The sequence below is a fragment of the Lithobates pipiens genome, unplaced genomic scaffold (genome assembly GCF_037356315.1).
Source record: "Lithobates pipiens isolate NorthernLeopardFrog02 unplaced genomic scaffold, aLitPip1_a1.2 Scaffold_23, whole genome shotgun sequence".
Taxonomy (NCBI): domain Eukaryota; kingdom Metazoa; phylum Chordata; class Amphibia; order Anura; family Ranidae; genus Lithobates; species Lithobates pipiens.
In genome coordinates this window covers 281,947,848-282,092,026 of record NW_027507785.1, presented here as the reverse complement: position 1 = coordinate 282,092,026, position 144,179 = coordinate 281,947,848, and the positions used below count along the sequence as shown (strand labels likewise).

Below are 144,179 nucleotides of genomic sequence, written 5' to 3'. Positions count from 1 at the left end.
AATACATATCCCAGGGATCTTTGCTGTCATCTGAGGAATGCTGGGACTAGCTATAAAAGCAGCAGACGCCCGCATGGAAGCTTTCTTCCTCCTGGGTCTGAAGTAAGACTGTCCTCTATGTGCAACAGGGAGAGAGAGGTCATGGCCTACCACGTGGAGTCTTACTTCCAACTCGTGGACTGAGGGGCCTCACTCTGTTATTCGCTGTCGGACAACCTTCTCGGTAGCACGCCAGTCGCCTGCCTGATGGTGTGTGTGTGTGGCAAGCTTCATGTCGGTAGATCAGGAGAGCGGATCTGCTGCACGAGTGTCCACTTGGAAGTGGAGTCACTGTAGATCTGAGGGGAAGCTCTGCTGATTTCTATCATCCAATCATGTGCAAGCAAAAATTCTGTTTTTTATTTTACTTGCATGTCCCCCTCAGATCTACAGCGACTGCACTTCCAAGTGCACTTGTAGTACAAAGTGGATTTGCCTTTTAGTAAATAACCCCCCCCCCCCATGTCTCATTGTAGCTTTTTGTATTGGTGGCTGAGCAATGTTGTTGATAACACGTTGCCAGACTGCTATTTTTTCACCTTCTCTGTGTACTCAGCAATGCAGCTGTGATTAATCAGAGCTGAATTGCCGTGCACTGGGACAGCAGGGCAGAAGGACTGGACTTACTATACGGCTAGGTTCACACCATAGCGATGCGGGAACGCCGCGAATCCGCGGCGTTTTCCCGCATCGCATGCCTCCCGCCGGCAGTTCACACTGCCCTATGCGGACTGCTGGGAGTGTCAATGAAATCTTAATGACACCCCCAGACCAGTCCGCACATCGCAGTGCGATCTGCAAACTCGGACAGGAATGGGATTGCATGGTGTGAACACCCATGCGATCCGATTCTGCTGCGGACCAAAAAAAGGGTCCTGTGCGAGTTTGCGGCGGGTGCGATGCGAATTCAGCCATACTATCTGTATGGCTGAACTCGCATCGCACAGACAGATCGGATGTGATTTGCACTGCAGTGCGGTGCGAATCACATCCGGGTCTCCCACCCGCAGCGGTGTGAACCCAGCCTACAACTGGTTAAAGTGGAACTAAACCCTCCTATTCCTTACAGCCAAGGAAGCTGCAATCTTACCCTTTGTTTGATCTGTAGTTGCCATGGTGATCAGTTATGACCTCAGCCATTTGACAACTAATTCAAGAGCATAAGCAACTGTGACAGTTATCATTTCCCAGCATACCTTGAATGTAACTGTTTTGGGAAACAATTAGTGGAAATTTAGTCAGAAAATTAAGTCATGCTTGATCACTTTATGCTGGCCCCTTTGGCAGTTGTAAAACATTACAACTATACTGTTTAAAATCCAGTAATACACAGTTTTACCCTGCTTTGCACATGCTCAGTTGCTCGCTATTTGTAGGCACTGTGACAAATTTGTAGAGGCTGATCTGCTAACATCCTAAAGATTTACTGCTGTTCAGGGGCTTTGGGATTCAGCAAAATGGCCGTTTCCAGTAAGCAGATACAGTAGCAATGCTGGAGGCAATTTACAGCACACACTTATTTTGTAGCATAATTATTAATGTGGAATGTATGTTCCTTGCTAAAGAACATTATTTATCTTTATCAAGTTGTTATGGGTAAAGTTACACTTTAAATCGGTGGGTTTAGTTCTGCTTTGATCCTGGGCACACTTCCATTCATTTATTCTCCTATAGAAATTTGCAGTTTATCTGGCTGAATACAGGTCCTCAGTTTCCTCCTGTTCTCTCTGCTTCTTGAAGCAGTAAGCCATTTTTTTTTCAGTATTTTAATGTTTCTCTCTGTACACCGTACATCGCATTGCCAAGTACGTTTCATTCTTTTCTGTAGTGACCTTCTCACATTCCAAATCAACCAGGACATTTTTTTGAGCAGACTGCTTCCTAAACACTTCTTCTGGTTTGCTACTACCTGATCCTGGAGTGCAGCAAGACAGTATTTTTCCACCTATTATCTTTGCAAGATTGGAGATACGGTCCTGATGCCGCGTACACATGACGGGTTTTTCCATCAGAGTAAACTCTTGCGGTTTTTCCGACGGGGTTCAGACGAAACGGACTTGCCTACACATGATCACACCAAAGTCCGATTGTTTAGAACTCGGTGACATGCAACACGTACGACGGGACTAGAAAAAGGAAGTTTAATAGCCAGTAGCCAAAAGCTGCCCTTGTGTCGTTTTTGGTCCGGCGGAGCAGCATACAACGAATGGTGCTCCCGATAGGAATTGATTCCGTCGGAAAGATTTAAAACATGTTCTATTTCTAGGTCCATCAGAATTTTCAAAAAAAAAAAAAGTCCGCTGAAGCCCACACACGAATATCCGAAGAAATTATTCCGTCTGACTTTTTCTGCCGGAAAGTCCGACCGTGTGCACACGGCATTAGTCTTCTGGCTATCACAAAGTAATATTCAGAGTCTACATTAGCTCCCCTTTACAGTTCAAGAGAGGTCTCTGGAGACAATTAGGACATGGTCATTCTGTTTTTTTTAAAACTATAGTTACATAGTTAGTAAAGTTGAATAAAGACACCAGTCCATCCAGTTCAACCTGAGTGTCTACAATTGTCCCCATCACTGTACATTGCACACTCACATTGGTCCCTACCCCCAAGGAACCCACAATCCAAGGTGCCCATTTATATAATAGGGACAATTTTGGACTGAAGCCAATTAGCCTACCTGCATGTCTTTGGGGGGTGGGAGGAAACCGGAGTACCGGAGGAAACCCATGCAGGTACAAGGAGAACATGCAAACTGCAGGCAGGTAGTGTCGTGGTTGGGATTTGAACCAGTGACCCTTCTTACTGCTAGGTGAGAGTGCTAACCACTATACCACTGTACCGCCCACTTCTTAAAGAAAATATGTTGTTCATAGTATACACTTTAATTTTATAATCAGCATTGTAATAAAAATACAAAGCATAGTTATATTTGACAATCCAATATAAGCTTACTTGAAAAATCTCCTTTGATGTTGTGAGGTCTTCCTCTCTGCTGGCCATCTCTTTCCTATTCCCTACATGCTTTGCAGCTTCTAGGATTGTAGTCAGAACTCATTAACCCTAATAAATAATCACTCTTGATTCAAACCTGTAGATTGAATAGGCAGTGGCCCTTTATTATAGGTATAAATAAATAATTTATTATATCAACAACAAACAAGATGTATATAATTAATTCATTCAATAATCAATTAAGCAACACTCATAACAAAAGTATTAACAGTTTTACATAATCATGACAGGGTCGCTCTTGGGGTATGTGATGATCGCGGCGCGCTGTGTCCCTTGGACACAGCACATCCCCAATCTCGGTAAAGAGCTAATGATGCAGCTCTTTACCCATGCGATCAGCTGTGTCCAATCACAGCTGATCACATGTAAACTAGGAAATGTCACCACAACTAAAGCTGAAACTAAAGCTGAAGCTACCAGGATGTGATACACATTCAAAAGATCAATAGGCATAAAAATATATGTGGCTGCGCTACCTAAACACTCCCACCCCACTCAGTATGACCAACAGATGTTGTCATCACCTACAGACCATCTCGTTGTTATGTAAATTAAATGAAAAATAACTGAATACTTTCCCAATTAATTAACATAAATGAAGCTTAGTAAATAAATAAGTAAGTATTAGACAAATTCATAAAGCTTAATAAATAAATATTAAACATATTCATAAGCAATCGTTAATCGATGACTGAATAAATAAATAATTATTACACCAAAAATATATAATGAATAAATAAAGTGAATAAATAAGGTAAATATTGATAAATATTATACAAATTGAGTGCCAGTGAAAGATGTAATAAATAAATAATCTAAAAATTAAATAAAGTAAATAAAAAACAACTATACATAAAAGATGTGTGGAGCAATAACCCACAGCCCAAAGTGAAACAGTCCAAACAGAGTCCTTGCAGTGAGAGGAATATCCCTTTAAAATGATATTAGTCAAACGTGCAGTCCTCCTTCACCAAAACCAAAGGTGCCGATCACCGGTAAAAATGCACGCTTACCAAAAGGAAGCGTATAAACGCTCACTAAGTATATAGATGGATCATACGAACTCCACAGATTCTGACCGGAACTTATCACGGAACTTATCGTAGGAAAATCGTAGGAAATTCTCATGTAGGCAGGTAGCAATTCAGATGGTAACTCATAAAACATAAATAGAGAGGCCTCCCATAGCGTAAAACAGGCGGACAACTTTATTGAAATAAAAAACAGATTATACTCACAAACAGAGATCAAAATACAGCATGTATGCCGGCCGGCAAGCGAGCGCCCGTTTGCTCAGAGGTCACGTGACTGCGTCAGCACGTCTAAGCCAGCCGACGCGCGTTTCGTCATAAGGTAAAGTCGTCTGGGGTGTGGGCGACACGCTGACGCATCACATTTAAGTACACAACAAATAAAACCAAGCCTCATTCTGAGCTGAGGGGAAAACAGCAAGTAACCATGGCAGACGCGACTGATCGCAAATGCCATGTTATAAAAGGGCACAACTGATGACAAATATCTGAATTACACAATGGCAGTCAAAATAATCTAGCCAAAGTGGAAAACAAATTGTAATACAATTGTATTAATTAAAGGCAATAGGAATGAGTATCAAACATTATGCTTAGGGTAAATCTCAACTCTTTCTGGCTGGAACAAATCATAAAACAAACATATGTGTCATCATAAAAGGAGACACAAATATTGGCATACTTTGTCAGAGTTTGTCAAAAATTCCTTGATTCACAACAATAAATAAAAACAGGAAATAAAAACAGGAAAAATTTAAATAAAGTGATATATCTATATGTGAAAATAAATAAAAATAATAAAAAATATAAATAAATAAAAATAATAAAAATAAAAATAATACAAATAAAATAAAGTACGAAAAAGAAAAAAGAGAGAAAAGAGGAAAAAAAATTAAGAAAAAGGGAAAAATAAAGAAAAATATATGAATAAAAATAATGAAATGAAAATAAATAATTTGAAAAAAATAATAAATAAAATGTAAATAATTAAAAAAAGTGGGTAAATTTACTAATCAAAAATTATCAAAATAATTTTACAAAAACAGGGAAGACACCCGACAAGTTCACAACGAGTTCACAACCTTATTCCATCTAAATAAATACATAACTTAAACCTTCCCACAAATCATTGTCTTTTAAGTGGTTAAGTCATAAATATACACAAAAACACCACAAGGTATCCATAAGCCATAAGATGGGGCAACCATAGAAATCCAAAATCTTTAAGAGTTGTCAATAAATGCATTGACATCCACATCTACATTAAGTCCAAAGGGGGCATAACACTTTAATCGATGGATCCAGGACATTTCCAATCTCGATATGCCCCTAACAAGGGAGCCACTCCTCCAAGGTAAGCTAAATTTGTCTATGCCCAAAAAAATTGTTTTAGAGGGGTTTTTATTATGATGTTCAAGGTAGTGCCTTGATACAGAGTGTTTTGGGAAACCACTTTTAATATTAGTAATGTGTGCGTTTAACCAAACATAAAGAGGTCGCTTAGTTCTCCCCACGTATTGTAGCCCACACGGACATTGGAGTAAATAAACGACTCCTTCAGTTGTACATGTAATAAAGGGTTTGATTGTATATACACGCAATGTGCTGGAAGAAGCAAATGTATGAGTCTGTCTTTGAGGGCAACCACTAAGAAAGCAGACTCGGCCTCTGCGACACTGATAGTAACCGGTCAAGTTTTCAAAAAAAATACTTTTTCAAAACAGGGGGATTTAATACATTAGGTGCCAATCTGTCTCTAAGTGAAGGGGCGCCCTTATACACTACCCGAGCCCTGGCTGGTAGAATAGTATTTAACACAGGGTCATTATTCAAAATAAGCCAGTGCTTATTAATCAACTTCTTAATGCTATCATGTTGAATAGGTCGTAATAACGGGCGCTCGCTTGCTGGCCGGCATACATGCTGTATTTTGATCTCTGTTTGTGAGTATAATCAGTTTTTTATTTAAATAAAGTTGTCCGCCTGTTTTACGATATGGGAGGCCTCTCTATTTATGTTTTATGAGTTACCATCTGAATTGCTACCTGCCTACATGAGAATTTCCTGCGATTTTCCTACGATAAGTTCTGGTCAGAATCGGTGGGGTTCGTGTGATCCATCTATATACTTAGTGAGCGTTTATATGTTTCCTTTTGGTAAGCGTGCATTTTTACCGATGATCAGCACTTTTGTTTTTGGTGAAGGATGACTGCACGTTTGACTAATATCATTTTAAAGGGATATTCCTCTCACTGCAAGGACTCTGTTTGGACTGTTTCACTTTGGGCTGTAGGTTATTGCTCCACACATCTTTTATGTATAGTTGTTTTTTATTTACTTTATTTAATTTTTAGATTATTTATTTATGTAATTTTTCACTGGCACTCAATAATTTGTATAATATTTATCAATATGTACCTTATTTATTCACTTTATTTATTCATTATATATTTTTTGTGTAATAACTATTTATTTATTCACAGTCATTGATTAATGATTGCTTATGAATTTGTTTAATATTTATTTATTTCTTAAGCTTTATGAATTTGTCTAATACTTACTTATTTATTTATTAAGCTTAATTTATCTTAATTAAGTGGGAAAGTATTCAGTTATTTTTCATTCAATTTCCAGGCCTCTTTGCATTTTGATTTTTCTTACTTTAATCAAATCTAGGTCACATAAAACAACATCTCTGAAAACCCTAATGTTGGGTGCCAGAGAGCCATCATAGGTGTAAAAACTGCCAGGTATGCACCTTGAATAGGTGTAAGGAGAGGAAGATATGCAGATTTGTGTCCACTAGCACCTCACGGTCATATGAAGTTAAACCTTTCATCACTTGTTCATCAGAGGGAGTAGTCTACCTTATATAGTACCTGTGTGGCTTACAGTAGTAGTAGTAGTAACATTAGAAAAGGCATCCAGTATTGAGACACTATGACCAAGTACATAAGACTAGACATGTGCGATTCGTTTCGTACGAATCTCAAATTCGTACGAATTTCCACAAATTCGTACGTTCGGGAGGATCCGAAATACGAATTGCCGTGCGTCCGAATTCTGTACGGAATACAAACTTTTGTTTACGAATTCCGGATTTCGGATGACAACTCAGTGCCCGTTCACACTGCCGCGACGTGTCAGGCAACTTAGTCACCTGACAAGTCGCGCTCCGTTCTGTACTATGGAACCGTTCTAATAGGAGCGACTCAAGTCGCTCCGACTGTCAGGCGACTTAGTCACCTGACAAGTCGCGCTCCGTTCTGTACTATGGAACCGTTCTAATAGGAGCGACTCAAGTCTGATAGAGAGCACTGACACCAGCACCGAGATAGAGAGCACTGACACCACACCAGCACCGAGATAGAGAGCACTGACACCAGCACCGAGATAGAGAGCACTGACACCACACCAGCACCGAGATAGAGAGCACTGACACCAGCGCTGAGATAGAGAGCACTGACACCAGCGCTGAGATAGAGAGCACTGACACCAGCGCTGAGATAGAGAGCACTGACACCAGCACTGTGATAGAGAGCACTGACACCAGCACCGAGATAGAGAGCACTGACACAAGCACCGTGATAGAGAGCACTGACGCCAGCACTGATACCAGCAACTCGCCACGGGACCCAGCGCTGTGATAGAAAACAATGACACCAGCGCTGTGATAGAGAGCACTGGCACCAGCGCTGTGATAGGGAGCACTGACACCACACCAGCACCGAGATAGAGAGCACTGACACCACACCAGCACCGAGATAGAGAGCACTGACACCACACCAGCACCGAGATAGAGAGCACTGACACCACACCAGCACCGAGATAGAGAGCACTGACACCACACCAGCACCGAGATAGAGAGCACTGACACCAGCACTGAGATAGAGAGCACTGACACCAGCGCTGTGATAGAGAGCACTGACACCAGCGCTGTGATAGAGAGCACTGACACCAGCACCGAGATAGAGAGCACTGACACAAGCACCGTGATAGAGAGCACTGACACCAGCACTGATACCAGCAACTCGCCGCGGGACCCAAAAATATGACAAAGCTCAACCTCTTCAAACAGGAGGGTATGGGCATATAGTACGGTATGGTATGGTACTCTATATACTGTACACCTATACCAGTCCTAAGTAGTGATGGACAAACGTCCGACGGGACGTTTCGCGAACACGATCCGCTAACGTGCCCAAATGTTCACGAACCGCAAGGTTCGCGGCGGACCCCATTCACTTTAATGGCAGGTGAACCTTAAAAACCTCCAGGTCATATTTTCAGCCACAAAATACTTACTAGCTGTGCACACATAGTCCCACAACATGGACACTGACATACCAGAAGTATTAAGTGAATCTGGGATCGACAATGACAAGCATTCTTTTTTTATCTGTGAAATTTTGTCAATTCAGGAGCGCATGAAGGCCACGGAGGAGAGGCAAGGTCAGGCCAGGCTATTAAGGGGGGTGCAGGAGATGATCAGTGCCACAGTCAGGGCAGTGCAGTCCTGTGCCAGTGTCCCAGTGTGCCAACCTGTGTTGGAGCCCCTGACCCATCCCTCTGCCCGGCGCTTACCCCCACCTATGCAGGGCTCCACTGTGGTGGTCTCAGTTCTGATCCTCAGCCATGGTGCTGGCACTGCCTGCTGATTGGCTTCTCTGCTGCTATCTCCCTCACTGACACCAGCACTGAGATAGAACACTGACACCAGCACCGCGATAAAGACTGAGCACTGACGCCAGCACCGAGATAGAGAGCACAGACACCAGCACAGTGATAGACAGCACAGACACCAGCACCATGATAGGGAGCACTGACACCACACCAGCATCGAGATAGAGAGCACTGACACCACACCAGCACCGAGATAGAGAGCACTGACACCACACCAGCACCGAGATAGAGAGCACTGACACCAGCGCTGTGATAGAGAGCACTGACACCAGCGCTGTGATAGAGAGTACTGACACCAGCACCGAGATAGAGAGCACTGACACCACACCATCACCGAGATAGAGAGCACTGACACCACACCAGCACCGAGATAGAGAGCACTGACACCACACCAGCACCGAGATAGAGAGCACTGACACCAGCGCTGAGATAGAGAGCACTGACACCAGCGCTGTGATAGAGAGCACTGACGCCAGCACTGTGATAGAGAGCACTGGCACCAGCGCTGTGATAGGGAGCACTAACACCACACCAGCACCGAGATAGAGAGCACTGACACCACACCAGCACCGAGATAGAGAGCACTGACACCACACCAGCACCGAGATAGAGAGCACTGACACCAGCACTGAGATAGAGAGCACTGACACCAGCGCTGTGATAGAGAGCACTGACACCAGCGCTGTGATAGAGAGCACTGACACAAGCACCGTGATAGAGAGCACCAGCACTGATACCAGCAACTCGCCGCGGGACCCAAAAATATGACACCGCTCAACCTCTTCAAACAGGAGGGTATGGGCATATAGTACGGTATGGTATGGTACTCTATATACTGTACACCTATACCAGTCCTTAAAAGGACGTTTGTGAACCTAATAGTAGCTATCTAGTAGCTAGTGAATTGCAAACTGTCCCTGCTCCAAACACCAAACTGTCCCTACACTGAGAAACGACAGCTGCAGAATCGGTCAGCAGCACTGCAGTGCACTATAATATGCTTTCTATATTTAAAGGAAAGTATATTATAAGTGTATTACAACCCTATATACTGTACACCTATACCAGTCCTTAAAAGGACCTTTGTGGACTTAATAGTAGCTAGCTAGTAGCTAGTGAATTGCAAACTGTCCCTGCTCCAAACACCAAACTGTCCCTACACTGAGAAAAGACAGCTGCAGAATCGGTCAGCACTGCAGTGCACTATAATATGCTTTCTATATTTGAAAGAAAGTATATTATAAGTGTATTACAACCCTATATACTGTACACCTATACCAGTCCTTAAAAGGACCTTTGTGGACTTAATAGTAGCTAGCTAGTAGCTAGTGAATTGCAAACTGTCCCTGCTCCAAACACCAAACTGTCCCTACACTGAGAAAAGACAGCTGCAGAATCGGTCAGCACTGCAGTGCACTATAATATGCTTTCTATATTTGAAAGAAAGTATATTATAAGTGTATTACAACCCTATATACTATACACCTATCCCAGTCCTTAAAAGGACTTTTGTGGACCTAATAGTAGCTAGTTAGTAGCTAGTGAATTGCAGACTGTCCCTGCTCCAAACACCAAACTGTCCCTACACTGAGAAATGACAGCTGCAGAATCAGTCAGCAGCACTGCAGTGCACTATAATATGCTTTCTATATTTGAAAGAAAGTATATTATAAGTGTATTACAACCCTATATACTGTACACCTATACCAGTCATTAAAAGGACCTTTGTGGACTTAATAGTAGCTAGCTAGTAGCTAGTGAATTGCAAACTGTCCCTGCTCCAAACACCAAACTGTCCCTACACTGAGAAAAGACAGCTGCAGAATCGGTCAGCACTGCAGTGCACTATAATATGCTTTCTATATTTGAAAGAAAGTATATTATAAGTGTATTACAACCCTATATACTGTACACCTATACCAGTCCTTAAAAGGACCTTTGTGGACTTAATAGTAGCTAGCTAGTAGCTAGTGAATTGCAAACTGTCCCTGCTCCAAACACCAAACTGTCCCTACACTGAGAAAAGACAGCTGCAGAATCGGTCAGCACTGCAGTGCACTATAATATGCTTTCTATATTTGAAAGAAAGTATATTATAAGTGTATTACAACCCTATATACTATACACCTATCCCAGTCCTTAAAAGGACTTTTGTGGACCTAATAGTAGCTAGTTAGTAGCTAGTGAATTGCAGACTGTCCCTGCTCCAAACACCAAACTGTCCCTACACTGAGAAATGACAGCTGCAGAATCAGTCAGCAGCACTGCAGTGCACTATAATATGCTTTCTATATTTGAAAGAAAGTATATTATAAGTGTATTACAACCCTATATACTGTACACCTATACCAGTCCTTAAAAGGACTTTTGTGGACCTAACAGTAATAGACTGACTGCCCCTGCTCCACACAGCGTCCTTTCCCTACACTGACAAAAGACAGAATGTAAAACGGCCGCCAGATCAGGTCTATTTAAAGGGTAGGGGGTATGTCCATGTGCTGAAATGTCTCAATTGGCTATCCTGTACCTCATGATGGATGTGTCATGGGTCAAAGTTCTTCACAATGTAAATTAATTTGTCCATCATGAACAGTGCTAGAAGTCTGCCGGTTTGGCGAATCGCGAACGAGCAAAGTTCGCCGCGAACCGACCGCCGGGTGAACCGCAAGGCCATCTCTAATCACAAGTATCCGCGCTTATGGGTGGGGAACTGCAGCCTCCCTGATCAGGTACTCCACCTAGGTAGGGTCAAGTAGATAGATAACTATGGCGCTGTTCAAATGTATTGAGTGCAAATGTAAACGCACCGGGGTAAACTTATAAATATATGATCTCAATACCACTAAAAATTCCTGTGTAATATAACACTACCTATCAAATACAAAATAAAGTGCAATGTGCATATAAAGTGAATAAATAAGGCAAAAGTGCAAATCCAAAGTGATCAATGTGCATAAAATCAGAAAAGTGTCCAAAAATTGCACAAAAATTCATACACAAATAAAAATGAAAATAAAAATGGTTCTTTAAAAAATTTTTAATAAAGTGATAAGTGCGTGATCCTGTGGTAATATGTTAATGACAGGTTGCGAGGCAACAAAACACGAAAAATGGCAAGAGGGTGAATACTTTTGCAAGGTACTGTATATTATTAACCACTTGCCGCCTGCCCACCGTCAAATGACAGTGGGGTGCTGCGGCTCTCATTCTGGGATGACGTCATATCTCGCGCGCCCGTGGGGGCTGATCATTGGTACCCATGTTTTCGACAGTATGTTTTGCTGTAAGTTATAATTGAGGATGTGGTACAGTGACCATCAATCTGTCTGATTATATTATTTACCTGGCCATTACAAGTGGAGCATCCAACTTATAACTTCCCAGAATTCAGCTTTCAATTAAAGGTAAACCGTACCTTCTGTTGTAACAACTCGAAGACCCCCATTAGCGGGCACACAATGGAGTCCAGCCCATATGGTAAAACAAAATGTTTTAGCAAGCAGTGAGAGCAGTGAGTGTGATTGGGCCCTTAATTATACATAACAAGCCCAGGGCTTTGGGCTTCTTAAAGCATTCAGCTTAATGACTCCTGTACCATGTACCTTGCCTCTTGATTATTCCCATCTGCTCTGACCCATGTCTTGTCTCTGATTATTCTGATATCCCCTGACTTGTGTCTTAACTATGATTGATCAAATCTGCCCTTACCCGTGTCTTATCAATGATTGCTCCTACCTGTGCTGACCCATGTCTTGTCTCTGATTATTTTGATATCACCTGACCCGTGTCTTGTCTCTGTTCCAATCTGCTCTGACCCGTGCCTTATCTATGATTGCTCCTACCTGCCCTGACCCATTGTCTTGTCTCTGATTGCCCAATCTGCACTAATCCACGTCTTGTCTCTGATTATTCCTATCTGCCCTGACCCGTGTCTTGTCTGATTGTTCCAATCTGCCTTGTCCCATGTCTTATCAATGATTGCTCTTACCTGCCCTGACCCATATCTTTTCTCTGATTGTTCCTATCTGCTCTGATCTGTGCTATGCTTCTGATTCTTCCTGTTTTCCCTGACCTTTACCTGGTTAATGGCTACACTACTGATTGCTGCCTGTCCTGACTTTTGCTTGGATATCAGAAAGGTTACTGATTGCTAGCTGCCCTGATCTTTGTTTAGATACCAGTTGCACAACTGATGGCCACCTCCCCTGACTCTCACTTGCTAGCAAAGACCACTGCAAGCTTGGCATTCAGCCAATCACTAGTTCTGGTCCACATCCTGAATTCATCTGACAAGGTACATAAACTTTCCCTCTCTGGGTTGCTTGGAAGCATCCCAGTTCTGTAAACATAGCACCTAGCCTTAAAGAGATTGTAAATCTCAGATGTGAAATACGAGCAAACCATATCCCTCTATAGTGTGTACTTGTCTCAATTAAGAGCACTAAGTGTAATTTCTGTCTGCTGCTTTGTTCATCTGCTATAAGCATGAGTCACTTCTGACAAGTTTTCCTGACACCAAGAGAAAAAAGGGACAAGGGAGGGACCTCCGGCTGATTGACAGTCTCAGGTCTGTTCCTGTGTGCTGTGTGAAGGGGGGCGAGTCTCTTTCCCCCAACCAGTTCTCAGAACTCTACTCACTGAGATCTGCAGTGTAATTTCAGATCTCCGCCCCGCTTTTTCTGACAGCTTAGACAAGTTTTAGAAGATTTGGACTTTGAACAGATGTAGATGAAGATAAGACTGTAGAAAAACAGATACAACTTATGTAGAATAATTTGTTTCATCTTTGGGTTTCCCCTGAAGCCAGTCACTTCACTGGGTACTAGGTATACTACGCTTAAGAGAAAGGCCACTTCTATAAGTGAAACAGTGTGAAAGCCTTATTATTTTCACAGAGCAGAATGTGAAACTGTAAAACTTACCATTTCACATGGATCTATAATCTCAATCCTCACCATGTCGTGCTATGAGACATGTGTGTTTAGTTCTGAGCCCAGATGTTCCCACTGGTTTGGATACCATGTTTGGCTACTCCATAATTGCTGCAATGTGGTGGGCATTATTCCACAGTGCCACAGGCCATATCCACTACCGTACTTCTGCCTACTATTATACTGAACTGAGCACCCCAGTAAGAGCTGGTGCTGAAATTATAAACATTCAGCATGACAAAAATGGGATATGGACTAGGCCTGGCACTTTTTACATGACTTTTCCAAGCTGCGGCCTGTGACTGGACAGGGAAGAAGCAGTAACAGATTTGTGAGGTCCTCTCTCTGCTTCTTGCCAGCATATATAAATACAAAACACCTGATTGACTACATGTACTGCCCCTCTTTCCATCAGTCTCAAAACTGCTGTACAGGGGGTTACAAAAGGTATGAACGGCACATATGCCAAAAAAAGGAATAGCTCTAACATACACAGCCTCAGTATGGATATGTTGCCATTGCCAATACAACATGCACTGTGTATGTGCGCTTGTTGGGGGTGCTTGCCATAATTCTGGACATCAGACTGAGGACATCTAGTGGTAAGAAAAGAAGTACTGCAGGGGCAGCTCTGGATTGAAGGCAAGCATTGCATCAAAAGCTGCTTTTTTAAACCTTTTAATGGGCTATTACTTTTATTTATTTATTTTAGTTATGCTTTAATAATTTATATAATGTATAGAATACTTCTTAGCACAAACCATGCTGCTGCAAAGTCCATGTGTGTATACTCTTAGCCCCTGTACACACGGTCGGAGATTTCGTCAACCAAATCCGTCGGATCCTGTCCGTCGGATTTTGCCCGTCGGATCTGGTCCGAAACTGTTGCATACACACGGTCGGACTAAGTTGTCGAAAAATCCGATCATTCAGAACGTGATGACGTAATTTCATTACGATGGGACTACGTTCAGGCTAGTAGCCCAATAGCTTTGATGTAGGAATTTGATCTGAGCATGCGTGGCACTTGGTCCGATCAAAATTCTCTACACTTGATCGGAGTATGTCCGATCGAACCAGTTGGTCGGAAAATATTTCCAACAAGTTGGATATTCCGACGGAATCAGTCCGATGCATACCACACACAGTCAGATTATCCGACAACACGGTCCGATAGGACACATTCCGACGGATTCTCCGACCGTGTGTACAAGGGCTTAGAAATAGTCATGCATGCTGTGTAAATTATGAGAGAGACACACTGCAAGCAGTCAGAGTGTTATATAACACTACTAGATCAGGAAGGTAAAGCTTCATCTTCACACGACCTTGGAGCAAATCAGTTATGTGAGATATGCCTTAACTGCCAAATAAAATCGGTGCCACATCCCTTAACAAAACTAGAAGAACAGTACTATGGAGAGGATTTTTTATACACCAATGAAAACCAATATTATAATAAAATACAAAAAGTTTATTGTATAGTTACTAAAAGCGGGAGTCCGCCGGGAGTTCCGCCGTTTTTTTTTTTTTTAAAGCCAGCAGCTACAAATACTGCAGCTGCTGACTTTTAAAATAAGGACACTTACCCGCCCAGCGCGCACCGCGATGTCGGCACCCGAAGCCGATCTCTCGATCGTCTCTCGGGTGCTGCCGCCGCCATCTTGGGTATGGGAATCAGGAAGTGAAGCCTTTCGGCTTAATTTCCCGGTTCCCTACTGCGCATGCGCGAGTCGCGCTGCGCAATAAGGATGGTCCCGCTGCCTCTGGGATCCGTGGGTTTCCCAGCAGGCAGCGGGGGACTTTCGGAAAGGGGCGTAATCTACGCCCCTTTCCGCAGATAGCTATGCCAGAAGTGGGTGCAGATACCTGTACTGTACAGGTACCTGTACCCCCTCCCCCCTGAAAGGTGCCAATTGTGGCGCCGGAGGGGGGGAGGATTCCAATGAGCGGAAGGTCCACTTTAGGGTGGACCTCCGCTTTAAAATCCATACAATTCACAGCATTTTCAGCACCCTGGGATCCCTCAGTATATCCAGCACACCGGCCGTGGTGTTTCCTAATTGGAGCAGTAGATTAGCTTTTATCTTGTGGATTTATCAGATAGTTGGATATAGTGGATCTTGTGGATAATTTCCTGTGACACCTTTATAAAAATGTCAGTTCTCTCTACTTATCTGCATATTTTTAAAATACTTTTTGTCATTTATTTCCCTTTGATGGATGGAGACTTTCTTCTTTGTATATGTTATGCATATGTAAATTGTATGGATTTTAACCAACACACTGTTTTTTAAGCAACTATACAATAAACTTTTTGTATTCTATTATAGAAAAAAGAGATAGATGGGAGGAGGGGTCACTATAAGGAACCCTTTAAATGTGCACAATTGTTGTCCAGTACCACATCTTCTAATAGAAATTGCCCCCCCCCCCCAAAAAAAAACAGAAACTAAAGTAAGGAATTTAAAGGTGCCACTTGTATAACATGTCAAAAGTTTATTATACACAAGTTTAAAACCATGTACACAGAACATAAAGATATATAGTTTAGACGTAACATAGAAGTAAATGTGTGTAATAATACTCTATATATTTCCCTCAATATCACTAGAACCAGGTGATGAGTAGCTCGCTGCGACTTCACGATGCGTTTCACGGGTCGCTGCACACTTCTTCAGGAAGAGAACTGCAGCCAAGCTTTACAATTAGAAATGTGCAACTATCGATTTCCATATTGTGACTATATTAAAAAGTATATATCACATCAATTAAGTGTTACTACAAAGCTCATATATAGACAAAAACATACATAAAATCAGAATAAAACAAGAGAGTCATCGCACGACCAGTTGTTGCCAGTTTTCTTGATGGATGGGATTATCCATATGTGCTTCATTCATAGAACATCAGAGACCCAATTGTATCAAGTCAGTGCTTAATTAAGCGAATATCTAGAAACAAATGAGTTATATAAAGGAAGTTGTTTAGAAATGTGCGAGGAAGGTTGGTCCAGGAGCAAGGGGCAATAAAGTGTGCCATATGTGGGCAGAGGTTCCCAATACTGGTGTGGGGCCCTTTAAATTCCAAACTACTGCCCTACTCCCTCCTTGTGTATAATAAACTGTTGACATTTTATACAAATAGTACCCTTAAAGTCCTTACTTTAGTTTCTAGTATATATTTTTTTAAATCAGAAAGGTTTTTATTGAACTCATAGGTATACAGCAATTTCCAGTGCACAATTACAACTATACAGTTTTTACTTGCTAATGTACATACAGGTGTTACATCATCACACTTTTCCCCTCTGAGGTCCTCCACCCCCCCATCCGCCCGTATATCTCTTAAGGATACCACAGTCATCTTGTCAGTCCTGACACAAGCAATCTTTTTTATAGACATTGTAGAAGTCTGGACATCACAAGCTCATTTGGGCTCATCCCAGGTGAGTCCAGCCATCTAGACCACATGCGCTCAAACCTGCCCGGGCATCCCCTGTGCTGGTAGATATATTTTTCCATTATAAGGGTGTTACCCATATGTGTTATCCAGGCCGCTGTAGTAGGAGGCACTGCGGATTTCCAGCCGATTAATAAGAGTTTCCTTGCCTGGAATAGTGCCCTGGAGACTGCGACTCTGACCGGCTCCTCAGGAATCACATCCTCCAGGACCCCTAGAATACAGCATATGGGGTCCGTGGGTATCTGCGTTTGAAACACCAAGTTGAGTGTGTCAATTACCTCTTTCCAGTACCGGTGGAGCTTCGGGCAGCGCCACAGGAGGTGGACAAGGTCCCCCCCATGTTGCCTGCACCTACCACACAAGGTGTCAGCTAGCCTGCTCATCTTGTAAAGTTTGACCGGTGTGTAATGTGCTCTCAGTATTATATAGAGTTGGGAGACTTTCTGCGTCACATTTAAGGAACACAAGGTTATAGCTTGCAGGGCTTCTTCCCACGGTTCTTGCGTGAGTTGACCTACGTCTCTTTTCCACATTGGCATTGCTTTACAGGGATGATCACGCAAGTGCCTTGCTAGCAGCATCTGGTAGCATTGTGATATCATTCCCTTTGTGATGTCCGAGGAATGCAGCGCATGGTACACCGGGGTGGGCGACAGTACCCATTCCCCTGCGTCCCCCTGAGCGGCCACCGCCTGTTTCTAGTATATTTCAATATAATATTGGTTTTCATTGGTGCCTAAAAAAATCCTCTCCATGTTACTTTTTCCTGACCTTGGAACGAACACAGACACACAGCTCATCCAGTATGCCCCTCTGTACCCCTAGGTTCCATGCTCTGCCCATTTACACAGTACACTAGACACCGGCATGTCCATTTTAACGAAAGCTTTGTTTTTAAAGCAAAGCTCTCACCCTAACTCAATGTCTTGGCTTGCTAAAAAAAAAAAAATGTCCTTTCTTTAGCTGGGGCAATGAAGATAACCTGGCTTTCAAAAAGGTTTTCAGAACAAGCTGAATTAAGATCCTCACCCACAAAGTTGATAGAGCTCTCTTCTTTCCATCAATAACTTTAGCTCAGAGCCTCTTTATGTCAAATGTCTTCCAACTGTGCCTGCCAAGCTGTCTCACCCCCAGAGCAATTCCAAAGCCAAAGTGATAACACACAATAACATTGTGTCAGCTTGGCTGTATCAGACACATTGCTTCTTAGTATTACCTAGACTTTACCGAGACTTTACACAAAGGATCCTCTGCCCTCTCCGGCACAGAGGCGCTTTCCTCTAATCCAGCCTGATTTTTCCATGATCCAGGCACAGTCAGGAGGGGCAGCGAGCATTTGGTTGGCTTCCAAAAGATGCTTTGTCAGGTATCCAATAAAGAATTCTACAAGCTCACCAAGTCACTGGATGCATGGCTGCAGGCGGCATGGTGCCACACTGTCTGTCTAACTGGCTGGTCTAAGATTGTAATGAAAAGTCAAGGCATGGTCAGGAGGAGATGTGCACACGACATGAATTGTCCACCTTGTTTTGCCTGACTGAAGGAAAATCACTGAATAATACAAATATCCCACAAAAAATAACACTTTGTTAGAATTGGCAGCATGAGTTAAAGTAGCCCTAACATCAGAAATATATGTTTTATTACTTTAAAGCCCAATTGAGCTTTCAGTTTAAAGCCATTAAAAAATACGTTTTTTTTTTTTAAATCATACTTACTTAGATGGATGCAGGATTGGTCCAATTCTGTAGCTGTCCCCCCGCCAGCCCTAGGACTGAGAACTGAGTGATCAAACACTGCTTCTCTGCCCCTTCTATGCCCACTGGAGCGCTGGGCTGTGGAGGGGGCAGGAGCGTATGGCCCAGGCTCTTAGCAGCTCCCTGAGAGGCTGAGCCGGGTGGCGGTCCAGGCTCCTGGGTGGATCTGGACCTTATGGTGTTCCTGGGTGGATCCCGGGCAGCTCTGTGACATCAGCCGCAGCGGGTTTCAGCCTGTTGTCTGCTGAAAATGGGTCACAGGGGTGCAGAACCAACTGCACCCCTATGATCCACGGGAGAAGTACAGCCAAAAACAAGCTTTGGCTGTACTTCGCCTTTAAATACATTCTAGATGGATCAAAAGAAAGGTGTACAGAGTCTATAGAGTTCTTTTTTTTTTTTACAAAGCAGTCACAGCACAGAGTAGAAGGGCCAGGGTCATCTTTAAGGCAGGGCAAAAGGGGCGGCTGCCCTGGGCCCTGTCATTGTTGTGGGGCCCAAAGCAGCTGCCTCATAGTTGCCAACTATCCCTGTTTAAATTCCCTTGTCCCTTGAAGTTTTTGTCCCGATATCTCAGTGTGATGTGCTGGTACTAATGCTGCCCTGCTCTGCCCTGTTGTTGTGTACAGATGACTCACCTGCAGACCTTGTGTTTACATGTAAATAACTGGCATTCATATGTAAATAGCAGTGGCATTTATAAGTAAAAAGCTGCGGTCAATGGTATTGATATGTAAATAAAGGCAGCATTCATATGTAGATCATGCCCCCTGCAGTGAGGAGAAGATGTGCTATAACCGCTAGCAACCAATCAGTGAACAGTATTACTGTACAGTAATCTCTATCAACCAATTAACAAGCAGAAATCATTTGCTGTAACCTCTAGCAACTAATTAGTGAGCCGTAATGTGTGCTGTAACCTCTAGCAACCAGTCAGTAAGCAGTAATGATATGCTGTTACAGCTGGCAACCAATCTCAATTGCTACCTGATCTGATACAGTAAACAGATTTTAAGTCTAGCTGCTATTTATTGTATGTCTCAGAGCAGTCGGAGGGTGGAATTACATGGGGGGGCCCAAGAAATTTTTTGCTCAGGGTCCAATCAATATTAAAGATCACCCTGAGAAGGGCCTGTCCACTGCAAGCCCATTGCAAAGAAGGACCTATAGCTCAGCAATCAATAAAGCTCATCTTTGCTGTTGCCTGAAGAGAATTAGCTTTGACTCCACAAGGAGGGTGTTCAAGGATAAGTTATAAATGCACATCCTTTTGCAGGTAAAAAAATGTTCATTTCTTTTTCTTTTTTTCTTTTTTTTTTTTTACTTGGAGCCTGGAAAGCATTGCACCCACAATCATGCACGTGCCATATGCAGTACTACTGCATACTTGTTAATGTATGTGTCAGCCCGTACCTCATATCGTGCACAGGCAGATACACGCTGACAGGAAGAGACAACGGACTACCAGTGTGCTCAACAGCATCATGATAGTAAATTGAAACCACAAGCTGACAGCCGCAAATTGTGTAAGTGTTTACAGAGAACTGTGAATTAATGATGATTAATAACGATTTCCATTCAATTTGAACAGTAATCGTATGGAATTAATCAAATAGAAAATACTGCACATGGTCAGAAGAAGGGTTTACCCGGAAGACGCTAGTATATAGTTAGTTATGTTTAGCTACTTTTTCCTTTGGCATTTGAGAATTTTCATACAAGTTAAAGAGGGATTTCACTGTGAAAAAAAATATTAAAAGCCAGCAGCTACAAATACTGCAGCTGCTGACTTTTAATAAATGGACACTCACCTGTCCCGGGGTCCAGCGATGCCGGCAGCCAAGGCCGATCGATCGCTCGGCTCTCGGCTGCTGCTGCCACCATTCTAGGTGAGGGAATCAGGAAGTGAAGCGTTGCGGCTTCACTTCCCAGTTCCCTACTGCGCATGTGCGAGTCGCACAGCGCAATAGGAATTGTCCGCGCTGTCTCTGGGACCCTTGTGTCCCAGCAGACAGCGCGCAGTAACAGGAAGAGGCATAGACTCCTGTGGGAGTCTATGCCTGGAAGTGGGTGTAAATACCTGTCTTTGACAGGTATCTGCACCCCCCTCCCCCCTGAAAGGTGCCAATTGTGACACCGGAGGGGGGGAGGGGGGGGAACCCCGCTTTAATATTTTCTTTTACGTCATGATACACACCTTTGTGGAAATTTTGATGATCATTCGTTTCTATTTCCTCATAGTGTGTACTAGGCTTTAGACTCCTGCAGACAGACCACTGCTTCCATGCAGAGAGTAAAGCTGGCCATGAATAGAGTAGATTTCAAGCTGTGGGTGGCCATGTTGGCACACTGCTGCACAACATCCTTTAATCTGAAAACTGAAGAAGCCAGTTGAAAATTTGTAGGTCGATTATCAGTTATATGCAATCAGATAAAGCTACTGTTCGGGTATTCTGACAGCCAAACCAGTGAAATCCCTTCTTTCTGAGATTGTTAGTAGCAACCAAGGGAGTCATCTTCCTCCAGATGGTGGGCGGGGCTAGCAGGACTATGATTGGCTTTAGCAGTGGTCAATGATAGTTCTCCTCCTCCTGGAAACAGGGACCGGCCTCCCCTAGCGGAACTGAACCCAATGTCTTCCCCATCACGAAAGCAGACCATCACAGCTACAGCAAAGTTAGAGAACCAAACATCTTTTATAATGTGTGGGGGCACAGTACCTTCCCCTCAATGCAGGGGCAGCATGGGGAATTCTTAAATTGGAATGCATTAGTGTCTCACTGACACTTCCCTGCGCTGCTCTGCTGATGGGGAGGGAGTCGAGTGCTGGCAAAATAAACTTAGATTTCCGGGGGCTGCCTACCCCTGTTCTAGATCTTTCTTCAGGTATAATCCAGTGATTGCATCTACTTCCTGGACATCTTGGCTGTGTTAACAAATGTCAAACACAGATAAGCCCCGCTGCAGTTTCACCTTATTATCAGTGGTTGCCCACCCATAGGGGACGCAGGGGCACTGCCCCCAAAGCTATTCATCATAAAGGGAAAAAAAATACTGATCCTTTAAGTGTGTGCAGGATACCGGACACACAAGTGTATTGGAAGCAGGACGTGCTGGAATCACTGAAAAAAAGAAAAAAAAATGAAACGAATAATGGCCCTTTAAGTGTGTGCAGGGCTCCAGACACACAGCTGCTATGGGAAGCATGACATGTTTGCAATCACGTGATTGCAAACAAGAAGCTCTATTGGCTTCTTTTAGAAAGTCTTCGGGTGCTGAGCTCTGTGCCCTAAACATTCTCTCTATAGAATTGTTCCCTGCTGTGGTGTGTGATTGGGGAGTCCTGTGCCTTTACTTACAGTTTCTCTGACTCATCCCAAAGGTCCGAAGGTGTAAGACGGATGACTTACTGTGAATGAGAGCTGGGGGGGGGGAGGGGGGACATATGTTGTAAAGGCGGGCCCTGATGCTATCTAATGTAAAGGGGGGCTCTGATGGTGACATCTATTGTAATAGGGGGCTCTGATGGGGGACATCTCTTGTAAAGTGAGGCTCTGATGGTGATGTGTTGTAAAGGGGGGCTCTGATGGTGACATCTGCTGTAAAGGAGGGCTCTGATGGTGACATCTGCTGTAAAGGAGGGCTCTGATGGTGACCTGTGATGTAAAGGAGTACTCTGATGATGACATCTAATCTAAAGGGGGACTCTGAAGGGGACATCTGCTTTAAAGGGGGACGCTGATGGGGACATCTAATGTAAAGGGGGACTCTGATGGGGACATCTGCTGTAAAGGGGGGCCCTGATTTACAGCGGCCCTGGTTTTTACATGTGATGTAAAGGAGGACTCTGATGATGACATCTAATGTAAAGGGGGTCTTTAATAGGGACATCTAATGTAAAGGGGGACTCTGATGGAAACATCTGAAGTAAAGGGGGACTCTGATGGAAACATCTGATGTAAAGGAAGACTCTAATAGGGACAACTGATCTAAAGAGGGACACTTGTAAGGACACCTGATTTATAGGGGGATGCTGATGGGGACACCTGTTGTAAAGGGGGACTCTGATTGGAACACCTGATGTATAGGGGGACTCTAATGACACCTGATGTATAGCGAGATGCTGATGGGGACACCTGTTGTAAAGGGGGACTCTGATTGGGACACCTTATGTTAAGTGGTTTTATTTTAGTTTACTTGAAATGTGGATGTGATTGGCCTATTGTGAAGGGCACAGTGAGGCTGAAATTGATTCGCACAGTGAGGCTTCAATTGATGGGAATAGTGAAGCTGCATATGATGGGCACAGTGAGGCTGAAATTGATCGGCATAGTGAGGCTGAAATTGATGGGCACAGTTTTTCAGTGTGTTTGCACACCCCAAAAATGTTAAGCACCAGTCGCCACTGATTATTATTATTATACAGGATTTATGTAGCGCCAACAGTTTGCACAGTGTTTAACAAAATGAAGGCAGACATTACAGTTAAGCCGCGTACACACGGGCGGACTGTCTGGCCAACTTAGTCCGTCAGACAATCCGACGGACAGTCCGTCATACTTTCGAATGAACGGACTTGACCACACACGGATAGCCAAACAGTCCGCCGAAAGCTTGCGCTATGACGTACAGCACGTACGACGGGACTACAAATAGGAAGTCCAAGACACAGCAAAGCACCCTTTGGGCTCCTTCTGCTGACTTTGCGTTAGTAGAAGTTTGGTTAGAGACGATTCGCGCTTTTCAGACTTCACGGATTTGTCCGTTTACTGTGGCGCAGTTTACCTGTGAGGTTTGTATCTGTCTTTCGGTACGCGTGGATCAGTTGGTACCTGTTGTTAGGCGCTTCTGGTCCGCTCGTTTCTGGGTTTCAGGTCGTTCTTCATAGGTCTGGCTGTTCTTCAGTGCGTTCAGTTGAGCTTGTTTGTCCAGCCGACCGTTTCAAAGCCATGGAGAGTGGACGTACTCGGGAACGAGTTCGTGCTATATTGGGGCTTGGTGTTGGGGTTAATACTTTCACCCGAGCCCAGTCTGTGAACAGGGTGAGGAGGAGTTCATGGACAAAGAATTGGTTGCGCCAGCGTGACCAATTCTCGCATATGCCTTTACCCCGTGAGACCTGTGAGAATAATCCTGATGATTTCAGGAATTATCTCAGGATGACGGACCCCGTTTTTCACCGTCTGCTGGCTTTGCTGACCCCTTATATCAGCAGGCAGGATACCTGCATGCGGCAAGCCATCACTCCGGAGCAGAGGCTCGTCGCCACGTTGCGCTACTTGGCGACAGGGAGAAGCCTTCAGGACCTCAAGTTCTCGACAGGCATCTCCCCCCAGGCTCTGGGGATCATTATTCCAGAGACCTGTTCTGCCATTATTCGGGTCCTGCAGAAGGAATATATAAAGGTAAGTTTGTTCTTTTAATATTGCATTATATGCATTGTATGTTTGTATTAATTTCATCATGACTTTTAATATCCATGACAGGAATATGATGTGAATGTCCCCTTTATATGAATGCATGCATTTTTTTTTTTTGATGTATTTTTTTTGTGTCATTTTTTTTGAGCTTTTTACCTTTTTGTGTCCCACGTGCATATTTGCTTTCACTAAAATCCCCAGCATGCAATCCTGGGCCCCTATACACCCACAGCCGAGACTGTTTTTCTCTATAATTCATATTGTCAGCTCCATTGTACTATTTTACTGCCCCCCCACCCTTTGTATACTCTTTGTATACACCCTTTGTGTGTATGTGTGTGTGTGTGTGTGTGTGTATATATATATATATATATATATATATATATATATATATATGTATATATATATATATGTATATATATATATGTATATATGTATATATATATATATATATATATATATATATATATATATATATATATATGTATATATGTATATGTGTATATATATATATATATATATATATATATATATATATATATATATATATATATATATATGTGTGTATGTATATATATATATATATATATATATATATATATATATATACATATATATAGGGATTGTATACTCATTAATTAGTCCCCCACCCCACTCAAATTGGTTGCAGGGATTGTATACTCATTAATTAGGACCCCACCCCACTCAAATTGGTTGCAGGTATTGTATACTCATTAATTAGTCCCCCACCCCACTCAAATTGGTTGCAGGGATTGTCTACTCATTAATTAGGCCCCCACCCCACTCAAATTGGTTGCAGGTATTGTATACTCATTAATTAGTCCCCCACCCCACTCAAATTGGTTGCAGGGATTGTCTACTCATTAATTAGGCCCCCACCCCACTCAAATTGGTTGCAGGTATTGTATACTCATTAATTAGTCCCCCACCCCACTCAAATTGGTTGCAGGGATTGTCTACTCATTAATTAGGCCCCCACCCCACTCAAATTGGTTGCAGGTATTGTATACTCATTAATTAGTCCCCCACCCCACTCAAATTGGTTGCAGGGATTGTCTACTCATTAATTAGGCCCCCACCCCACTCAAATTGGTTGCAGGTATTGTATACTCATTAATTAGTCCCCCACCCCACTCAAATTGGTTGCAGGGATTGTCTACTCATTGTTTTGGCCCCCACCCCACTCAAATTGGTTGCAGGTATTGTATACTCATTAATTAGGCCCCCACCCCACTCAAATTGGTTGCAGGTATTGTATACTCATTAATTAGGCCCCCACCCCACTCAAATTGGTTGCAGGTATTGTATACTCATTAATTAGTCCCCCACCCCACTCAAATTGGTTGCAGGTATTGTATACTCATTAATTAGGCCCCCACCCCACTCAAATTGGTTGCAGGGATTGTATACTCATTAATTAGGCCCCCACCCCACTCACACACCTAACTTATGTCCCCTGGTCCATCAGAGGGCTGAGTAATCTGTGAATTGGGCCGTCTTTTTTTTTTGTTTGATGAAAAACTTTTTCAATATTTCTGTTGTTCCAAAATGTTTTTGAGTTTTATTTGTTATGAATTGTTTGGATTTAATGACTAATTATTTTTTTTCCCTGTGTTTGACTCCCCAGTTTCCTTCCACGCCACAGGAATGGCAGACTGTGGCTTCCCAATTCGCTGTCCGTTGGGACTTTCCCAACTGTGGAGGGGCGATCGACGGGAAACATGTGCGGATTGTGCCCCCACCCCATTCGGGGTCCTACTATTGGAATTATAAGGGGTTCCATAGTGTGGTGTTAATGGCGGTGGTGTCAGCACAATGTGACTTTCTGTATGTGGATGTGGGGAAGAACGGCCGGATGTCTGACGGAGGAGTCTTTAGGCAGACCGAGTTCTGCCACCGTCTCATCACTGGTGGCCTGGACTTGCCACCAGATGCCGAGAATGTGGAGGGTCTACCGTTTGTGTTTATTGCTGATGAAGCGTTCGGTCTGAGTGACCATCTGATGAAACCCTTCCACCAAAGGACCCTCACCCCGGAGAGGAGTGTTTTTAATTACCGGCTGGCCAGAGCAAGAAGGGTTGTGGAGAATGCCTTTGGTATTATGGCCAGCCGGTTCCGTCTGTTTATGACAGCAATCAACTTAGCAGAGTATAAACTGAACTATGTAATTCTTTGCTGCTGCATTTTGCACAATTTTCTACGCAAACTTTCAGGAAACCAGTACCTGCAACCAACTGGGCCTGAGGCCGGACTAATATTACCTGAACTCACAGGGCTGGATCATGCCCATCCTGGCTTAGCCCCCCAAACAGCACGTGAGGTGCGTGACCGGTATGTCAGCTATTTTAATGGTAGGGGGGCTATTCCAATGCCAGCTGACCAATAAAAATTTATTTTTCTTGAAATATGTATTGTCTGTTCAAATTTTTAAGTTTGGTTCTTGTTTGCTTTTCACTGTGCTTGTCTCCTACATTCTCCTAATTCAGGGATATGCAATTGGCCAACCTCCAGCTGGTGCAAAACTACAAGTCAATCATGCCTCTGGGTCTCGTGCTTGTGGCTGTCAGTCTTGCTATGCTTTATGGGACTTGTAGTTCTGCAACAGCTGGATTTCCACTAATTGCATATTCCTGTCCTAGTGCATTTGTATTGCAAAGTGGTTTTTGCCAATAGTAAATAAGGCCCTTTGTGACAGAAAACACAAAATGACTTCCCAAACTGGTATTGAGTATTGAAAGAAGTAGACACACACACACACACACATCTTTTTTTTTTTTTTTTTTTTTTAATAGTGCACATTCCAACCAGTGCCTCTTTTTTAGATATTTTTCTTTTTGTTTTGTTTTTTTTTGTAATTTTTTTTTTTTGGAAACATATAAATATATAGATATATCTATATATATATATATATATATAAAATAAAATTATAAAAAAAATACATAAAATCACATTTTTAACTATTTACAGAAAACAAGGGGTAAAGCCAAATTTTGAAGATGCACACCAAAAATTGGTAATGTCAACATGTGCTATGTACCATCATGAGTGATCAATGGACGTGTTTGGTGGGTGCAATCCCTTCCTCTCACATACTAGAATGAGGAAGGGTTTGCAAACACCAAATGCGTCCATTGCGATCCTCTGATGGCACATAGCACATGTTGACACACCGTGTGCATCTTCAAAATTTGGCCTCTAAAAACAATGTTCTAAAAACATTAAAAACTTTTTGACAAGGAAATGAAGAACATGATCTTTCGTTTTAGGGAAAAGGGGCTTAGATTCTCCCTAAAACATCGATCATGTTCTTCATTTCCTGCCTCATAGTGTCCAGTTCTCGTTGCATGGTATGGATGTTGTTCTGCATCAAATCGATCTTGCCATTCCAGGCCATGATCTGACCAATGAGTCTCTGGGCACTATCAGTGGTAAATGGCTCCGCGGCTTGTCCTTCCACAACCAGATCATCACCTAAAAACATGTGTAGATAAAAAATTGGTTAAAATATACAGCCATTAATTGTTTACCTTAAGCTGGGTTGTCAGACACTCACTTTGTGGGGTGCGTATCTCCACCACCTCTTCCTCCCCCACATCTAGCCCTGGGCTGGGCTGATCCAGCTCGGACAATGGGCTGGTCTGCTCCCTCACGGACACTGGGCTGGGCAGCTCCATCACGGACACTGGGCTTGGGCTAACTGCCCAATCAGGCTGTTGAGGTCGGGGGGTCCTGGGCTGCTCCGCCTCTTGTCTGAGTCTTTGTTCCCCTATGAGAATAAAAAAAAAACAAAAAAAAAAGGTATACTTTTAAGCATAGTGATATTTGATTTCAGAAATTGGAATCTGAAACATTGGTTTGAAGTGGTGTACAATTATTAGCTGGTTATTACAAGATCCTAGTTTAATACATCATTAAAATGACATTTTTTTAGTTAGGCTGTGTTCAGACTGCTGCGATGTGCGAACGCTGCAAATCTACTGTGGTTTCACGCATCGCATGCCTCCCGGAGGCAGTTCACACTGCCCTATGTGACCTGCTGGGAGTATCAGTGTAAAGTTTTATTGACACCTCCAAATTATTTCTCATATCACAGTGCAATCTTTAAACTCGGACAGGAATTGGACCACATGGTGTGAACACCCATGTGACCGATTTGGCTGTGGACTAAAAAAAGGGCCATGTACAAGTTTGGGCCGGATGCGATGCGAATTCAGCCATACTATATGTATGGCTGAAATCTCATCACACAGAGATCACATGTGATTTGCACTCCAGTGCGGTGCAAATCACATTCGATCTCGTACATTGCAGCAATGTGAACCTAGCCTTTAACCAAACTGTGATACTTTATATCTTTTGTCCAAGTTTCACAGACGGACACACTCCAATCATCCCCTGGAGTACCTGTGTGTGATTATGTCAAAAAATGTTCTATGATGTCCCAAACTACACTAAGGCTGCTTTCACACTGGGGTGGTATTCAGGCGTTACAGCGCTAAAAATAGCGCCTGTGTAACGCCTGTAAAAAACCGGCCCCTTTAACTCCAGTGTGAAAGCCGGAGGGCTTTCACACTGGAGCGATGCGCTGGCAGGACGGTGAAAAAAGTCCTGCTAGCCGCATCTTTGCAGCGGTGAAGGAGCGGTGTATTCACTGCCCCTTTACCGCTCCTACCCATTGAAATCAATGGGACACCGCGGTTTAACCCCTTTTCGGCCGCTAGCGGGGGTTAAAACCACCCCGCTAGCGCCCGCACACCGCCGCTAAAACGACGGTAAAGCGCCGCTAAAAATAGCGGCGCTTTACCGCCGATGCTGCTCCCGCCCCAGTGTGAAAGCAGCCTTAATGATTCCCAGTCCAGATGTTGAACCAGCATTTTATCTATCTATCTAACTATCTATCTATCTATCTATCTATCTATCTATCTATCTATCTATCTATCTATCTCATTTTTTTATTGAGACTACATTACACTGAATAAATTTATGAAACTTTATTAAAAATTTATATCCTAAACTGAGTGTGACAATTCAGTTTATCATGAACAATACAAAAAAAATTAATAACTAATTAAAATCTAATCCAACACCAGATAAATTTACACCATATATAAATTCATGCTATTTACGTCCACATATACGAACAAGCATATTCGCTCATTACATGAACTATTAACCACACGAACGATCAAATTCGCCAAATTTACAAATATATCGTATACCTATACGAACGATTATGTCCGACAGTCACGATAAACGCGGAGTTTACTCACTTTTTTTCAGGGCCTTTTTGATTCGATGGTATTGGTCCGGCTCCCTGGATTTGATGTCGGACCATCGTTTCCGGAGCTGATCCTTGCCTCTTCGGACCCCAAATTTGCTTTGCAAAGTTTCGACAACTAGATTCATGATGCCGTTTTTGCGGATATTGGGTTTGGGATACTGCCATTTTCCCCATCGTAATCCTCCCTTCTCAGTATATCCACCATCTCCACCATCTCTTCAAAGGCCATGTTTGTGGCCTTATAGCTCTTCCTTGCTCCGGAAGCATGGGGTTGAGGGCTTTCCTCCGCGCTGCTCGTTGAAATTCCGTCCGCCATTTTCATCTATCAATCTCCCACAGCGGAACGAGGGTAAAAGGGGCGGGGAAATACGATCACACGGAACGTCAGAGGCGGGCAACGTGGGCGACGCAGGCGGAGCTTGAACGCATGCGCTGTATATAAAGCGTTACCGCGAGGCCGTACGTTTGTCCGAACGGAAGCAGCGAGTGCTACACACGACGGTAAGATGGTTATCTTTTTAGTTTATTTTAATTTTAAGCCTGCGTTAGGAATGTATATAGTGAGATTTCACCTTGTTGATGGTTAATTGATTTTTATGTGGGTTGGTGGTTGAGTGGGGTTGGTGTTTTGTGTGGTAGTGTGGGGGTGGGGGGGGTAGTGTGCGTGTGTGGGGGGGTAGTGTGCGTGTGTGGGGGGGTAGTGTGTGTGTGTGTGTGTGGGGGGGTAGTGTGTGGGGGTAGTGTGTGTGTGTGTGTGGGGGGGGGTAGTGTGTGTGTGTGTGTGTGTGGGGGGGGGTAGTGTGTGGGGGTAGTGTGTGTGTGGGGGGGGTAGTGTGTGTGTGGGGGGGTAGTGTGTGGGGGTAGTGTGTGTGTGGGGGGGTAGTGTGTGTGTGGGGGGGTAGTGTGTGTGGGGGGGTAGTGTGTGTGTGGGGGGGTAGCGTGTGTGGTAGTGTGTGTGTGGGTGTAGTGTGGGTCTCGCCTACATTGTCACAATATAAATAGTGTGCATTTGGTCTGACATTAGTATTTATGTTTTTATTTTTTTTCAGAAATCAAAATGCAAAAGTATACTCCAGACCCCTTTAAGGAGGAGGCCTTCCTCTCCACATTTATCGATATGTTGGAGTCGCACAGGAGCCTGTGGGATTCCAAGCACCCACAATATTCCAGCCGTCCTGGCCGGAGGAAGACACTGGGGACAATTTTGACGTTTGTGAAAACCCGACTCCCCCAGGCAGACATTAATTTTGTGAGCTCCAAAATTCAGAACCTGCGTAGCGTGTATAGGCGGGAGCGCAAAAAGGTCCTAGACTCCCAAACATCAGGAGCAGCAGCAGGTCAGATCTTTGTACCTAGGCTGTGGTATTACGACAGGCTGCGTTTTCTGGATGACACGTCAGAAGCCAGGCCGTCACTTTCCACTCTTCCGTCTACCCTTCCCTCCACCCTTCCCTCTACCTCAGGTGAGCCATCCCTGGAAGATCCAGACCCTTCCTTGCTGGACGAAGTTGATGCGCCCAGCTGGAGCCAGGTATATTTTAGTTTCTAAAGTTAGGATTGCTCAAATATTAATGATGTAAAGTTCAATGTTTGAATTGCTTCCAAATCTAGGATTTCATCACAAATTAAATAGTAGTAGTTTCCACAAATGTGGCTCAAATCTTGGTGAACTGATGGAAAAATGATGGTGTCAAAATGATAGCCTTTTGTATTTCAAGACAAATGTATTTGCAAGTGAGAACTGTAAAATTGTTAGTGATTGATGATTTCAAAATATAGACATATTTTATTTATTGATTTGTTTGTTTTTTACACAGGATGAGCTCACCCAGGAGGAGGCCGGGACCAGTGGTATAGAGGAGGAGGCCGGGACCAGTGGTATGGAGGAGGAGGCCGGGACCAGTGGTATGGAGGAGGAGGCCGGGACCAGCCACACACAGGAGCTAGCTGGGCCCAGCAGGAGTCGGACCGAAAGTCAGGTCCCTCCCCTCCGCCTAGCCAGCAAAAGGCCCAGGAGGATGACGTGGACAGAGGAGGAGTCATTGGCACTTATACGCCAAGCCACCCAAGTGCTGAGCAAACCCCCCAATCCTGAGGAGGCCTACGGTACATATTTGGCAAGCAAGTTGCTAGAAATGGAGAAGGCACAGCGCAACTTGTGCGAAGCCATTTTTTTTTATGCGATTCAACGGGGTCTGAAGGGTGAGCTAACACCGACCACCAGACTGTACAACACAGACCCTACTGCTCCTCCTCCTCCTCCTCCTCCTCTTCCTACCACAAGTCCACCACCAGAGGCACAGCCTCCAGCGACGCGTGGAGGGAAGGCTAGACGGAAGAGTCGGAAGTGACTGCCTGGCTTCAGTCTGCTCTGAAAGAAGACGCAGGCTGTTGTAGTACCACAGTCTGGGGACATAGATCTCATCTGCTGCTGTTCCTGGTCTGTGGGATTCTAGGACCATGTTGTGCTCCCTATTTACATGTTACACAGGTTCTGAATTTTGGTGGCCACTCACTTGATGTGTGCCTGGGGGATAAAAGGCTTCACAAACTTCAAAATTGTCTCCAGTGTTGCCTCCCTCTTGATTTTGTTTTGTTCTGACGAAAAATAAATATTTATTATTTCCAAAAATATTGTATGTTTTTTTTTTTGTTATTTTGGATTAAAAAAACTGAGTTTATTTGTGAGTAGGCAGGTACATGTCAAAAGACTCTGGGGGTTATTTACAAAACACACGTTCATGTTAATATAAATATGCTAACTTCAAGTGCAATTTTTAAAGCACTGCAAGTGCACTTGGAAGTGCAGTCGCTGTAAATTTGAGGCTTAACATTTGAAATGAGGGGAAGCTCTGCTGATTTTGAACATTCAATCATGTGTAAGCTAAAATGCTGGTTTGGGTATCTATCTATCTATCTATCTATCTATCTATCTATCTATCTATCTATCTATCTATCTATCTATCTATCTATCTATCTATCTATCTATCTATCTCTACTTACATAGTCCTGCTTGGCCAAAAAAAACGCAAGTCCATCTTGTTTCAACCCCCCCCCCCCCCCCCCACAAAAAAAATTAAAAAAAATAAATAAATAATTTTAAACTGACAATAGTAGTTCCAAAAATATATAGTAATAGATAAATTCTATAAATTTTTTAATAAATATATATATATATATATATATATATATATATATATATATATTTTACATATTTTTCTAAAATTGGAATATTAATCATAGGATGAGGATGAATAAAAACATTTGGGATAACTCTGTGTGAATATAAGCAGCAAAGCTACTTCACTTTTCTTGCATTATGAAGAAGAAAAGAATGGGCTATATTAAAGAAACACAAAATTAGCAGCATGACGAATATGCTAGCTTCAATACGAACACTAGTTTTACAAGACCGAGCGCTTCCGCCCTGTAAATCCTTTCTGGGCATGCGTCATACTTAGTCCGTCCGACTAGCCTACTCACGAGCGGACTGTCCGCTGAAACCAAAGTTGGACGGACAATATTTTACGGAAATTCCGAAATACTTAGTCCGCCAGACTGCACGCTGAAATAGTCAGCTGAAGCCCACACACGAGCGGACTGTCCGCTGAAATGTGTTTCGACGGACTAAGTTGGACAGACAGTCCGCCCGTGTGTACGCGGCTTTACATTACAATTTGGTACAAGAGGAATCAGAGGGTCCTGCTCTTAGAGCTTACAATCTAAAAGGAAGGGTCAATTGATGCAATAGGTAATAGCTGTGGAGGATGAGTTGATGGAAAAAGTAAAACAGTGTATTAATAAGAAGCAGGATATTCTTCTTTTAACCACTTCAGCCCTGGAAGGATTTGCCCCCTTAATGACCAGGCCATTTGCAATAAGGCACTGCGTTACTTTAGCTGACAATTGTGCGGTTGTGAAATGCTGTACCTAAATAAAATTAATGTCCTTTTTTCCCACAAATAGAGCTTTCTTTTGGTGGTATTTAAACACCTTTGTGGTTTTTATATTTTGCGCTATAAACAATATTTTGTGCTTTTTGCTATAATAAATATCCCCAATTTTTGTTTTAAAAGCTATTTTTTTCCTCAGTTTAGGCCAAATTGTAACCTGATACATATTTTTAGTAAAAAATAAAATCCCAAAAAGCATTTGATTGGTTTTTGCTAAAGTTCTAGTGTCTACAAAATAGGGGACATATTTATAGCATTTTTATTTTTTACTAGTAATGGCAGTGATCAGCGATTTTTAGCAGGACTGCGACATTGCGGCAGACAGATTGGACACCTAACTGACATTTTTGACACTTTTTTGGGAACCAATGACATTATTACAGTGATCAGTGCTAAAAATATGCACTGAAATTGTACTAATGACACTGGCATGGAAGGGGTTAACATCAGGGGCGCTCAAGGCGTAAACTGCCTTCCCTCACTGTGTTTCTAACTATGTGGGGGGATGGGCTGCGTGGGACAACACAGATCCATCTTCCTGCATAGCAGAAAGACCGGATCTCTGTGTGATCCCCTGTCAGAAAGGAGATCTGCCTTGTTTACTATGGCAGATCCCCGTTTTGTCACTGCAGGGAACGATCGGGGGCAGCCGACGGACCCGCTGATTGGCTCCCCCACTGGCCAATCAGCTCGTGCCCACAGATGGGACGACGTACAGCTATGGCGATCGCCGCAACCGAGCCATCCTGCCGCAAGAGAACTTTGGCAGCTGGTCGGTAAGCGGTTAAGAGAAGGCTTTCAGGGATCGTCTAAAGATGGATAGATTAGGGGACAGTCGGACAGATTGGGGTAGGAAGTTTCAAAGGATGGAAGAAGCTCTGGAGAAATCCTGGAGCTGAGCATGGGAGGAGGTGACAAGGGAGCTAGAGAACAGGGGGTTTTGGGAGGACCTTATGACTTGTTACAATGTTGCAAGGCTGCAGTCTGGTCACTGGATAAGACTCTTCCCCAGGGACACTTCCAGGGACAAAGACTCATTATAAAAGAGCAGCAAAATACAACATCGGGGTTTGCCATGATCTGATGTCAGCAGCCAGCTAAAATGAGTGTGGGCAGCAAGTTTCTGTTGCGTTCATGAATATAAATGGCACTCGACTGAAACAATTCTCTCATTGTGCAAACAGTGAATAAGCAGTCGTATTACGTCGCTGCTGTTTGCCTAAAACACAATTACTCTGGGACAGTTGGTCATTTTCACACAGTCATAACAGAAACTTACCAATATACAAATAGACGTTGAGCAGCGTAGATTTGCAATTGTGCATGATTGCAGATGCTGTTTTAAAACTTGTAATTTTAGAGTGTTTGCATTAAAGAAAAAAAACCTTAGTTCTGGCTTAACTAAAAATATTGTACTTCTTTTTGTTGCTGCATATTATTATAACTATATTTTGTGTATAGATGTGTTTGTTCTTGCACTGCAGTCTACATGTACAATTCTGTGCAAAGGTTTTAGGCAGGTTTAAAAAAAAATGCTTTCTGAAATAATTTTTTTTTTTTAAATACACGTTTACCCTTCCTGCCAATACACAGTGGCGTCACTAGGGTTGGTGTCACCTGGTGCGGTAATACATGGTGTCACCCCCCTCCCCCACCCCCGGCACTAAGCAGGCTAACTGAATCGGGTGGTGGATAGAGCTGGAATAGGATCGCCGGAATGGATGGAGCCGGGATGGGATCAGGGGATGAGGATGGATGGAGCTGGGATCAGAGGCAATGGATGGAGCGGGGATAGGATCAGGTGGATAAATGGAGCGGAGATGGGATCCGGGGGATAAATGGAGCGGAGATGGGATCAGGGGGGTGGACGGGGATAGGATCAGGGGGATGGATGGAATCGGGGGGCATGGATGGAGCCAGGATGGGAACAGGATTAGGGGGGGCGGCGGGGTATGGGATCGAGGGGTATGGGATCGGGGGCTGGGTGGAGCTGGGATGGGATTGGGGAACGGATGAAGCTGGGATGGGATCAGGGGGAATGAATGGAGCCAGGATGGGATCAGGGGGAATTGATGGAGCCAGGATGGGATCGGGGGGAATGGATGGAGCTGGGATGAGATCAGGGGGAATTTTTGGAGCCAAGATGGGATCAGGGGGGTGGATGGAGCAGGGATAGGATCAGGGGGGATGGATGGAGCAAGGATGGGATCAGTGGGGATTGATGGAGCTGTAACGGGATCGAGGGGATGAATGGAGCCGGGATGGGATCAGGAGAGATGGCTAGAGCAGGTAAGGGATCAGGGGGGTGGATGGAGCGGGATGGGAATGGGGATGGATGGAGCTGGGATGGTATTAGGATCGGGGGATGGATGAGCGGGTATGGGATCGGGGGTGGGTGGAGATGGGATCTTTGATTTGGGGGGTTAAAGGATATGTGCTAGGGGGTGCATTGGGACAGGAAAGATATATTACGCTGGGGAGAGGGGGTCAAACTTCAAATCTGCCCCCTCCTACTTCTAGTACAAGTCCTCTCTAAACCAAAATAAAGAGCACCCCCTAACACCTATCCTCTAACTCCTCTAAAATCACTCCTGGTAGCATAATGGTTACCTGCCAATGCTCCCCCCAACCCCTCCTCTGTAACACTCCTTTGCCATACCTTAGGGCAGGTGCTGTTGCATGGATGGTGTCCCTCCTCATCCTCGGCTCTTTCTTCCGGCCTGAGCCAAGGAGGAAGCAGCAGTGATTGCAGCTGGTGGGGTCAGAGATCTGATTGCGGCCGCGCCGTGTGGAGGTGTGTGTGGGGAAGGTCGGACCCCAGGCACCCATTCTGTCTCTGCCTCCTCTCCCAGTCTCCCCGCACATCACATGGAGCAGAGGAGATCCCGGAAAGGGAAGGAGGGAGCCGCGGCGCCCCTCTCAATGTGGCATCGTTGCCAGTCTGAGCCAGGTGCCACCCTCTGGTGGGTGTCACCTGGGTGCGGGCCGCACCCCCCGCACCCCCATAGCAACGCCGCTGCCCATACATGGATGGAAATTGGACCGGCTCCTACTGAACCAGACAGATTTTGATCCATGTATGGCCAGCTTAGACCCCTTTCACAATGAGTAGCCCCTGGCATCAGCGGTAAAGCAGCTCTTTTTTTAGCGCCGATTTACCGTACTTTTAGCAGCACTATTTGGACGCTAGAGGGATGGGTTTAACCCCCAGCTAGCGGCCGAAAAGGGGTTAAATCCGCCTGCAAAATGCAGCCGGAGTGGCGTTTTGCCGGCGGTATCACAGCGCTGCCTCATTGATTTCAATGGGGAGCAGCGGTGGAGGATTGGTGAGTTCACCGCTCCAAAGAAGCTGCTGCCAGGACTTTTTCTGATGCCCTGCCAGTGCACCGCTCCAGTGTGAAAGCCCTCGGGCTTTCACACTGGAGTGAATGGAGCCGTTTTTTTTCAGGCACTCTGCAGGTGCTATTTTTAGCGCTGTAGCGCCTGAAAAACACTCCAGTGTGAAAGGGGTCTTAAGAAGAATGATTCTTTAGCTGCTACAAAATTGTGACATGACCTCTACAACTAGGTCCTTTTCACACTGGGGTGGGAGGTGTGTCAGTGGTAAAGCAGCGCTATTTTTAGCGGTGCATTACCGTCGGATTTGCAGTGCTATTCGGCCGATAACGGGGCGGTTTTACCCCCCACTAGTGGCAGAGAAAGGGTTAAAAACCACCGCAAAACGCTTTGCCGACGGTATAGCCACACTGCCCCTTTGATTTCAATGGGCAGGAGCGGTGGAGGAGCAGTATACACACCGATCCTTCACCGCTCTAAAGATGCTGCTAGCAGGATTTTTTTTACCGTCCTGCTTGTGCACCGCTTCAGTGTGAAAGCCCTCAGGGCTTTCACATTGGAGACAAAGCAGTGGCTGTTTCAGGGTGCTTTGCAGCCACTATTTTTAGCGCTGTAGCATCTGCAAAGCGGCCCAGTGTGGAAGGGGTCTAACAGACAACCTAATATGACTCACATTTACAGCTATACAGTATATGTGACTGATTTAATTACTTCAGTGTTAAGCTCCGTTTTAATGTGGTATTCTAAAAGCTTTGCTTATTATATTTAGGAAAATAGTATTCGAAGAACTATTGTTCAAGCAAGGCTTTGAACTTATCAGCCCTTAGTCCAAGCAATACGGATGAATCACAGTGGATTTCCCCACTAGGTACACAATAAGATCAGCCCATGTGGTCACAAAGGGCATCTTGTGTAGCAGTGCTGAAAACAAGCTGTATTAAATGCAAACCATCTCCACTGTGCAAACATTATGACCATAAGGAAAACTAGTGATGTTTGCCACTAAAAGCTTTGATCATTTGAACTTTTGTCTCAGTCACAGAGAGAATAGAAACATAAGAATGTTTGTTGTTTTTGACAATAAATTGACAGGGAAACTTGGTTGGAGAGTTGACAGGGGAATCTACTTTGAAAAAGACTTATATACTGCGCCACCGTATGAGTTGGGACTTTTGGGTGCTACCCTTAGGGGGCACAAAGGGCTACTCCCTTGTGCAGATGGGGTGATGAACAAATGGACTCCACTTTGGTTGACAGGAAAGAATTTTGAGGATCAGAAAGGTGTTGGTACAGAGGCTCTTCCAAATGAGTTGGGCATGGGTGCTATGCATAATCTTTATTTCACCAAGTAGTAAATAACAACTTGTCAGTCATGACCCACTGGTTTGGACATTACATTTCTTTGTGAAATGCTCCTGATGAAAAATCCTGCAAAAAGGAGAAATGTTGTTAGCACCTATGTGGTATTGGACTCTGTCGGCGGGGGGGGGGGGGGGGGGGGGGGCGGTAGTTTAGTCTGCCAGATTGGAGACTGCCTATTGTTACCAAGGGTTTGAGGGTATGGATGATGATCTTCATGCCCACTGGAACTGCCCCAGATAAGTTGGGATTTTTGGTCTTAGTCTCAAGAACATGGGGAGTTCCAGCAAGAGTAATTGAAAGCCACTGAATTGTCCTGGGGTTTGAGCTCCCCTCTGCGTCCAGAAGGAGAGTTGCGTTCAAGATTAGGGATGAGCCAAACATCCCTCGGTTTAGTTCACCAGAACCTTCGAAGAGACCGAAAGTTCGTACAAACTTTAGAACCCCATTAAAGTCTATGGGACTCGAACATTCTAAATCAAAAGTGCTCATTTTAAAGACTAATATGCAAGTTATTGTCCTAAAAAGGGTTTGGGGACCCGGCTCCTGCCCCAGGGGACATGTATCAATGCAAAAAATACTTTTAAAAAAGGGCATTTTTTCGGGAGCACTGATTTTAATGATGCTTAAAGGGGTTGTAAAGGTAATTTTTTTTTTCACCTTAATACATTCTATGCATTAAGGTGAAAAAACATCTCACAGTGCCGCCCCCCCCCCCCCCCGTTTTTACTTACCTCACCCCTTGAAAGTCCCGCGCTCGCCCCCGCCGCGCTCTACACCGCTCAGCCTGGCCGCTGATTGGCTGGAGTGGATGGATTGAAGGCAGGGCAGCCATTGGCTCGTGCTGCTGTCAATCACATCCAATGACGCTGCGTGCCGGGGGCGGGGCCGTGTGATACAGCGAGCGGCTATAGCCGCCGGCTGTATCACGGGAGCATGCCCGCAAGTGCTTCTCACCATGCGAGGATGAGAAAAAATTGGTGTAGCGCTGGTGAATCAAATGGTGTAAAACTAAAGCTATATTTGAAGGGTTGGTAATAAAACCAATACTATAAAACACACATGTGAAATAATGTGCAAAGGTAAGTGAAAAATATTATAGAACGAAAATAGGTGAAATTAATAATTCATTAAGTATATGGATGCAATATATAAATGCACACAAATCTTAATGGGTATCAGCAACTGAAATATAAATCCCAGCAAACAGTCCACATATGTTAGGTGGTAAAAAATATTAATGTTGGTCTTCCCAGCAATGGAATCAAACGACCACACAGTTCAATTCAACCTGGAACAGAGGCTTGTCTGGAGTAAATTAACCACCTCCCGCCCGCCCTATAGCCGAATGACAGCCGTAGAGCAGGCGGGTTCCTTCGCCTGGCCGTCCCTGGACGGCCTTGTGTTTACTTCCGCAATGCGTGCCGCCGGGGGCACGCATCGCGGAAGTTTTGTATTCGCCGTGTCTCCCGGAGACAGGCAAATACAGATCGCCGTGAACGGCCAATCAAAGCGGCCGTTCACAGCGCGATCGCAGCTGCCAATGGGAGATGATCTCATATGTAAACATATGAGATCATCTCCCATTGCCATGTCTCTCCCTCCTCACACAGAGACAGTGTGTGAGGAGGGAGAGCGATCTGTAAGTCAGCCCCAGTGCCATCTGTCAGCCCCAGTGCCATGTGTCAGCCCCAGTGCCAGTGCCATCTGTCAGCCCAGTGCCATCTGCCAGTAGTACCAGTGCCGCCAGTGCCACCTGCCAGCGCCAGTGCCGCCAGTGCCACCTGCCAGCGCCAGCGCCAGTGCCACCTGCCAGCGCCAGTGCCTGCCGTCAGCCCCAGTGCCGTCAGCCCCAGTGCCGCCAGCGCCAGTGCCACCTGCCAGCGCCAGTGCCACCTGCCAGCGCCAGTGCCACCTGCCAGCACCAGTGCCACCTGCCAGCTCCAGTGCCATCCGTCAGCCCCAGTGCCGTCAGCTCCAGTGCCACCAGTGCCGTCAGCCCCAGTGCCGCCAGTGCCAGTGCCGCCAGTGCCACCTGCCAATGCCAGTGCCACCTGCCAGCACCAGTGCCACCTGCCAGCGCCAGTGCCATCCGTCAGCCCCAGTGCCGTCAGCCCCAGTGCCGTCAGTGCCGCCAGTGCCAGTGCCACCTGCCAGCGCCAGTGCCACCTGCCAGCGCCATCCGTCAGCCCCAATGCCGTCAGCCCCAGTGCCGCCAGTGCCGCCAGTGCCAGTGCCGCCAGGGCCACCTGCCAGTGCCACCTGCCAGCACCAGTGCCACCAGTGCCGCCAGTGCCAATGCCGCCAGTGCCAATGCCGCCAGTGCCACCTGCCAGTGCCACCTGCCAGTGCCACCTACCAGCACCAGTGCCACCTGCCAGCGCCAGTGCCACCTGCCAGCGCCAGTGCCATCCGTCAGCCCCAGTGCCGCCAGCCCCAGTGCCGCCAGTGCCACATGCCAGTGCCACCTGCCAGTGCCAGTGCCACCTGCCAGTGCCACCTGCCAGCGCCAGTGCCACCTGCCATCCGTCAGCCCCAGTGCCGTCAGCCCCAGTGCCGTCAGCACCAGTGCCGCCAGTGCCAGTGCCACCTGCCAGCGCTAGTGCCACCTGCCAGCGCCAGTGCCACCTGCCAGCGCCAGTGCCATCTGCCAGCCCCATTTGCCAGAGCAATTAGCCAGAGCAAATAGCCAGCACCATCTGCCAGTGCCATCTGCCAGTGCCAGCCCCAGTGCCATCTGTCAGCGACATCTGCCAGCAACATCTGTCAGCCCCATCTATCAGCCCCATCTGTCAGCCCCATCTGTCAGCCCCATCTGTCAGCCCCATCTGTCAGCCCCATCTGCCTCCAGTGCCATCTGCATCCAGTGCCATCTGTCAGTGCCACGTGTCGTCAGTGCCACGTGTTGTCACTTTGTGGGCATTTCCATTGTCCTGGTGCTCCAGGGCCTTCAAAACTGTAATAGGTGGTTGAGAAATAAGATGTGTAATTTATGCTCCTAGAACGCCTGATGGTGCTATTTCAATATTGGGCCTCTGTATGTGGCCAGGCTGTGTAAAAGTCTCACACATTTGGTATCGTTATACTCAGGAGGAGTAGTAGAACGTATTTTGGGGTGTCATTTTTGCTATGTACATGCTATGTGTTGGAAATATCTTATAAATGGACAACTTTGCGTAAAAAAAATGCGTTTTCATTTTTTTTCCACATTTTCCCAAAACTTCTGGAAAAAAAAATGAACCATTCAAACGACTCATTATGCCTCATAGATTATACATTGGGGTGTTAGCTTTCCAAAATGGGGTCACTTTGTGGGCATTTCCATTGTTCTGGTGCTCCAGGGCCTTCAAAAATGTAATAGGTGGTTGAGAAATGAAATGTGTAATTTATGCTCCTAGAACGCCTGATGGTGCTATTTCAATATTGGGCCTCTGTATGTGGCCAGGCTGTGTAAAAGTCTCACACATTTGGTATCGTAATACTCAGAAGGAGTAGCAGAATGTATTTTGGGGTGTCATTTGTGGTATACACATGCCATGTGAGAGAAATAACCTATTACATTGAAAATTTGGTGAGAAAGAAAAAAATAAAAATCTTCATTTTGCAAAAAATTGTGGAAAAAAGATGACAACATCAAAAACCTCACCATGCATCTTAGTAAATACATTGGTCATTTGGGGGGTATTTGTACTTTCCTGACTTGTTCGGGTCGCAAGAAATGAGATAGGCCACCAGTACATCAGATGTGATCAATTTTGTGCGATTCGCATCACAGCTTGTAGACTCTATAACTTTCACAAAGACCAAATAATATCCACTAATTTGGGTTATTTTTACCAAAGATATGTAGCAGTATAAATTGTGGCCAAAATTTATGAAAAAAAAATTATAATTTGCAAAATTTTATCACAGAAACAAAGAAATATGCGTTTTTTTTCAAAATTTTCGGTCTTTTTTAATTTATAGCGCAAAAAATAAAAACCCCAGAGGTGATCAAATACCACCAAAAGAAAGCTCTATTTGTGGGAAAAAAAGGACACAAAATTCATTTGGGCACAGTGTTGCATGACTGAGTAATTGTCATTCAAAGTGTGAGAGCACCGAAAGCTGAAAATTGGTCTGGTCAGGAAGGGTGTTTAAGTGCCCAGTAAGCAAGTGGTTAAAGAGAATCGAATACTCTTACCGGAAGAATTGGACACATCTGTCATATGACAGTGGGTCAGAAGCGCTTGAAATCCTAGATGGTATCAATCAGGTATTATGCTTTGTTGGCAGGTCCTGGTTAGTCACCATATTGTCTCCGGATTTCACGATTCACTGGGACTCCTGATATGAATGGCTGGATCGTACGTCTCCAGGCTCCACAAGGTCCAAACATTCACATTGGAATGCCATCCAAAGTATGGTAGATCATATAAAAAGGGGTTCAAAAAGAAAAAAGGCTCCAAATAGTGCAGGTCAGACGGTAACCAATGGGTTTATTGAAAAAATCATAAAAACCTTTGCATAAAAGGCAATGAGTGATCACAAATTAAAATCGAACATGAGAAAAGATATAAAAGCAATGTGGGGTACAAAATGCAAGCCTGACGCGTTTCGACAGCAAAAGGTCTTCAACAGGGGCATATGAGGGAGCTCGCATGAACGTGAGAAGTACCTGCGGTAAGAAGCAGAGACAGCCGCCGAGGGACCCTAGAAGAGCAGGTTCGGGGCCACTCTGTGCAAAACGAGCTGCACAGTGGAGGTAAGTATAACATGTTTGTTATTTAAAAAAAAAAATTTGTGCAAAATGAGCTGCACAGTGGAGGTAAGTATAACATGTTTGTTATTTTAAAAAAAAATTATTTACTTTACAATCCCTTTAAAATTAAAAAGAAAAGGTGAAATATTCCTTTAAATATCATGCCTGGGGGTGTCTATAGTATGCCTGTGAAGTGGCACGTGTTTCCCGTGTTTAGAACAGTCCCTACATAAAATGACATTTAACGTAAAAAAAGTCATTTAAAACTGCTTGCGGTTTTAATGTAATGTCTGGTTCCGGCAATATGGATGAAAATCATTGAGAAAAATGTCATGGGTAGCCCCCCCCTGCCCATTACCAGCCCCTTTGGGTCTTGTACAGATATTAAGGGGAACCGCTTAATTAAAAAAAGGAAAGGTGTGGGGTCTCCAGGCCCTATATACTCAGAACAGCAGTATACAGGCGGTGAAAACAAGACAGGGATTGTGTAGGTTTGTGTTAAGTAGAATCTGTTTGTAATTTTGAACTGGTACATTTTTAAAGTGTAGCTCCAGTCAAAAAATCGATTTTTAAGCTTTTTGGAAAACATAGGGAAGGGTTATCACCCCTGTATAATTTTTTTTGCCATCCGTCTGTTTTCATCTCCCTTCCTGTTGTCTCCTTCCCTTTGCAAGTCAGAGACGTTTGTAAGTTGGATGTTTGAAAGTAGAAGCCTGCCCTATATGCTCTGCATAAATTTCGGCCTAAGGAGTTGGTGTTGCCACAACACTGTAAGCCCTCAAAGTGACTCTTGATGGGCGCTGGAATGCCCTGCTGTGAACTATTATATCAATAATTTTAATTACATGCCATTGTTGAACAGTGGTAGAAAAATTGGGCCTTTGGTGGTTGTGGTGGTGGTGGTGCTGGTGCCACAACACTGTAAGTCCTCACAGTTACTCTTGGTGGGCGCTGGAATAGGTCCTGCTGTGAAATATTATATCAAGAATTACACCTGTTAAACAGGGGCTGAAAAATTAGGCCGTTAGGCACTGGTGCCACAACACTGCAACACCTCACAGAAACTCTAGTTGGAGAGCAGGAATGAGCCCTGCTGCAAAGTATTGCATCAAAAATTGTAATTACACGCCCCTGTTAAACAGGGGCTGAAAAATTGGGCCGTAAGGCACTGGTGCTGGTGCCACGACACTGCAACCACTCACAAATATTGTAGTTGTGCGCAGCAATGAACCCTCCTGCAAAATATTGCATCAAAAATTGTAATAAAACGCCCCTGTTAAACAGGGGCTGAAAAATTGGGCCTTAAACACTGGTGATGGTGCCACGACACTGCACCCTCTCACAGATACTCTAGTTTGAGTGCAGGAATGAGCCCTGCTGCAAAGTATTGCATCAAAAACTGTAATTACACGCCCCTGTTAAACAGGGGCTGAAAAATTGGGCCGTAAGGCACTGGTGCTGGTGCCACAACACTGCAACCACTCACAAAAATTGTAGTTGAGTGCAGCAATGAACTCCCCTGCAAAATATTGCATCAAAAATTGTAATTACACGCCCCTGTTAAATAGGGCCCGAAAAATTGGGCCTTATACACTGGTGCTGGTGCCACGGCACTGCATCCTCGCCCAGATACTTTAGTTGGAGTGCAGGAATGAGCCCTGCTGTAAAGTATTGCATCAAAAATTGTAATTACATGCCCTGTTATACAGGGGCTGAAAAATTGGGCCCCAGCCACTGGCACCCAGAACCAAAAATGTTTTTCCAAGCTATCAGCAGGATCATTGAGGAGGAAGAGGATAGTCAGTCAACATAACAGGACAGTCACTCAGCAACAGCATAGGCAGTCTTGAACGGATGTGACATTTCAAAAAAGATTATTCGGTTACATCAGCTTCAGGTGCTTGGTAGCTGGTGGTGATCCAAGACTGATTCATCTTTATGAAGGTCAACCGATCAACCGAGTCAGTGGACAGGCGCACTCTGTGATCGGTTACAAAGCCTCCAGCAGCACTGAATGTGAGTTCTGGAAGAACGCTGGATGCAGGACAGGCCAGTAGCTCAATTGCATACTGTGCAAGCTCTGGACAGTGATCCAACCTCAAGACCCAGTAACCCAGAGGATTTTCAGTGGGAAAAGTGTCCAAGTCTGACCTTGCCCCTAGGTATTCCTGCACCATGTAAATCAGACGCTGGCGATGGTTGCTGGAACCGATCATACCTTGGGGCTGCAGACTAAATAATTGTCTGAACGCAACGGTCAGACGGCCACCTTCTCCACCGCTCCTTCTGTGACTGACCGAAGCCTCAGCAACACGTTGTCCAGGACCAGGAGTTTGTAACCTCCCAGTCTCTGGGAACACGTTGCACAGACCTTTCTGCAAGGCCTCCCGGAGATGTCTCATCCTCTGCGATGGCAAGATAAGGTCCACAACCTTACCCTTGTGCCGTGGATCAAGGAGAGTTGCCAGCCAGTAATGATCCCTCTCCTTGATCCGAAGAATAAGAGTATCCTTCCGCAGGCTTTGCAGGATCAGGGAGGCCATGCAGCGTAGGTTAGCTGAGGCATTCGGTCCGCAGTCCTCTGGGTCACTAAGGACAACATGATCCGCAGCCACCTCCTCCCAGCCACGTACAAGTCCACGGGTTTCTTGGGACTGTAAATCATCCCTAAAAGACTGCTGCTGCTGATGATGAGTGCCAGGCTCCAACTCCATGCTGACACAATCCTCCTCCTCCTCTTCCTGTGTGATCGGCGGGACAGCAGGAACACTGTCTGGATAAAGGGGGCCTTGAGAGGCAAGGAAGTCCTCCTCTTCCTGCCTCTGTTCTGCCCTGTCCATTATTCCATGCAGCGTGTGCTCCAACAGGTAGACAAAAGGTACACAGATGCATGCACTGTCACAATCCTCGTGGCCTCCTCAAATGGTGACAGGACAGTGCATGCATCCCTGATCATGGCCTACTGGCGTGGGGAAAAAAACGAGCTCCCCTGACCCTGTCCTGGTGCCGTAGTCGCACAGGTACTTATTGATGGTCCTCTGCTGCATGTGCAGCCACTGCAGCATGGCCAACGTTGAGTTCCACCTGGTGGGCATGTCACATATAAGGCGGTTCTTGGGCAGGTTCAACTCCTTTTGGAGCTCAGCCAGCCGAGCACTGGCATTATATGACCGGCGGAAATAGACACAGACTTTCCTGGCCTGCCTCAGGACATCCTGTAAGCCCAGGTACCTGCAGAGATGACAGAATATCTGCCCCAGTGTGGCTCCTGTCCCCCAAGCACACCAGCGCAAGCACGGCATGGCATCTTTTTGCCTACATACTTGCGTAGCCACATGAACGCCTACGGAGCACCACTGATTCCAAGCACAAAGCACGGGAAGAGGCCATGGAGAAAGAAGAATAGGAGGGGGTGGGGGAGAGAGGTTTATCACAACCACTAGTAGCATTTTGGAGGCATGGTGGCGAAACAACCTCCAACACTACTGCACCTTGTCCTGCATCCTTCCCAGCTGCCAGTGCGCCGTGAAAGATAGGTAACGTCCCAGTCCATGCCTGCTGGACCATGAGTCAGCAGTAATATGCACCTTACCTCTGACCGCCCTGTCCAGTGAGGCATGGACATTGCCTTCCACATGCCGGTAGAGAGCCAGAATCGCCTTCCATGAGAAAAAGTGGCGTTTGGGAACCTGCCACTGAGGAACCGCACATTGCACAAACTCACGGAAGGGGCCAAGTCTTCAAACTGAAAAGGCAGCAGTTGAAGTGCTAGCAATTTAGCAAAGCTAGCATTCAACCGCTGGGCATGTGGATGGCTGGGAGTGAACTTCTTTCGATGGTCCAGCAGCTGGAGCAGGGAAATTTGCCTTGTAAAATCGGACATCGGTGTACTGCTAGCAGAGTGCCTGCAAGTACTTGGCTGTGGCACACCTAATTCTACACCTTCATTCCTCTCAGTGCAGGTTTCAAAGAGGACTGAAGGTATAGTGGGGTTGGAGATCCCAGCTGATGAGGCGCAAGGAGAGGTCCGCTTTGTTCTTTGGTGTGGATCTTTAAGGTATGCTTGCCAACAAGCTGCATGGTAGGTCAACATATGTCCGGTCAAGCATGTGGTACCCAAGCGGCTGATGTTTTGGCCACCTAAGATACACTTGAGACATATGTTGCAAATAGCAGCGGTGCGATCTGATGCACTCGTCTGAAAGGCCCACACCAAAGAACTTTTGGAATAACGAGCAGAGGCAGCGCCCTGCACAGGCGGGGCTCTGTGGTGTGATTCAGTCGGTGTCTGCTGCCCTTAAGCTGGCCCCTGGAGGGCATCCTGCCTCGTTGGAGATGTGCGTCCCCCTCTTCTCTCCTATCAGGCACCCACATGGAGTCGGTGACCTCATCATCCCCTCCCTCTTCATCACTGGAGCAAACATGGCAGTATACTCCAGCTGGTGGAACATGACTGCTAGATTGCTGTCCTTGAGCATCCCCTCTCTCTGGCCTACTGCCTTCCTCTAGCTGGGTATCATCATCAGAGCCTTCAAAACGCTGGGCATCCTCCTGGAGCATGTACCCAACACTGTGCTCAAACAGTTCAGGGGACTCCTCAGGAGGACATGGTGGGTCTAGGGAAGGAGTGACTGATGCCATTGAGACGAGGGAAGAGGACGCGTTGGCAGCTGCTTTACCAGTACCCTGAGCATGGGTGAGAGAGGATGAGGAGGGCTTGGTCATCCACTCTATCAAGTCTTTGGCATGTTGCGGCTCAACATGTCCAGCTGCTGAAAATAAGGACAAGTGTGTCCCATGGCCACGTGCTGATGACAATGCACCGTGTCCACGACCGGCACTGTTGCCTCTAGACACAGAGCCTGCTTGCCCTCTTTTATTGGCTCGTGACTGTCTGCCTCTCCTTGTTGGCCTTCCAGACATACTAATGGCCTGCAGGGAGATGAGAACATGAGAAATTGGGGTAGCTTTAGGTGCACACTGAGCAGATGACACAGTACACTGACTGTAATTACTGCAGCTGCTTGCCTGTGGTATAGGAACAGAACAACACCAGCAATTGGGGGTAGCTCCAGGTGTATACTGTGTAGGTGGCACAATACACCCACTGTAACTGGTGCAGATGCCTGTGGTATAGGAACAGAACAACACCAGCAATTAGGGGTAGCTTCAGGTGTATACTGTGCAGGTGGCACAATACACCGACTGTAACTGCTGCAGATGCCTGTGGTATAGGAACAGAACAACACCAGCAATTGGGGGTAGCTTCAGGTGTATACTGTGCAGGGGGAACAATACACTGACTGTAACTACTGCAGCTGCCTGTGGTATAGGAACAGAACAACACCAGCAATTGGGGGTAGTTTCAGGTGTATACTGTGCAGGGGGCACAATGCACCCACTGTAACTGAGCTAGGTTCAATCACAAGAAATCTAGACACTGTCCCTGCCTATCCTTCTCTCTATGAATGCCACAACACACTACACAAGGCCGCCACGCAGGCGGCCTTATATAGTGTGGGTCGTGTACTAAACCCCCTGAGCTATAATTGGCCACAGGCATCTTGCGAATGCATGGCGTAGTGCATTGTGGGGCGTGAGCGGCACATGAAGTTCTGGCTTCGCCGAACGGGCAAACACCGCTATTCGATTCGAACATGCATTTCCACTCGAACACCTAGCTCATCCCTATTCAGGATGAAAGTTTCTGGGGACTCTGAACTATAGAGCACAGGGGTGCAGTATGTAAAAAGGTTAACTTTTCTGCAGAAAGCAACATCTATGTTAGATATGGCCAAAGTTCCTACCTGGCAAGCTCTCTTGTAAAATGAGAAGCAAGCCCATGTCACTTTGGTCTTTCCCCCATTCACAGCCATCAACTGACCCTCTCTTTCTCTTGGTCCAGGACAATCCATTGATGATTGTGTGACATGGTGTTTAATTACTTCAGTGTTAAGCTCCTTTTTAATGTGGTGTTATGTTTTTTAGTCCCCTGTCCTTTGAAAGCTTAATTTATTCTATGTAGAAAAATAGTATAATGAACTATTGTTCAAGCCAGGCTTTGAACTCATGGCACCTTATAGACCCTTAGCCCAAGCAATATGGATGAAACACGGTGGATTTCCCCACTTGATTCATAAAAAGATCATGCCATGCCGTCACTAAAGGAATCTTGTATAGCAACACCGAAAACAAGCTGTAAGAAATCCAAACCATCTCTACTGTGCAAACATTATGACCATAAGGAAATACTTAAGGAACTTGCCACTAAATGCTATGTTCATATGAACCTTTGAGAAAGTCACAGAGAAAATAGAAACAGAGGAACATAGGATTTTTTTGCTTTTGACAAAAAAATTGACAAGGAAACTTGGTTGGAGAGTTGATGAGGCAATCTACTTTGAGAGAAAATAAAATACTGCTCCACCACATTAGTTGGGACTTTTGGGTGCTGCCTTTAGGTGGTGCAAATGGCTACTCCCTTGTGGAGATGGGGTTATGGACACATGGGCTCCAATTATTTAGTTGAGAGAAAAGTAGTTTGAAGGTACTGGTACAGCGGCTCTTCCAAATGAGTTGGGCATTAGCCCTGACCCACTGGTTTGAACGTTACATTTCTTTGTGAAATGCTCCTGATGAAAGATCCCACCAAAAGGAGAAGTGGTGTTGGTATTGGACTCTGTCGGGGTGTATATTAGTCTGGCTCTGCCAGATTGGTGCCTTTTTATTGTTACTAAGGGTCTGAGGGTGTGGGTGATGATCTTAATGCCCACTGGTACTGCCCCAGATAATTTGGGATTCTAGGTCCCAGCCTTGAGAACATGGGGAATTCCAGCAAGAGTAATTGAGAAGCCACTGGATTGTCCTGGCGTTTGAGCTTCCCTCTGTGCCCAGATTAAGAAGGAGAGAGTTCTGTGTTTAGGATGAAAGCCTCTGGTAGGGATGAGCCAAACACCCCCCCCCCCCCCCGGTTCAGTTTGCACCAGAACCTTCGAACGGACCTTAAATTCGTACGAACTTTAGAACCCTATTAAAGTCTATGAGACTCGAACATTCAAAATCAAAAGTGCTAATTTTAACGGCTAATATGCAACAGACAACACCAGCGATAAGGGGCATCTTCAGGTGTATACTGTGCTGCAGGCACACAACACCCAGTTTAACTCCTGCAGATTCCTGTATTAGAGAACACCAGCAATAAAGGGTAGATACAGGTGTATACCGTGCTGTGCTGGAGGCACACAACACCCACTAACTCCTGCAGATGCCTGTATTAGAGAACACCAGCAATAAAGGGTAGATACAGGTGTATACTGTGCTGTAGGCACACAACACCCACGAACTCTTGCAGATACCTTAATTAGAGAAAAACAGCAATAAAGGGTAGATACAGGGGTATACTGTGCTGGAGGCACACAACACCACTTTAACTTTAAGTTGCCTGAGAAAAGAACACACTGTCCCTGCCTATCTAGCTCTTTCCCTGCACACCGGAACACACTACACAAGGCTGCCATGCTAGCAGCCTTATATAGTGTGGGGCATATACTAAACCCCCTGAGCTATAATTGGCCACAGGCATCCTGCCTGTGGTCAATTATGGCTCTCCTTGCTGCCGGCGCTGTGATTGGCCAAGCATGCAGGTTCACAGTGCATGCTTGGCAAATCATGAGCCAGCAATGCACTGCGATGGTGTAGTGCATTGTGGGCCGTTCGTGCCACACAAATTTGGTGCGAACAGTCCACAAAGTTCTGAATTCGCCGAACAGACGAATGGCCAATTTCAACTTGAACATGCATTCGAGACGAACACCGAGCTCATCCCTAGCCTCTGGGTACCCTGAAATTTAGAGCACAGCCCTATGCAAAATGGTTAACTTTTCTGCAGAAAAAAACCCCTACATTAAATATGGCCAAGGTTCTGACCTGGCAGGCTAGTCTATAAAATGAGACGTAAACCCATGTCATTTTGGTTTATACCCCCATTCCCCATCATCTATTGACCCTCACTATTTTGGTCCAGAACAATCCAATGGTCATTGTGTGACATGGCGTTTAATTACTTCAGTGTTAAGCTTCTTTTTAATGTGGTGGTGGATTTTTTTTAACCCCCTGCCATTTGAAAGCTTAATTTATTCTATTTAGGAAAATAGTATTTGAAGAACTATTGTTCAAGCCAGGCTTTGAACTCATGTCGCCCTATCGGCCCTTAGTCCAAGCAATACGGATGAATCACAGTGGATTTCCCCACTTGATACACAATAAGATCAGGCCATGCGGTCACAAAAGGAATCTTGTGTAGCAGTGTTGAAAACAAGCTGTATGAAATCCAAATCATCTCTACTGTGCAAACATTATAACTATGAAGAAATACTAGTGACATTTATCATTAAAAGCCTTGATCATATGAACTTTTGGCTCAATCACTGAGAGAACGGAAACATAGGAATGTTTGTTGCCTTTCTCAAAAAATTTACAGGAAATCATGACAGTTCAGTTCATCATTTAGGGACTGCTCAACGGAATGGCAAAGCTGCTCTGGGTCTGGGCCCTGATGCTAAATGTGAACCAGTGTCCCATTTAATTTTTCTTATTACCAGGGCTGGGTGGCCTGGGTTAGTGGCAGAGTGTTCTATGCCCACTGGGCTGGCACCCCTGCAATAAACAGGATTGCCTATGTATAACAGGGTGTAGGTCCCTTTAATAGTCATAGGTTCCTTTAATGAAAGGGGGGGGGGGGGGTGGGTTGCCAGACAGCACTCACTCTCACCATAGTTGTTTATTTCTGGGTATTTAAGGTCCCAAGATAAGAGTCTTGGATCAGTTGTTACAGTTGGGTAAAGCATTGAGGAGGTACTTCACTTTGAAAGCCTGACATACTGTGCCACCACATAAATTGTGACTTTTGGGCACTGCCGTTACCGGGGTCCCAAGCAAGGGGCTACTGCCTTTTTTTATATGTATGTGAAGGACAAATCGGGCACAAGATAGTAAAAAAAAATAGTTTGAAACTGCCAGAAAGATGTGGGTATGGGGGCTCCCTCCAACAAGGTTGGGCACCTATAAAAGAACAGACCCTACTGGCATGGAAACCATGTATAATCTTTTTATTTCACAGAATTAAGAACAATTTTTCTAAGTCATGACCCATTGGTTTGAACATTTCATTTCATTGTTAAATGTTCCTCATAAAAGATCCCGTGAAAGGGGTGGGGCTGGCACCTATGTGGTATTGGATTTTGTAGGGGGTGTAGATTAGTCTGGCTCTGCCAGGCTTGTGACTGACTAATGTTACCGGTGGGCAAGAGTATGGGTGACAATCTTTGTGTCCACTGATACTGCCCTGGGTGAGTTGGGACTTTGGTGACCTGTCTTGAGAACATGGGAAGCTCCAGCAAATGTTGTTGAGGAGCCACTGGATGGTCCTGGGGTTTAAGCTTCCCCTTCAGACCAGAAGAAGGAGAGTTCTGTGTTCAGGATGAAAGTCTTGGGCAATCCTGGACTGAAGATTACAGGGGTGCAGTATCCAAAAGATTTACTGTTCTGCACAAAGCAATGACCACCTTTCTCAAAGTGACATACTTTTACTTTGAACACAGTTCTAGCTGATGGAAACCAGGGAAGGCTCGGCTTCATTTTTCTATTACTGAGTCCTTAAAGAAGTTTAGGGTATATAATAAAATAACAAACATACATACTCATCCCTATACTGCAGCAATGGTGTGAGGCTGCAACTGTCCCACGTCTTCTCTAAAGTCCCATACACACAATACAAAAATCGGAAGTAAAATTTTGTCTGATGAACGTTCTGCTGATTTTCGGATAGTTAGCATGGTGCTTTCGACAGCCGATTACGATTTTTCGTCCGACAAAAGCTGGATGTGCAAACTATAAAATTTTTGTCGTACGTGAACTCAACGTCTGATTTTTGTTGGAGAGGGGGCAGGTGCAGCACACAGCAGGAGCCAGCAGTCAGGCAGGTGGGTGAATCCTGACAATATGGTCTGGATCCTTTCAGAGCCTTAAGCGGCTCTGCAATGTCAGCTAACAGTAGGCAACAGCCCACTATCAAATAACTTTGGGTCACGTGAGAAAAAAAGTAAGTGCTTTTCTGTGACCCACAAGGGAAATATGACCAAAAAAAAAGAAGAGTTTTTCCCTCACTTTTTGCCCTTGTGACGCATATTCAGAATGACATGAATTGATGGGAATTCTCTGCCATAAGCACTTCCATCAATAAAACACTTTCATTGAGCAGTGCCGAAGGGTTAGAACCTCTGAGTTTTTTTTTAATAAGAGTAAAGTTGTGGAGAAGTTTAAAGCAGGGTTAGGTTATAAAAAAAATATCCCAAGCTTTGAACATATTAAGGAGAACTGTTAAATCCAATGAAAATGGGAAGAGTATGGCACAACTGCAACCCTACCAAGACATGGCTGTCCACCTGAACTGACAGACCGGGCAAAGGGAGCAGTAACCAGGGAAGCAGCAAAGAGGCCCATGATAACTCTGGAGGATCTTCAGAAATCCAAAACCCAGGTGGGAGAATATGTCCACAGGACAACTATTAGTCATGCACTCCACAAATCTGGCCATTATGGAAGAGTGGCAAGAAGAAAGCCATTGTTGAAAGAAAAACATAATAAGCCCTGTTTGTAGTTTGCTAGAAGCCATGTGGGGGACACAGCAAACATGTGGAAGAAGGTGCTCTGGCCAGATGAGACTAAAATTGACCTTTTTGGCCTAAAAGCAAAATGCTATGTGTGGCGGCAAAAACTAACACTGCACATCACCCTAAATACACCATCCCCACCCTGAAACATGGTGGTGGCAGCATCAATTTGTGGGGATGCTTATCTTCAGCAGGGACAGGGAAGATGGTCAGAGTCGAAGGGAAGATGGATGGAGCCATATACAGGACAATTTTAGAAGAAAAGCTGTTAGAGTCTACAAAAGACTTGAGACTGGGGTGGAGGTTCACCTTCCAGTAGGACAACAATCCTAAAAATACAGCCAGAGCTACAATGCAATGATCAGTGGCAAGACTTGAAAATTGCTGTTCAGACACTCTTCATCATGAATGGGCAAAAATGTCACTCCCTAGATGTGCAATGCTGGTAGAGACTTCCCCAAAAAAGATTTGTTGCTGTAATTGCAGCTTTGGATGGTTCTACAAAATATAGACAAAATATAGACAAATTTTTGAAAACCATTTATCATTTTCCTTCCACTTCACAATTATGTGCCGCTTTGTGTTGGTTGATCACATAAAATCCAAATATAATACATTCAAATTTTTGGTTGCAACATGACAAAATGTGGAAAATTTCAAAGGGTATGTATACCTTTTCAAGGCATTGTATACCAGGCTAGACCCTTCAGCAGATCATGAGCTCAGATGAGCTTGCTCTTCCTAATGTCGTAACTCCAGGAAACTCATTAGCCAGTGCGAGTGCCGCTCCTTTGAATCACTGCCTGTATTTCCTTTGCAACGTATTGTCTTTGTTATCCCCTGGCAAGTATTCAAAATGGCATTGGTAATTTCTACCGAGCGATGAGTGTGTTTACTCACCTGTTCCGCTAACAATATACTTCATTCATTGAAATGCCCTGATACTGCTGAATACTGTCTTTATGTGGTCTTTAAATTACTTTTTTATGTTGATTTACTTAAAGTTTAACTAAAGGCAAAACTTTTTTTTGTTGTTTTGGATAGAGTGCAGAGTCCATTGTACTTCTTCCCCCCTCCGGTGCCACCTTTTTGGGGGGAGGGGGGTCAGGATGCTGATCTTTCACAGGTATCCTGTTCCCACTTCCGTGAGCCTCAGCCATGGGTATTGATGTCACCGCCCGGGCTCCCTCCTCCTCCCTCCTCCTTCCCTGGCTACAGAGCCTTGCGCATGTGCAGTAGGGTTCCCGGAGTGAAGCCGTAAGGCTTCACTGCCGGGTTCCCTTACACGCAATGAAGGGTTATGTGCCTGACAGCTGATGGAAACATCAGCTGCTGTGCTGACATCGCTGGACTCCAGGACAGGTAAGTGTCCGATTACTAAAAGTCAGCAGCTGCAGTACAGTATGTGCAGCTGCTGGCTTTTAATGTTTGCAGAGGTGGGCGGATCTCCGCTTTAAAATACCTGTTTTTAATGCTGTCTGTGACCCCGTTCGGGAGATTCCTCCTCTCTATTTGTCCTGTTTACCATTATCATTAAGGGCCAGTTCACGCTACTGCAATACGAGAACCCATGCAAATCTAGTATGGGTTCCCGCATCGCATGTCATCCTCCGGCGGTTCACACTGCCTTATGCGAACCGTTGCGGGTGTCAATATAAAGTTAATGACACCCCCAAATCGCTTCGCATATCGCAGTGCGAATGGTCAATTCAGACGGGAATCGGATCACATGAGTGTGAACACCCATGCGATCCAATTCTGGTGTGGACCAAAAAAAGGGTCCTGCACGATTTTGGTCTGAATGCGATGCGAATTCTGGCTGAATTTGCATTGCACAGACATCGCATGTGATTTGCACAGCAGTGCGGTGCGAATCACATGCAATCTCTAACAATGCAGCAGTGTGAACTGGCCTTGAAAGTGAAAGTAAAAGAGAGTCCTAAATTTTGGGTTGTCCCCAGAAAAGTAATAGAGGAGAAATCTTCCAATGGGGACACTAGTTCTGGTGACCTGGGGGTCCCCAAGGAATTCCCTTAATTTGCAGGGATTTCCTCTCACTTCCTGTTTGGCTATGGAACAAGAAGTGAAGAGAAATCTCTACAAAAGGACACAGATGGCAAAAACAAAATCTGACAGGGGTTATAACCCTACCTTACTCTATCCAAAATGAAATAAAAAAATTTTTTTTTCCTATAGTTCTACTTTAAAGTGGAGGTCTGCCCTAAAATAAAAAATGGCATTAATATTCTTAAAAATATATATATTTTATTTTAACTTACCTGAAACCGCTGTTGCTAGGCAGTCTTCCTAATCTGCCTCTTCCTATTCTGCAGCGCTTCCTCCTCTTCGGCTAGCAGCCCCGTTGCCTTCTGGGACATGTGTGTGTCCCAGAAAACAATGGGGCTATTCACAAAGCGCAGTAGGTAAAGGGCAGTGAAGCTGCAAGGCTCCACTGTCTGTTTCCCTTTGTTAAGATGGAGGTGCCGGCAGCCGATCCGATGGACGAATCGGCCTTGGGTGCCCGACATCGCGGGATCGCTGGACAGGTAAGTGACCTTATTAAAAGTCAGCAGCTACAATGTTTTTTTAAATCGCTGCCAGAACGCCCCTTTAAGGCCTCATGTACACTGCTGCTAATAAAGGGATATTTAGGAGCAGATGGGCATTTTTTCAGCAGCCTCTGAACTCTCCTCTATGTTATCTTATCTGTACATTTCAATTATAGTAAGTTAGAGGCAGTTGAGTTTAGTGGCATTTTTTTTAAAGCAAAAATTTGCGTTCACGATGGAAGTTCATTGGCATTACAAATGTCAAATGCTTGTAACAGTGCGCAAATGTTTCTAAATGTGGTAAATCGTGTTTATAAGCGTTTTCGAGAGAGAGAGATTTTCCCTGCATTCTAGGCATTTGGCAGAGTATACTGATCAGTACAATCTGTTAGCTGGAAAAAAAAGCTTCTAAACTAATGAGCGCTGCTGCTAAATACGGCATGTATGTGGCTAAAGTGGCTAAAATGACGTTTGTAAATGTCAGTTATTAGTTCAAGTTCCAGCCTTCAGAAGAGTTTTTCAAATGTCCTGTGTACATGAAGCCTAAATGTGGATATAATCAAGGGAAGATCTAAAAAAAAAACAAAAAATAACAATGGAATACTTTTTGTGCTTTTGATATGTAGCAATTAGTAACCATACATTTTCAGAAGATTTTCAGTGTGTTTCTTATAGTACAGGTTTCACTTTCCTTTCAGAGATATCAGTAGGTATAATTAAGAAAGCAGATGTAAACCCTATTGCCCCGTACACATGAGCAGAATTTCCGTCCCAAAAATCTTGGATGGTTTTTCTGACGGAATTCCGTTCAAGCTTGGCTTGCATACACACGGTCACACAAAAGTTCTCAGAACTTTCGACCATCAAGAACGCGGTGACGTATAACACCACGGTGAGCCGAGAAAATGAAGTTCAATGCTTCCGAGCGTTTGTCGAATTGTTTCCAAGCATGCGTAGGAATTTTGCTCGTCGGAATTGCTGCAGGCGATCGGAATTTCTGAAAAATAGAGAACCTGCTCTCAATCTTTTGCTGGCGGGAATTCCGCATCTAGAGGTGAGATGCGGGGTCTTATTGACACCATATCTCACTGCAAAGAGGACCTGTCATGCCATATTCCTATTACAAGGGATGTTTACATTCCTTGTAATAGGAATACAAGTTTTTTGGGGAAAAAAAGTCAAACTAAAATAAATAAAGTAAAATGAACAATAAAAATATATGTTTTTTTTAAAGCGCCCCTGTCCCCATGTGCTCACATGCAGAAGCAAACGCATCCGTAAGTCCTACCCACATATGAAAACGGTGTTCAAACCATACATGTGAGGTATCGCAGCGAACATTAGAGTGAGAGCAATAATTCTAGCCCTAGACCTCCTCTAACTCAAAACATGTAACCAGTAAATAAAATTTAACCACCTTCAGACCGGACCATTTTGCTGGTAAATGACCAGAGGTCTTTTTACAATTTGACACTGCGCTGCTTTAACTGGTAATTGCGCGGTCATGCAATGTTGTACCCAAACAAAATTTGCGTCCTTTTCTTCCCACAAATAGAGCTTTCTTTTGATGGTATTTGATTGCCTCTGCGATTTTTATTTTTTGCGATATAAATGTAAAAAGACCGCAAATTTTGAAAAAAAATGATATTTTCTACTTTTTGTTATTAGAAAAATCCAATAAACTCAATTTTAGTCATACATTTAGGCCAAAATGTATTCAGCCACATGTCTTTGGTAAAAAAAAAAGTCAATAATTGTATATTTATTGGTTTGCGCAAAAGTTGTCACATCTACAAACTAAGGTACGTTTTCTGGAATTTACGCAGCTTTTAGTTTACGACTGCCTATCTCATTTCTTGAGGTGCTAAAATGGCAGGGCAGTACAAAACCCCCCCCAAATGACCCCATTTTGGAAAGTAGACACCCTAAGGAAATTGATAAGTGGCATGTTGAGCCCATTGAATATTTTATTTTTTTGCCTCAAGCGATTGAATAATGACAAAAAAAAATTTTTTTTTTTTTTTTTACACAAAGTTGTCACTAAATGATATATTGCTCACACATGCTATGGGCATATGTGAAATGACACCCCAAAATAAATTCTGCTGCTTCTCCTGAGTACGGGGATACCACATATGTGGGACTTTTTGGGAGCCTAGCCGCGTACGGGGCCCCGAAAACCAAGCACCGCCTTCAGGCTTTCTAAGGGCGTAAATTTTTGATTTCACTTCTCACTACCTATTACAGTTTTGAAGGCCATAAAATGCCAAGATGGCACAAAACCCCCACAAATGACCCCATTTTAGAAAGTAGACACCCCAAGCTATTTGCTGAGAGGCATTTTGAGTCCATGGAATATTTTATATTTTGCCACAAGTTGCGGGAAAATTACAAACTTTAATTTTTTTTTATTTTTTTTTCACAAAGTTGTCACTAAATGATATATTGCTCACACATGCTATGGGCATATGTGAAATGACACCCCAAAATAAATTCTGCTGCTTCTCCTGAGTACGGGGATACCACATATGTGGGACTTTTTGGGAGCCTAGCCGCGTACGGGGCCCCGAAAACCAAGAACCGCCTTCAGGTTTTCTAAGGGCGTAAATATTTGACTTCACTCCTCACTACCTATTACAGTTTTGAAGGCCATAAAATGCCAAGATGGCACAAAACCCCACAAATGACCCCATTTTAGAAAGTAGACACCCCAAGCTATTTGCTGAGAGGCATGTTGAGTCCATGGAATATTTTATATTTTGCCACAAGTTGCGGGAAAATTACAAACTTTTTTTTTTTCACAAAGTTGTCACTAAATGATATATTGCTCACGCATGCCATGGGCATATGTGAAATGACACCCCAAAATAAATTCTGCTGCTTCTCCTGAGTACGGGAATACCACATATGTGGGACTTTTTGGGAGCCTAGCCGCGTACGGGGCCCCGAAAACCAAGCACCGCCTTCAGGCTTTCTAAGGGCGTTACAGTTTTGAAGGCCATAAAATGCCAAGATGGCACAAACCCCCCCCCAAATGACCCCATTTTGGAAAATAGACACCCCTAAATTTAGGGGTACACTAGTGAGACTAGGTAATAAATGGCGGGTGCCCTGAAACTATAAAAAAAATAACTAACCAACCAGCGTCACCTGTAACAGTTATATGGTGATCACTGGTGAAAGGGTTAACTAGGGGGCAATCAGGGGGCTTTATGCGGTAGTATATGGGGGTCCCTGGCGCTATAAAAAGCTGCGGCGAACCTAAATACCTACCTGCCTAACTAGCGTCACCTGTGACACTAATACAGTGATCAGAAAAACGATCGCTTATTAGGCTGGGTTCACACTGGAGCGATGCGGGAACGCCACGAATCCGCGGCGGGTTCCCGCATCACATGCCTCCCGGCGGCAGTTCACACTGCCCTATGCGAACTGCTGGGAGTGTCAGTGAAATGTTAATGACACCCCCAGATCAGTTCGCATATCGCAGTGCGATCTGCAAACTCGGATCGCATGGTGTGAACACCCATGCGATCCGATTCTGCTGCGGACCAAAAAAAGGGTCCCGTGCGAGTTTGCGGCGGGTGCGACACGAATTCAGCCATACTATCTGTATGGCTGAACTCGAATCGCACAGAGATCGGATGTGATTTGCACTGCAGTGCGGTGCGAATCACATCCGTTCTCATAAACCGCTGCAATGTGAACCCAGCCTTAGTGACACTGGCGACGGGGGGTGATCACGGGGTTAAACCTTTATTGGGGGGGTTAGGGGGGTACCTTAGAACTAAAGGGGGCTAACCCTAACTGCCCTAACAGTTATTACAGTCACAAATGACACCCGCCGGGTGATCAGGGGGTTAAACCTTTATTAGGTAATAAATGGCGGGTGCCCTGAAACTATAAAAAAATAACTAACCAACCAGCGTCACCTGTAACAGTTATATGGTGATCACTGGTGAAAGGGTTAACTAGGGGGCAATCAGGGGGCTTTATGCGGTAGTATATGGGGGTCCCTGGCGCTATAAAAAGCTGCGGCGAACCTAAATACCTACCTGCCTAACTAGCGTCACCTGTGACACTAATACAGCGATCAGAAAAACTATCGCTTATTAGGCTGGGTTCACACTGGAGCGATGCGGGAACGCCATGAATCCGCGGCGGGTTCCCGCATCGCATGCCTCCCGGCGGCAGTTCACACTGCCCTATGCGAACTGCTGGGAGTGTCAGTGAAATGTTAATGACACCCCCAGATCAGTTCGCATATCGCAGTGCGATCTGCAAACTCGGATCGCATGGTGTGAACACCCATGCGATCCGATTCTGCTGCAGGCCAAAAAAAGGGTCCCGTGCGAATTTGCGGCAGGTGCGGCGGGTGCGGCGGGTGCGACACGAATTCAGCCATACTATCTGTATGGCTGAACTCGAATCGCAGAGATCGGATGTGATTTGCACTGCAGTGCGGTGCGAATCACATTCGTTCTCATAAACCGCTGCAATGTGAACCCAGCCTTAGTGACACTGGCGACGGAGGGTGATCACGGGGTTAAACCTTTATTGGGGGGGTTAGGGGGGCACATTAGAACTAAAGGGGGCTAACCCTAACTGCCCTAACAGTTATTACAGTCACAAATGACACCAATGCAAAAAAAAAAAAAAAGCAATTGGTGTCACTGTGACTGGGGGGGGCAGGGGTAATTGGGGGGTGGTCGGGGGGTAAAGGGGGGATGTGAGTGTGCCTGGCATGTTCTACTGTATGTGTGGTGTGTTGGTGCAACTCACCGAACCTCTCTCCTCGGTGCCGGAACGAAAAATACAGAGGAGAGAATACATCACTTCCTCTCCTGTGTTTACATTACAGGAGAGGAAATGATGTCACGGGACATTTTCATTCGTCGGGAGCGATCACGAGGGGGTGGCCATGAATGAATGGCCGTCCCCTCGTCCGGGATCGCTCCCGAACGAATACCGATGGGGCCCCCGACCGGCCGGCAGGCAAGGACGTACATGTAAGCCCTTATGCCTGCCCGTGCCATTCTGTCGACGTACATCGTCGTGCGGCGGTCGGCAAGTGGTTAAAGCGTCGCTTATGGGGATTTTTAAGTAGCGACGTTTGGCGCCATTCCACGAGTGTGTGCAATTTTGAAGAATGACATTTAGGTATCTATTTACTCGGCGTAACTTCATCTTTCACATTATGCAAAAATTGGGCTAACTTTACTGTGTTTTTTTTTTTTAAGCACAAAACTGTTTTTTTTCCAAAAAAAGCATTCGAAAAATTGCTGCGCAAATACCGTGCGAGATAAAAAGTTGCAACAACCACCATTGTATTCTCCAGGGTGTTTGCTAAAAAAAAATATATAATGTTTTGGGGTTCTATGTAATTTTATAGCAAATAAATGATGATTTTTACATGTAGGAGAGAAATGTCAGAATTGTCCTGGGTGCTCCAAAACGCCTCATGGTGCTCCCTGCATGTTGGGCCTCTGTATGTGGCCACACTGTGTAAAAGTCTCACACATGTGGTATCGCCGTACTCAGGAGTAATAGCAGAATGTGTTTTGGGGTGTAATTTGTGGTATGCATATGCTGTGTGTGAGAAATAAACTGATAATATGAAAATTTTGTGAAAAAAAAAAAAGTAAAAAAAATCTTGATTTTGCAAAGAATTGTGGGAAAAAATGACAACTTCAAAAAACTCATCATGCCTCTTACTAAATACCTTGGAATGTCTTCTTTCCAAAAAGGGGTCATTTGGGGAGTATTTGTACTTTTCTGGCATGTTAGGGTCTCAAGAATTGAAATAGGCCGTCAGTACTTCAGGTGTGATCAATTTTCAGATATTGGCACCATAGCTTGTGGACTCTATAACTTTCACAAAGACCAAATAATATCCACTAATTTGTACTTATTTTTACCAAAGATATGTAGTAGTATAAATTTTGGCCAAAATTTAGGAAGAAAAATGACTAATCTGCTAAATTTTATAACAGAAACGAAGAAAATTCATTTTTTTACAGAATTTTTTTGCCTTTTTTCTTTTATAGCACAAAAAATAAAAAACCCAGCGGTGATTAAATACCACCAAAAGAAAGCTCTATTTGTGTGAAAAAAAGGTTGGCTTAGGCTGGGTACACACAGGCAAAAAATTGTCCGAAAATGGTTGGTTCGGCAGTAACCAGCCGACATTTTGGCCCATGTGTACAGCACCTCGCCTGACAGAAGCCGGTCTCACAACCGGCTTCTTTCGAACGAGCATGTTGGAAAGCCAGCACCCACCGTCAGAACACAATGAGGAGATGGCTGCACTAACATTGGATGTATTAGCCCACCCTATTAGATTGTAAGCTCTTATGAGCAGAGCCCTCCTTACCCTCTTGTATTGAATTGTAACTGTTTTGTCTCTCTTTATAATGTGAAGCCCTGTGCAAACTGTTGCCAATATATATATATATATATATATATATATATCGGTGTAGTTGCCACTAGTAACAAACATCCAATCAGCAACCAAATCTCCCCGGAGGCCTACTAGTTTAAAAGCATATTCTTGACAGTGGACTACTGTTCCCAGCTAGCCCAACTTTCAAATCCTGTGCCCTCAGGCCACACCGATTTGAAACAAATCCCCACAGTCTCTCCTCTGATCCAGGACTCCATATCAATGACTGTGTAATGATAAGGACTTCGCCAATGACTGTGTAAAGGCGGAGTTCCCTCACAAACTCCCTGGCATGTCTCCACATCTAGCCCTCCACTGTGGTACACTCACTGACCTTTCTCTGGCCTGAGTCCATGATGGAGAACTTAACCAGACTACGTTCCGACAGCTTCACCTGCCCCTCTGCTCCAGGAGTTCCACATTAATGACCGCGTAAAGATGCAGACTTCACCAATGTCCGTGTAAAGATGAATTTCCCTCACAGGTCTCCCCAGGCCTCCTCCTGTAATTGGCGCACCCCCCCCCCCCAGTTGGGAGTGCCCTTCTGCTGCTGTCTAGTACTCCATTCTCCACTTCTCTCAGCCGTCAACTCGTCCCCAGTGGCATGTTACCTCAGCTTATACAGGAGACCCGCCTCCTGCCAACAGGGCCGCTGATAGGGGGGGACCACCAGCCCTCCTGTACTGGGCCCTGCCCTGTAGGGGGGCCCAGAGGCAGAGGGGGGACTCCCACATTATAGGGACTATACTAATCCTGAGCTAGGGTCCCATGTAGTGTGCGTGGGAGGAAGCAGAAAGCAAATTATTTAAACACTTTTGGGAGTAATCTGCAGCCGTATGTCCAGACTATTACATACAGTACATTACACAAGTCCCAGTCTCTTCTATATCAATACGCAGGCCGGGACTTGTGTAATGTAATTGTCTGGACACACGGCTGCAGATTACTCCCGAAAGTGTTTAAATACTTTGCTTTCTGCTTCCGGCTGTCCAACTTCGTGCCCATGTGGAAGGAGCAGAGGTTTTAGAGGAGCTCAGCTTCTGGCTGGTCCCCACGCTCCCAGATCCAGAGGATCCAAGCCCCCCACCCCAGGAGAAGCAATGCATGAGGACCCCAGATAAAAAAAGCCAGCAGGACCAGATACTTGTGAAGTCGGGGGATGTTAGGTGGAGGTAAAGACTGGGCCCGGGCTCTGAGCATACAGTTGGACATACTGCATACTGCTCTCCCACATATCTAAAATATTGTGGGTATTCACCGTGCCCAGAGTGAAAGTCTTTTCCCTGCTGTACTTTCTATTGCGTTAATATACATGTATATGTATATTAAACCCTGCATTTCTCCATTGTACACAGTCCACGGGTTAGAGGGAGGGGTGCTCAGGTTCAGGCTTATGTGGGGGGGCCCGCCAGGTAGACTGTACGGGGCCCCATGATTTTTAACAGCGGCCCTGGTATTCACCGTGCCCAGAGTGAAAGTCTTTTCCCTGCTGTACTTTCTATTGCGTTAATATACATGTATATGTATATTAAACCCTGCATTTCTCCATTGTACACAGTCCACGGGTTAGAGGGAGGGGTGCTCAGGTTCAGGCTTATGTGGGGGGGCCCGCCAGGTAGACTGTACGGGGCCCCATGATTTTTAACAGCGGCCCTGCCTGCCAATACCAGTTGGGGATTGGTCAGGGCTCCCACATGAGCTGCCTACCACCCCAGTTCTAGGCCCATTCTCCCTTGAAGCAGGGGAGGTGCCACAGAACTAGAGCACAGTTGATTACACCCACTGCTACTCTAACCACTCCCTGCCCCCAGATCAAAACAAACAGGCCTAGCTCAAAGCGTAGGCCTGTCTAAATTTACCTGTGCTCACAGTTTCCCTAGAAAAAATCCTATGCTAGCACCTACCTATTGGTAGAGGATGCTACATATATATATATATATATATATATATATATATATATATATATATATATATATATATATATATCCTGTATAATAATTATAATAATAATTTAGTTATGAAAGGTTTTCTTTATGGAGACATAATTCATAGACTACTCTCCACTGTTCCAGTCGGTCAAACAAAGGCTGTGCTTTCTCTGCTATGAACCCGGCTTTCTAATTGGTATTCTGACAGCTGTGAAACCAGAAACATTCAGAGCTGAGCACTTCTGGGTTCACACTGCCCAAAGGAAATTTTGTAAAGGATGTTTCTTGAGCTCCTCTTACTCACCATCCTTGCAATGTTAGCTGTGGTCCAGGTTTAGGTTTTATGTCCGACAAGTCCAGAATAATAATAAAATACACAACTGTTGGTAACATACATGATGGCGATGGTATTCAATGTACTGTATATCACTGCAGCGGCGGGACACGATTCGAATGACCGTGCACACCAAACAGATTATATAAGAGCAGGTAAGTACAGCTGACTCGAATTGCTAATAAGCAATCAGAGTCAGCTGGGGCTGGATAACACTCATGGCATGCCATGTAGTGGGCGCGGCTGTGTGTTAGGGTGCTCCTAGATTAGGCAACTCCAGCCCGCCCATAGGTGCCGTCACCGGTGCTTATATATCCCCAACTTTCGCACCCCAGGCTGAGACGCAAACAGGAAGGGAATCGGCCATAACTCAAAAGAGTGATGGCTAGAGGTACCACGGGCATGGCCGACCTAGCAGAACACACCCAGGGGCCTCCCACGCGCCAGGGCAGTGGATCAGCCCCCCACAATCCAACGCCGCCCAACAGGGGACATGAATGGAAGGTGTCCCTCCTGTGGAAGTGGGCAAAAAAGGACACGCGGAGACCCGGAAGCAACAGCAACACCATGTGGCCAGCAGTGGAAGAACTGCGAATGCATACAAAAACCAAGTCCTGTAATAAAACCTATCATTTAGATTTGTTTAAACAGATAAGGAAGTGATAATCAAAACATAATAAATACAGACATCGAAATAATAATAAATATTAACAATAATGTGGATAATATCTCAGAAAAATTATCACTAACTGAGATATGATTAACAGCATTAAATACAGATATATTAGGTTTATATGCCGAAAGGTATTCTCCATGTGTACAGGAACAAAAGACTATGATAGAATAAAATAGAAGAAACATGAGGCAGATGAGAACAAATGGCTCCTCTACAAATCAAGTTCACATTTACCTGATCGGAAGCCCTCTAGGTATGGTTTAAAGCTAAAAATGTAATTAAGGCCTGGAGACACAGTTACGTCAAGGCGAAATATCCACTTTAGTTTGCTCTGTAACAATTGCTTGTTTAGATCACCCCCCCCCCCCCCTTGGATTACTTGGAATATGGTCAAGGGCCAAGAATAACACTATAGGAATGATGTCAGGATGTACTGTGTGGCAATGTTTGACTAGAGGGAGGTTGGGATAACTGCATAAGTTAGAGGATGGAGAGCCAACATAGAGAAAGTCGTCCAGGTGATGAATGACGGAATTGATATCCGCTACGTCCCACACCACCCACTCCAGAAAGGAACTAAAGGTCTCGAATAAGGCTCACAAGATGGAACAGCCCATAGGCCGGAATCGATCCACGTAAAAAGCCCGTAACCATTTGCAGCCCAAGAGATGAAAACTGCACGGGTGAACCAGAAGTAACCGAAAAGCCACCTCTATGTCTGTTTTGGCCATAAGAGCCCGCTTGCCGTATCGTTGAACCCAGAACATGGCATCTTCGAACGAGGTATAAGACACCTCACATGCCTCGGGGTCGATGGCATCTTTGACAGAGCTGCCCTTTGGAAACCAAAGATGGTGTATCAGCTGGAACTTATTGGGCTTCTTCTTCGGAACAACGCCCAACGGTGACACCACCGAATCCTCCCATGGGGGAGATGGAAAGGGGCTGCATATGCGGCCCAACAACACTTCCTTAGTAAGCTTCTCAGAAACCACTTCAGAGTGTAACTTGGCAGACCTAAGATTGTCCACCACAGGGGGAATTTGAGTAAGGGAGCAAGGAATCAAAAAAGGTGACATCCTGTGCACCCTCACCGGCGTCCAGCCTTTATCCTGCAGTATCGCCAGGGCACGGGATTTGCCGGCCTTGAAACAGTGGGACAGGGGGTAAACCCCTCCGCAGTGCGAGCATTCGTGTTTGCATCAGCAGCTGGAGCCAAATCTACAAGAACCCTTGTTGTATTGCCAACACTGCCCTCCGCCTTTTTGCGGCTGGTTGTCCAGGAGAGTTTGGACTCCCAACCTCCGCTGAAAAAAACATTATAAAGGCTCGTGGAGAGGACGTATGTTTCATCCACAAACTGATGTCCTTGTGATCCCAGCACAGCGATGGGCGTATCACTTTGCGTTGACGGAATTGTTCGTCATACTTCAGCCACGCCACTGTAAACTCTCTGGGCCTCGCCAATGGAGTCCAAATAGCGAAACAGTGGGGAATAATTCACCTGGGCTTTTTCACAGATGATGCTCGCCAAAATGGCGAATGCCTGTAACCAATTGCTAAACGTGCGTGGAATCAACCGATACCAACGGTTCTCCTCATCTTCCTTCTTATGCCACGTACACACGACCAGACTTTTCAACAGCAAAGGTCCGAGAGAGCAAATCCGTCTGACAATTCGATCGTGTGTGGGCTCCATCGGACCTTTGCTGTCCAAAAATCTGATGGACTTTAGAAACAGAACATGTTTCAAATTTTTTCGCCGGAACTCCGGCGGACCCAGTTCCTATCGAGAAATCTGCTCGTGTGTATGCTAATCCGACAGATGAAAACTGGCGCTAGGGCAGCTATTGGCTACTGGCTATGGACTTATTCTAGTCCGGTCGTACGTCATCACATTCAAATCCATCGGACTTTGGTGTGATTGTGTGTGGCCAAGTCTGTTCATTCGGAAAGTCCGTTGGAACTCCGCCAAAAGATCGTCGGACCTAGTCCGTCGAAAAGTCCACTCGTGTGTACGCGAGATTATATTAGATTCCTCTGGCTTTACCCTATCCAAGTTGAATTTTTCTACAGGGAGTAACGTAAAAATATCCACATACTCACCCTTCCAAATCTTTTCCCGCACTTCTGCTTTGAGATGAGCGCCCAGGGGACCCTCAAAGCAGACGTACACTTCGCACTTGGCCGAATTGGCCAGGCAAACTAACTCTGTATTCTTACTAACCTCCTTCGCAGAAACCGCCGGGGAAGGGGCGCTTGATTCCTGAACCACCATATCCCCCAGAAACACTCCAGCTTCCGACCCCTGCACTGTTCCTTGCACCGGACTCGCCGCTAAACGAGCCCCTGCCTGAACCGCATCTGAAATCCAGGCCCACCGGTGTGCCCACATCAAAACGCTGTACCAAAGCCCTACCAATAGGTCTTGCACGCCCGTGGCATCACCTGTTGTGGCTGGCCCCACACCTGGTGACCGAGGGGGGGAAAGAGGCCGCACCACCTGAAGGGACAATAATCCCAAGAACCGAACACAGGGACAGGAGTAAGCTGAAAGGAAGGAATAACAGTAGACACGGACTTACCGGGCTGACCAGGATGTGATCCCACAGCCGTCAATCCGGAATCCCCCCATAGCTGACCTCTGCGGGGCAAACTTCTCCTATTCACTGGACAGTACCCCTTCCGAGCAGGACAAATCATGAAGACCGACTGGAGACTGTACTAGCGAGGATGCGCCGACTGCAGAAGGCCCCGGAAGCTTGTCGTTCGTTCTGCTCCTCTGGCCCATGGGACTTATGAGCCAGGTCACGACAGTGTGGGACCTCTTCACCCCCCAAAAGGTGGGAGGGGCCTTGCTTCTCCCCCCAGAAGCTGGGGCCCTTGGATCCCGGCTGGATCCAGGTGTAATGTGGTCACTGACCACACTGGTGGGTTGGCCCAGACCTGTGTAACTCCTCCCCCACTGAGCCGACATGCCCGGAAGAACACCTGCCCGGGATAGGGTCGCACTCACCCCCGTCTTCCTGCATTCTGGGACTGTGTCCCTCCAAGCCCTGCCCCCGACAGGGAGTCCTCCCGGCACTTCCGGCTCCTGCCGTGGGCATCGGAGCCAGCTGAGTCTACTTGGGTAATCTTCTCGTGTAGCCCTGCGCTTATTTTTTTTGTCCTTATTTTCTAAAAATTATTATGCACATCCAGTACCTAGTGGCGCTGTAATCTATTATTTATTAAATAGTTTTTACTGTGTTTATCTGCTCCCTTGTAAAATCCTCCACATGCTTGCTAACCTCTTCTTTTCCCCCTCACTTACATTTGTTTGGAATGAGCAGTGTATGTTAGTTGCGGTCATGTGCAAACAACACATACCATAGTCCACAGTGAGCAAGAGAGGATGGTTACGTTCCTACATATAGTGAGATATTATTTCACTCTCTCCATCCCACAGACTAACACAGCTTTTTATTTTGCAAAGAACATATTGTACACAGTGGCAGCTGCTCCATTAGGGGTGCAGGGGTGCCGCTCCCACTTAATCCATGCGCTTGGCCCCTTATCTACATGTAGGGTGCCGGACGCATGGATTTCTATGTTTTTTGGGGGGTTTTTTTGAAGCACGTCATTAGAGTCTGAGGCTTTTATTGGCTTAAAAAAAGGGTGGGCTCAGAGACCCACCCAGTTGTGTGACAATAGCAAATTAATATTTGCTAATGTCTTCCTGCTTCTCCCCCCCAGGCAAATCACAAAGCGGGTCTTAAGACCCGATTGGCCGAGAGGAGAAGTGGCCGCATTGGCTGGGAGCATCGGGGTAGGCGCCGAGGAGGGAATGCAAGGGGAAGCCGCCAAAGCTTTCCATGGCCTGGATGAGGTAAGTGCGGGGCTGATGGACAGACGGACAATTGACCGAGCGATGGGGTGTGTTTGCCCGACCTACCAACTGACCAACTGACCGACGGGTGTGGGGGTTTGACCAACCAACCGAACGAATGGGAGGGTGGGGGGTATGGTGTTTTGTTTTGTATAAGACCATCCATATGGTAAGCTTATACACTTATTGTGGAGATGCCCAAAGCTTAGGCATTACTGGCAGGGGTTATTTCAACTTTAAATGATTTATATGGCATATCCCTATCTCTTTATGTATCCTAGGATATGTTGATTTCAATACATAGCTAACTGTTGCAGTTTTAGGGTCTCTTTTTATTACACATTGCTTCAAGGTGGGTATTATCTACTTCATCAGTAGATGAGTGAAAATCCAAAGTGAATAAATATATTCTGTTTGAGAAACAGATGTACATTTTTCAGAATGTTTTACTTATTGTTACCCGTGGGATATCTATTATGCCGTATCATACACACGATCGCACATTCCGACAACAAAATCAATGTTTTTTTTCCGACAGATCTTGGCTCAAACTTGTCTTGCATATAAACGGTCACACAAAGTTGGTCGGAAATTCCAAACATCAAGAACGCGGTGACATACAACACAGCTGAGAAAAATTAAGTTCAATAGCCAGTGCTGCTCTTCTGCTTGATTCTGAGCATGCGTGGTACTTTGTGCATCAGAATTGTATACACACATGATCGGAATTTGCTGTCGGAAAATTTGAGAACCAGATCTCAAACTTTGTGCGACGGAAATTCCGATGGAAAATGTCCGATGGAGCCTACACACGGTCAGAATTTCTGACAAAAGGCTCCCATTGAACATTTTCCGTCGGAAAATCCGACTGTGTGTATGGGACATTAGTTTGCCAAGTATGATAGAGGTGTACAGGCGATATATCTATTTAATAACACCTTGTGGGTTTAGTACTGTATTCTGGTTGTTACTTATTTCTTTTTTTTCTCTTTTTAGTTCTGTTGATCTGTGTGACAGTTTGTCTCTATGTCATTTTGTACTTGGAAAAAAAAACCTTTAAATAAAATTTGATTTTAAAAAAAACAAAAAGGGAATTTGGAGTTTTGGAGGAGGCTGAGCACAAAAGAAGGGACTTTTTAAGTTAAAGTGGTTCTAAAGTCAGAAGTTTTTTTTTATCTTAATGCATTCTATGCATTAAGATAAAAAAAAAAAACCTTCAGTGTACAGCAACCCCCCTCAGCCCCCCTAATACATACCAGAGCTCATCTTAATCCAGTGATGTTGCACAAAAGTTTCGACTGCCCAGGACTCTCTTTCCTCATTGGTTGAGAAAGCAGCAGGCGCCATTGGCTCCCACTGCTGTCAATCAAAGTCAGTGAGCCAATGAGTGGCAGGGCTGAACTACAGCTCCATCTGTGAATGGACATGCTGAGCAGAAGCTCGGCTTAGGTGCCCCCATAGGAAGCTGCTTGTTGTGGAGGCACTCGGCAGAAAAGAAGGGCCAGGAACACCTGTGCAGGACCCGAGAAGAGGAGGATCTGGGCTTCTCTGTGGAAAACCACTGCATAGAGCAGGTAAGTATTACATGTTTGTTATTTTGAAATGTAAAAAAAAATTACTTTAGTATCACTTTAAGGATAAATACAAACCTAAATAGAATTTTCTTTTTCAAACCAGAGTTTTTTATACGTAACTATAATATTCAGCATATGAAAAAATTTTTAGTTCTCACACCTTAATTTATATTTGTCTCCAATTTAACTGCAGACTGTAGCTGTACACCATAAGTGAGAGTGATGCCGCATACACATGATCGGACTATCCGGCGGACTTAGTCCGGTGGACAAACCGCCGGACTTTGCAGTGGAGGACCCGAGAAGAGGAGGATCTGGGCTTCTCTGTGCAAAACCACTGCATAGAGCAGGTAAGTATTACATGTTTGTTATTTTGAAATTTAAAAAAAAATTACTTTAGTATCACTTTAAGGCCCCTTTCACACGGGACGGATCAGTAATGATCCGCCGGTGATGATCCGCTGGCTCAGCAGGGATCGCTCCGTTGTCCCCGCTGAGCCGGCTGCGGACAGGGCGGTCTCCGCACACTGTGCAGGGACCGCCCTGTCAGCTCTCCGCTCTCCTCTATGGGTCTGTCCGTGCTCATCCAATCCGCTCTGCAGACGGATAGAAAATAGGATTTTCCTCCGTCTGCAGAATCGGACTGTTGCGGAGGCTTACAATAGCGGGTGTCTGCAGATGTTCATCCGCAGACACCCGCTGTCCCATAGGGATGCATGTATGTCCGTATTTTATCCGCAAACGGATGGATGAAATACGGACATACTGTCCGCATGTGTGAAAGGGGCCTAAGGATAAATACAAACCTAAATAGAATTTTCTTTTTCAAACCAGAGTTTATTATCCGTAACTATAATATTCAGCATATGAATTCCATTTTTAGTTCTCACACCTTAATTTATATTTGTCTCCAATTTAACTGCAGACTGTAGCTGTACACCATAAGTGAGAGTGATGCCGCGTACACATGATCGAACTATCCGGCGGACTTAGTCCGGCGGACAAACCGCTGGACTTTGCAGTGGAGGTCCGTCGGACTTTCCGAACGAGCGGACCTGCCCACACATGACCAGACTTTTCCGGCAATGTACCCCTACCCATTCACCTGGGGAAAAAAAGTGTAAATAAAAAAACACAACACAAGTTTTTAAATTAATTTATTGGACAGCTCCGGTGGTCTTTTCTTCTACTGTCTTGGGGGGCCTCCTCGCCGGACTCGTCCGCTATCTTCTGCTAGATCTTTTACTAGCGGAGGAGCCTGGCTTTCTTCTTCTTCGTTGTCGCGCGCGGTCCGGGGGTCTTTTTCCGACTTCGGGGTCTTGTCCCGCTCTTTGGGGGTCTTGTCCCCCTCTTCGGTTCTTCTTGCCGGGCCTCCGCTTTCTTCTTCCAGCTCTTTTACTAGCGTTGGCCCGGTCTTCTCTCGCTGTTGCCGCCACCGCCTTCTCGCCTTGTTGCCTTCTTCTCTTCTTCTCCTTCTTTTCTTCTTCCTTGCGATGTTGATACAACGCTGTCTCTGGCTGCAATGGCAGGGACGCGTTGTGTGGTGACTTATATAGGGACAAGGGGCGGGGTGATGTCCCCGCCCCTTATGATGTCACAGTCCTGGAGGATGCTGGGACTGTGACATCATAAGGGGGCCGGTCACCATGTGACATCACCCGGTGACCCTGCCCCTTGTCCCTATATAAGTCACCACACAACGCGTCCCTGCCAAGTCGGAAGAAGACCCCCAGACGGTGGCGACGACGTAAGGTAAAAACTTTTTTTTTTTCAAATTAATTTTTATTTTTTTTAAGAATATTAATGCTGTTTGTTTTTTTAGTGTCACAGTCCCAGTGTACAGGAAAGAAGCAAAAGGCAGATTCAATGTCGGCCTTCAGTAGAAGGGTAGAAGTCGGCCTTCACCAGAAGGGTAGACGCACCAGAGAACTTAGCAAAGAAAGTGCTGAATCAAAAGTTGAGTATTGGTCCCAGTAATTCTCCTGATCAATACCACCAATAACTGACAAGCCTGCAGGGAAACGTTGCATATGTTGATATAAATAAATAAATACATTTTATTATATATATATATATATATATATATATATATATACACATATACATATATATTATTTTTACTTTTTGGTTACCACACCAATAGAGAAAACCCGAAGGAGGGTTAAGGGTTGCTGAAAAGGATCCAAAACCCCTGATTGAATCCCGACTGTATGATCCAAGCCTCCCTACTGAGAGGATACTGGTCTAGCCAGTGCAACATCTTTGAGACTTTCACTGGCATCCTCCATCTTAGGAGGGTCAAACTTGGAACCTGGTTTGGCAGGTGTTTTTTATTTCCCATTCAGAAAGTCGACTGTTGGGTGGGCACCACCGCCAAGGGAAAAGTCGTGCGCGCACAGTGGATCTCTTTAAACAGTCAGCAGTTGTCTATTTGTATACCACTGACGTTCTGTGCATGGGACTGAAAAGAAGTTGGCCTGTGCTGGCACATGAGTAATAACCATATGCAGAGTAGAAGTCAGTGCTAGAGTGAATAAAGTTGTCAGCTACCAATTCAGGTCAATATACATATACCATAGACTAACATTTCGGCAGTCAAAACCTATTTATTTCTAGGCAGCCATTTTTAGGCAAAACTGGGTAGCAAAATTAAACAGCACAGCCCTCCATATATTTTGTAGACCTCCCAACTGAGATCCAGAACTGAATAGGGAAGGGATTAATTCTGGATTTTTTTTTTTTTTTTTAAACAATGCATAGGCACAGAAACCCTGAAGCCAGTTCCCAACAATACAAGGAAGTTGCTTAGATTCTTCCCTCTCAGTATTAACATCAATATCTTTCTATATGTCAACTGTGTATCAAAAAGCACCAGAATCTGCACATCAGTGAACTTGTGTGCCATTTTTAAAATTGATTTATTTAATCTCCTGTTCTAAGTGAAAACAGGGGAAAATTGATTGTATAGTGCCACCCAGGTGAGAACCAGACCCTGGGGATGGGAGCCACAGCTGATGTGACAGCCAATAAAGTAAACATAAAATGTGATTGGACTGCTGCACAAATGCATCAGTGGCCCTAAAACAGCTACACTTGACCTATCTCAGACCACCCCATAATTATACTTACCCAATGGAACTCTTGGGACAGCTGAATCTCCTCGGAGCAGTTGGATGTGCCTCAGCATAGACTTTTCCTAGTGTTCAGGCTCCACCCAGTCACCTCAGATCTTTGTAGCCAATCTTTAGGGTGCTACTTAACTTCCGCTTTAGGTTCACACCCACAGTGATGCCATGCTTTGAACAGTCAAAGCTCCCTATCCCTAAAGGCGGTTCAAGGGGCCTTCATAATGGGAGGCAACAATCAGTATGACTTCCCTACTACTGTCAAGGCCCTACTGTAACTAAACTACTAGCCATTGGAAAAAATAAAAAATAAAGTCTGCCGGTGATAACTTTGTCAGGATGGCTCACTCTCAAGGACAAGGTATTTGTAATTTACTATATATATACATAAATGTCCGATCGGACCGCGTTGTCGGATAATCTGACCATGTGTGGGCTCCATCTGACTTTTTCTGTCGGAATGTCCGACCAACAAAGTTTGAGAGCTGGATATAAAATTTTCCGACAACCTGATCGTTGTAGAGAATTCCGATCGGACAAAGTGCCGCGCATGCTCAGATCAAATTACGAGACCAAAGCTGTTGGCTACTAGCCGCAACGTCGTACCGTCAAAATGAACGAACGTCATCACGTTCCGAACGATCTGATTTTCCGACAGCTTTGTCCGACCATGTGTATGCAACACCAGTTTCGGACAAATCCGTCGGAAAAAATCAGATGGATTTTGTGGTCGGTATGTCCGACCGTGTGTACAAGGGCTAACTGATTCAAATCACCAAAAAGACAACAAGATGGAACTGTAAGGGTGCCAAGAGGCCTCTCACCATCGGTGTTAGATAAATGTCCTCTGGTCAGCAGTCATTGCACACATCCTTCACATTCCCCCACTCTCTGAGCAAATTATAAAAGTATACACTGCCAGCGGCGCATGCACAGTGAAGTGTTCACTCAGCTGATCAGATGCCAGAAATGCAGGTGCTGTGGATGATGCAATTGCTATGCACATGTGTAAGAGCTCCATCAGAAGAAACCACCCTTTGGAAGGAGATGAGTGACATGGGACCAGGAAAATGTGTCAGAGAAGGGGGTGCCAGTGGATGGAGCTGCAAAGGAAAGCTTTGATTTGTCACCACAGGAGGAAGGTGAGTATGCTTCTGCTTTACAGTCCATTTAAAACGATATGGTCATCTAAGACTACCCTGCTCCATTTTACTTCAGAATGATCAGCATTGTCAACCTATCAAAGGAAGTGGAAAATAATTAATTGGGGACTTGGAAAAACAGAAACTGCCATGTTAATGCTAGCGACACAATACATAATAATGTACATTTTGATTTTGTTCGTAGCTACACATCAATCTGATTGTTTCTGCTTGATATTTCAGAAATGAAAAGAGATATCCTACTGTTTCGGATTGCTGCTACTTAAACAGTGATAGGGAAAACCCCCCATCATGCTACTTACTAACTGAATCAACCATGCATGCATTAACGTGAACGTAAAGTTCACTTTACCAGCTCCATTTCCAGGTGAAAATCCCTTCAAGTGGTGGAGTTGGAGATTGCACAGAGCTGGGGACCCTCCTATCCTCCATCCAACATCACTGGGCCAGACACCAACTGTGCTCCTAGACATCTATGTGTGCCACTAAGGCCCATTTCACACTACCGCTACTTAAAAGTTGCAAGATTTTACTGCGATTTCACGGGCGCGATTTGAGGGGATGCCTGTGAAAACTTGAGGTCTATGGTCCTCAACTCACATCAAAGTCGGACCAAAGTGGGACAGGGACTACTTTGAAGTCGGTGCGACTTGAAGTCACACAGATATGAATTGTACTCATTGGAAATCATGGGGTATGACTTGTCATGTGAGTCCCAAGTCGCAAGACAAGTTGGAAAAGTGTGAAAGGGGCCTTAGGTGCTCTGATTGGACTAGGGCTCAGGCCCAGTAATAACTGAAAGTAGTTTCGAAAAGGGTTCCTTGTTCAATAAGCAGCCAGCTTCTGGTGTGTGCTCTTAGGCAAGACTATTACTTAGGATAAAACATGCTGTCAATCATGAAACATCTATGGGCACTGATAAGGTAAAAGTACAGCTTATTTTAGATATTTTTTATATATATTCTGCATTTCTTATTATTTTGTTTGTGTAAAGCTTTGTAGATTAGCTAGTAAAGAAAGCAAATTCTTAATTTGCAATCAGTAAGCCTCCCTTAACAACTTTGTTACAAGATATTAGCCACATGACTCAAACTTAGATTGTGAGAAGGCTTAGTAAAGCAGAATCATAGCACTGCCAAGCAGGAAGAAGAACCTGTCTATGTAATCAGTAAGGATGTGCCGAACGATTTTGGCAAAACTTGGCAAGTCACTGAAATTCCATGCCCCATTGGCTCCCACTGCTGTCGATCATTGCCAGGCAGCCAGTGAGGAGAGAGGGGGGCGGGGGGGAGTCACGGCTCTGTGTGAATGCTTGGGTGCCCCCAGAGCAAGCTGCTTGCTCTCTGGGCACTCTTCAGGAGGGAGGAGCCAGGAGCACCGGTGGTGGACCCGAGAAGAGGAGGATCAAGGCTGCTTTGTACAAAACCAACTGCACAGAGCAGGTAAGTATAACATGTTTGTTATTTATCTTATTGTTTTAAAGCCAAGCCTTTAATATCACTTTAAGCTATACATTTGGGGGAAAATACTGTTTTCATTATTTAGAGGTTATTTTTTAGCAAATTTAGGGTAATTTAGTCTTTTTCCTTAAAGGCTAATGCGACATTATGCAACATGTTATATCTGTATTAAATAAATGCACTTTTTTCCCTGCAAATATATGTGCATTTATTATAATTTTTTTTGTAAAAAGTGGAGTTAGCCTTTAATTCCTATTTGGGATAGTTTCTTGATTTTTCTGCATTGAGGCAAGTTGCATCCTATTCATTTTGAATGGGTTTCCAAAATCCAAGGCACATCAACACAAAAATGAATGCATTGCAGAGCAGTGTGTCCTGGTGTGAATAGGCCTCAGTATGTTTGCTGTCTTTTTTCTTTCTGTGAATGCAAATAAGGCTATTTGTCTAGGTCTCTAGGATAATTGCAAGGTGTTTCTCTAACCCTTAAAGACCACTGTACTCTTCAACACAACCCAAAATACACCTCATTTCCACTGTAATGTTGACTGCAATGCATTCAATCAAAATGAGAGAAATTCAGTGGACAATTTGTGTCCAAATTTTGGGCAAATTAAAACTCTCAATTTTGCTCAACCCTAGTAATGAGCATCTATGGCTTCCCCCATGTACATACATAAGGGTAAGATAACTTACACCTAACCTCATCTACAAATCTATCTAATAAATTGTTAAAAGGCTTTAATAGAGGATTACCGCTCACGGCGGCCGGTATGCAGAAATTAGATTGTTTGATTGCAAGTGTTGGTTTTTTAGCATTTGTTTACAGCTCATATCACAATCTGACTCATTCGTACAATTCTCACTTACTGTATTACTCATGAAACGAACAAAAAAATATCCGGGGACTTTTTTAAAACCAGGTTCATAATAACAATGCTACTTTATTTGTGTTTCATGACTGCTGAGGTGCAATGAGCCCAGCCCATAAAGCGTAGAGTCTGCATAACCACCATTTAACCCTTGCCCTTAATCCCCTTGAATAACACACATACAACTTTTAAGTTGGAAAGGGCAAGGCCACAGCTTTATTTAAATCCAACACATAATATCTGAAAACTTCAAACAGTGCCTGTCACATTTATACTGTGAGCACATAAATTTCCAAAGAAGGGGAAGGAGATAAGAAGGGGCCTGTCCTTACCATAAGTGCTGGACAGGGTCTGCTTTCCATTTCCGTCAAGAGCATATCCCCATAACCGCCATTTTAAGCTAGCAAGGTCAAAAAACCACCACGAGCTGTGACATGCCAATGAAATTAGAGTGGGAGGGTGGGCAGCTCTTCCACACCACGCTTCAGAAAGGTCTGGGCTTCCTGGGAGCAATGCTTTTGTTGAGCTCAGACCCAGCCCCCTTCCTCACCAAGCCAATCCTAGAGACCCCATGGTCACTTACCCCGCCCTGGTCCTGCCCCCATCAGTCAGGACTCTCTTTCCCTAAAGGGGTCAAGAGGCCTTCATTTGTATCATTCCCAGACTGATCACAAACAGTTCTTTGACTTGCAGACAGAAGAAAGAAATGTTAATTTCGTTGGCATTATCTCAGTCCGCAGAAATGAGAGAGATGGGTGGATTTTCACCACACTTGCTTCACTAACCATAGTTTTCAAGAAACCGTTTGCAAGGTAAAATTGACTTTGCCATTACGGGACAACTCCAGACAACAAATCAGTAACAATTAAATTTTATTTAACCACTTAACAACCGCCCATTGCCGATTAACGGCTTCAGGGCGGTTGTTTAACTCTGAGAGGCCGTTCATTAACGGCCTCCCAGAATTCTGCTCTCGCGCGCCCCCTGGGGCGCGCACACGAGATCATCCGTGACCGCCGGGTCCTCCGGCTCGTTGCGGCCGTTTACCATGTGGTCGCTCCGTCAAATGACAGAGTGATCACTTGTAAACAAACCGGCTTCATCTTATGACGCCGGTTCCTCCCTCCCCCTCTCTGTACTGATCGGTACAGCGGAGGGGAAAGAGATCGGTGTCAGCAGCGATGTGGGCTGCATCTGCAGTGCCCACATCGCTGCTCACCGAATTTAACCCCTCAATTCCCTGCCAATACTCTGCAGTACCCTGCCATTACTCTGCAGTACCCCCCCATTACTCTGCAGTACCCCCCATTACTCTGCAGTACCCCCCAATACTCTGCAGTACCCGCCATTACTCTGCAGTACCCGCCATTACTCTGCAGTACCCTCCCAATACTCTGCAGTACCCCCCAATACTCTGCAGTACCCCCCAATACTCTGCAGTACCCTGCCATTACTCTGCAGTACCCGCCATTACTCTTCAGTACCCCCCATTACTCTGCAGTACCCTGCCATTACTCTGCAGTACCCCCCAATAGTCTGCAATACCCCCCAATACTCTGCAATACCCCCCAATACTCTGCAATACCCCGCCAATACCCCACCAATACTCTGCAATACCCTGCCATAAATTGCCATACCCAGCCATACTCGGAGATACCCAGCCATACTCGGTGATACCCTGCAATACTCAGCCATAGACGCCCCCCCACCCCTCACTGCCCTCCGGTGCTTCTACCAACTCGCCAGTACGATCAAAGCCAGAATCTTTTTTTTTTTTTATTTCAGGCTTCCCAGCCTAGAGGTGAGATGTGGGGTCATATTGACCCCCAGATTTCACTGTAAAGAGGACCTGTCACCCCATATTCCTATTACAAGGGATGTTTACATTCCTTGTAATAGGAATAAAAGTGATCAAAAATTTATTTTTGGGGAAAAAAATGTCAAACTAAAATAAATAAAGTAAAATGAACAATAAAAAAAAAAAAAAAAAAAAGTAAAGCGCCCCTGTCCCCATGTGCTCGCATGCAGAAGTGAATGCATACGTAAGCCCCGCCCACATATGAAAACGGTGTTCAAACCACACATGTGAGGTATCGCCGCAAACGTTAGAGCGAGAGCAATAATTCTAGCCCTAGACCTCCTCTGCAACTCAAAACATGTAACCAGTAAAAAAAAAATTAAAGCGTCGCCTATGGGGATTTTTTAAGTAGCGACGTTTGGCGCCATTCCACGGGCATGTGCAATTTTGAAGAGTGACATGTTCGATATCTATTTACTCAGCATAACTTCATCTTTCACTTTATGCAAAAATTGGGCTAACTTTACTGTTTTTTTTTGTTTTTTTTAAGCACAAAACATTTTTTTCCCCCAAAAAAACGTGTTCGAAAAATTGCTGCGCAAATACCGTGTGAGATAAAAATTTGCAACGACCACCATTGTATTCTCCAGGGTCTTTGCTAAAAAAAATATATAATGTTTTGGGGTTCTCTGTAATTTTATAGCAAATAAATGATGATTTTTACATGTAGGAGAGAAATGTCAGAATTGTCCTGGGTGCTCCAGAACGCCTGATGGCGCTCCCTGCATGTTGGACCTCTGTATGTGGCCACACTGTGTAAAAGTCTCACACATGTGGTATCGCCGTACTCGGGAGTAATAGCAGAATGTGTTTTGGGGTGTAATTTGTGGTATGCATATGCTGTGTGTGAGAAATAACCAGAAAATATGACAATTTTGTGGAAAAAAAAAAAAAAGGAAAAAAAATCTTGATTTTGCAAAGAATTGTGGGAAAAAATTACAACTTCAAAAAACTCATCATGCCTCTTACTAAATACATTGGAATGTCTTCTTTCCAAAAAGGGGTCATTTGTGGGGTATTTGTACTTTTCTGGCATGTTAGGGTCTCAAGAATTGAAATAGGCCTTCAGTCCTTCAGGTGTGATCAATTTTCAGATATTGGCACCATAGCTTGTGGACTCTATAACTTTCACAAAGACCAAATAATATCCACCAATTTGTACTTATTTTTACCAAAGATATGTAGTAGTATAAATTTTGGCCAAAATTTAGGAAGAAAAAATTACTAATCTGCTAAATTTTATAACAGAAACGAAGAAAAATTCATTTTTTCGCAGAATTTTCGGTCTTTTTTCTTTTATAGCACAAAAAATAAAAAACTGAGAGGTGATTAAATACCACCAAAAGAAAGCTCTATTTGTGTGAAAAAAAAGGACAAAAATTTCATATAGGTCCAGTGTTGCATGACTGAGTAATTGTCATTCAAAATGTGAGAGCACCAAAAGCTGAAAATTGGTCTGGTTATTAAGGGTGTTTAAATGCCCAGTGGTCAAGTGGTTAAAGAGGATTCCATATGTGCCAACATTAGAAGGTCCATTTGATTTAACTTTAACCTGAGTGTTTCACAATGTTTCTGGGTAGCACAGCAACCACTGGTCAATGACTCTATGTTCCCAAACTACCCTAAGAAATGCAAATGGCAAAAAACAGGTCCATTACTGGCAACATCATAAATTTAGCAGGTGGCGCAGCTAGCTGTATAATATGAATGTAGGATACAACTAAAAAAAAAAAAAAAAAGGATACAACTAAAGGCAAAACTGTTTTTTAGTTTGGATAGAGTGCAGCGAAATTAGAACACCCATCAGTTTTTTTTTATAACTATCTGTGCCTCTGTTAGGGAGATTTGCACTCTCTATTTGTTATGTTTACCATTAAAATCTAAAGTGAAAGTAAAGGAAAATCCTAAATTTGGGTTGTCCCCAGAAAAGTAAGCTGAAGCTGACGGAGCTTCTCACAGTGCCGGTGTTCTGACACAAAGTGCCCGCCTATCGGATAGTGTCCGGGCCGTACTGCGCAGGCGCATCGCTTGCGCAGTATGGGGGACAAGGAGAAGCCGAACATCTACGAAGAAGAAGAAGAAGAAGAGTCCAGGTTGAAGCCCCACCATCCAAGTGGACATAGGGTTGCAGATAGTAAGAGGGCCCCTCGCGGGCTTTCTTCGATCGCCACGATTCGGGCACAGCCTTGCTTCGCTCGGCTCTTTTATATTGTTATTCTATGTCCACTTGGATGGTGGGGCTTGAACCTGGACACAGTGCGCAGGTGCCGTACTTCTTCGGAGATGTTCGGCTTCTCGGCGGACACTATGTGATGGGCACAGTATCTGATAGGACACTGGGATCGGGCTCATCTGACAGCCCTGATCCCACGGCACACTGGTTGAGAGAGGGATAAGATAACCAGACGGGCCGTTCAAAACTGGACCACGGGTTGCGTTTGGCCCGCAGGCCGGACTTTGGGCATGCCTGGTTTAGAATGTGGCAGAGAGCAGGCTTTGCCTGAACTTCCACTTTAAGGTTAATCTCCAGGCAAAATCTGAAACAACCTCATTCATCTCATTCTCACCAATAAAAAAGAAAAAAATCTTTTTTACTTTCCAAAACCCATTCCTCTCTATGGCATCTATTCTGAGAGTGAAAACCGAAGATCAAACACTGCAGTCTGGGCCCTCCACTGTCTGCTCACCCATCATCATGACGTTACAGTATAAAGATGACACAGTGACCACAGATTCAAGTAAGCTGCATTTACACCTGAGCAGCAAAATTTCCAGGCGTATTTTTATGAGAGTTTTTACATGCATAAACAAGCATATTTGAAATGTATTTGAAAGCGTTGTACATGTGTATTGAAGCATCAGGCTTTCATCTTTTAAACCAAGGTCTCCAGTACAATGGCCACGTCACATATTTAACAAATATTTGCAGACCAAAAATTTGTTATATAAATGAATGCATCAAATTTTATTGAACGAACAAGTTTTACTTGCAGTTTTTTTTAATCAGCATAATATGATTTAGAACAAAATTTAAAAAAAAATGCTTACATGTGCCACCCCCATCAGATTCCCCCACTTACATCAGGGTCCCCATCAGAGTCCCACCTTACATGAGAGGGACGAAAAACATCTTGCAGCAGCTGTCGTAGTTTGGAGTTTAGCTGTTTTAGCCAAAGGAAAGCATTACAGGTTAAAAACCCCTACAAAAACATGCAAAAACCCTTGATTCATGCATTTTTTGATATTTTTATCTCAAGTCTATGGGACCAAAAACACCCATATCTACCTCCAAGTTTGCTCATGTTGCTTTTTGAATGAATGACTTGTATAGCGCTACCTATGTGAACTGAATTGCCTCAGGGTGCTTTTTGCTGCTGGTGTCCACCTGTGGTATAGTGCAGTCCTCTGCCCCATGGGGTCCTGACTAGCTTACAAACACATACAACATACACATATTTGGCCAATTTTTCGACAGGTTCTAATTAACCTCCCAGCATGTCTTTGGAGTGTGGGAGGAAGCCGCAGTACCCGGAGGAAACCCATGCAAGCACAGGGAGAACATGCAAACTCCAGGCAGATAGTGTCGTGGTCAGGAGTTGAACCAGCAACCCTATTGCTGCTAGGTGAAGGTGCTAACCACTACACCACTGCGCTGCCCCATGGATCATCAAGTGTCGAGCTACAGGTGTGTGAGCACTCATATTGAACAGTCGCCATTGAAATGCATAGAATTTTGAATGTTGAGCATTTTAGAGCTTCAAGCTAAGAAACACTCAGGTGGGCTTAGGACCATAAGTATTTGAGATTTTTTTGTAATTACTAGGGGGTTAGCGAGAAGGTGGACGGGCGGTGTTTGGGATGGGGTTCCTGGTTTCCAGCAAGACCTCAACTTCAAAGCTAATCAATGTAAAGGAAGCACTTTTTCTATTGAGTTGAATGCAACATTTTCATGTTTTATTGGTATATGTCCCCAAAAACTGTAACATATTTTTATTTATGAGTGTCCATAGGTGGCTCAAATGATATCCCATCTTTTTTTTTTTTTTTTTTACATCTTAGGGACTCCACAAGAGTTTTCACAAGGAATGTCTTGCTGTGCCTAACCATGCCACATTGGTCACATTGGAATACTTCAGCGGGTGAGCAACATATGCAACTAATACATGTAATACCCAAAGTAACTAATCAGTATCTGGCTTCTGAATTCTAGTTGGCCACCCTGGGCACAGTTTTCTTAATCAGCCTTCAAGCCTTTTCTCACCGTGCGGTCACTTTGGAACTTTTCCAATTGATAGCAGTGCTTTAAGCCTGGGTAGCTGGTATCTCTGTGCAGAGGTCCTTAAGTATGTCATACAGATTTGGAAAATATTGTGTCAGGACTCAAATTCTGAGAAATGCACAGTCATGAGGATATTGTAATAATAACAAGGGTTACATTGTCAACGTAATCATAAACAAAGTTCCTAATTAGCAAGTTAGAGTATATTTTTATCTTCTGTTGGTGGGTGAATGTAAGTTGACCTTCATCTGCCTATATCTGCCAACTTCTGGGTTAATTTAAGGGCATCAGACCCAATGGAAAAAGTCTGTGTTCGGGTCCGCTTTTACTGACCAGAACAAAAGTCCATTTACATCTGCTCATCCATACATGGTGCTGTTTTTTCCATGGAGGAAAAACAGACACAATTGTGACATCCCTGATCTGATCTAACTTAGCAGGGGATCCATTTAGGATCTCCTGGTGAAAATGTAACTAACACCACCTATGTGAAAGGGGCTTCAGAGACCAAAACTCTTTTGGGCTTTATAATTCCTACCTCTTTCCTTCACCACTGCTCTATAGGTATAAACCCAATCACTGAAATCTTATTTTAACACATTAATGACACCCTCAAACTCACCTAAATGGATGCAGCACTAGTATGATGCTGCATCTGTCCCCCTCCATCTCTACGATCGAGAACTGAGTGATCAAGGACAGCTGATTGTTTAGTTCTCGGTCTTCAGTGAGGAAAGGGTCAGTGACTGTCAATCTGCTCTGCTGCTCCTGGACTCACTGGAGTGTCAGGCTGTGGACCCATAGGAGAAGTATGGCCAAAAGAGCTTCGACTTTACGTCTCCTTTAAAGCAGAACTTAAACAGGAAGTAAATTTTGTTCTATAACTTTTACCTATCGGTAAGCCTTTAATAAGGCTTACCGATGGGTAGTGTAAATATCTCCTGAACGGGCACGATCACTTTTTCCACATTTTGTTATGTTATGGCTTTATTACAAAATGGATTCAATTAATTTATTTTCTTCAAAATTCTACTAACAGTACCCCATAATGGCAATGTGAAAGTGCATGTCAGAGCAGAAACCAAGCCATGAAATCCTAGGAATTGTCTGTAGACATTATCAAGACACAGATCTGAGGAAGGGAACAGAAAAATTTCTGCAGCATTGAAGGTCCCAATAAGAACAGTGGCCTCCATCATCCATAAATGGAAAAGGTTTGAAACCACCAGGACTCTTCTTAGAGCGGGCCGCCTGGCCAGACTGAGTGATCGGGGGAGAAGGGCCTCACTCTTCAGTGTTTCTCTGTGGAAAGAGGAGAACCTTTGGTTAAGAGCAACCATCTGTACAACACTCCACCAATCAGGCCTGTATGGTAGTGTGGCCAGACAGCAGCCACTCCTTAGTAAAAGGCACATGATAGCTCTCCTGGAATTTGCCAAAAGGCACCTGAAGGACTCTCAGCGTATGAGAAACAACATTTTTTGGTCGGATAAAACTAAGATTGAACTCTTTGGCCTGAAAGGCAAGCATTGTGTTTGGAAGAAACCAAGCTCAATTCATCACCTGGCCAATACCATCCCTACAGTAAAGCATGGTGGTGGCAGCATCATGCTGTGGGGATGTTTTTCAGTGGCAGGAACTGGGGGACAAGTTGGGATTGAGGGAAAGATGAATGCAGTAATGTAGAGGCACTTTCCTTGATGAAAACCTGTTTCAGAGCGCTCTGGACCTCAGTCTGGGCAGAGGTTCACCTTCCAACAGGACAACAACCCTAAGCACACAGCCAATAAAACAAAGGAGTGACCACAGGACAACCATGTGAATGTCTTTGCCCCTGTACACACGGTCGAAGATTTCCACAACCAAATCCGTCGGATTTTGCCCGTCGGATTTTGTCCGTCGGATCTTGTCCGAAACTGTTGCATACACACGGTCGGACAAATATTGGCGAAAAATCCGATCTTTCAGAACGTGATGACGTAATTTCGTTACGATGGGACTACATTCAGGCTAGTAGCCAATAGCTTTGATGTAGGAATTTGATCTGAGCATGCGTGGCACTTGGTCCGATCAAAATTCTCTACACATGATCGGAGTATGTCCGATCGGCCCAGTTGGTCGGGAAATATTCCCAACATGTTGAAAAATTTTGTCCGACGGATATTCCGATGGAATCAGTCCGATGCATACCACACACAGTCGGATTATCCGACGACACGGTCCGATAGGACACATTCCAACGTATTCTCCGACCGTGTGTACAAGGGCATAGAGTGGCCCAGTCAGAGCCCAGACTTAAACCCGATTGAACATCTCTGAAGAGATCTGAAAATGGCTGTGCACCGCTGTACATCTTCCAACCTGATAGAGATTGAGAGGTCCTACAAAAAATAATGGGAGAAACTGCCCAAAAATAGGTGCCAAGCTTGTAGCATCATACTCAAAAAGGCTTGAGGCTTTAATTGGTGCCAAAGGTGCTTCAACAAATTATTGAGCAAAGGCTGTGAATACCTATGTACATGTAATTTTTTCTTTTTTTCATTGATGGACTTTATAGGCATAACACAAATATATATTAAATATATATTTATTACAAAAATAGAATCAAGACAATTACATAACATTTCATAAATAATTCACAAAATGTGCCTATGAGCATAAACAGCACACCACCTACATACATATAATGTAATAATCAAAAAATCGGAGGGTCAAACAGATCACTCTACAGTACTGAGAAAAATTGAGGTAGTGTGTCATATTAAAATTCAGCTTTTTTGATTATTACTTTCTATCTATGTAGGGGGTGCGCTGTTTATGCTCATAGGCATCATCCAAAAATCCATCTTTTAATAATCCAAATTATCTGGATGTGGCATTTCATACAAAAGTGTCGTATCCACAGCACCACTCTGTGGTGATACGAATTTTTAATTACATTTACTCAGCAATAGGTCTGTTAATAAAACATTCGTTGGAGGAATGTCACAAACAATGGTGCAGGCTGGACAAATTGTCCCTGTATTTTCTGTAATGGATTCATTCCTTTGCTCACCATAGCCATCTAGTGGTCACGATGAGGTACCGTATATGCACGATGCAATGAGAAGAATAGACTGCATTTTGACCACTAGAGGGAGCTGGTAATCATAGAAATGAATCTATGATGGAAAATACAGGGAAAATGCCTCCAGCCTGCACCAGTGTGACCCTCGCCCAATGAATGTTCTATAAATAGAGCCCCTATATTGTCTAATGACATTAGTTGTAGTTGGTTTTGTATGATATTTAAGTAAAAATAGAAAGTAATCATGTTGTGTTTTTTTCTCTCTTTGCAGGTGTAGATTGGAGATATTTTTCTGAGCACTAATACAGTTTTTGGAGTTGTATCGCTGCGTTATTTCTGGGGATTCATACCGTTTTCAGATACATAGATTGGGAAGATGCTGTCGCCTATCGTAGCTCTACATTTGCTAGTTAGGGCCATATTGAACTATTCAGCAAGTATCTATTTTTTCACTTTGTCATAGGTGACGAGCAATGTATAAGATTGTATGATGGATTCATTTGGCTCATTCACACATGCGGCAGCCCTTGCGATCCATGGGGGGGGGTCGCTTTTCAGAGGGCAGTTGATGTGCGGCTGGGAGGCAATATCTTGCCTTTCCTTCTCCTGTTTTAACCTCCTCATGACATAATAAACAGTAAAAAGCTTGGAAAAGTGTAATCGAAGGCCAAAAGGTTTTGAACAGAGTGGAGAGGGATCAGAACCCCTGTCAGGTTTTATTGCTGTCTCCGATTCGTCTTCTCTATTTGTCCTATTTAGCTTTATCATCAAAAGTGAAAGTAAAAGAAAGAAAACATTTTGAGTTGTTCCCAGAACAATAACATAGAGGAAATCTTCAATAGGGACACTAGCTCTGGTGACCTGGGGAAATCGATGGCTTCGCTTAATTTTCGGGGATTTCTTCTCACTTCCTGTTTTGGCTATGGGACAGGAAGTGAAGGAAAATCTCTACAATGAGACACAGATGGCAAAAATAAAAAACGGACAGGGGCTATAACCCTCTTCTGCTCTATCCAAAATAAAAAAATAAAAAGTTTTGCCTTTGATTCTAGTTTAAGCCTTTTCTCACTCCGTCCAAATATAAAAATAAGTCAAGTTTCACTTTGAAATCCTTACTTACGTTCATTTTTTTTTCTTTATAGGTTGACAGTCTTTATGAAAGCAATGCTGAGAGAGAAAGGAAGAATAAAGAAGAACGGAAGAAAGATGAGGAGGAGAAAAGAAGGAGGGAGGAGGCAGGTTGAGAGAGGAGGCTATAAAGAGAAATGAGGTAAGGGAAAGGTCGTTTGCCAGGGTGAGGGAGCAGGAGAGGGCAAAGATTCTGGAAGATTGCAGGCTGAGGGAGGTGGCCAGGATGAGGAAGATGGGCAGGATGAGAGAGGAGGCCAGGAAAAGAAAGGAGATGAAAAAGAGTGAGGAGGCTGGGATCAGGGCGCAGGGAAGGAAAGGGGAGATGATAATGAGAGAGAAGGCCATGAGACAGAAAGAAGAAGAACAGAAGAAAAAAAGAGGAGGAGAAGAGAAGCAGGGATGAGGCCAGGTTGAGGAAGGAGGCCATAAAGAGGAATGAGGCCAGGAAGAGGGAGTTTGCAAGGGTGAGGGAGCAGGAGAGGTTGAGAAATGAGAGGGCCAAGTTTTGCGAAGAATATAGGCTGAGGGAGGAGGCCAGGATGAGGGAGATGGGCAGGATGAGAGAAGAGACCTGGAAGAGAGAGGAGATGATAAAGTAGGAGGAGGCCATGAGACAGGAAGAAGAAGAAAGAAAGAAGAGGAGAAGAGAAGGCGGGAGGAGGCCATAAAGAGGGATGAGGCCAGGGAGAGGGAGTTTGTCATGGTGAGAGAGCAGGAGAGGACGCACCAGGAGAGGGCCAAGGTTTGAGAAGAGTACAGGCTGAGGGAGATGGCCCGGGTGAGAGAAAAGGCCAGGACGAAAGAGGCGGTGAAAAAGAGAGATAAGGCTGGGATCAGAGGACAGGGAAGAAGAGGGGAGATGATAGTGAGAGAGGAGGCTATGAGACAGATAGAAGAAGAATGGAAGAAAAAAGAGGAGAAGAGAAGCAGGGAGGAGGCCAGGTTGAGGGAGGAGTCCATAAAAAGGGATGAGGCCAGGGAGAGGCAGTTTGCCAGGATTAGGGAGAAGATGAGGGAGGAAAGGGCCAAGATTCTGGAAGAGTGCAGGCTGAGGGAGGTGGCCAGGGTGAGGGAGATGGGTAGGGTAAGAGAGGAGGCCAGGAAGAGAGAGCAGATGAAAACGAGCGAGGAGGCCCGGAGCAGGGAAGGCATGGGGAGATGATAATGAGAGAGGAGACCATAAGGCAGAAAGAAGAATGGAACAAAGAAGAGGAGGAGAGGAGAATAAGTGGTAATGCCAGGTTGAGGGAGGAGGCCATAAAGACGGATGAGGCCAGGGAGAGGCAGTTTGCCAGGATGAGGGAGCAGGAGATGATTAGAGAGGAAAGGGCCAAGATTCTGGAAGAGTGCAGACTGAGGGAGGTGGCCAGGATGAGGGAGATGGGAAGGGTGAGAGAGGAGGCCAGGAAGAGAGAAGAGATGAAGAAGAGTGAGCAGGCCAGAATCAGGGAGCAGGGAAGGAGTGGGGAGATGATAATGAGAGAGGAGGCCATAAGATAGAAAGAAGAATGGAACAAAGAAGAGGAGGAGAAGAGAATCAGGGATGAGGCCAGGTTGAGGGAGGAGGCCATAAAGACGGATGAGGCCAGGGAGAGGAAGTTTGGGAGGCGATATGAGCAATTATAAGATAAGTCAACTAAACTGGCGCATGGGGGACTGTTCCAGGCATAATTGCTAAACATGGGCGCCCTCAAAAAATGTGTTTTGTTTCGGTCCATTTCGTTCAGTGCGAAAAAAAAAAATCATAATTAGTGTACGAAATTGAATTTGGATTCGTACAAAGTACGAATTTTCGTTAGATTTGTAAACTTTTCATTAAAATAACGAAAGTTCGTTATGATGAATTTATCATTATGAGGGGTTCCCACCATCCCTGTGCTGTGCTGACTTCCTCTGATTGGTGAACAAAACACCAGTCATGTTTCTGTAAATTTGGATCCAAAATTCATTAAAGAAATTCCGTATTTTGTATGAAATTCGTAAGCATAGAAATTCCCATAGGGTTCCCACCATTCCTGTGCTGATTTCATGGGTTTTAAACTTTTAGGTTCGTTAACTTTTCGTTAATTACGAATTTTCTTCATGAATTTGGATGTGAAATTCGTAAACGAAATTTCGTATGCATAAAAAATTTGTATTTTGGATTCGTATGAATGTACAAATTTCCAGAAATTTGTATGAATTTTCATTTCGTATCAAACTAATCGTACATGTCTAATAATTGCTCAAAGGTAGTCAGGATCCTTCCGTAGGGCGCTGGGGGGGGTTGGCTGCGACCCTATGAATTGAGCTAGCTGGAGTTATTGCCAAAAGGACAGACCCTCCAAGGACAGTTCATCCAAAAGATTGTTTTTCAATCTCAATCAAAGTATACTTTTTACTTGTGCACATTTTACTTGCTGCATCTCTGTAAGTGACAGCTCTCTGCTCTCAAGGGTATCACTGTGTGTGCCAGTTAGAATAAGCCATTCTTTTATAGGAAAAACTTGTATCCATAAATTAGAGCTTATGATACAAACACACCATTAACTTTACATTAACATTAACAATTCAGCCTTTGTGTGCTCAACAGCACTAATTTAAAACTTGCCAATAGGACACTGTAGTGTGGCTTCCTAGAGGATAAAGTTTAATCGCTCGGCATAATATAATAATTGTATTTAGTAATTACCTTGCTTATTGCTGATGTAAGTTTAACGCCTGTCATTTAGATTATGATTATTCATCATGCCATGGGAAGATCTTAATTACAAGACTTGCATCAAAAATTTTTTAATAACTAAAGCTAGTTCCTAGATCTTGAAAAAGCAGAGATGTGTGATGTTCATAGGTGTGCACAGCCTAATGCATTAAGGTGTGCACCCTTAAGCTCAAACACACATGCATGCGTATGTTTCTACATATATATATATATGACCCCGACACATTGACTTCTCTTATAGCAGAGCCGGTAAGAGGGAGATCTTTTCTATGTTCCTGTTGCTACACAGAACGATAACACTAATGCACATGGGGTGATTAGGGTGTGCCTGGGCACATCCGGCACACCCTGTGCGTATGCCTATGTTGATGTTGAATTTAAAAACTTGAAAGGATAGCCAAAGCTTTGGGCACAATCCAACCAGTCTCAGGCAAAAGTTAAGGCCCATACACACGATTAGACTTTTTGACAACAAACATGCAAATTAGCTGTTTTAAGGCAACATCCGACCGTGTTTACACTCCATCGGACAAACTTTTTTTTGTTGGCTGTGGGAATGGACAAACTTTCTGGCAACAAAAGTCAGATGGAGCAAAGTCTGATCGTGTGTACAGAAAACCATCGGACTTTTGTACAAAGTACAAACACGCATGCTCAGAACCAATGCAAAAGATCAGACAATACAGAAGTTGACCAAAGGTGGCAGTAAAAAGCAGAAAAAAAATTTGGTGAAAGTTGGCTGAAAAAGTCCTGCCGTGTGTATGCAATACAAGTTCTCGGCCAACGCCCTCCACAAGAAAGTTTGTACAAAGTCCAATCGTGTGTATGAGGCTTTACTTTAGGGTTCTGCAAAGAGCGCTATAAACCTACATGCATTGCCCTGCTAAAAATGGGATGAAGAAGAGCAGGGCTCACATTAACGGTGCCCAGCATAATAAAATATACGTAGAATATATATATATATATATATATATATATATATATTTTATAATATAGTATAATATATAATTATATTTCATTATAAAAATAAAAAAGTACAGCACTAACCCTTTCAGTGATCCTCAATCAATATTCAAATGTGTTATGGTGATGTTGTGTGAAAAAATCACTGTAGTCATTAAAATGTAAAGTACACTGTGCAATCTCAAAAGGACATAATCACAAAAAACTGTGCATGACATATCAGATACGTACACTATATTATCAAAAGTATTGGGACACCTGCCTTTACATGCATTAGAATGTTAATGGCATGCCTGTCTTAGTCAAGAAGGGTTCCATAGTGAGTTGGCCCACCCTTTGCAGCTATAACAGCTTCAACTCTTCTGGGAAGGGTTCCACAAGGTTTAGGAGTGTGTCTATGGGAATGTTTGACCATTCTTCCAGAAGCACATTTGTGAGGTCAGGCACTAATATGGATGAGAGGGCCTGGCTCGCAGTCTCTGCTCTAATTCATCCCAAAGGTGTTCTATCAGGTTTAGGTCAGGACTCTGTGCAGGCCAGTCAAGTTTCCCCCCCCCCCCCAAACTCACTCATCCATGTCTTTACGGACCTTGCTTTGTGCACTGGTGTGCAGTCATTTTGGAACAGGAAGGGGTCATCCCCAAACTGTTCCCACAAAGTTGGTATGCTAATAAACTAATAAATGATTAAAACTGTCTATATGACAGAACTGGCGTCACCATATGAAAAACGGCCCTGCTTGTGTGGGAGACATCAGCTTAAGCTGACTCTCTCAGAATAACAAAAGGTAGGAATCTGCAACAAAGGTTGTTATAATCCCAAAGGTGGAGTTAAGCTTTAAATATTGTCACTTTAAAGCGGGGGTCCACACAAAAATGTCACATTTTGGGGGTGCAGATACCCGTATAATACAGGTATTTGCACCCACTTCTGGGCATAGATCACTGCGGTGATCGCAGTGACCTACGCCACTTCCCAACCCCCCCCCCCCCCCCACTGTCTGCTGGGAGACTACGGGGACTCACACATGCGCAGTAGGGAACCAGGAAGTGAAGCCGCAAGGCTTCACTTCCTGATTCCCTTACCGAAGATGGCGGCAGCAGCATCCGAGTAGGGTTGCCACCTGTTCGGGATTCACCCGGACAGTTCGGGTTTTGAATCATGTGTTCGGGTTTCAGTCCACCTGAAACCCGGATGCAATATTCAGACAGGAATGTGGCTTAGAACAGGGCCTGATAGGAGGATGATGGGGCACTGTGCACGCCACATTACTATTCTCTTTGGCGTGCCCAAAGGTGTCCCAGGCCTGTTACAATCTTATAGATCAGGGGTCTCCAAACATTCGAAAGAAAGGGCCAGTTTACTGTCCTTCAGACTTTAGGGTGGCCGGACTGTGCCCAGTGGGAGTAAACACTGCCCGATCTTTGGTGTTAGGTGAAGAAACAGTTGGTGTCCATGGGAGGAAGTGTGCCCAATTTTTGTTGTCGTTAGAAGAAATGAGGCCCAATCGTTGATGTCAGTGGAAGGAATACTGACCATTGTTGGTGTCAATGGTAGGAATAATGACTCAAGGGCCCGATAAAGGCAAGCAAAGGGCCGGAAGGTTTGAGACCACTGTTATAGTGTATAAAAGCTATATTTTTGCTAAAGTGTTCGGGTTTGGCTTGAAGAAAAAGTGGCAACCCTACATCCGAGGGATGGTTCGGCCTCGGGTACCGACATGGCAGGAGCCCTGGACAGGTAAGTGTCCTTATTTTGTATTTGTAGCTACTGACTTAAAAAAAAATATTGGCAGACATCCACTTTAATTTGATTTTAAAGAAGTAGTATTCATTTCTGGATTTGGTTCACTTAGATATATGTATGCACTTTATTATCATATTGTTTTTACAGCCATAAATTCCCCTATTAGTATACATCCTAAGATATAGCGATCCATAGGATCTGAATAAGGGCATAGTCACATTGATGAGTAGCATTAAGGTGGAGAAGGCGCTGTCTATTTTTTGTTTCGATATATCTTGCCCCAAAGTGGGGACAATACTGGACAGCAGCTACTCATATTGCCACATACCACTAAGATGCAAGTGTCTCATAATATACATTTTTTTAAAACTGTAATTTTCGGTTTCAGTTTCCGGCAAAGTGCATCCTGCATTTTTGGTTTCGGTACTCAAATTTCCATTCGGTGCACCCCTAGTAAATACAGCTGGATAAAACAAAAAACGTTGCCTGTCTACATTTCCGACTGCAAAGCAACTAAATGTGATTAGTTTAAAGGGGGTGATTCTTTTCTATAACCACTGTAAGTACACTTCATGTAGTTTCAGGCAAGATGTGCCCTTTCCTCAGGAGCCTATCCAAATGAACAACCAACACCATGGGGGTTATTTACGAAAGGCAAATCCACTTTGCACTACATGTGCAAACTACAAGTGCAAAGTCCACTTGAAATTGTACTGAAAGTGCACTTGGAAGTGCAGTCGCTGTAAATCTGAGGGGTAGATCTGAAATGAGGGCAAGCTCTGCTGATTTTATCATCCAATCATGTGCAAGCTAAAATGTTGTTTTTTATTTTCCTTGCATGTCCCCCTCGTATCCACAGCGACTGCACTTTGCACTTGTAGTGCAAAATTAATTTGCCTTTCGTAAATAACCCCCATATATGTACCTCAGCCTTGAGTTTTTGTCATCTGCTGGTTGGTCAGGTTTTGTAGTGCACACCTATCCTAAGCCCTTGTACACACGGTCGGAGATTCCGACAACCAAATCTGTCGGATTTTGTCCGAAGGATTTTGTCCGAGACTGTTGCATACACACGGTCGGACAAAGTTGTCGGAAAATCTGACGCGATGATGTTATTTAGTTACAACAGGACTATGTTCAGGCTAGTAGCCAATAGCTTTGGTGTAAGAATTTGATCTGAGCATGCGTGGCACTTTGTCCGATCGGAATTCTCTACACATGATCGGAGTATGTCCGATCGGAGCATTTTGTCGGAAAATTTTACCAACAAGTTGGAAAACTTCGTCCGTCAGATACTCCGATGGAAACAGTCCGATGTAGACCACACACAGTCGAAATATCCGACAAATCGGTCCGATCGGACACATTCCGTTGGAATCTCCGACCGAGTGTACAAGGGCTAAGAGGGTGTGCTTAAAGTGCACCTTTGTTCTGACTATGGACAGCAAAGTTTTTACAAATTTAAAACAGCTTTAAAACAAGCCCTCACTCACCTCTCTAGCTACATGTACTGTACTGTGAAGAAACATGCAGCCAGAAAGTCTGAAGAGTCTGAAGTCAAGTTTCTGACATCTTCCACGTGCTTAGAAACATCTGGTGTTGGTTTATATTAGAAGGCTGGCAGGATGCCATGACTTTGCTGCAAGAGAATGTAATGTAGCACTGACCCCCAAAGAAGCTGCTGGTTTAAATTGGGCCTGCAATCTACTGAGAAACACCCCTTCTGAATGACTCTGTCCCCTTGGCACAGCTGTGGTGCAATAATAATACAATACAGTGTAAACAACATAATGTACCTGTGTCTATCACTCAGGATCTTCTGGCTCCACCTGGTGGGGAAAGACAGTAAACCACACACTTGTACTTTTAAACAGGAATACTTTTACTGAAAATATAGCAAATAGGTGGTTACAGAGTTTGCACCGTCGTTCCAACGTAGAACGTCAGCACAGCATAAATCAACAGTCAAATACAATAAACAGCATGCAGGTATGTTGCTATCTAGACCTGGGAGCTCCCCTTATTTAATGTCTAACGTGAGGCCTCACTTAATGTATTTCCTCCTTTACCTTCTTTCTTCGCTAGCTTAAATCGTTTCTCAAATAATTGTAATCCAAAGGGGTAAGTAGAGAAAGTTAACTTAGAACACTCCAGGTGTAACTCCAGAAACTGTAACGGGCCTTGGGCCTACTAAGTGTCAGATGCTCAGTTGCACTTCTGTGAGACAACAGGTTCCAGCAAGGCCTATTAGTAAGTTTAAGTACGTGTAATAAATTAAACGGTGGGCCGCAACCCACTCACCAATCGGATCAGAGTTCTGAGTGATGGCTTGAATCCTACAGCTGCAGCTTGCTTCCGCTGACTAGGCCAGATGTTCCGTGTCACTCCACCGACTGGATCCGGCTCTCTGCTGCTCCAACAAGCGTCTCCAATCCCCATCTGTCTAATCACCAGCTCTTGGTTCCATCAAGTCACCCAGCAAACAGTCCGGTTTGCACTCCGCGGTGACCATCTACCGATGCGTCCGAGAACCTTACACACAGTTCTGCACAGACAGGCAACGTGGATCCAAGAGACCTAAAATGGCCGCTGCAGTCCCTTTTATACCCTACCAGTATGCACTGAATATCAACGTGTTCATGGGTAGGTCACACAGACTCCTGGGTAGATAAGGTCAAAATGACCAAAGTAAACACAGTCACTTCCTGTTATCTTTCAACACCATAGAAAAGAAAAATAGCTAAGGTCCAGTTCCAGTTTTTGGTCACTAGATGGCATCCAATACTAGTGAATACATTGTCCATAGATTTACATTGTACTTCGCATTCATTGAATTAATACATCATTATATCCCTGCTTCATAAAAGTTGAGCTGATTTTAGTGACTGAGGTTTCAATATGAAATTCTCCACAATGCCTATAGCTACAGAGATGAATGAGGGCTCATTAAAGTTATTTTACAGTGTGTTCAGAATGCAATGTTTGTAAAAGTTTAGGCTGGGTTCAAACTATTGCGAATTGGATGCAGGTTTCCTGGCATCCAGTTCCCATGTCAGGAGATTGTGACTGGCTCTCAATGGTGACGGTTCATATATATCCGCAGTGGCTGCAATTTGCACAGGAGTCCTGTGTGTCTTCTGGTCTGTTTCAGGGCCGGATTCAGCCGAAAAAAGCATTTATATGTGTTTGTGTGTTTATTTCAATGTGTATATATATATATATATATATATATATATATATATATATATATATATATATATATATATATATATATATATATATATATATATAATTTTTTTATCTATCTATATACATATATATCTATCGATAGAGATAGATAAAGATATACAGAGATATACAGATAGAGATATACAGATAGAGATAGATAGATAGAGATAGATAGAGAGAGAGAGATAGAGATAGATAGATAGATAGATAGATAGATAGATAGATAGATAGATAGATAGATAGATAGATAGATAGAGATAGATAGATAGATAGATAGATAGAGATAGAGATAGAAAGATAGAGATAGATAGATAGAGATAGATAGATAGATAGATAGATAGATAGATAGATAGATAGATAGATAGATAGATAGATAGAGATAGATAGATAGAGAGAGATAGATAGATAGAGATAGATAGATAGAGAGAGATAGATAGATAGATAGATAGATAGATAGATAGATAGATAGATAGATAGAGATAGATAGATAGATAGATAGATAGAGATAGATAGATAGAGCTAGAGATAGATAGATAGAGATATATATATATATATATATATATATATATATATATATATATATATATATATTGTACAGGACGCCAAGGTTGGGTCCTGGACGGGTACTATGTGGCGCCTATATTCAGGATGTGGTCCCTTTAAGGGAATCATGGTAGGCCTCAGGGGGTCACCCAAAAATGGGTGATGGATTCCGGGTATAGTTTTCGGGAGAAGACTGATTCGCGGTCCTCTCTATATTTTTAAGAGAGATAGTTGGGACCCGGAATTTGGGAGGCTCTAAAGTGACATTTGGGTGGGAAAGAGCCTCCCTCCCTGACCACAGGGATTTGGCCCACAGGGGGGTTAACGGCCTCCAGGAAGACAGCCAGCCCATAAGACAGGAAGTGGACAGAGAGGTGTGGTGAGGAGAAGAAGGAGATGAACACCTGTCTGAGGAGCTGTCTGGCTGTGTTGTTATATTTGCTGTTTGCTGTTTTGGAGGCTGCAAAAAGATCTCTGCAAGGACTCTTTTTGGTGAAGACCTTTCTACAGAACTGTAGGTGCTTTTCTTTTTGTATTATTTTGTGCTGAAGACAAGCGGACTTTAATTTACGTTTTTTATGCTGGAGAAAAGCTTTATTTTTGATTTATTCATAAATAAATATATTTTGGTTTCACCTGACAACGGTTTATGCACTTAATCCCGCGGAGCTAGTATCCCCAAACTTCACAACTGGTGGAGAATGCGGGCAAAAGTGCATTTGCAGCCGCAAAAAACGTTTAAAAACTGACATTTAAAAGAGACTGTTTACAAATTGCATGTATTGGGTGAAGCCAGCCCAGACGCTGCAAGCAGCAGGCAAAGACATGGAGGAGGTCATCAGGGCTTTAGCACAAGCCACCGTGACCCAGCAGCAAGCTACCGTGACACAGCAGCAAGCTTTAGCAGACGCAAACCGTCGCCATGAGGAAGCGATGGCTCAGCAGCAGGAAAGCACACGGCTGCTAGCCGCCCAGTTTACTGCTCAGCAGGAGTCCACTCAAGCACAGGTGGCTGCCTTGCAGGAGGCAGTACAGCGGCTGGCTCAGGGACGTGAACAAGTGGCTGTTGCCGCTGGCAACCAGGTGTCTGTGAGGGCCAGCCATTTTTTACAAAAATTAATGCCCAGCAATGATGTAGAGGCCTTTCTCACCACCTTTGAGAGGATAGCGGAGAGAGAGGGGTGGCCCCGTGACCAATGGGCCGGTATTATCTCCCCTTTCCTCACCGGTGACCCGCAAAAGGCCTATTTTGACCTCCCAGCAGAACATATCAGCGACTATGAACGTCTGAAGGCAGAGATCCTGGCCCGCCTAGGAGTGACCACAGCTGTCCGGGCTCAGAGAGTGCATCGCTGGCGGTACAAGCCTGACCGACCACCCAGGTTGCAAATGCATGAACTGGTTCAGATGGTTAAAAAATGGCTGCAGCCAGAAAAACTGTCAGGCCCACAGTTGGTGGAACGAATAGTAATGGACTGGTACCTGTGGTCCCTGGCAGATGACCTACAGCGCTGGGTAAGCCATGGAGACCCCGCAACCGCTGACCAGCTGGTGGAGTTGGTGTAAAGGTACACCATGGTGGAGGACCTGCTTGGGCCTGCCAGGCGTAGGGAACCCACACCAAGGGCAACCAGACCAGCCATAGCGCCTAGGAGAGAAGCCCTGCCAGACGCTGGGATCCGCAGAACCGTATCATCTGCTACAGAACCTCGAAGGGTGGTTCCTGTCCCAAGAACAGGAGAGCTACAGTGTTGGCGATGTCGGTCCTGGGGACATACCCGGGCGCAATGCCCACTTCAGGAGGAGCCTATGGACTGCGGAATTGGTCGGAGAAGCTCCTTCTACGTGCAAAGAGTCTGCACCACTCACCTGGATCCAATCGCAGGACAGTTCGAGTGTGAAGTGTGGGTGAACCAACTTCCTGCCAGGGCGCTACTGGACTCTGGTAGCATGGTAACATTGGTACATGCCAGGGTGATTGGGAGACTTGGCCCTGTAAGGAAAACCCTACGGGTAGTGTGCATCCATGGGGACACCAAGGAATACCCCATGGTTTCAGTGACTGTCCTATGGCCATATCTCAGTGACCCAAGAGGTCGGGGTAGTGAGAAGTCTAATACATGACATTATAGTGGGGCGGGACTGTCCACTATTTTTCGAACTGTGGAGCCAGGTACAGATGGGGCTACCAGGACAGCCAGGGGAGTCTGAGGAACATGGGCCTGAAACCCCCACAACCCACCCCACTGATACAGAGATACCTATTATTGATAAAGATACTGTAGAGAATATTAAGTTGAAGGATGTGTCTGTTTCAGGTTGCAAAACCGAGTTAAACTCTGAGGGGGGTGAAGACTTCCCATTACAGGTTATGCTGGGGGAGGATGACGAGGACCTCTCCCCATTGCAGTCCCCGGTTGAGGAAAGTGAAGGGGAAACATCCTCAAGGCCAGTACACCCAGATCTAGATGTACCCAGGGGTGCGTTTGGCACCGCCCAGCTGCGGGATCCTACCTTGGTCAATGCCCGAGAGCAGGTTTCTGTTGTGGATGGGGTCTCACAAATGCCAGGAGCAGACCAGAGGTTTCCTCATTTTGCCTTAAAGGGGGACTTGCTTTATCGAGTGGCTGAAAGCCGTGGGGAAACTATAGAGCAGTTGCTGGTTCCCCAACCGTATAGGCAGATGCTACTCAATCTAGCCCACAACGACGCACTGGGAGGACACTTGGGGGCAGAGAAAACCGAGGCCAGGATAACTGACTGGTTTTACTGGCCAGGGGTGAAAGTTGAGGTTAAAAGATATTGTGCATCTTGTCCCGTTTGCCAGTTAACTGCCCCAGTGCCCCACTATAGAAGCCCTCTGGTACCCTTGCCAATTATTGAGGTTCCATTCGAACGGAACGCTATGGATCTCGTGGGACCCCTGGTAAAATCGGCAAGAGGGCACCAGTATATATTAGTCATCCTAGACTATGCAACCAGGTAGCCAGAAGCAGTTCCTTTGAGGAAAACTTCCTCTAAAGCCATTGCCCGAGAACTATTTCAGATGTTTTCGTGAACTGGTTTTCCTAAAGAGATATTAACAGACCAGGGCACCCTTTTTATGTCAAAGGTGATGGCGGACCTGTGCAAACTGTTCCAAATTAAGCAGTTACGGACGTCCGTCTATCACCCGCAGACTGATGGCCTAGTGGAGAGGTTTAATTGAACTTTGAAGACCATGCTCAAAAGAGTCGTCCAGAAGGACGGGAAGGATTGGGATATGTTACTCCCTGCCCTTTTGTTTGCCATCCGGGAGGTTCCACAAGCATCCACGGGCTTCTCCCCATTTGAGCTAGTGTATGGGCGACGGCCTCGGGGGTTGCTGGATCTGGTAAAAGAAACGTGGGAAAGTGAGTCCTCCCCACACAAAACCATAGTAGAGCATATCTCTCAAATGCGAGAGAGGGTGGCTAAGGTGATGCGGCTGGTGAGGGAGCACATGCAGAGGGCTCAGGAAGCCCAAAGAAGGGTGTATAACCGGTCTGCGAAAGTCAGACAGTTTCAAGTAGGAGACCGGGTGGCTGTCCTAATACCCACAGTGGAGAGCAAGTTCTTGGCCAAGTGGCAAGGTCCATTTGAGATAGTGGAAAAAGTGGGGGAGGTAAACTACAAGGTACACCAGCCAGGGAAAAGGAAACCATACCAGATCTACCACGTGAATTTGTTGAAACCCTGGAGAGACAGAGACCAGGTATCCGCGGTGGTAGCGGTACAGTCAGGAGACCATGCAGGGATCGACCTGGTGCAGGTGGCTGCTACCTTAACTAGACCCCAAACCCAGCAAGCAAAGGAATTTCTTCAAAGAAATAGGGACATGTTTTCAGGGTTGCCAGGACTCACCAATGTCATTGAGCACGACATTGTAACTGACCCCAAGGTAAAAGTGCGGTTAAAGCCTTACCGTATCCCAGAAGCTCATAGAGTGGCAGTGTCTGAAGAGGTGAAAAGAATGCTCGAGCTTGATGTCATTGAGGAATCGCAGAGCGAGTGGTCGAGTCCAATCGTGTTGGTACCCAAACCCAACGGCACTCTTCGCTTCTGTAATGATTTTAGAAAACTGAATGAAATCTCCAAGTTTGATGCTTATCCCATGCCACGGGTAGATGAGCTCATTGAGAGGTTGGGGCCTGCCAGGTATATTACCACGCTGGACCTCACAAAAGGGTACTGGCAGATTCCCCTGACTAAGGAAGCTAGGGAGAAAATGGCCTTCTCTACCCCGGAAGGCCACTTCCAGTACAAACAAATGCCTTTTGGTTTACACTCTGCCCCCGCTACGTTCCAAAGGGCCATGGACAAAACTTTGCGTCCACATCATCGGTACGCTTCGGTTTATTTGGATGACATCGTCATCTTCAGCCCTGATTGGGAGTCACATCTTCCCCGAGTTCAGGCAGTCGTAGACTCCCTGAGAAGAGCAGGATTCACCATAAACCCAGAAAAATGTGCAGTTGGGGTGGAGGAAGCCAAGTACCTAGGGTACATTGTGGGTAGAGGGTTGGTAAAGCCCCAAACGAGCAAGGTGAAAGCCATACAGGACTGGCCCCGTCCCCTAACCAAGAAGCAGGTCAGAGCGTTTTTGGGCATAGTTGGCTACTACTGGAGGTTTATACCCAACTTTGCCACCATTGCGGCTCCCTTGACTGATCTGACCAAAGGCAGAAAGTCAGTGATGATAAAATGGAATAACGATGCCGAAAAAGCTTTTCAGAAGCTTAAGATGGCATTGTGCCAGGATCCGGTGCTTGTTGCTCCAGACTTTAATAAGGATTTTGTAGTACAGACAGACGCTTCAAATGAGGGGTTAGGAGCAGTCCTGTCGCAGGTAATCAACGGGGAAGAGCACCCCATTGTTTTCCTGAGTAGAAAGCTGACGGCAGCGGAGAAAAACTACGCGGTAGTAGAGCGGGACTGTCTTGCCATTAAGTGGGCCTTGGACTCCTTGCGGTATTTCCTCCTAGGCAGAAGGTTTCGCCTGGTATCCGACCACGCCCCGCTGACCTGGATGAGGCAAAGTAAACACACGAATGCTAGAGTAACGAGGTGGTTCCTGTATCTCCAGGAGTTCAATTTTGTGGTGGAGCATAGACCTGGGAGACTACATCAGAATGCTGATGCCCTCTCCCGGGTCCACTGTATGTTGTCAAATGGTGCCTCCAACACCTCCGTGTTGAGGCAGAGGGGGGGGATATGTACAGGACGCCAAGGTTGGGTCCTGGACGGGTACTATGTGGCGCCTATATTCGGGATGTGGTCCCTTTAAGGGAATCATGGTAGGCCTCAGGGGGTCACCCAAAAATGGGTGATGGATTCCGGGTATAGTTTTCGGGAGAAGACTGATTCGCGGTCCTCTCTATATTTTTAAGAGAGATAGTTGGGACCCGGAATTTGGGAGGCTCTAAAGTGACATTTGGGTGGGAAAGAGCCTCCCTCCCTGACCACAGGGATTTGGCCCACAGGGGGTTAATGGCCTCCAGGAAGACAGACAGCCCATAAGACAGGAAGTGGACAGAGAGGTGTGGTGAGGAGAAGAAGGAGATGAACACCTGTCTGAGGAGCTGTCTGGCTGTGTTGTTATATTTGCTGTTTGCTGTTTTGGAGGCTGCAAAAAGATCTCTGCAAGGACTCTTTTTGGTGAAGACCTTTCTACAGAACTGTAAGTGCTTTTCTTTTTGTATTATTTTGTGCTGAAGACAAGCGGACTTTAATTTAAGTTTTTTATGCTGGAGAAAAGCTTTATTTTTGATTTATTCATAAATAAATATATTTTGGTTTCACCTGACAACGGTTTATGCACTTAATCCCGCGGAGCTAGTATCCCCAAACTTCACAATATATATATATATATATATATATATATATAATCAATTTTTTATATATATATATATATATATATATATATATATATATATATATATGTTCATGTCTCTGGCTGGGTTCACGCTTGTGCGATGCGTGAACAGTGTGATTCCTGTGCGGGTTTCCACATCGCACCTGCATTGACATCTGCGCACCACTGCTGGTGTCAATGTAAAGTTAATGACACCTAGATCATTTCACAGATCGCAGTGCGTACGATGAAATGGTACAGGAATCGGATCGCATGGGTGTGAACACCCATGCGATCCGATTCCAGTGCAGACCAAATAAAGGGCCCTGTACCATTTTGGTGCAAAAGCAATAAGATTTAAATTTACATTGCACAAACATTGCATGTGATATGCACAGCAATGCGTCATATGCAATATCTGTGATTGCACAATTGTGATGCCAGCCTCTTTCCCTCTCTCTCTATCCATTTACAGTATCTCACAAAAGTAAATACACCCCGCATATTTTTGGAAACATTTTCTTCTTTTCATGTGACAACACTGATTCAATGACACTTTGCTACAATGTAAAGTAGCGAGTCCACAGCTTGTATAACAGTGTAAATTTGCTGTTCCCTCAAAATAACTCAACACACAGCCATTAATGTCTAAACCACTGGAAACAAAAGTGAATACACCCCTAAGTGAAAATGTCCAAATTGGGCCCAATTAGCAATTTTCCCTCCCAATGTCATGTGACTTGTTGGTGTTACAAGGTCTCTGATGTGAATGGGGAGCAGGTGTGTTAACGCTCTCACTCTCTCATACTGGTCACTGGAAGTTCAACATGGCACCCCATGGCAAAGAACTCTCTGAGGATGTGAAAAAAAGGAATTGTTTCTCTACATAAAGATGGCCTAGGCTATAAAAAGATTTCCAAGACTCGTAAACTGAGCTGCAGCACAGTGGCCAAGACCATACAGAGGTTTAACGGGACAGGTTCCACTCAGAACAGGCCTCACTATGGTCGACCAAAGAAGTTGAGTGCACGTGCTCAGCGTCAGGTCCAGAGGTTGTCTTTGGGAAATAGGGTGAAGGGGTGGGGGGTCAGCCTGTCAGGGCTCAGACCATACACCACACACTGCATCAAATTGGTCTGCATGGCTGTCGTCCCAGAAAGAAGCCTCTTCTAAAGATGATGCACAAGAAAGCCCACAGTTTGCTGAAGACAAGCAGACTAAGGACAATGATTACTGGAACCATGTCCTGTGGTCTGATGAGACCAAGATAAACTTATTTGGTTCAGATGGTGTCAAGCGTGTGGCGGCAACCAGGTGAGGCGTACAAAGACAAGTGTATCTTGCCTACAGTCAAGCATGGTGGTGGGAGTGTCATGGTCTGGGGCTGCACGAGTGCTGCCAGCACTGGGGAGCTACAGTTCATTGATGGAACCATGAATGTCAACATGTACTGTGACACACTGAAGCAGAGCATGATCCCCTCCCTTCCAACATGATAACAACCCCAAACACACCTCCAAGATGACCACTGCCTTGCTAAAGAAGCTGAGGGTAAAGGTGATGGACTGGCCAAGCATTTCTCCAGAACTAAGTCCTACTGAGCATTTGTGGGGTATAGACAAACAGAAGATGGAGGAGCGCAAGGTCTCTAACATCCCCCAGCTCCTTGATGTCGTCAACGAGAAGTGGAAGAGGGCTCCAGTGGCAACCTGTGAAGTTCTGGTGAACTCCATGCCCAAGAGGGTTTAGGCAGTGCTGGAAAATAATGGTGGCCACACAATATATTGACACTTTGGGCCCAATTTGGATATATTCAATTAGGGGTGTACTCACTTTAGTTTTCAGCAGTTTAGACAATAACAGCTGCGTGTTGAGTTATTTTGAGGGCACAGCAAAATTTCACTGTTATATAAGCTGTACACTCACTACTTTACATTGTAGCAAAGTGTCATTTATTCAGTGTTGTCACATGAAAAAATATAATAAAATATTTTCTAAAATGTGAGGTATTGTAAATAACTGTTAACGTTTCTTTATATATATATATATATATATATATATATATATATATATATATATATATATATATATATAAAATGTATTTATATATATTATGCTACCTACATTTAAATTATGGGTTTACCCATGGCATGATCTGGTACAGTTATACGGGGGTTTATCAATTATGAAATATATTTTATTTTAATTTCTTAATAAATACGTATACTTGTATACTTTATTAAAATTATTTTTTAATGATTATAAATGTATTTTACATTTATATGAATGGTGTATAGATGCATTACATATGTGGATTACATTCATTTACTATACACCATTCACATTTAAATATATAAATATATTGTGTAGGGGGGAATTTAACTTTATTATTTTATTAATATGTTGGGGAATAATGTCTGCTGATTTGTGTTCAACTTTTGTATTTTACACTTCCTCATACTGTAATCCCGCTACATAACGTGAGATTACAATGAGAGGAGCTGCTCCCAGGAGTTCCCGCCGTTTGTAGCTCGCTTTTCAACTCCACATGAGAAGGATCTACAGATCATAATAGACAGGCACTCAGAGGAGTGCGATCTCCTCTGAGAATGCCTGAGAACTGAATAGCGCTATTTTACCGCAGTGTCATAAAAGGACACAGAAGTCTCCCCTGGGGTCTGAAAGTTTAATCATCATTTTGCAGAGGAGAGCTAAGGTTCAGGACATGGAGCTTTATGTACTACAAGTGTACTTATTCTTTAAAGGTCATACCGCCCACCCGAATACAGCATCAAAAACCACTGTAGTGCGAAATTACTGTTTCGTTATCTGTGAAGAGAGTAAAGGTAGATGTGGTTCTAACCTCAAAATTATAAAACCAGAGGGAGACCTGCCCAAACAAAACTACGTATTGTCTGCTAATAAGGGAGGGAAACCATTTAGTCCCAAATATATTTAAATAAACAAAATTTTATCTAAAACTTAAAATCTAAATTTTATCAGGGCTTATATAATGCTCAGAAATTAATTTATCCTAATTGGTTAACGATCTGTGAGGAATTTTATATGCAAACATAGAGGAAGATTAAAGTGAAAAGAATTTTTTTTTTAGGTGTTAGACCCTCTGTATAGTGTTGATCCCACTGGTTTGTGCTAGAGTTTCAGTGTAGCTCGAAGGTGTCAGTACAGAAAACCATACTATACATATATGCATCTGTGTACGAAAAAAAAAAAGGGGCCTGTGGATAATTAAATAAACAATTGAAATTCCAATAAACGTGATTAGTTTACGGCAAAAAATACATACAAGGAAATCTAACTAAATTAAAAATGCGTAAAAAAAAAATACATAATACTCCTGATAATGATAAACTCAAGTAAAAATATTATTAATCTTAAAAGCAAAAATTTATAAAATTATAATAGACCAAAGTAGTGATAAGGTGACTAGTGCACAGGTGATTAAATTCTAAATCTCTGGAGAAAAAAGCCTGGTGCGTTGTTTTCCGTGTAAGTGATGGATTTGCACTCACCAGATCCCCTGCCCCTGCAGGGGTGAAAGCGCCTCCACAGTGTGAGCCCCTGTGTCGATTTGTGGTGCTTATCTGGGTATTTTGCTTGCCTCAGCGGGAATACATTAATCGGATGATAAATGAGAAAAGAGAGTATCCATAGTGCAGTATGTTAAAAGCATCCAGTTTATTAAGTTGAAAAGCTACTCACAATATTGCTGTTTAAAATTCACAACAATAAAAGCCTCCGTTCGCTGCAGCCCTGAGAGAGAGTGTACGTCCGTCCTTTTTTTTCGTACACAGATGCATATATGTATAGTATGGTTTTCTGTACCGACATCTTCGAGCTACACTGAACCTCTAGCACAAACCAGTGGGATCAATACTATACAGAGGGTCTAATACCTAAAAAAAAAATATATATATTTTCACTTTAATCTTCCTCTATGTTTGCATATAAAATTCCTCACAGCGCGTTAATCAATTAGGATAAATTAATTTCTGAGCATTATATAAACCCTGATAAAATTGAGATTTTAGGTTTTAGATAAAGTTTGTTTATTTAAATATATTTTGGGGCTCCCTCTGGTTTTATCATTTTGAGGTTAGCGCCACATCTACCTTTTACTCTCTTCACAGATAACGAAACAGTAATTTCGCACTACAGTGGGTTTTGATGCTGTATTCGGGTGGGCGGTATGACCTTTAAAGAATAAGTACATTTGTAGTACATAAAGCTCCATGTCCTGCACCTTAGCCGTCCTCTGCAAAATGATGATTAAACTTTCAGACTCCAGAGAAGACTTCTGTGTCCTTTTATGATTTGCACTTTTTCTATTGTAACAAACACAGATAACGAATAAACAAAAATAAATGGGATTGCGCTATGGGTAATGTATGTCTATTTGGATAATAGAAATAGCTGCCTCTACCCAATATTTCCAGCCAAATTGGTTGGAATAGGATAATGAAGAGAGTAAAGGTAGATGTGGCGCTAACCTCAAAATGATAAAACGAGAGGGATACCTGCCCAAACGAAACTACGTATTGTCTGCTAATAAGGGAGGGAAACCATTTATTATCCAAATAGACATACATTACCCATAGCGCAATCCCATTTATTTTTGTTTATTCGTTATCTGTGTTTGTTACAATAGAAAAAGTGCAAATTCAGCATTTATTTTTGAAAGGTTGTGGGTAGATAGTATTTGTTTTTTGAGCGTTGGTATTTTTGGTTTAGTGATTTCCTGAGACAATGCAGCCATTCAAGCTATTGGTTCTTGTCTTGCTTTGTATTGGCCAGAGGAAAAGGGGGAGAACTGGGAGTTGGATAAGGAACTGGGGAGCCCACCATGAGAAGTTTTATCTATATTCACCATGTAGTGTAACAGGGTGCATATATAAATGTGTGAGTTTATCAGTTGTGCATTTGTGTATTTCCACATGTGTCTATACTTTCTATATGTTTTTGTTTAACCATTTGACCTCCAGAAGGTTTTACCCCCTTCATGACCAGGGCATTTTTTGCTATCCAGCACTGTGCTACTTTACCTGGCAATTGCGCAGTAATTTATATCATTTTGTTTTAACACAAATAGAGCTTTCTTTTGGTGGTATTTGCTTACCACTATTTTATTTTTTATTATGTAAACAAAAAAAGACTGAAAATTTTGAGGAAAAAAAAACACTTTCTGTCATTAAAGATATCCAATAAAAAAGTCAAATTTCTTTATAAATTTAGGCCAAGAATTTAATCTGCTACATGTCTTTGGTAAGACATCACACCACTCCACGGCTGATTGCTGTGGGACGCCGAGCGGATGGTCTGGTGGTTTTTCTCTGCATTTTTCTCCAGTTACTACTAGATCTTGGAGATTTGGCTATCCCTATCCGCCCGCCTATTCCATTGATGGCCCCCTTTGCAGGGTCTTCTGCCACTGTCGCCTCAGTGTATCCCCCGCTTCCATCCAGTGTTATTCTCCTTTCTATCGGAGTGGGGGAAAGGGGTTCTTCAGGGCCCCCCTCCCCATTACCACCTTTGTTAGTAAATTCAATTTATTGTATATTTATCCATATATGTGAGCCCTGAACACTGGACAGCCACGCTTTTTGGCCGCCTGACTTCGTTGTTTTTAACCCATAAGACACTGCATGTTTACATCTTTGTACCTTGCTATAATTACGTTTTATACCCTACACCTACCCCTGATGAAGGAGTTTACAATACCTCCCAAACGCGTAGGGTAACGAGTATTTTGGTCCACCTTACTCTGTATGGGTGTTTAACTTTGTACCACAGACATCGCTGTCTTATTTTTAAACTGTTTTGTGATATATTTCTCTTATTTTTTGTTATTCCGTATATATATTTTATACAAATAAAAATACAGTTTTTACTCCATTCCACTGTTGTATGTGCCTCTAAAGTCCACCAATAGGGATCCTCCTCTTCTTTGTAGTTTTTATAGGATGTGGCACAACAAATTTGCCGATCTATACCCTTGATTTCTTTATAAATTTAGGCCAAGAATTTAATCTGCTACATGTCTTTGGTAAAAACAAGAACCAAAAAAAAAAAAACCTATAAGCAGGGGCGGCCCGTCCATTTAAAGAGGAAGTAAACCCAGTTTTTTTTTTCTCTTTTTTTTTTATATTATAGTTTTACTATATGTGTACATGCTCTGCACCTTTAAACATGATTAAAATCCACTTTGCAAATACCTTTTTTGACTTTAATAAAATATCTCTTCTTCTGGGAATCGGCAGCTCCATCTTTACTGTTGATCTATGTCTCTTGTGTGGATGTTGTTTCCGCCCTTCTTTGTCCCCCTGACTAAATCTTGCACATGTGCGATCGTGTCTAAAATTAAGCTTTATTTCCATAGAAAAAACATTGCTTTACTTCCATTCAGAAATAAACTTTTGTATGATTCTCAGAATTAAAATAGCGGCAGCTGCCTGCTCTGTGATGCCCTTGTTCACTCCCCCTGTGTGACAGTCACAAGGGAAGGGCCAGGAAGCTGAAGAGAAGGGGACATATCGCGATGCTTCCCTGCTGTGCCGTTTACAGGGGATAGAAATTACACAGCATGCTGAGGATACACAAATTGCACACATAGCGTGCCGTGAAAGAACAGATGGACTGGGCATGCGCCGGTGACATCACTACAGTTTGCAGGACAGATTCTGAAGAAACAGAACCAGTAAGTAGAATTTCATTGGCAGCGATTAGCTGCCACTGCCAGTACTATGTAGATTGCATTGAGCGAAAGTGGTGAGTTTACAACCACTTTAAGGGCACATAGGCGCCGCCTTCCCTTTCCATCCATTTTTTTAAGCCAGAGGCTCTAATAAGCTTCAAAATAGGGTGGGTTCCAGATGCAGAGTATTGCACTTGAAGCCCCTCCCCCCCAGGTGTGTTAGAATAGTGAATGAATATTCGCTATTCTAATACTGAATCGCCTCTCCACCAATCAGGAAGCATGGGTCAGATACCAGTTTCCCGATTGGCTGAAAGGACAGGCGATCATGTTGGATGCCTAGGAGGTCGAGGAGGAGGTGCACAGCAGAAGCCACCATGATCCACAGGAGGAGGAAGGAAGCTGCTGCCCACCCACTTCCTAGATGGGATAATTGTGGGGCTTTGATGAGTTTGTTTGCTGCCCCCCCAAAATAGAAAAAACAGCAGCCGCCATTGCTTATAAGTGTATATTATATTATTTTTCACTTGAACGGACTACTGTGATAATGAGGCTGACAGGCCCCCTGGTGCCATTGTACCCAGCTGGTAGAAGGTCCACTTTATAGAGACCACTGATGTTTCCCCATTGCATGCTACGTATGAAGACTGGGGACCCCTGTCTTCTCCTCTGACACTGAACCTTAGTCCTCAGAACTTCCAGGTTCACAGACACAAGAATTTGCATTCTGTACTTTTTCTCGTAAAGATCAGAAACAACCAATTTGACTCACACGGCTGCTTTTTGATTGGAAGCTCCCAAAAAATAACTGTAGCAAGAGCAAAAAATATATTAAAAACTCAAAAAATAAATCAAACATGCATTTATTTACATAGCAAAATTGAAAAGCCAAACAACACTCTATAAAAGTCATACTGTTACAGTTAAATCAGTGTGGCTATCTTCCAAGTCCCTACCTTAGATCATGCCCCTCTGAAACAGTTCACCCTGATCAGGCTTATTTGTTGCTCTCGAAGAAGCCCAATTGGGGTGAAACATGTAAAAAGGGTTGTGGCCTGGGGTGGGGCCTGTGTTGGTTGCTACATTTCCTGAGAAGAATGAGCTCTTATTGACCAGCGCCCGAGAAAGACCTGGGAGCTGAATTTGGGACTTGGGAACTTACACACTTATTTACATTCTCAGAGGGACATTTACTCTCTAAAAATTGGCTAGAACTAACCAAATTGGCACGCATAAATATGGGGTAAAGCAGCAGTGAAGCAATAATTTTATCTAAAGCCCCGTACACACATATCAGATTGTCTGCTGAGTTTTTCCTTCAGATTTACCAAAACCATATAATATGAGGTCAAACCTTAGGAGTTTCAATGTGTATGCAATCAGGCAGGCCCTTCTACTACATGGTTTTGGTAAATCTGAAGGAAAAACTCAGCAGACAATCTGATAGTGTGTACGGGGCTTAACAGCACCAATTGTATACATAGTACAATACTGCAACCCAAATGTAGCATGTGTATTGGTTGTTGGGATATTTGCTGTTATATGATAAGGACAAAAATGGTGTACAGCTAACAGCAGCTCTCATAAACATCAAAAATGCTCTTTCCTTTTCTTTTCTTCTCTTTCCTGTCTGTGAGTCCACTCACATCCAAAGGTTCACATACAATACAATGCTACATTGTATTTTATTAGCTTCCTCAAAGCAAACCAACTGCTCAAAAATACAAAGTGTGTGTAATCATGTCTTAGGGGCCACCTGTCACAGGACAGCACAACGAGAAGCTGTATTGGCTTAACCGTCATGGAAGAAAGCCAAACAAGGTGCACAGGCCTTGTGCATTTAATGAAACATATAAAATAAAAATTCACTTCCGCACTCTCCTTTTAAACATTTTCAATCCCAGCTGTTGCTCTTCATTAATATAAAAAACGATGGCAAAACAATAAAAATTAGGCACTTACTCCCAAAGGAGCCGCTGGAAATGTGCCCAGGTCCTTCCCCAGTGGATTGCCCCAAGCCAGGCACATGATCTGAGTCACACTTTTCCTCAATGACCAGTCTAGGGGTGTTTTTGTTGTTTTTATTTTTGGAGAACATGGATAGGGCTGAGGGAAAATAAGTGGGATACTCCAAAAATAGAATGATGTACAACTTGGGAACAATAGTCCTTGCTTACAGCAAACTGTGGACTTGGCTTTGTAGTTTAAACAAGTTAAATGCAAACTCCTTTCTTTAGAGCCACAAGAGCAAAGTCCCTTCACACAAAATCAGACAGACTGAGTTCTTTATGAAACCAGCTGATGTCCCCTTTAAACAAATACACAGCTGACTCTCTAGCACCAGGGGTGTGTGTCAGGACCTGTGTGATTACTCAGGTCACCTGCTGGTGGCACCGTTCCTGGAATCAAAGGGCGTAGTTCAGGTGGCCACCAACAGATGTCTCCCAGCAGCTGGACTGTACAAGTAATTAGACTGCACCTGATGTGGACTGCTGGGGGGGGGGTATATAAACCCACCCTTGACTTGAGCTCAATGCTTCAGTGTTCTTCCATGCCTGAGCCTGAGCCTGAGCCTTGTTCCCAATCCTTGTTCCTGTACCTGGACCTGACCCTGAGACCTGCTTCCTACTCCCAGTACCTGGCTCCCTGTTCCCCTTGTCTCTTGTCTGTCCTGAGCCGCTTGTGTATAATTGGCTCTGCACTCTGCCTCTCAATCCCAAGTGTATTGTAGAAGAAATTAGGTTAAAGCGTCAGGGCTGAGCTCAGCCCTTCCTTCTCAGAGCTGGCCCCTCAGCTGTCGGCTAATTTCCAGCTCCTAATTCTCCACAGTTACTCAGCTGTTGATGATATCCTGCTCATCAGTCCTGCCTACTTCAGCCGTCCAGTCCAGAGGTTCTCTGCCTTCGCCTTGGTCAACATCACAGAAACGATCTCCTGCGATCCTGTTCACAACTTGCTTTGCTGACATCCCTTCTGGCTCCAGATCCTGCAAAGCATTGATCCTTGACTTCTGGCCCTGTCCCCTTACCATGTGATCAGCTGTCAGCAACCTATCAATGCCCACCAGTGGTGCTCATCGGTGCCACCTAGAAGTGCTGCCTATCAGTGTAACCGATCAGTGCCCATCACTGCCCATCGCTAGTGGGCGGCACAGTGGTGTAGTGGTTAGCACTCTCACCTCGCATTAAAAAGGGTTGCTGGTTCGAATGTCAACCATGACACTACCTGCCTGGAGTTTGCATGTTCTCCCTGTGCCTGCGTGGGTTTCCTCTGGGTACACCGGTTTCCTCCCACACTCCAAAGATATGCTGGTAGGTTAATTGGCTTCTGTCCAAAATTGGCCCTAGTATATGTATGGGGACCTTGGATTGTGGGCTCCTTGAGGGTAGAGACCAATGTGAGTGTACAATGTATAATGTACAGGGATAGGGACAATTGTAGACACTCACTCAGGTTGAACTGGATGGACTTACTAACCATGTAACTATATAACTGCCACCCATCAGTGCCCATCACTGCCCCCCATCAGTACCGCCTCATCATGGTACATCAATGACGGACAAAAATTACCTGTTTTAAAATTTTATAAAAAAATTGTAAAAAAATATATTTTTTTAAAAATTCTGACTTTTTACTTTTTTTAACAAAAAATAAAAATTGCAGAGGCGATCAAATACCACCAAAAGAAATCTCTATTTGTGGGGGAAAAAATGAATTCATTTGGGTACAGTGTAGTATTACCGCGCAATTGTCATTCAAAGTGCATCAGTGCTGAAAGCTGAAAATTGGTCTGGGTAGGAGGGGGGCTTAAGTGCCCAGTAAGCAAGTGGTTAAATAGGCGTCTAGACACCATCCATACATCCACATAAACATACAATATATGAAAATAAATACAGTATTCAATTGTATATTGTGGCAACACCCAATACAGGTTGATCCGGCAAGTCTGGTACTAGAAGAGTAGCATATGCTGCAAGACTGCAATAACTCAGAAATCCAGAGAACTACAATCCGTGGCTGGAAAGGGCCACATAAATGTGTGGAGCTGTACAGGAAGGTCATAAAAAATAGTGTCACAGACCCATGGGAGCTGACCTACAACTGAATCGGGAAAGTAAAGATGAAACTACAATAATGTGTAATAGCTCAGAATGCATGTCAGGTAACCACGAGTAAGGCGTGGACAGATGGAGTAAATCTCCCATCAACTGCACAATTAACCATACAGAGAAAACAACACAGGTCAACGTGCTTATTCAATGCATAGTTACATAGCTTGATGTCCACTAATTCCATAGTGGCAGTGTAAAGTTGATATCAGTGTCACTGATCCAGACTCACGCTGTGTCTCCACGTGGCAGCACACAGCATGCCAGACTCAGAAACGAGTCGCCCAGTGTGTGTTGGAAACGACTCCGCACGGCTCGGGTGATCATACTGCTAATCACTAAAGCTCCAGATCTATTTTCCTGTGGCTCTACTGTGTGATACTTTGAACCATATCCTCTACTTTTACAGTTCTGTTCTTTTTATATGCTGGCCTTGCCACTGAACCCCACTCCTATTAGGAGTGAGTGAATGAGTGTATAGCGGTACTGTCTTGTACCTTATATTTAAAATTGGCTCCCTTTTTCTTTGTTCATTGTGTTGGTGCAGAGTGTGTGAGTTGCTGATCTAGCAGCTGATCTAGCATGTTGAAATACTGAAACTAGAAAAATTATACATTTGAATGTTGGCCAGGTTGGCTCATGCGTGCCACACAGCTAGCAGCAGTCTGGCTAGAGCAATTCTATTTTTTTTCCTCTCCAGATCATCATGTAGAAATCTGTCTGAGCTTTAAAGTGTTTGTTAACCCAAAAAAAAAAAAATACTGTTCCTGGTCCCTTAATGCAGATTAAACAGCACAGTGCTTGTACTGTGTAATTTGTCCCCCTCTAAACTGTAAAAAAAAAAAACCTGCTTAATCCTGCCACTTTCTGTATCCCCCTCTCTCAGGGCTGGACTGGGACAGAAATTTGGCCCTGGACTTCATCCAGACCGGCCCATCAGCACCCACTTACATCAGAGTGTCCCATGAGCAGCCCCCTTACATCAGAGTGTGCCATGAGCAGCCTCCTTACATCAGAGTGTCCCATCAGCACCCCCATACATCAGAGTGTCCCATCAGCAGCCCCTTACATCAGAGTGTCCCATCAGCTCCCCCATACATCAGAGTGTCCCATCAGCTCCCCCATACATCAGAGTGTCTCATCAGCAGCCCCCTTACATCAGAGTGTCCCATCAGCAGCCCCCTTACATCAGAGTGTCCCATCAGCAGCCCCCTTACATCAGAGTGTCCCATCAGCAGCCCCCTTACATCAGAGAGTCCCATCAGCAGCCCCTTTACATCAGAGAGTCCCATCAGCAGCCCCCTTACATCAGAGTGTCCCATCACCAGCCCTCTTACATCAGAGTGGCCCGCTAAGCCATCGGCCCACCGGGAAACTCCCGGTAGTCCCAATGGCCAGTACATGCCTGCCCTCTCTGCACTGACCATGAAAATCAGGGCTGCTGAGCCCTGGCCACCGTGGTCAGTGCACATCCCCCCATCATCCGCAGCTGTCCTTTCTGCTCTCCTCTCTCCCCCTCCTCCCTGCCAGCTCCGTGTCTGTGTCTCTGTCTTCCTTCCGGGACTGCGGACTCTGGCTCTGTGACTGGCCGGAGCGGCGTGATGTCACTCCCGCGCATGCAGAAATGGAACAGGGGCGTCTCTTCACAGCGCATGTACGGATGACATCATCGGCGCAAACCACATCAAATATCTCCTAAGCGGTGCACGTTCAGGAGATATTTACAGTACCTATAGTTAAGCCTTATTCTAGTCTTACCTATAGGTACAACTTCCACAGAGACGTTTACAACCTCTTTAACTCACTAAAAATCTTGGTGAGAATAAGTGTCTTAAAGAACCAATCATAAAACATGGGAAAGATGCTTCTGCCAGTGATTGGGCCCTTACGTTTGTGCACAACAGAGGTGTAGTTTCTTGGGGTAAGAAGCGGCATTTCCCCCAGAGATGGTGAAATCGCAAGCAATGTTCCCCTTTAAATGACAAACCTGTGAAGTCACCTTCAGGACATCAGATTATTGTTTGTTACCCCAACATTCCATATTTCTGATATGTGCCTGCTGTCCCACGTGATTGAAAAAGAAAGTATCCTGTTCTCTTTGTATTGCTTTCTTTATATGAAATCCCTGCCAGTCCCTTTGTTTTTATTAAAAACTGACCACACTAAGCAGGAGAACACAGTCAGTTCTCTAGCTATGCTGGGAACCCAGTTTGCTTTACTCCAATGATCAGACTTGTTCTGACACGCCCCCCCCCCCCCCCCCCCTGCACAACCATTCACTGGGAATCTCAGTGTGCTGCTGCTTCTCCTCTCCCAGCTCTTATGCAGCTGAGAACAGAGGGAATGTGGTCACTTAGAAAAAAGGGAAAAAAAAGGTATTTATAATATATTTTTATATCTATACAAAAATATTTTGTCTTTCATTTCTATTTTAAACTGAATGTGTTGCTTTACAAGGTGATCATTTACAATCACTATAAGCTGGGAAGGGATGGAAGCAAAATTTAGAGGAAGCGTGTCCCTTTAACTGCAGAACTGGGCTTGTGAAATTTGCTCCTTCCTTGAGTAGAGTAGGCCTGAAGTGGAATGCATACAGAATTCCTGCCTATCAGGGATGCAGAAAGCGTTAACGCTGATATCCTGCGTGCAGTGCATCAATGAGCAGTTAATGGATATAGGTCGCGGCACTGAATGGGCTTTGGAGTCTGTGTCTGTGGCAGTCTGTACTGTAGAAAATACTGAGCTTAAGTAACTGGCAACAAGACTATAATGTGGTGGCATGGTATGGGTTAGGAACACTCATCCAGTCTTTCAATGTAGCAGGGTGAATCAATGACCTTGCTGCTGTTTCTTTCTGTCCTCCCAAGGATGATGTGGTACCAATGGTGAATTGGTGATGACCCAATTTGTCTGCCTGCAGGATCACTCCTGACTGTATCAAAGTCTCCTCATTTCTCCCCTGAATGTTCCCGGGCTTTTCCTTTCTAAAGGCTCCCAACCCTATGCCTACCCTTCTGAGATCTGTAGTTTAGTTCCAGTTTGTATGAGTAAGGAAATTCTGCTTGCTGCATACAAGTCCCAACAAGTCACAACATTCTTAGCATTGCTATACTAGAGCCTGTAGCTAAACTGCAGAACACTGCCATCTTGTGGGCATTTAACATCCTGCATTCAGTAAAAATGCAGTGTGTTACACTCAGTGATGGGACAGGGTCATCTTGCCAAATTGCACCCCTCCCCCCAAGATGTATGAGCATTATGTGTCAGGAAAAAATACCTTCCCCCCCACGAAAAAAAGATTGAGAACTAATCTACATGCTCACCCCACCAAACCCAAATCCCCCTCCTTCCATTCCAAATACGCAACCTGCTGAAATCCCTCCTCCGAGCACAAATCTCTGCTCTCCTCATCCTACCCAGCTCAAATCATCTCTCTCCCAATATGTCCCCAGCCCAAATCCCCTTTCAAAAATGTTTTCCCTTTCCTAGCACAAATCCTCTACCCCTTCAATTTTCCCTCTAAGCACAAATCCCCCATCGTAGCACATATCCCCCACAATCATCCCTACTAGTACAAATTCCCGCCCAAAAATCCCAACACAAATCCCTTCAAATAACCACTTCTACCACACCTCCCTAAAGTGTGCCCTCCTTGAACAATTCTTACCCCCTGTTGCTCCCCAAATTTCCCCTCCCAACACAAATTCCCCCCCCCCCATCTCCTTGAGGTGCCCTCCCCACCTCACATGATAGCACAGTGCCCATGGCAACCGCCCCTCCTGCCCACCCCTTGTCCCCGCCCTGGTTACACTAGTAATTTGATTTGTAAAACCAGAAAGAATTCGAATTATGTGTTCGGAAAATACAACTAATTTGATCTCGGTTTGGCTTATACATAACCTCTGGGATAAAGTTGAAGAGATAAAGGATCCTATCAAAGGCTCTATGAAAATGTTACATTTAAGTGACGACAAGGTAAAGCCTTGGTGTCTGCCTTTTTGTATTTCGAAGGGAGTAGAAAGAGACCCTGTCAGACCCACGTACCTGACAGGTGATCCCGAAATAGCAGGGGAAGGTCTCCCTTACGGGTCTGGTTCACGGCCCCTGATAGGATGGACAGGAGGCACGGGAGCACAGACGGGTATGAGAGCCTGGCGGGTTAGATGCTGAAGGAGGGATCCGACGGCAGGGTTCAGACAGGTAGACAGACTCTCACAGCTGGATGCAGGAGCAGATGCAAGCAGAAGGTGGTGAGCAGGTCCAGCCACAGGCACAGATGACAGCAGGCAGATAGTGCAGAAAAGGGATAAGCAAGTTCGAGTCCGGGTCACAAGCAGGGTTGGCAAGAGGCGGGCAGCGTGGTACAAAGGAGCAGGCAAATGCGAGGTCAGAGACAGGCCGAGGTCAAAGGCAGGCAGCAGACCGGAAAATGCAAGGGACGAGCCGGGTAAACAGGAGTTCAGGAACACAAGCAAAGTCACAGGTAACAGGGCACAGGAAGCTGCAGATCGGACAGCACCGAGCACACCACGGGGGAACACTTAAGTAGGCCGAATGGCGCCAACACGCACCGATGCGCGCGCACGCACAGCCGCGCGCCCAGCAGCGCCAGCACGCACCAACACACACCGACGCCGGGCAGCGTGCCCAGTGACACGTCCGCTACGGGCAACTCTCTGACAGACCCAGACCTGAATCTTGGGGCCTTAGAGGCCAAGTACATAGTCTGAATGTATTCTAGAAATGTACTTGCGATGCCCATACGCCTCAGCACCTTCCACAACTATTCCCAATTTATATTGTCGAAAGCCTTCTCTGCATCCAGAGCCAACAAAGCCATGTGTGGCACAGAAGTAATCCAATAAGGTATGCTCCAGCACTGCTGTAATTTTCCAATTATTGACCGTCGCCGATCTCTCTTAAGTTTGCTACATTCAACCTGATTTACGTAAAAATTTTCAAAAGTACGTTTTTTTTCCCCCCAGAACCTGATGTATGAGGTTAACCAATGATCACAGAACTGTTTGACTTGAAGCCGTGCTGTTCTTTTAAAATCAGACATGTCCTGTTTTTATTTTATGTACAGTATATCTTCCTTGTCTTGTGACAAGCCCCCAATAATTTATTTAGTAAGGGTGATTTTCTTTCGGAATGTTACAGATGCAAGTATTGCAGCTCTCAATCCTGCCTTCATTGCCCCCCAAAAGAGGATTGGGTTAATACTTATTTCTGGTAGCTAAAAGTGAAAGAACCTCTATGAGTGGGATTTTTGAGGCAAGGAAAATCGATATATAAAAAATATATTTATTTTACAAGATATTTATATACATAATTTAAACAATTCATGATTGATAGAAATTCACCAACATCTGATACACATATCTAAATGTTAAAATCATTGAAACATTTGAAAAGAACAATACTATCCACTATAAATCCAAAAACGTCCAGGACAGCTGGTGGTGATGGAAGCAAGCGGCTTATCGAACGCGTTTCAAATAGTTATTGTTAATATTTTCTTCATCAGGGATATCATAATGTTCTCTAAAGTAGATCAAACATATACATTTAGTACATACATCATTAATGTGAAACAAATCATGTCTTATCTGCAAAACAAGACTTAGGCCGCGTACACACGCGCGGACTGTTCGCCCAACTTTGTCCGTCCAACAGTTTCGGCAAACAGTCCGCTCAAACTTAGCATGGACGGACATGGCCACACACGACGGACGAACAGTTTGCTGAAACCGTGCGCGATGACGTGAACGGCACGTACGACGGGACGAAAAATACGACGTCCTATACACTGCATTATAGCTTTCGGCGTGAAAATCCTTTCTGAGCATGCGCGCAACTTTGTTTGACGAACAAGCCTACACACGAGCGGACTGTTCGCTGAAACAAGGTTTCAGCGGACAGTTTTACGGAATTTCCGAAAAACCTTGTCCGTCCAACTGTCCGCTGAAACTGTCCGCTGAAAGCCCACACACGAGCGGACTGTCCGCCCAAACACTGTTCAGCGGACAAAGTTGGACGAACAGTCCGCCCGTGTGTACGCGGCCTCACTTAAACAGATTTCAAAATGGCAGACGCATTCCCCATAATGTTCAAGGAGGGTTTCCAACCTTAGCAGGCAGCAATGAAGGCAAAATGCTCTCCAAATCTCTCATACAGGAAGGCCGGATAAGAAATAATCCAAATGAGGGTACTTGAAAACAAGGTTTTTTTTTTTACGGGTACTGTGTGGAAAATTATTTATATATATTAAAAGGGGACCTACGGTTAAGTCTAAGAGGCTCCTCCCATCAATCACAAAAAGTGGCAAGAGCTTACCCTGTGTGGGGGTGTGGTGTAACAAAACAAAAAAGGAAGGCGCACTGACCTAGTACATTACCATAAAAAAGCTTTATTCAGAACAGAACAAATAGCAAAATGGCTACTCACAAACGAGTATTGATAAAAGGCATGATCAATACAAATGGATCCATCGCACCAAACATCGACACATCCAGATCTGATGTCAGGTAGATTGATTGATAAATACCCCAACGTAAACGGCTGATGCGTTTCAGGGGAGAACCCCTTTCTTCAGAGCCAAAACAAGCAATGGTTCCTCGCTGGAGGCTCGCTTTCTATATATGTGGAGGTTTCTGAAAACATGTGGCCTGAAGGTCATAGAGCTCCACCCACAAAAAAAACCGCACACATCTCACTTATTGTAATTCTGATTTCATTGCAGTAATAGATTCAATTAGATTTTAGTAAAAAAAAAATATATATATTATTATAATATGAATGAAGTGGTATATAAGTATCTTTATCCTTATATCCTTATATTTAATTTGTATATTTTTATTTTTATGTTTATTTATGTATGTAGATGAGCAATATTCTAATATATCTTTTATATATTTTTTTATATATGTATATATAAAAGAATGCAGGCATCAAACAAGGGATCTATCAAACCTCCACACCCCCTACACCACACCTGGGGGTGTGGTGTAGCAGATAGTATTGTTCTTTTCAAATGTTTCAATGATTTTAACATTTAGATATGTGTATCAGATGTTGGTGAATTTCTATGAATTATGAATTGTTTAAATTATGTATATAAATATCTTGTAAAATAAATATATTTTATATTCATCAATTTTCGTTGCCTCAAAAATCCCACTCATAGAGGTTCTTTCACTTTTGACTTACGAAAGGGATGATGGCAACCACATATCCACTGACACAAGTTATCAGTTTCTATGTGGAACTGTTAGCTATCTGGCCATTACAATGCAAAAGTGGGGATATTGGACTATTGCATGCAAACATGAGAGAATGGGAACGTGATTTCAACACATAATTGATTAAAAAAAAACTGAAATGTGCCCTTCACTGCCAGCTCACTGTCCCGAGAGAAGTCTACAACTTTTGTTCCTCATATGAAATTTATTGTTTCGCTATGATGCCAACGAAAATATTTGCTTCACAGCCATTTCACCTGATTACATGGGTGGATTTTCTCAAAAACAAATACAAAGCATCTAACATGCGTTTGTAATAAAGGCTTCTAAATGTTCAGACACAATTTACAGTTAATAAAAAGCTCCTGAAAAAACATACATTTATGAACACAAAGGATAATAAATACCTAACGATGATTAGTATGAACTTCAGGCCAAAAATGTACTAGTATTAGAACCTCTGTCTGGTTTTACTGCGTCCCATGTCCCAAGAGGTTGCAGGCAGGAGGGGAAGCTGAACTTCTGCTAAGATTGCTTAGGCGATCTGAGTTGATATGGAGTGGGTACCTATCAGATATAGTGTAGATACTCACTGCAAAAAATAACAGATGAGAGAAAATATTCCCAATGTTGACAGCATTTAAAACCAGAAAGATATTTCAACCCTTAACACCCTATGCATTAAGATTTAAAAAAATAAGTATGGAGTTAGTTTAAATTTACAATCATTTTCCCTCCCAAAAAATTCTAGCTGCTAAGTTCTCAAACTTAAAGGAGTTGTAAAGGCAGAAGGTTTTTTATCTATGCATTAGGATAAAACAACTTCTGCATGCAGCAGCCACCCCAGCGCCCCCCTAATTACTTACCTGAGCCCCCATCTCTCTCCAGCGATGTCCACAAGTGTCTTAGCCATCCGGGGCTCTCCTCCTGATTGGCTGAGACACAGCAGCTGTGCCATAGGCTCCCACGGCTGTCAATCAAAGTCAGCCAGCCAATTAGAGAAGAGAGGAAGCTGGGCCGGGTCGGGGCTCCATGTCTGAATGGACACACAGAGCGGGGACTCGGCTCGGGTGCCCCCATAGCTAGGTGCTGGCTGTGGGGGCACTCAACAGGAGGGAGAGGCCAGGAGCAGCAAAGGGGGACCCGAAAGGAGGAGAATCCAAGCTGCTCTGTGCAAAACCAACTGCATAGAGGAGGTAAGTATAACATGTTTGTTTTTTGTTTTTTAAATGGGACTTACAATCACTTTAAAGTACAACTATAGGCAAAATCTTTATTCATTTTGGATAGAGTAAGGGCCGGTTCACACAGCGGGCGATGCGAGGCGACACGACTCGCCTCGCCTCGCTCCCGCAAGTCGCCCCCGTTCTGTACAATGGAACCGTTCTGAGAGGAGCGACTCGAGTCGCTCCGACTCAGAAAAAAGGTTCCTGTACTACTTCTGGGCAACTTCGGGTGCGACTTGCATTGACTTCTATACAGAAGTCCTCTGCAAGTCACCGCCGAGGCCGCCGCAGGTCGCGGCGAGGCAAGTCGGAGACGCCTCGCCGCGCCTGCAGTGTGAACCGGCCCTTTACAATCATTTTCCCTCCCAAAAAATTCTAGCTGCTAAGTTCTCAACTCAGAAAAAAGGTTCCTGTACTACTTCTGGGCAACTTCGGGGGCGACTTGCATTGACTTCTATACAGAAGTCCTCTGCAAGTCGCCGCCGAGGCCGCCGCAGGTCGCGGCGAGGCAAGTCGGAGACGCCTCGCCGCGCCTGCAGTGTGAACCGGCCCTTTACAATCATTTTCCCTCCCAAAAAATTCTAGCTGCTAAGTTCTCAAACTTAAAGGAGTTGTAAAGGCAGAAGGTTTTTTATCTATGCATTAGGATAAAACAACTTCTGCATGCAGCAGCCACCCCAGCGCCCCCCTAATTACTTACCTGAGCCCCCATCTCTCTCCAGCGATGTCCACAAGTGTCTTAGCCATCCGGGGCTCTCCTCCTGATTGGCTGAGACACAGCAGCTGTGCCATAGGCTCCCACGGCTGTCAATCAAAGTCAGCCAGCCAATTAGAGAAGAGAGGAAGCTGGGCCGGGTCGGGGCTCCATGTCTGAATGGACACACAGAGCGGAGACTCGGCTCGGGTGCCCCCATAGCTAGGTGCTGGCTGTGGGGGCACTCAACAGGAGGGAGAGGCCAGGAGCAGCAAAGGGGGACCCGAAAGGAGGAGAATCCAAGCTGCTCTGTGCAAAACCAACTGCATAGAGGAGGTAAGTATAACATGTTTGTTTTTTGTTTTTTAAATGGGACTTACAATCACTTTAAAGTACAACTATAGGCAAAATCTTTATTCATTTTGGATAGAGTAAGGGCCGGTTCACACAGCGGGCGATGCGAGGCGACACGACTCGCCTCGCCTCGCTCCCGCAAGTCGCCCCCGTTCTGTACAATGGAACCGTTCTGAGAGGAGCGACTCGAGTCGCTCCGACTCAGAAAAAAGGTTCCTGTACTACTTCTGGGCAACTTCGGGGGCGACTTGCATTGACTTCTATACAGAAGTCCTCTGCAAGTCGCCGCCGAGGCCGCCGCAGGTCGCGGCGAGGCAAGTCGGAGACGCCTCGCCGCGCCTGCAGTGTGAACCGGCCCTAAAGGATTATCAACCTCTGCACAGTTTCCTTTTCTTTGTCATCTGTGTCCCATTAGGGACATTTACCTTCACTTCATGTCCCATAGCCAAAACAGAAAGTGAGAGGAAATGTAGGGAATCTATTGGGGATCCCCAGGACACCAGAACTAGTGCCCCCATTGGGAGATTTCCCCTTTATTACTTTTCTGGGGACAACCCAAAATGTGTGATTTTTCTTTACTTTCACTTTTAATAATATCAATAACAATCTGATAGGTGTTTTAACCCTTTTCCACTTTGTCCAAAACTAAAAAAAAAGTTTTGCCTTTAGTTATATTTAAATGTACACACAGGGAAAAGTTATGCTGGTGAACTCATAAACCAACTACCATAGCTCCCAAATGTGCCTGATTTTGAGGAACTGTCCTTGATTTGGAGCAATGTCCCTCTGTCCCTCATTTGGCCCTCATTTTGGTCTGATTAAGGCTAGGTTCACACCGTAGCGATGCGGGAACGCCGCAAATCCGCGGCGTTTTCCCGCATCGCATGCCTCCCGCCGGCAGTTCACACTGCCCTATGCGGACTGCTGGGAGTGTCAATGAAATCTTAATGACACCCCCAGATCAGTCCGCATATCGCAGTGCGATCTGCAAACTCGGACAGGAATCGGATCGCATGGTGTGAACACCCATGCGATCCGATTCTGCTGCGGACCAAAAAAAGGGTCCCGTACGAGTTTGCGGCGGGTGCGATGCGAATTCAGCCATACTATCTGTATGGCTGAACTCGCATCGCTACAGAGATCGGATGTGATTTGCACTGCACTGCGGTGCGAATCACATCCGAGTCTCCCACCCGCAGCGGTGTGAACCCAGCCTTATATAGATGTATATAAAATGCACCTTTTAGCTATTAAAAAGTGTTTCCCAGTGCTAAACCTTTCATCCGATTTCTAAATTGCTGCATTTGTAAATTCCAAAATCCAATATAAAGGAATAGTAGTGGTAAAAAAAGCACTTGTGGGTTTAACCACTTACAGACCGGACCATTTTACTGGTCAAAGACCAGACCGTTTTTTGCGATTCAGCACTGCGTCGCTTTAACTGACAATTGCGCGGTCGTGCGACATGGCTCCCAAACAAAATTGACGTCCTTTTTTTCCCACAAATAGAGCTTTCTTTTGGTGGTATTTGATCACCCCTGCGGTTTTTATTTTTTGCGCTATAAACAAAAATAGAGTGACAATTTTGTTATAATAAATATCCCCCAAAAATATATAAAAAACATTTTTTTCCCTCAGTTTAGGCCGATACGTAGTCTTCTACATATTTTTGGTAAAAAAAAATCGCAATAAGCGATTATTGATTGGTTTGCGCAAAAGTTATAGTGCTTACAAAATAGGGATAGTTTTATGGCATTTTTATTAATTTTTTTAACATTTTTTTTACTAGTAATGGCGGTGATCAGCGATTTTTATTATGACTGCGACATTATGGCGGACACATCGGACATTTTTTAAAACATTTTTGGGACCATTGTCATTTATACAGTAATCACTGCTATAAAAATGCAGTGATTCCTGTATAAATGACACTGGCAGTGAAGGGGTTAACCAGTGGGTGGCAGTGTAGGGGTTAAGTGTTCCTAGGGGTGTATTACTAACTGTGGGGGGGTTGGGCTTTCATTTAGTGAACACTGATCTCTGCTCCAATCACATGGAGCAGAGATCAGTGTCACTAGTTGCTAGGCAGAATGGAGAAATTCTGTTTACATGGCATTTCCTCCATTCAGCCATCCCGTGAGACGATCGCGGGTATGCCCGTGGAGATCGAGTCCGCAGGACCCGCGACCGGCCCCGGGACCGCCGCCGGCGCGCTTGCGATGGCAGGGTGGCATTGAAGATTGGACGTACCTGTACACCAATATGCCTGCCCGTGCCATTCTGCCAACGTACATCAGCGTGCGCTGGTCGGGAACCGGTTAACCAATCTTGTTTTCTGTACAATTCTCCTTTAAGGGGACGTGGTGGGGGTTGTGTCCTATGCCTGCATACTTTTGCTGATAGGTGTCCCTCATGCCCTTCTAAAAAAGTTTGGAGGTATGAACTACCACTGGGGCCCTTCCCAACACAAACAGTAAGGCATTAGGAGCCTATACATGAGGTCCTTGTCTATATGGACTAAGGAGGCCTTCATTGACCCTCACAGTGAATAAACAACAGTGGAATCCTCCCATTTAAAGGAATATCATATACTGTATTGGTTCCAAATTCGGATGATGTCAAAGGAAGCCCTCTTGAGCTGGTTTATTGCACTGTAGAATGATAACTGCACATACGACTCATACAAAATCTATTTCATCAAAACCTCATCTGGCTATAGGTATGCACATTTTATGCTGGCAATACAGAAAAAATTAGTGTGCAACATTGACACAGCAATTTCAGCATGCCGTGGGCTTGAGTGAATGCCCTGGGGATTAAAAGCCGCAACTGCAATAGATATAGAAGGCTGCAAAATGTTGCTTTAATGGCTTTGCTTTCTGCTGATAACAGAGAGTAGGTTGATTCCATTACAGTAAAGACAATAACAGGGATCACCCCAGGCTGTGCTGAACAGCAGATGTGCTTTGTGAGTGAATAGTGAATTGTTTGAAGGTCTGATCATCTTGTTCTGTACAATCGAGTACCTGTGTGTGTGTGGACAACCTAAATAGACAAGTGATGATTGCCACCCCATACAGCTGGTTTTAGACAAATCAAGGCACAATTGGCATGTGTCTGTATAGCCACGTATACCATAGGCTGACCATTCACAACTAGCAAGCAACCGGCTTAAGGTTTTATTGCTTTAGCCATATTCTATTGCTTCCCTGAAGATCAAACTTTTTTGCCAATAATGACATATTCTCCCCTGCAATATGAGCAATCATGTTAAGGAAAAGTCATTTAGACAATATCTCTGGTGGTCTATGATTATGTCTATGTTAAATGTATTGGTAATGTAGCGCCGGCTTCTGAAGAGCAAGCGCTATGTGTCTTGTCATTTAACTTTTCCCTTGAACCGCAGTTTGGTTTTGGGTTTAATTACTCTAAATTTTGACCTCAACACAAGTCTGGATGGACTGCATGGTGTTCTGCCTGGCCATAGGTGGCGCTGTCATCCCTGGCAGGGTCAAGAACGCAGTCTAGTTGGACGCATTAAGTGTTTATTCTCTCTCGGAACCAGCCCATTGGGAGTGTCACTCTTGCTATGCATTCTGGGAGAGGGTACTTAAGGGGCTGATGTCACTTGTTTCGGGGGTTCCAGTCCAGAAGTACTTTATGACTGTTAGTCCTGGTCCTCCTGACCAGCCCCCAGGGCTCTCATGGCCTGGGGTGCGGATCCACCCGACTTCGAGTCTTCTTCGAGTCTTCGAGCCCCAGGCAAAGAAACTGAAAGAAGGATTCAGAGGTGGTCCGGTGCCGTCTCGGTTGGTGGAGAGGCCCAGCAACTGTGAAGGTATCCTGGGGAGGACTCTTCGGGAGAAGGCCACGCAAAGGTTGATTTCTCAATAAGAGCCTGAACAAGTTGAAAGACCCCAAGTGAATCCTGTCTCGTATGGTATCGCCGGACCAGCTGCAAGACACTGGTACCATACAAGGGTTCTCCGAGCTGTCTACATCTTTCAGTTTTATTCAAGTGTTCTACAACAAGTCTGTGGCAGAGACTTTATTCAAGTGTTCTACAACAAGTCTGTGGCAGAGACTTGGTCTGATTTAAGCACCCTGTTGGCTGCTGGTGAGAGAAGGACTATCCGATAAGAGTGAGCATCCAGCTGTGAATGGCTGTTCTCTGGATTTCCTAATGCGAGAGACTTTTTCCTATTTCACTTAGCACTAAGAGTACCTGGATTTTCCTACCTAAACCCTCTAACCCTACGTTAAGAGACTGTCTTCGTTAACTATTTTTGCAAATAAAACCCCTTTAAGTGGATCTGACGTCAGTCTCTGCAGTTCTTGGGCCATCTACCTCGGGAAACCCCTAGACGCACACGAGGTGAAGAAGGTAACGGTAAGCCCAATTAAATCAGCCGCTCCTTCGGGGGTCAGTGCTACAGTAAGCACAGCTGTTAAATCTTAACATGGCTCCCACTATTGTGGCACAAGTGATCAAAAGCCTAGGCATTTGGTCAGCTGAGTTTAGATTTGCAACCAGGGCTGGACTGGGACAAAAATTTGGTCCTGGACTTAATCCAGATCAGCCCATTTTAACTTTGCAAACAAGCACAAAAACAGTATATAGAACTATATGCAATTGTGCAAAAAACTATAGTAGTAGCAAAACATGATGTCACGTACCTTTAAGCAGAGCCCGGAGTGCAGGGAGTGGCCTCTCGTAGACCTCTGACTCGAGAGACCCTGGCAGTGATGACAGGGGCTCAGGAGCACAGAGGGGCACAAGTGCCTGACTGGATAGCAGGTGGTAGAGGCAGAAGACCGTTGAAGGAGGAGGTGTATTGTAGTCCGGTGTCAGAATGCAGGCAAAGGTGAGATAAGGTTCAGCAGACAGCAGAAGGGTTCCTGTAGTCCAGCAACGGCATACAAGTGATTGCAGGAAGTGACAAACAACGGAGGGGTATTGTAGTCCAACAACGGATGCAGGTGCAATGGATAAGCGGAAGTGGAAGAGTCCAGTAGTCTGCAGCCAGAGGTAGAAGGCTACAAACGCAGAAGGAGTACAGCCAAATATTGCGGAGGACTGGGAGGTGTCCTGTAGTACAACAGCAAGCAACTTACAGTTGACGGATGGTGTAACAGTCCAGGTCAGGCACAGGCGAGCAGATCAGGTACAGAAACGGAATCCAGAAGAGTAGTCGGGTACAAGCCAAAGTCGGGGGGGCAGGCAGCAAACAGCAGAGTCGGGAACAAGCCGGGTTCGTTACGGATCAGGATACAGGTACAGGTACAGGTTCAGGTTCAGATACGGATCACCAGGAAGCACAGGAACGCTGTTGATCAGGCAGCAAAGCAGTGAAGCATGGCTCCCGTTTAAATAGCGCTATTGGTGCCAATTTGCATCAAACGGCCGCGCGCGCACCGCTGATCGCAGTAACGCTCCTGAAACTGGGCAAAAGATCTTCTGCGACTTTCGCCGCTCGGACGTCCGTGAGGAGGATCTTCCTGACATTGCCCCCCCCCAATGGGCAGCCTCCGGATGCCCAACTGGGACATCTTACCTGGGTGAGATCTTTTAAATGCCAGAACCAACCTCTTGGCGTGGATGCCAGTCTCTGGTTCCCAGGAGTTCTCTTCTGGACAATACCCCTTCCACTTCACCAGATACTGGACCTGGTTGCGTCTCTTTCTGCAATCCAAAATTGCTTCTACTTCAAACTCTTCTTCACCGTTAATAAGCACAGGTTCAGGAGGGCCCACGTTCCGATCAGTGAAGGGATCCTGGATTAAAGGTCTTAAGAGGGACACATGAAACACCGGATGAATACGCAGCGATTCTGGTAATTTCAGTTCATAAGCCACATTATTAATTTTCCTGGTGATTGGGAAAGGACCCACAAATTTTGGGCCCAGTTTTCTAGATGGGCATGTTAATTTTAGATTTAGAGTAGATAACCAAACCAAATCTCCGGGTTTTAGATCGAGCTCCCCTCTCCTCTTTCTGTCAAAAACTGCTTTGTTGCGCTCTTGGGTTCTTGCCATCGTTTCTTGAAGCAACTTGTTATTGGTGCAGAAAAAGTTCAAAGTTTCTTGAGCTGCTGGAACCGTGCATTCTGGAATATTGGCTGATAAGAACTGAGGGTGAAAACCATAGTTCGCAAAGAAGGGAGATTGATTAGTTGCAGAATGAACAGAGTTATTGTAGGCAAACTCGGCAAGTGGTAAAAGGGATACCCAATCGTCATGCGAAAAAGAAGAATAACAACGCAAATATTGCTCAAGGGTCTGGTTTGTTCGTTCGGTCTGGCCGTTGGTCTGGGGATGATAGGCAGAAGAAAACGAAAGATCAATTTTCAAGGACTTACATAAAGCTCTCCAAAATTTTTATGTAAATTGTACTCCACGATCGGAAACAATGTTCGCAGGTATACCGTGGAGTCTTACAATCTCCTTAATGAAGATCCTTGCGGTCTCAGGGGCAGAAGGTGTACCCTTCATGGGCAGAAAGTGAGCCATCTTGGACAATCTGTCGACCACCACAAGGATAGTGGTAAAGCCTACTGACGGTGGTAGTTCTACAATAAAGTCTATGGAAATCATTTTCCAAGGTCTTTCCGGGATGGGGAGTGGTTTCAGCAACCCCCAGGCTTTGGCCTTGCTACTCTTGTTCTGGGTACAGGTAATGCAAGATTCTACATAAAGTTTACAGTCTCTTAGCAGCTGAGGCCACCAGAAGGTGCGTTGGAGAAGTTCGGCGGTCTTGTGTACCCCAAAATGACCGGCCAGCTTGTGGTCGTGGCAAGACTTAAGAACAGCAACCCGTAGTTGTTGGGGCACGTAGATCTTATTTTCATGCCATAACAAGTCATTGCTAGAGAGTAAGGTGGTGTTTGAGGGATGTGAAGCTGAAGATGAAGCCTGCTTAAGTTGGCATAGAAGATCTTCCTGGAGCATAAGGAAATTTCCGGGCGCAAGGATGGTGTCTGTGGGTTGAAGAACTTCGGGTTCGCTGAACATCCGGGATAGCGCGTCGGGTTTGGTGTTTTTCGATCCGGGCCTATAGGTAATGTGGAAGGAAAATCTTGTAAAGAAAAGTGCCCATCTGGCCTGACGCGGCTTCAGCCTCTTAGCAGTCTTCAAATACTCTAAGTTCTTGTGGTCAGTGTATACCAGAATGGGATGGGCTGCTCCCTCCAGGAGATAGCGCCATTCCTCAAGTGCAGCTTTGATAGCGAGTAGCTCCCTGTCCCCGACATCATAATTCCTTTCCGCTTCAGACAACTTACGTGAGAAGAACGCCACCGGATGCAATAAAGCCTTGGGGCCCTGTCTCTGAGAAAGGACTGCTCCCACTGCAACTTCGGATGCATCCACCTCAAGGATGTAGGGTAGCGCAGAATTAGGATGCTTCAGGACAGATGCTGACACAAATTGTTCTTTAAGGGAAGAAAATGTGGCCTGTGCCTCCGGAGTCCACTGGAACTTGATACCTTGTCTCGTTAATCTGGTGATTGGAGCGATGATTGTAGAAAATCCCTTGATGAATTTTTGATAAAAATTCGCAAACCCCACAAAGCGTTGAATTCCTCTCTTATCAGTAGGGGCTGGCCAGTCCAGGATGGCCGAAACTTTTTGCGGGTCCATCTTGATTCCATCCATCGAAATAATCAGCCCCAAAAACTGAATGCTGCGACGTTCAAACTCGCACTTCTCAGGTTTTGCGTACAAGCCGTGTTGGCGAAGCCGAGTGAGAACCTTCTTAACGTGTTCCCTGTGAGCTGGCAGAGAGGGGGAGAAAATTAAGATGTCGTCCAGGTATACTATAACAAACAGGTCGAGAAAATCTCTAAAGATATCATTCACAAAATGCTGGAAAGTCGCAGGAGCGTTGCACAGCCCAAAGGGCATTACGAGATATTCAAAATGTCCGAAGCGGGTGCGGAAGGCAGTCTTCCATTCGTCCCCACTTCGGATACGGACCAAATTATAGGCTCCGCGCAGATCCAGTTTTGTGAAGATACTAGCTGATCCAAGGCGCTGGAATAATTCGGGTACCAAAGGCAATGGGTACCGGTTCTTGACTGTAACTTTATTTAAGTCCCGGTAGTCAACACAAGGGCGGAGAGAATGGTCCTTCTTTTCTACAAAAAAGATTCCTGCCCCAGCTGGGGACGTAGAAGGACGTATGAACCCCTTTTTTAAATTGTCATCAATGTAAGTCCTGAGAGTCTCCAATTCCACTTCTGTTAAGGGAAATATTCTCCCGAAAGGGATTTCGGCTCCGGGAAGGATCTCAATTGGGCAATCGTAGGGTCTATGAGGGGGAAGTGTTTCTGCCCCCTTCTTGCTGAACACGTCCAAGAAGTCATGGTAGGCCTCAGGAACGTGCTGGCGCGTCTCAACGTCGGTCTCCATACACATTAAATGGGGTGAGACCTTAATTGATTCTTGGAAGCAGTGTTGACGACAATAGGGAGAGAAAAAGTAAATGTTTCCGGTGGACCAGTCTATTTGCCCGGAGCCAGGGCATACCCAGTATGATCGGGAAAAGGGGAGATTCAATAATGTCCAGGCAGAGTTGTTCCTGATGGTTACCGGAAATAGTAGCAGTCAAAGGACATGTCTCCTGTGTCACCGGTCCTGATTTGATAGCTGACCCATCGGCAAGGTGTACAGACAACCCCTTCACCCTGGGCCGTAAGGGCACTTGGAACTTTTGGGCAAACGATAAGTCCATAAATCCACTGCACGCTCCAGAATCAACTATTGCGGGGACTTGAATGTTCCCTCCGGGTAGCTGAAGAGAGACGGGAACAGCCAGGTGAGTAGCCTTACTAGGCACAGCAGGTAAAACAGGAGAAAATACAGAAGAATGCTTACGGAATTTGGCAGGACAGGATCTCACGTAATGTCCGGGTTCCCCACAGTAAAGACACAGATTGTTGAGCTGCCGGCGTTGTCGTTCCTCGGTGGTGAGCGTTGGTCTAAGTAAGCCCAGTTGCATGGGTTCAGGCGTGTCAGCAGCAGGATGTGCAGGGGGATTAGGTACACGGGGTAACATCCAGACTGGTCGGGACGGCCCGGCAGTGCGTTCTGCTCTCCGTTCTCTCAAGCGTCTGTCTATCTGGATGGAGAGGTTGATAAGGGCTTCAAGAGTTACTGGAACACCCACCCGGGCCAATTCATCCTTTAGAGGTTCAGAGAGTCCCATGCGAAACTGGTATCGCAGAGCGGCATCGTTCCAGGTAGTATCGGAACTCCAGCGCCGAAATTCAGACGCATAGTCCTCTGCCGCTCTGCGGCCTTGCTGAAGAGAATATAAAGCTGCTTCCGCTGTGGCCGCCTGTTGGGGATCCTCATAGAGCAAACCCATTGCTTGAAAAAAAGGTATTCAGGTTGTTAAGGCATGTTTCCTTTTGCTCCAAAAGGCGGTGGGCCCAAGCCTGGGGCTCACCCAGTAGGAGGGAGATAACAAAACCCACCTTAGTGGATTCTAGAGAGAAAGTTCTGGGTTGAAGTGCAAAAAACAGTTCACAGGCATTGCGAAAAGCTCTATACTTGCTGCGATTTCCCGAAAACCTCTCTGGGGTTGGGACCTTGGGTTCAGGGGGCATCATAACCACTGATGGCGCAGAAGAAGTTCCCGACACGGTAGGGCCTGTGGTAGATAAGACCTGGACACGCTCTTCCAACCGAGAATAGCCTTCTTGTAGAGATTTAACAGCCTGGGTAAGTCCAGCAAGATGACGGCATAAATCATCCATGGCCGAATCTCCCTGCGTGGGCTCAGACATGGCTGCCTGATACTGTCACGTACCTTTAAGCAGAGCCCGGAGTGCAGGGAGTGGCCTCTCGTAGACCTCTGACACGAGAGACCCTGGTAGTGATGACAGGGGCTCAGGAGCACAGAGGGGCACAAGTGCCTGACTGGATAGCAGGTGGTAGAGGCAGAAGACCGTTGAAGGCGGAGGTGTATTGTAGTCCGGTTTCAGAATGCAGGCAAAGGTGAGATAAGGTTCAGCAGACAGCAGAAGGGTTCCTGTAGTCCAGCAACGGCATACAAGTGATTGCAGGAAGTGACAAACAACGGAGGGGTATTGTAGTCCAACAACGGATGCAGGTGCAATGGATAAGCGGAAGTGGAAGAGTCCAGTAGTCTGCAGCCAGAGGTAGAAGGCTACAAACGCAGAAGGAGTACAGCCAAATATTGCGGAGGACTGGGAGGTGTCCTGTAGTACAACAGCAAGCAACTTACAGTTGACGGATGGTGTAACAGTCCAGGTCAGGCACAGGCGGGCAGATCAGGTACAGAAACGGAATCCAGAAGAGTAGTCGGGTACAAGCCAAAGTCGGGGGGGCAGGCAGCAAACAGCAGAGTCGGGAACAAGCCGGGTTCGATACGGATCAGGATACAGGTACAGGTACAGGTTCAGGTTCAGATACGGATCACCAGGAAGCACAGGAACGCTGTTGATCAGGCAGCAAAGCAGTGGAGCATGGCTCCCGTTTAAATAGCGCTATTGGCGCCAATTTGCGTCAAACGCCCACGCGCGCACCGCTGATCGCGGTAACGCTCCTGAAACTGGGCAAAAGATCTTCTGCGACTTTCGCCGCTCGGACGTCCGTGAGGAGGATCTTCCTGACACATGAGGAGTCCTCACTAACCTCTTATTATTTCACTTATTCTTCTCTGTATCTTTCTCATCTTTCTCACATCCCTGCATGAAGCTGAGGGTGAGCCGCGCAGCTATTACTTTGTCACTTAACCTGGCCCACTGAGCCCTCGGCCCACCGGGAAACTCCCTGTAGTCCCAATGGCCAGTACATGCCTGTTTGCAACAAACAATCACAATTCTGATCTTCTACAGCAGAGATCCCATAACCAAGAGCCTAGACACCCGCCAAGCCATGAAGAGGTCTTGGAGCAGCATTTTTCTCCAGGAAAAATATTACAGTTCTTCTGTCACTCTTTATGCGCTACAGCAAGCTGGTAAACATAGCTGTAGCACTGACCCCCAAAGGAGCTGCTGGATTTGATTGGGCCTGTACTCTGCTATTAAGCCCCCACTGAATTGACTCAATCCCCTTGACACAGCTGTGGTGCAATGTTGGTGTGAAGCTAATAGTAAAGGACAATCCCACAATGTGCAATATAACAACAGTATACCTTAGTTATTACCTGGGTATCCGATGCTCCACCTGCAGGAAAAGGAACAACGCTTCACACCAATTGTACTTAACCAGAAACGTATCTTTACTGGAACTGATGTAAAATAGTAATTACAGTATTTGCACTGTTGCACAAACGTAATGCAACAGCACAATGGGTATACACAACAGTTTGCACATGTACACTTGTCTCAGATGATCCCTGAGAATGTGTTGTGGCAAGCGCAGCACTATGAAGTGCCTTGTGCGCTGTGGCATTAGAAGAATTTAAATTTCTGACCTTTTAGTCCAAACAGGACTATCTCTTACTCTATAATTCCTCTGCAGAAAAAGAAAGAAGTGCGCCAAACTAAGTGCAGTATATTTAAAATTGCATTTAATGTAATAAAAAGTAACACACAGCCAAATGGCTACTCACAAAGGTAGATAATGGTCAGGCATGTCAATATAGTGAAGGGAGAAGTATTCAAAGTCACTTGTCCAAGGAGGAGCGAGGATGGTTGCTTGCTGATAAACCCATCAGAGGTAGTGTAGCAGTAGAAGCTCTGTAATTGTTGGTTTTGATTTTAAAAATCGCCGCCTCGTGGATGTTGAAATAACAGCGGTGTATGGGCTGTACAGCGTCCGGCGAGCCGAAAGGCCGGAACTGGAAGTTTTTCCTATCAGATCTACCTACCATCCTTCTCTGAAATGAGTGACATATCCTTCTTTCAGTCTTCCCCACTGTCATGAGTCTTAATGTGGGGTGTGCCACCTTTAGTTACTGGTCTGGTTATTGTGCCTTTCCATCAATTCCCAAGTTTGCTGCAAGTTGTTGGACCCCTTTTACCAGTTCTGTTGCCGGTCTGACATTGTTCAGACACTTTGAAACTTTTGAGCGTTTGAAAATTTGTGACCATGTTGGCCTTTTTATGGAACTCCCTATACGGCTGATCCTATAGTTACTTGTTCGTTCTGCTGGACAGTGGTTCAGTTAGAGGTCAAAGCCTCTGCCCCTCTAGCCTAGATTTATTTCTTTTTGTGGTCCAAAGGTGATTTGGCAGAGTAGGCCTTTCTGCCTTCCAGAGGAAATTATTTTCTGTTTTGTATTGTAGTGTTTTATAGTACACATGCTCTTTGATTTGTTTTCATTGTGTGTTGGCTCGCGCTCTTTTTGTTGCCCACTCTGTCTCTACCCCCTCCATATCTAGGATGGTGATAGATGACACGTTTCACAATTTTATCGTGAAATGTCCGGGGACTCAATTCTAAATTATTATTTTTTTTATTTATTTATTTTTTATTAATTTTTTTTTCTTAAATATTTTAACAAAGTTCTAAAAACCTCTTATTGCATAAGCGTTGAATTATCAATCAATATTTATACTAGCATTCTTAAATTTATACAATCCGCAATGCTTCTCCCAACATGGGAGGAAAGAGAAAGCCTCTTATGGAAGATAGACCAACATAACAAGGAGATTCCTCTTTTTTAATCCTTCCCTCGCATTCTAAATTTAAACATGCCCTGATATTTCAATATGTTAAAACTCAACGCATTCCAACTATTAAAGAGGGGTTTCTGTGCTAATAAGTAGATCGCTTCCCTGTGTAGGTGATGCAATACATACTGATCTCCTGTGATACCGTGGGTTACAACATTTTTGAAAAAATATCCCCCTATTGCCTGGCTAGACTTTTGATTATGGGGGAGACTTCAACACTATTCCATCCCCTGAGTTAGATAGACCCCCGTCTTGGCCCTTCTCTGGAGACCTTGGGGACTGGGCTCATGCTGCTAATCTGAGGTAGATTTGGAGGAGAAAAACCCTCCTCTAGGGTTTACTCTTGCTTTTAAACTTCTTATAAAACACAGAATTGATCTGGCATTTGTGAACCCCTTGTTGTTGGCAGATGTTAAAAAGGCAGTGTATCTCCTAAATGGGTTGTCTGATTGCTACCCGCTGGCACTTTGTCATGCATCCTTATGGAGGTGGGATCCACGCTGGATTTCTTATCTCAAAATGGAGGAAAATATACCAGACGATGTCCAACAATTCTTGTTGACGAACAAAGGGTCTGCTTCTCCAGTTCAGTTTGGGATGGCCTACATTAGGGGTAAATACATCTCCCTCATATCCGCTATACATACTGAACAGGCCAGGGATCTCATGGCTCTTCAGCAGGAGGTGTAACGGACCTTGCAGTGTTCTACCACAAACACTCCAGAGGATTTTGAACGGTTGCTGTCTGCTAAGAGAGACCTGCAGTTACACATGCCAGAGGTCTTGAGGCTATATTTACATAGCAGCAGGCAACTTTTTTGGAACAGAGGGACAAAAATTGCATATTTCTGTTCATGCTTTCTCAACATGATAGGCCCCTCAAAACTGTACATCCAGAGTCCATGCATCTGATGTGTCTATGGTAATCTCTCCTGAGGGGATACTGCGGGAATTTACCAACTACTGTAGTCAGTTGTATGCCTCTTCCCTGCCCCTTGATTTTGAACCATCAAGCCTTGCAGCAGGTCTACTATACTCACTTGCACTCACTAGGCTCTGTCATCCATTTCTTTCCTAATGGGAAGGCCCCTGGTCATGATGGCATCGCCATAGACTTTTATAAAACCTCTATGTAGATAAAGTGCCTGGAGCAGGATACATTGCCTCCTTTCATGCAAGCTGCACTCATAACTTTAATTCATAAGATATAGACCCATTGCTCTCCTTAAATGTGATCTTAAGATTTTAACTAAATTATTTAACTCTAGGCTTGGACGGGGTAGCCATTCCCTCATTGGTTCTAATAAAACAGGTTTCTAAGTCCATGGGTCCACAGGCATTAATATACGTAGACTGTTTACAAAACATTCATGTGCAGTATCTTCACATGGATACTCAAGTCGTGGCTTCCTTATATATTGAAAAAGCCCTTTGATACAGTCCAGTGGTCATATCTCTTTTAGGTGTTGTGCAGAATGGGGTTAACACTCCACTTCATCCAGTGGCTCCATATTTCGTATCTCAAACCTTCTGCGGTGGTAAGATTGGGGGACAATCTATCGTCTCCGTTTCATTGTTCAGGGGTACCAGGCAGGGCTACCACCTTTCTTCTACCCTCTTTGTTATGGCCATTGAACCCATTACTGAAGAACTCCATGTGTCCTAAGACATTTGGAGACTTGAAGTGGGCAGGGTGGAGGAACAGGTCCCCTTGCTTCAAAATATCATAATGTTTGGAAATTATTTTAGATATACACTTATACTGAGTATTAAATGTAGAGACAAACCTTACTGTGGTAGTATCAACTTGAGATTTTTTTGAAAGTTTACTGGTGGGGGATTGCTTATTTTTATGTTTTGTAAAGGCCTGTGTAATCAAATCGTGAGGATAGCCTTTTTCTTCAAACTTTTTGATCATGTATCGACCTTGTTGCGTGTAGTCCTCAGTTAAGGTACAATTTCTCCGTAACCTCTGAAACTGTCCACGAGGAATATTTTTCTTCCATACCGGATGGTGACAACTGCTATAAAAATAAGCAATCCCCCACCAATAAACTTTCAAAAAAATCTCAAGTTGATACTACCACAGTAAGGTTTGTCTCTACATTTAATACTCAGTATAAGTGTATATCTAAAATAATTTCCAAACATTATGATATTTTGAAGCTTGGTCCAATTCTAGCGTCATCACTTCCTCCTAAACCACAAATAACTTTTAGACGATCCTGCACAATAAAAAACATCATCGCTCCCAGTAAATTAACAAAATCTAATAACAATAATAAAAAACTAGTATCAGATATCGGAACGTATTTTGACAACAGAGTAGGGATTTTTCAATGTCGTAAAAGGGGTTGTTTAACTTGCCAATCAATTCCACATGGCCAATCAACAATTATCACTCCTAAAGTCAAGAGTTTTGAAATAAAACAATTCATCACGTGTTCCATGGAATTTGTAATCTATGTTCTACGATGTTCTTGTGGCCTCCTTTATGTAGGCCGAGCAATACGCGCCCTACGAGTTAGAGTGGGGGAGCATCGTCGTTTGACAAAAAAGGGGTGCATAAAACATAGTGTCCCGCGTCACTTCCCGCCAATTACATAACAATGATTTTAGACAAATGGAGGTCTTTGCAATTGAGGCCATCCCAAAGGGGACCCTAACTGATAACGAGAGATTCTCCCTTCTTTGTTCGGAGGGAGACCTTTTGGATATATTTGATGGGTTCCCTTTCGCCTGATGGCCTCAATGAAGAGATTGATGTCCTCACTATTACCAAATAATTTATTATAAGTTAATAGTAACAACATTAAATACAATAAGACCAGTTTTGTCAGATAAGGTTTTGTTTTATTTTTTACTATCGAGTTTATTTTTTATTACTGAGAGTATTTGCTACATATTTAAGTCTTTTTCAAAAATTTCATTACATCAGGAATCATAATAACATTTTCACACCGTGATTCCCGAGTAATTATGATATTACTGCTACAGAGTTTCAAGGTTCATTATTGTTATGATTATTTTTCAGTATCATTATATTACTATTCGAGTTACTATTACTATTATTAATATTACCATTATTTACACTACTTATTGTTTAGTATTTATTATTTTTTATCGATTTTCTTTAGCCAAATATTATTATTTTCCTCATTGTTTCCTTGTCCTGGGCCAAATAACATTGCTAGTATTTTTTTTATATATTTTTATATTTTTTATATTGTTTTGTCTTTGGAAGTGTTGACCCTCATAATAATTTTTATATAGACACCTGTGGCCACATAAGGGGTTAACACGATCTGGGAGGTCTCTTCCGATCCTCCACAGTCTAATTGCCTTTATAATTCGGGCTGACCTAAGCCGCTCTGACTTTGAGAACGCGCATGTGTGCGAAACATGTTAGTTCCAGTCGGCATGACAACCCGATCTTGCACGAGGCTCTCTGCTTAAGATCAGCCGCACGGATATTACAGATATTACGTCAGCTGCTCGGGTCTCCTCCAACGCTGGCTCACGCAGCATCGAGATCTCTGGCCGATTCCAGATCCCCCAGCATGTTTAACACATTCTGGAGACAGTGACAACCCTGAACGGTATTACTCCATTTCCTAATTGCTCCTACTGGCATATTCATCTGGAGAAATCCTCTGCTCCTTTGACAGTGAGTCTTATAAAACTATACCTTTTTACCATTGGTCTTGTGTAAGCATCAGACCCTGCCTTTAACTTGGGCTATTATCTCACTTGGACACAGAGATTTGAGATAGTATCAACCCCTTGTGTTCCGGCTGCTTGGTGGTATTGTTTCCATTTTAAGAGAAGAAGAAGGGGGCGCCTCTGGGTGTAGATTTTTAAAAGGCAATTTATTCACAGGTAAAACAAACAGATGATGCACTCACATTTTCCAAGGCTTAAAAAGGCATGTAGAATACAAGGGGGGTGGTTTTTTCATCTGATTCGTCCGTCACCATAGGATCCGGTCCGCAGGTGTCATGTTGTCCTCTCCTGGCGTTACCACGAGTTTGTTGTTAAAAAATGCCGGCTTGGTGGACGCAGAGAATGTGTTTCCAAAGCGAGGCTTGGTTAACTCTATGTATTCTCTGTATAATGAATTTGATAGTTTAAACTTAGAGCATCTAGATTAACGGGATGGGAATTCCCTCTGGCAAAGAAATGAAAGTCATTGGGATATATGCGCTGGATATTGTGAGCATCGTGAATGTTAGCATATTAGCACATTATCAGAAATCCGACATTGCCGTATCGGTGTAGTGTGTGAGGGGAATAAGATTGTTTTTGGTTTCTAGTTTTTATTTTTATTTGTAATTTTGTTTTAAACTCTCCTGATTCTTTAATCTAATTTTTGAATTTTTCAATTTTTTAATATTTCATTTTTAACTCCTCTGTGTAATGAAGTGGTTTTTTCAAAAACAGCATTCATAAAAGCCTCTGACAGGTAGCCTGCAAAGAGAGCAGCGTATATAATATAGGTTGATTAATCACCACACATTTATACAAGTCTATGAAGGGTTAATACCATACGTATTAAAGAGTAGTCAGGACTGATTGCCTCCACCCTCAGATGATGTCAATACGACGAAACGCGTCAGGGTGGTAGCACACGTTAGCAGCATAGAGGAACTGACAGGAGGGAGGAAGAGACGCACAGCTTTAACCGTGAGCTATTATGTGGTGACGGCCATTGGCGGCTGATGCTATTACTTCTCCCTAGACCTGACTGTGATAAAGAACTATGCACGCTGAGTGAACCAATGTTTTAAAGAATTGTTTTTTTGTGAGTGCAATATTTTTATTGAAATAAATTGTGTTTTTACAAGACAGTATTACGCTATGTTTGTTTCCCGTAATTGCTTTTTTCGGAGATCCTGAATTACCCGGCACTTATGAAGTGGATGAGATCCAGCCGATGAGTAATATCTGAGAGCCCGTGTAACCAGACACATCTGATCGTGTATTACCCGGCACTTATGAAGCGGATGAGATCGAGCCGATGAGGAGTAATATCTGAGAGCCCATGTAACCAGGCACATCTGGTAAGAATATTACTAAGGGGGGTCACCTCATGCCTGAGATTGCACCCCAGCAAATTCGGGAATACTGCATTTTACTGTTGGAAGTTTAATCATGTTAAGGAAGGATTGCATCGTATACTCCTTATGATCTGTACCAGGACACTTTGTTTCAGTTTTGCTTCTTATTTTTGTTTATGGACTGAAATAGATATTCTGTTTCTGTTTCAGTTTTTCTTTCCTTGAAACCATCTTGATTACTCAGTATAATCTGGATATATGGACAGTTATCATGGACAATATCTATTTTGTTTGACTATATTTGGGAAGATATACATGTTTTTCCGTAGAACAATAGTTTGCACTAGCACAAATCACATATAATTTCTTTTTCTCCATTGAGTATTATGCGCTGTTGTTTCTACGGGTGAATTGATTTATCCATTCATCTCGCAGATTTTTGTTTAACGAGGCTTGGTTAACGGTGACACGCGGGTCGCGGGGTTGTGACGTCACGGCGGGCGACGCGTTTCCTGAGCGTTCGGGTCGAGGTGGAGAGACGACCGCGCTCTTTCATCAGGCCAATCAGATGAGAAGGGGGAAACAGGGATTTAAATAGAGGAAGAGAGATTGAAACAGGAGGTGTGGTTGGGCGGAGAGTGGGGCGTAGCTTCGGGGTAAGCATACAGATGGAGAGAGACTAAGTGGAGAGGGGCGTGAATCAGGAAGATAGGGGAGGAGACAACGGGGAGAGGATGTAATGAATACAGATGAAACGAGCATACAAGTTGGGACAAAAGGACAGAAGAGAGGGAACTATAATTTGAGCCATCTAAACAGGCATAATATATAAATATATGGGCATGTTATTAATAAAGCATATGGAGAAATCATCAAGGTGTATATTGTAAATGTTTGGTATGAGGGGGATGAAAGGAGAATAAGGAGGTATATCGGAAGAGAAGGTGGAATTGTAGATGAGAGAGTTATAACTACCTCGGAGGAGGGGGGGGGGGCAAGAAGTATATATGAGTCTTGTGACGGGAAAACGAGACTGTATACTAACTAAGTGGAAAAAAATAAATAAAAAATAAATAAATAAATAATAGGGAAGTGGTTGAAAATAGCTAGTAGGGAAGCAGCAAAAAAAAAAAGGGGGGGGAGGGAAGGGGGGGGAGGGAGGGGAGGGGGACGGTAGCATAGTATGTGAGCAGTGGAGATATATATACTTTATGCTACCTGTAGTGGTTAGGTGGGTCTGGGAAGGCTAGATAGGAAGAGAAAAAGGGGGAAAAATGATAGAGGGATAATGGTAGATATCTAATTACCAGGAAAGGAACATATAAAAATTGGTCGGTTTGTCGTCAGTCCACCGATCAATAGATTTTAAAAAAACATCACAATAATAATAACTTCATGCATCTTATCATAACAGTCAAATATGGTGAGAGAAAGCACTTAATAAAATCATCGGGTTTGTCAACATAACAAGAATAATCCCTTAATTATGTAAAACATCTATATAAAAACATCAGGGAAAGGCTGTTGTATGTAAGGCCTTATTTTTTTACAAATTACATTTTACTAACATAAAATAAAGTGCACAGATGGGAAGGGAAATATATGTATGAACGATATGCTATACCAGGTTATAATAGTGGGGGGCAGTGTTGTTGTTTCCATTTTAAGCTGAAGTGTTTTCATCTACACAAGGTCTGATAATCACATTATGGATTTTATTTTCTTCTTATAGACAACTGTGATTTAGATCCCAAGTTGGGCTTTTTTCCTTGTAAATGTGTTTTTTCCTAACATCTAATAAATGACTTTTTTTTTACATATAAAGATCCCCTTAGTGCGCTGTTTTTTCGTTCTTGGCACATACATGTTTAGCCACTTCTAAATTTTCTTTGCAAAGCTAAAGCAGTTTTTTTCTCCTCCTTTCTATGGGGCCCACAGACCCCACGCTACAAGTTTACCACTTTAATGAGACCAGCTCTACATGCTGGTTTATCTTTCCCAGATTGCCACAAATACTACCTCGCCATTCAGCTAGTGTCTGCCTTTTGGTGGCTCCAACTGGATGTCTCTAACTTATGTACGAAACAATAGGTAGCCATCCTGAGATCCCTGGAAGCCTTACAAGCCCTGGTACTTCATAGCCCCAAGGCCTCCTACCCCTTCAATGCTAACTATCCTCAAAGCTTGGAATGCAGGTCTACGCTGAGAGACTTGGGCTTTAACCTCTGTTTCCCCTCATACCCCACTTTGGAACAATCCAAATTTACCTCATTTTTATATCCTGCCTGACCCTCAGGCATGAACGAAATATCGAATTAAATCTATTTCATGCCATTTGTTTTTTTTGTTTTTTTTTGCTCTTAATGATTATAATATACCGTCCTATTATAATTTTAGACACCTGGAGATTGCTCACGCTTTCACTGCTCAATTTCCATGTTGTCCCATATAGCTAAAATGCTTGGATCTGGAAGCCTTGTTAAGAACGGATTCTCTCACAAACCAGCCTCAACGCTCTATACACATTTCCTCATGGAGGCACTTCCAGATTTGTCCTTGCTTCGGCAGAAATGTCTCTGCAATATCCCAGATCTGGATCATAAGATATGGACTGACATGTGGAATGTCCCTTTTAAACTGCTGGTCTCTGTCAGAGATTGGCTCATACAATTCAATATAGCGTACTGAGCTTACTATACCCACAGGAGTCATAGACTAAACCTATCTCTTTCTTCAGTTTGCTGGAGATATGATCAGGCAGTGGGAGATTTTTTTCATATTTTTTGGACATGTCAAACTGGGAGGCCGTAGTTACTCTTATCAGTTCAGTAGCAATGATCCCTTTTGTCCTCTCACATACAACTCTTGGTAGAGCATTAATTGCACTACTTCTGTTTTAAATAGTTGCCAACTGTCCCAAATTTCCAGGGACATTCCCGGGATTAGGACATTTGTCCCGATTTAATTTTGTCCCGAGAAATGTCCTGGGGAATTCGGTTTGTCCCCTGGTCTTCAATAGAGATGCTGTGGTGCCGCAATTCAAAGTCTTTCCGCGCGCCAA

The 144,179-nt window shown here is 44.4% G+C and overlaps 1 long non-coding RNA gene across 1 annotated transcript; it reads left to right on the top strand.

The window, feature by feature from the left end:
- The first annotated feature begins 24,224 nt into the window (after nt 1-24,224).
- On the top strand, nt 24,225-26,767 carry LOC143927044 (uncharacterized). The gene is made up of 2 exons (XR_013262221.1): nt 24,225-24,326; nt 25,990-26,767. It is a non-coding gene; the product is annotated as an uncharacterized LOC143927044 (long non-coding RNA).
- Nucleotides 26,768-144,179: the final 117,412 nt, after the last annotated feature.